The 134,548-nt window shown below is 50.4% G+C and overlaps 1 protein-coding gene across 1 annotated transcript; it reads left to right on the top strand.

The window, feature by feature from the left end:
- Positions 1-24,378: 24,378 nt before the first annotated feature.
- Positions 24,379-124,957, top strand: SCN5A (sodium voltage-gated channel alpha subunit 5). Its single transcript, XM_087430745.1, has 28 exons — positions 24,379-24,505; positions 40,278-40,603; positions 43,086-43,204; positions 50,551-50,640; positions 52,040-52,168; positions 59,011-59,102; positions 62,880-63,110; positions 64,656-64,719; positions 66,123-66,264; positions 66,792-66,989; positions 68,115-68,294; positions 68,941-69,312; positions 74,538-74,670; positions 75,609-75,847; positions 87,516-87,689; positions 89,014-89,370; positions 93,452-93,892; positions 95,356-95,520; positions 98,481-98,601; positions 99,396-99,550; positions 106,499-106,672; positions 110,565-110,687; positions 112,721-113,002; positions 115,430-115,483; positions 116,126-116,263; positions 116,918-117,022; positions 117,996-118,266; positions 121,337-124,957. The coding sequence occupies exons 2-28, from the start codon at positions 40,331-40,333 to the stop codon at positions 122,575-122,577; spliced, it is 6,063 nt and encodes a 2,020-aa protein (XP_087286871.1). The 5' UTR covers positions 24,379-24,505; positions 40,278-40,330; the 3' UTR covers positions 122,578-124,957.
- Positions 124,958-134,548: the final 9,591 nt, after the last annotated feature.

Raw genomic sequence — 134,548 nt, 5'->3', positions numbered from 1 at the left:
AAAGTCATTTCCTAGTTAGATCCAGCAACACCTCCTCCCTGAGCGCCCACAGTCATCACGGATTGCCCTCAATGCTGTGGAACAGTGTTTTTGAAGCAGAGCCCCCATTCAAGAAGCTCCTACACAGTAATTTTTATCCTTTCCAATTCAGTGCTGAGGAGTAGGCTTGCCCCCTCCCCTCTTGCACGGATTGTGCTTCCCCTCTAGTACTGTTCACCAGAGGGAAGACTAGGATGAGGCAAGGGAAGTACCCAGGGCACAACATTTAGGGAAGCACTCATTCTCAAGTGCTGATCTTGCACTTGCATAAGCCTGCGAGTGAGTGCCTCCTTAAATTTTGCACCCTGGCACCTTTTTTGTCTCATTCCAGTTCTGGCCTGATGATCACTGCTTCTTATGCCCCCACTGAACTCTGGGGTATCATCAGCAGTAACAAGCTGAGGTTATTCTCGACCATTCATTAACGCCATAGTCTCTGGCTCACTGTTCCCATTCCTATTCCTGACCTCAGGCCCAGGGTGATTCATCCAATACACAGATTTCTCAGATGTGATGATCATTTCCTCCACCCTACGTTCACTACCTACTCGGGTGGTCATATCCAGAACCTTGCCATCACCATTAACACCACCAAGCTCATAATTTTGCCAACTACCCCCTCTCCAGTATACTTACCTTATTACCTCCATCTAAATCATTCTCCAAACGCTTTAGGTCTTCCATCCTTTGACTTTCATTCACTCCCATTCTCTCCTCACCCACTTTGATGTCATGGTCTATCTTTATAATCACATGCCTGCGAACACTTTCAAGTCTTTTGCCAGCCTCTCCCTGCATCCTACATGTCTGGCAAAACCTTTAACTATTCCAGTTAAACCCAAATTTCTACCTCCCCTGCTCCTGCTCCAGACAGCTGAAAGTTGCTGTTCTCCTTTCAATTTCATGACCACAAACCTTAGATAGGCTCTAAATACTGTCCAATGATCCTATTGCATTTCCCAAGAAAATTCATTTTCCTACCCACCAAAATGACATTTTCATGCCTCTTCCTCTCTTCTTATACCTCCAACCCTCCCAACCCCTACCTTCTTCCCCTCCTTCATTCTCAGTCTATGGTCCCAACTCTTACTTCTCTATTCGATGATGTAACTTCATTTTTGTCATTCACCATCCCTTCAACTTTATTCAGGATGGAAGTTGTAACACTTCTGAATAAAATCTTGTATTGTCCCACGACTTTTCTCATTATTCTTAGGTAATAAGAAGTCCAACTGTCACTTTAAGCCACAAAACGCGGTTGATTTGATATTTAGAATGTCAGGGGCCGGCCCCGTGGTATAGTGGTTAAGTGTGTGCGCTCTGCCACTGGCGGCCTGGCTTCGGATCCCAGGCACGCACCAAGGCACTGCCTGTCAGGCCATGCTGTGGCAGCGTCCCATATAAAGTGGAGGAAGATAGGCACAGATGTTAGCCCAGGGCCAGTCTTCCTCAGCAAAAAGAGGAGGATTGGCAGCTCAGGGCTGATCTTCCTCACACACACACACACACAAAAATACAATGTCAGTCCTATGGATAGCCAAAGCTTCCAACTTCATTCAAAGTGCTGGTTACACCTCTTCCTCAAGGTGGAGCTGGCTGCAGGTAGGCTGCTGGCTTCCTAGGAAGGGGGTGTTGATGGCTTTCTCACTCACTTGCCTTCTCCCTCTCTTCTAGATGCTGCCTCTGACTCCTATAGGGTTTGAGGGTTGGAGAGAGAAGAGCACTGGAAAATTTTGCTAAAGATGACTCTCTGGGAGCATTTATGAGTTCATCTAATAGCTCTCATTCCTAGAGATCTCTCACCTGCAGTTCCTTTGTTTGGAGTTAATATGTTCTCCTCCAGCTCATCTGCCCACTCACTTCCTTCTGCAGCCCTGAGAAACCCCGAGGTGGTCCACCTCCTGGTTCTGTCTGCTGAGGGGCCCTGATAGATGCTTCTCTCTCTCTCCTCTCTCTCTCTCTCTCATAACCCACATCTGATGCATGGGAACACTCACAGGTCTTTTACCTTGACAAATTCTGGGAGGGCATGTCTATCACAATACAGCCACGTCTCCTTTAGCTTCTCTGCCAGCCGCTAGGCAGCCCATCTTTAGCTGTTTAATGTCCCAGGCAGGAGTCAAACACGAGCCACTGCATCTCCCATCTGCAGGGGTCCCAAAGTTGGCCTCTTGAAATCTTCCTCACAAGGTTCAGATAAGGCAGGCACCCCACCCACACCCCTTTCCAGTAGAGGTGGGGACAGATCTCTATACACTGTCTCAGTACCTCTAGTCCCTGCCACCAAAGAATCATCCTCAAAAATCTTTCCACCTTCATCCTGACAATCTTACTCCTTTCTCCCTCAATTTGGGTAGAGTTTAAGAGTCATGTAACTATTTCTTCAAAAATTGGCATCTTGGTCTAGCACCTCACTTTAGCATGTCAGATCCATTATATTTTGATGTCTCAATCAACACTTCCAATTTAACATCCTGTTGCACTTCATTGAAAAAATAAAGTTATCAGACATCTTCCCACCAGCAAATAGACAAATCTACTTGCCACTATGAGCATATTCTCTGCACTCCCTCCTCTTTAAATGGAAAAAGAATTTCTGCTCCACTCAAAAGTCAGTCTGTGCCCCAGATCGCATACATCCTCACCCACCCTATTGTTATCCCTTCTCCTTCACCATCAATGTCATCATTCCCAGCAGCCTTCAAATACATTCTCTATCCCCCATCTTAAAACACAGACACTCCCTTCTCCCTCCTCCCCACATCTCCTCCCACCCCATCTCTCAGCTCTCCTTCACAGCAAAACTTGGCTAGAGAGTTGTCTGCACTCACTCTCTCCACTCATTTAACTCTTATTTGTTTGGTTGGTTGGTTGGTTTGGATAGGATTTCTTTATTTCTAATTTTTATTCTAACTTTAAAATATAGAGAAAAGTACAAAGAACAATTCCACAAACAGACCCCCATTTACCCACCTCTCTGAATAACAAATGCCAGCCCCTTCGTGTTTAAGGGCAAGTCTTTGGAGCCAACCTGCCTGGATTCAAATCCAGACTCTGCCAACTGTGGGACCTTGGGTGAGTTATCTAACCTCTCCCTGTTTCATCTTCTTCATCTGCAAAAAGGGATGGTAATTGTACCTGCCTCAAAGTATTGTTATGAAGATAAAGGGACTGAATCAAAGACTCTGATCTGTGCCTGGAGCATTGTAACTGTTTAACAAATGTTAGCCATCACATTTGCTTCAGATCTCTTCCTTTATTCTTGAAAGTACTCAAACATTAAAGATAAATTGAGGTGCTCCTTGTATCCCTTCTCAATTCAGTTCTCTTCCCTTCCTTCCCAGAGGCAAGCAGTATCATAAATTTAGAGTACATGGATTCTTGCTGAGTTTTTATATTTACATTACATAAATTTGCTTAATGAATAATATATGATATCTTGGATATTTTGTAAAATTTGCATAAGTGACATAATATTTCATGTATCTTTCTGCATCTTTTTCATTCAACATTATTTTTTGAATTCATCATTCATTTTAAGAGTTACTTTTACCTTATGAATATACTACAATCAATTTAATAAACCATTTTCCAACTACTGAACATTTACATTGTTTCAAATTTTTAGTATAAAAAACAATGTTGCTTAGAACAATCTTATACATACTTGCTTGTGGTTATATGTGAAAGTTTACCTAGGGTACATACCCTTAAGGATTGTGTATACTCCAAAGTGGTCAAACCAAATCATACCAGTAGTATAGAAGATTCCTGCTTACTCACATCATCATCCACACTTAGAAGTTGTCAGAATTTTTAATTTTTATTAATATGATGAAATGGTAAATCATTGATATTTTAATTGTGCTTTCCTGGTTCCTTTTTTTTCTTATCACTTAGAATTTTTATTTTGTCCTTATGGAAATAGTTCTTTTAGATTTTTTTAGACATGAATTATATATCACTTCTATGAATACATGAAAAAGAGTAAGTAAACAAAACTAACAATTTAAGGTATTCCTAAAATTTCAAAGTCCGACTCTTCTGAATCACTTTAAAAAAAAAAAACTTTTTATTTTGAGATAATTGTAGATTCACATGCAGTTGTAGGAAATAATTCAGAGAAATCCTGTATGCCCTTCATCCAGTTTCCCCCAATGGAAATGCCTTTCATAACTATAGCACAATATCACAACCAGGAAATTTATATTGTTACAATCCACTGATCTTATCAAGATTTCACCAGTTTTTCATGCACTCATGTATGTGTGTGTGTGTGTGTGTGTGTGTACTTTGTTCTATGCAATTTTGTCACTTACAGTGATTTGTATGACAACCACAGTAAACGCATGGAACAATTCCATCACAAGGATTCCTTGAACTTCCCTTTAACAGACACAGTCACTACCCTCTCTACTCCACCCCTAAACCCTGGCAACCACTAATCTGTTCTCCATCTCTACTATTTTGTCATCTCAATAGTGTTATATAAATAGAATCATGTGGTATATAATCTTTGATTGATATGTAATTGGTTTTCTTCATTCAGCATAATTCCCTTGAGATCTATCCAAGTTGTTGTGTGTATCAATAGTTCATTCTTTTTTACTGCCAAGTAGCTTTCCATGGTACAGGTATATCACAATTGTGTAACCATTCACCCACTGATGGACATCAGGGTTGTTTTTAGTCTTCAGCTATTAAGAATAAAGCTGCTATGAACATTTATGTACAGGTTTTTGTATAAACATAAGTTTTCATTTCTCTGGAATAAATGTCCTAGAGTGCTCTCATAGACTGAATGTTTGTGTCCCTCCCCACCCCCGCCAAATTCATATGTTGAAACCTAATTCCCAATATGATGGTATTTGGAGGTGGGGCCTTTGGGAAGTGATTAGGTCATGAGGGCAGAGGCTTCATGAACGGAACTAGGGCCCTTATTATAGAGACCCCAGAAAGCTCCCTCTCCCCTACTGCCATGTGAGGATACAGTGAGAAGACAGTCATCTGTGAACTAGGAATCAGGTCCTTACCAGACATCAAATCTGCTGGCACTTTGATCTTGGATTTCCCAGCCTCCAAAACTGTGAGAAATAAATGGTTGTTGCTTATAAGCCAGCCAGTGTATGATATTCTGTTATAGCAGCCTAGACGGACTAAAACAAGTGCCACTGCTGGTTCATATGGTAAGTGCATGTTTACTTTCATAAGAAATTGCTAAACTATTTTCCAGTCAGGCTGTACCATTTTACATTCCCACTGGAAATGTATGAGTGATCCAGTTTCTCCACATCCTCATCAGCATTTGGTGTTATCACTATTTTGTATTTTAGCCATTCTGATAGATGTATGGTGATATCTCATTATGATTTTAATTTGTATTTCCCTAATGGTTAATGATGTTAAGGATATGTCTTTTCATATCCTTATTTGCCATCTGTAAATCATCTTCAGTGAAATATCTGTTCATGTCTTTTGTTCATTTTTCAATTTGATATTTCCAGTGTGTTACCGTTGAGATTTGAGAATTTTTTTATGTTCTAGATAATAGTCCTTTGTCCGATATGTGATTTGCAAGTATTTTCTCTCTCACTGTAGCTTGTCTTTTCATCCTCTTAACAGGGTCTTTGGCAGAGCAAAAGTTTTTAATTTTGATGACGTGCAATTTACCAAGTTTTCCTTTTATGGATCATGTTTTTGGTGTCAACTCTAAGTTCCGAAATCCTGAAATTTTTCACCTACATATTTCTCTAAAAGTTTTTTAGTTGTACATTTACGTTGAAGTGTGTAATCTATTTTGAGTTAATTTTGAGGTTTTAGTTTAGGTTCATATTTTCGCATACAGATGTCCAATTGCTCCAATACCATTTGTTCAAAAGTCTGTACTTCCTCCATTGAATTGTTTTTGCAACTTTGTCAAATATCAGTTGGACAATTTGTGTGGATCTATTTCTGAGCTCTCTATTCCACTCCATTGATCTATGTTTTTATCCCTCCACCAATGTTACACTGTCTTGATTTCTGTAGCTATGTAGTAAGCCTTAACATCGAGTAGAGTAATTCCTCTCACTCTTTTTTTCCAAATTATTTTAGGTTCTAGGTCCTGGGCCTTCCCATGTAAAATTTAGAATAAGCTTGTCAATGTCTACAAAAACTATTGCTGAGATTTTGATAGGAATTGCAGTAAATCTATAGATTAATTTAGGGAGAATTAACATCTTTACTATACTGAGCCTTACAATCCATTAACATGGTATGTCTCTCCATTTATTTAGATCTTCTTGGAATTTTTTTAAATCTCAATTTTGTATTTTCAGGATACAGATCCTGCACATATATTATTAGATTTATACCTAAGTATTTTACTTTCTTTGGAATAATTATAATGGTATTGTGTTTTAATTTCAGTTTCCATGTGCTCATTGTTAGTATATACAAATGTATCAAATTTCGTGTGTTGATCTTGTATCCTGCAATCCTGTTTAACTCATTGATTAGTTCTAGGAGTTTGTCTGTTTGTTTATTTTTGTAGATTCCTTGGGGTTTTCTACTAGACAATCACGTCATCTGCAAATAGGGACAGTTTTCTTTCTTTCTTTCTAATATATATGCCTTTATTTCTCTTTCTTTCCTTATTGCACTGGCTAGAACTTCCAGTATTTTGCTGAATAAGAGTGGTGAGAGTGGACATCCTTGCCTTGTTCCCAATCTTGGAGAAAAAGCATTCCATCTGTCACCATTAAATATGATGTTAGCTGTAGGTTTTTTGTAGATGTGCTTTATTAAGTTGATGAATTTCCCCTCTATTTCTAACTTGGTGAGAGTTTTTATCATGAATAGGTGTTGGATTTTGTCAAGTGTTTTTTTCTGCATCAGTTCATAAGATCATATCATTTTTCTTTTTTAGCCTTGTTGATATGGTGATCACATTAATTGATTTTGAAACATTCAAATTATTTTCAAACCAGCATTGAATACCTGGAGTAAATCCCACTTGATAATGGTCTATAATAATTTTTATACATTGCTTGATTAAATTTATTAATATTTTGTTGAGAATGTTTGTGTCTAACATCATGAGAGATACTGGTCTTTTTCCTTTTTTGTGCTGTGTTTCTCTGATTTTGGTATCAGGGTAATACTAGTTCCATAAAATGAGTTGGAAAGTGTTCTCTCTTCTATTTTCTGGAAAATTGTGTAAACGTGATTCCTTTTTTAACATGTTTTTGTCATTTGGATTTTCTCTTCTATGGACTGTGTGTATTTTTTGTCCACTTGTCTATTGCATCATTTGTCTTTTTCTTATAAATTATAAGAGGTCTTTACATATTCCAGATATAAATTCTTATCTGCTATATGGATTAAAAATGTCTTCTTCCAGCTGTCTCCTTTCTTCTAGTCCATTTAGAAATCAATTAAGGGCAGCATCATGCAGTGGTCACGTGTATGGCCTCTGGCACATGACTGCCAAAGTTCAAGCCCAACTTCCACTACTTACTAGGCATGTGATCTTGGGTAAATGAAATAACCTCTCTGGGCCTCCATTTCCTCTTTGGCAACATGGAGATCATAATAGCACAAACCTCAGAGCATTGTTTTGAGCATAAATATGTAATTACTGAAAAGAAATTTAGAGCAGTCACTTGCAAAGAATAAGCCCTCACCCTGTATGTTAGTTACTATTTCTTCATTTTTGATGATTTTTGTAAAAAAAAGATTTTAATCCAAATATAGTCATATTTGTCAGTCTTTTTCCTTTTTATAATTTGTCTAAGAAATAATTCCTTATTTAATGGAGAATATAAAGATATTATTCCTTGATTCTTCTAAAGGTTTAAAATTTTGTGTTTTGTTTTGTTTTTGCATTTTGGTCTTTAGTTCACTTGGAATTTTATTCTTTGATACATGAAGTATAGGTCTGTGTTGGTTAGGATACAGCCTCGGCTGCTATAACAGAGAGACCCAACATAATAGAGGCTTATTCAATTAGAGGGTCATTGCTCTGTCATGTGAAAGTCTGGGTGGGAAATCTAAGTCTGAAAGGCAGCTCCAGAACCATCATGAACCAAGCCTCCTTCTGTCATGCTGCTCTGACGTCTTCACCATGAAGCTTTCATCTCATGATCCAAGAGGGCTGTTCTGGCTCCCACTGTTACATCCACATTCCAGCCAGCGGGAAGTGGGAAAGGAGAGGGCATAGTCTCTCCTATCAAAGGCATGTTTGGAAGTTGCCCACATTTTTTCTCTCATAGCCCCCCTCATGGCTGGGTGTTGCCATATCACTAAGTTCTAACAAGAATACATTCCCTTCCAGGTTCTGGTCCTCCATTAGAACTATCAGCACAGGAGACCAGCTTTGGCTGCAGAGTCAGGCAATGGCACACCATCCACAATGGAAAGTGTTCTCTTTTTACCTTTTCATTTACCTAGTTAATAACTTAATATCTCGTTAACAATTCTTTATATTAAATTCCCTCATTAAAATAAATGATGAGGACTTCCAGCTTCAGCTTGGAGAGGTAGAGAGCTGGAAAGAGCACTGCTCTCACCCTTACAAGAAAAAAAAGCTAAAAATTAATTACTTTTCTTAAATCCATGAGAGAACTGAGGTCACAGGGCAAACAACTAACCCAATATCTGGAGAGAGACAGGCCCCGTAGGGAAAAACAAGACCTAAGCACTTGCTTAACGGGAACAGATGCCTTGAAACACCATATAAGCCAGTGAGAAGATTCAACTAGAGATTTTTAATGAATGTGAAGGACAAGAATGGGCTAGCATGAGAGTGTAAAGCTCTTGGAGTGAGAGGGGCAAAATAGGGGAGTTCACATCCTTTTGCATCCGTTTAGTCCAGGAACCCCACCAGAATTTCACAAGAAAGACTGGAAAGAGTCTTGATAAAGCTTCCTCCTCAGAGCTGGGTGGAGAAGGGGAATAGCAGCCACCGCCAACACTCCACCCAGACCTCTGTTCCCTATCTCCCCCAAGGAACAAAGCCTTATTCTACAGGGGGAAGAGCAATAAACAATAGCCTGAAGGCATTGGTGGAAACCCACCACAGCTGGGAGAGACCAAAAACAAGCAACAAATAAAAACTCTATCCCTGGGAGAGGAATAGGAATATACGCAAGGCCCAGCATTATATGGAGAGGAAGGAATACTTTTGGAGATAACATCCCCAAGACCTAGGTTCACAGTACCGTCCTAAGATTGAGGTTAAGTCAGTACACCAAAGAAAGTTTCCCTCCCCTGCCCCTCACCACCATGCTAACAAGTATCCTGTAAAAATAACCAGTGGAATACAACTGAGAGAGCTAAAAGAAATTGATTTCCTCAGAAGAGCAGCACAAAGGGAAGACCCAAAGCCAAGTGGGAGCAAGCTTCAAACTCAGCCCAACTCCTGATTGGATTAACACAAGTCCCACACTGACAGCCTAGTAAAAGGAAAAGCACGCTTAACTTGCTGCAGCTTGGAGTCAATGGTGGGCTGTACTTAATAAAGCTGAGATGACAGAACTTCTCTAACATGATATTGGGAAGTTCCCTAGCATGCAATGTTGGAGTGGATTTATATGCGTGACCTGCACATCAACCCTTTCCAGTCTACTCTCAAGATAGCCAAAGGACACTCGCTTCTCTAAGGCATTGAAAAATTCATTAATGAGGGGAGAAAACCAGCATCTTTGAAAAGCTATGTTGTGTCTGTCCTCTCCAATCCAGATATGATAATGGCATGTGCTGTCATTGACCTGGGCTCCTTGATTTCGGTGGGACAATGCAATTCCAGAGTAGCAGAGTCCAAAAGGCAATGTTTAACCATCTTAATTAGAAGACAAGGTGAGTGCACTTTTACTATAATGGGCAGCAGACAAGAGGTAATCAAGACATTTTGAAACACAGGGATCTTTGAGGATGGCTAATTGATCACAATGCCCTAGGAATGCAATAAATGGGAAGCCCACTAAAATTCACTTGATCTATATTTAACAGAAAAAACTCCAGATCCAGTGGCCATAAACATAACTTGAGTCACTACAATTAAGAGTCATGGCCTCTCACCCAGTTTCCAAACCTTAACCAGTTCACAGACTGAGATCCCTTTGATTGAAGGGGAAATAAATTCTCCTTGAACAATAATACTGCAGAACTTCCATAAGTATTGAAGGGGAGGAAGACTATCCTCTACCCACTCTGGTCCTTTCTGGCTGGGCTACAAATTAAATCGACAGGAGACTGAATAGCAGGAGAAAATCAAACAAAGCTTTATAACATGTATACATGGGAGAAACCAGGGAAACATAGTTTCTCGACAAATGGCAGAGGTTTTCACCTTAAATAGCATATTCAGGTAGACAAAGGAGGATGTTGGGGGTGGGAGAGTCACCTATGGGAGATGACCAGAAAGCACAGTAATCAAGAGTATGCAGATTGATTTAAGTCCTTGCCTTCCACACTGATAAGAGTTTCTAGAGATAAGGTCATCCCTCCTTCTTCGTGGTGCAGAGAGGGAGATACCTTTACAAATGGAGATTTCCCTTATAAACGTAAATGTTTAGTCTTAGCAAGGACCCTCCCAGTCTATCAATAAAATAACCAAGGTAAAAAGACATATTTTGAGGTGGCCAATTCTGATTTCCCACAGCATACACTGTAAATCTTCTACCACACTTTCCCCAAAGGGACTTCAACCATTCACTATAGTAACTGTCTACTGGGAGAAAGGAAATTCCCAGATTTTTCAAAGACTACAAACGCTGACTCTGAATTGACACTAATTCCTGGGGATACAAAATGCCACTATGGTCTATGAGTCAAAGTGGGGGCTTATGGAGGTCAGGTGATAAAGGGAGCTATGGCCCAAGTTCAAATCATAGTAGACCCAGTAGGTCCATTGACCCAGTCTATAGTTACTGGGTCTAGATATGTGGAGTCTAATACAGTCACTATTAGCCACATGAGGATATTTAAATTTAAATTTTCATTATTGCTGAAAGTTTTATTAGACAGCACTGGTCTAGACCAGGGGTTGGCAAACTATGGTCTATGGGCCAAATCTGGCCTGTAGCCTTTTGCCGTTTTTTATTCTTTTTTTTTTTTTTGGTATAGCCTGTGAGCTAAGAATGGTTTCTACCTTTTTAAAGGATTAGAAGAAGGAGGGGGGAGAAGAGGAGGAGGTGGTGGTGGAGGAGGAGGGGGGGGAGACAACTTTCTGGCCCACAGAGCCTAAAACATTTAGTATCTGGCCCTTTACAGAAAAGGTTTGCTGACCTCTGACAATTGGAATGGCATCCTTGACAACAGGCAGAATCCCCACATTGGCTCTTTTACGAATGGTATAAGGGCTATTGTTATAGGAAGGGCCAAGTAGAAACCTCCTGAACTTGCTCTCTTTATCAAGAGAGCAAACCAAAAGGAATATCACACCCCTGGGGGAATTTCAAAGATTAGTGCCACTAACAAAGACTTCAAAGATGCAGAAGTAATGAGATCTATCACATTCCGTTTAACTCACTAGTTTGGCTTGTGCAGGAGACAGATAGATCTTGGAGAATGGCTGTGGATTACTGTAAACCTAATCAGGTGGTGACTCTAATTGCAGCTGCTTTTTCAGATGTAGTATCTTTACTGGAACAAATCAACATAGCCCCTGGTACCTGTATGCAGTTATTGACCTTGCAAATGCTTTTCCCTCCATATCAATTTGCAAAAAAGTCACCAGAAACAGCTTGCTTTTACCTGGCATAGAAAATAATACATCTGCACGGTTTTGCTGCAAAGCTATATAAACTAGCCTGTTCTCTGCAACTATATAGCCCACAGAAATCTTCATCATATTGACATTCTACACAACAGCACACTGGTCCACTTCATTCCTGATATTATGCTGATTGGCTCTAATTAGCAGGAAGTAGCAAGTTCTTTAGTTGCCTTAGTAAGACAGATGTGAACCAGAGGATGGGAGATAAACCCCACTAAAATGCAAGACCATACAATCTCAGTGAAGTGTCCAAGGGATCTGGAGCTTGTTGAGAGCAAGTTCAGGAGTATATGAACTCCATGGTGAAATACAAGTTAAAATTTAAAAACAAAACAGCACCAATGTAAAATACTTGGTATAAATATAACAAAATATGTACAGGAGATGTATGTTGAAAACTAAAAATACAATGTAAGAAATCAAAGAAGATCTAAATAAATATTCATATTCATGAATTGAATTGCAATGTTCATGAATTGGAAGACTCAATATTGCTAAGATGTTAATTCTTCCCCAAATTGATCTACAGCTGCAACACAATCTCAATCAAAATCTCAGCAGGATTTTTTGTAGAAATTGACAAACCAATTCTAAAATTTACATGAAAAGGCAAAGAAACTAGAATAGCCAAAACAATTTTTCAGAAAAAGAAAAAAGTTGGAGAATTCTTATTACCTGATTTACTTACTATAAATCTCTGGTAATCAAGAAGTGCAGTATTGATAACAGGAGACATGTGTAGATTAATGGAAGAAAATAGAGTCCAAAAATAGACCCACACATATACGATGAATTGATTTTTCACAAAAGCTATTTAATGGAGAAAGAATGATCTTCTCAACAAATGGTACTGGAACAATTGGACATCCATATAACAAAGAAAAAGAACTTCAATCCATACTTTGCATCATATACTGTAATGATTAACTCAAAATGGAGTTAATAACTGTAAGCTCTAGAAGAAAATAAAACTCCAAGAAGAAAATATAGGAGAAGACTTTTTTGTTTTTGGTGAGGAAGCTTGGCCCTGAGCTAACATCTGTTGCCAGTCTTCCTCTTTTTGCTTGAGGAAGATCGTCCCTGAGCTAACATCTGTGCCAGTCTTCCTCTACTTTGTAAGTGGGACACCGCCACAACATGGCTTGATGAGCAGTGTGTAGGTCCATGCCCAGGATCTGAACCTGCGAACCCCGGGCCGCCAAAGCAGAGTGCATGACCAGGCCAGCCCTGGAGAAAATATTTTTTTGACTTTGAACTAGGCAAAGATTTCTTACATACAATACAAAAAACTAATATCCATAAAAGAGAAAAAAGATAAATTATATTTCATTAAAATTTTACAGCTTCTGCTCTGAAAAAGAGACTGTTAAGAAAATGAAAAGACAAGACATAGACTGAAGAAAATATTTGCAAAACACAAATATGATAAAGGACTTGCGTCTGGAATATATAGAGAACTCTCAAAACTCAATAATCAGCAAATAATAACCTCATATAAAAAATGGGCAAAAGATTTGAACAGTCACTTCACCAAAAAAGATATTAGGATAGCAAATAAGCACACAAATAGATACTCAACATCATAGTCACTAGGGAAATGCAAATTAAATCTACAATGAAATACCATTACACACTGAGTTAAAATTTTAAAAGACTAACCAGACCAAGTGTTGGGGAGGATGTGAAGGAAATGGAACTACCATACACTGCTGGTGGGAATGTAAAACGGTACAACCACTTTGGAAAACAGCTTGACGATTTCTTAAAAAGTTAAACATACATCTACCATATGATCCATCCATTTCACTCCTAGATATTTACCTAAGAGAAAAGAAAGCATATGAGAGGGGCCGGCCCCGTGGCTTAGCGGTTAAGTGCACGAGCTCCGCTGCTGGCGGCCCGGGGTTCGGATCCCAGGTGTGCTCCGACGCACCGCTTGTCAGGCCATGCTGAGGCCGCGTCCCATGTACAGCAACTAGAAGGATGTGAAACTATGATGTACAACTACCTACTGGGGTGTTGGGGGAAAATAAATAAAAATTATAAAAAAAAAAAAAGAAAGAAAGCATATGAGAAAGAAACCATATATTCATACAAAGATTTGTACACAAATGTTTACAGCAGCTTTTTTTATGAAAGCTAAAAACTAGAAACAAACCAAATGTCTACAAACAGATGAATGGATTAAAAAAACTGGGATACAACCACCCAATGGAATACTACTCAGCAATAAAAAGGAATAACTATTGATACAAGCTTAAAGGAGCCAGACCAAAAAAAAAGAGTATGACATGATCCCATTTATATAAAACTCTAGAAAAATGCAAACTAATCTTTAGTGGCATAAAGCAGCAGATCAGTGTTTGCCTGGTGATGAGGGGGTGGGTGTAGGAAGGGACAAGAAGGAAGGATTGCAAAGGGGCACAAAGGAACTTTTGACGGTGATGGATGTGTTCACTATCTTGACTGTGGTAATAGTATCACAGATGTATACAAATGTCAAAACTTATCAAATTGCATACTTTAAATTTTACTCTATGTAAATTATATCTCAATTTTAGAAAGAGAATTCATCATAATCTGTGATCCAAGGATCAGTGTTTTAGTTGTCTACTGATACATAACAACCTCCCCTAAAACTTAATGGGCTTAAAAAATTACCACTTAATTTGCTCATAAATTTATGGATCAGAATCTGGTCAGGGCTCAAGTGGGTGGTTCTTTTGTTCCAGGAGCCATTGGTTGGGGTCATTCACTCAGCTACCTTCAGCTGGTGGTTGGGATGAGCTGGAAGATCTAAGGCTTTACTCACATGTTGACATCTCAGTGCTCCTTCACATGGACTATATCTCTCCACGTGGCAATCTTGGGCTTCCTCACAGCATGGTGGTCAGACTTTGTACATGGTGTTTGGCTTCCAAGAGAGTGTTCCAAAAAATGAAGGTAGAAGCTGCAGACTTCTTAAGGTGCAGCCTCAGAATTTACACAGCATCACTTCTGCTGCATTCTATTGGTCAAAGCAAGTCACAGGACAACTCAGATTTCAGAGGAAGTAAAACATACTCTATCTCTTGATGGGGAATTTGCAGCCATTTTAACTCATCACAATCAGGAAGCCACTGTAACTGTTGCATTTTGCCTCTTTATACCCATAAATCTAGTCACAGGTCACTGGAATATTGATCTAGAAAAGCCCAACATCTCCTTGACCATGCTTGCCAGCAGTAACAGCCAAAGCACTAGGAAGATGGTTTCTGATATTCAGATCTCATGCCAGCACATCTAATCGGTAGAACCTAAATTCAAATCCAGAACTCTATCTGCAAAGGAGCCTGGGTAATCTAGCTGCTAATCTTCTGGTTTGGGTACAGCAGAAGCGGAGTGCCTGACCTACTACGTCCATCATAGCAGGGACTGAATGGGGTCAAAGGCATCAACTGTTCTATTTTGCTCCTTAGTGTGGTCCAACAGGTATGGACCAGGCCTGTGAGCCAGGAGGCGGATGGAGGGCCACTCCCTGCTGTCCACTCCCCGAGGTCTGGATACAACCCTAGGAGAAGGCACTCCTATTGGATGTTTATCTGTATCCCAGCTGGGGCTCTAGGGTTATTGATAAAGGACTGACAGATGAGGTCCGGACTCTGGTGACAGGTGACAGCTATAAAAGGAATAACTATTCAGTCGGGATTTCTAAAAGAACAAAAAGCCAACCCCAGTATTCTTATCTTCCCCTGTGAAGGTCCACTGACAAAAGCGTGGCCCTGGCGTTGGCCCAGGCTGAAGCCAAGCCCCCTGGGAAGTGTGGCTGATCTGGTCCCCATCACTCCTTTCCCAGAATGGGGGCCACAGGAATCCTGTTCTCTGCAGGCCTCAGAAATTATAAGGTTGCCTCCATTCAACAGATGAGTCCAGAGCAGCTCTGAGCTCCCACAGTGCACATTCGGATGCCAGGTCCCCAGACCGTCCCCCAGGGACCCCTGCAATAGCCACTGCCAGTGCCGGGCCCTACGCAGGTCACTCCTTGTCCCAGCCCTGTCTTCCTCCATCAGAGCAGTGAGGGGGCTGGAATGGTTGACGTCTCTGCCCTGGCAGCCCGGATGCTCTGAGCCAGTGAGAGTGGGAGGCAGCTCTTCTGTTCTCCTGTCAGCATTCATTTGAGAAGCCCGCACTCCAGCCTCTGCCTCTTATCTCTTCAGAAGCTGATATACTTGCAGACAAGAGGCAGCTTTTGTCAGTCGCTGCCAGTTCTGAGCGTTTTCTGGCCCAAAGCATTAACTTCCAGTGAAAAAACCAATTTCCCTACAAAGTCTTCTCAATTCTCTTGTCAGGTCTGGCACCTTTGTTCGTCCGCTTCTCTTGGGAGTGGGCAGGTGGGTGTGCGGGCAGGCAGTTTGCCAGCCAGGGTCACAGGGACTTGTATCACTGTATGGATGCAGGGATGAGGGAAGTAGCCCCAGGCAGAGTCCTCCTCAGGTGCCTGTGGAGTTGTGTACTTCCTTCCTTCATTACCCCAACATTCTTGTCGAATATTAGAGAAGGATTTTGGAATTCCAAGGCTTTTCTCTTAGCGATGGGGAAACTGAAAGTCAACCAGAGGCCCGGAGGCATCTGGCAGTTAGTCTGCACAGCACTAGGGAATCGTTTGAAGCTGTGGACCCCACATCCAGTCCTCTTTCTGGATGTTTTCTGCATCCGTGACATGTTTATTTTTAGGAAGCTGTAGATGCCCGGAGGGACAGGAGCTGGGGAGGCTCGGAGGCTTCCTAAGTGTGGAGCAAGGACTCATTCACTAGCTCCCTCCCCTCTTCTCTACCGCCGCAGCAGCAGCAGCATCACAGCATCGGACAGGAAACGTCTGACCAAAAAAAACAAAACAAAACAGAACAAAAAAAACAATCTTTCATTTCAAAGTCCACGACCCCTGTTTCTGGGCAACCAGAGCCTCTAGTTCAAGCTCATGTATAGAGCAGTGGAAATTGAATACCTGAAGTCCAGGGACCCTTCCAGCTCTTTGGGGCTCAGAATAGCGGGTCTGACCACCATCTCTTTGAGAACCACCCATACCTCTTGTTTCTCTTCCACTCACACACCCACACACTCACACATCCCTGAAGGAAGTACCACTTCCATTTACAAAGGCAAACGTCTTCTTTTTCATTTTCAAAATTTTGCTTTATTTATATTTTAATTTACTTTCAGGCAAATTCATCCTTTTTGTTACAGTTCTATGAGTCTTGACCAATGCAGAGTCATGTAACCACCACCACGGTCAACATACAGAACAGTTCCATCACCCTAAAAAGTTCTCTCCTTCATGCTGCCCCTCGGTGTCAACCCCACACCTCCCTCCACCCAACCCCTGGCCACCACTGGTCTCCTTCCTGTTCCTTTAATTTTGCCTTCTCTGGATGTCACATAAAGGGAATCATACAGTATATGCAATCTTTTGAAACTGGCTTCATTCTCCTAACATAACACATTTGAGATTCGTCCATGTTGTGTTTATCAATAAAAATGCTTCTTAAAGATATAAAAATAAAGCCTGGTGGAAACTCAGTGCCCAACCACAATGCCCATCTTGCGGGGGTCTCCAGCTTTGAGCATGGCTCATCAGCTCCTCTATAACCAGCATCATCCTCCCCACCAACCTCAATCTCATTCCTGCCCCTGACCTGCTTGCTCGTCACAACACACAGCCTGCTCAGAGCCCGGAATTCCCAGCCCTCCCTTTGGCACCTACCTACTTCTGATCCTCGTTCATGTGACCACACTGGGGGCTCCAGAGTCCTCATGGGGCTGCTTGGCCTTAATCCATGAGAGAAAAACTCAAAGGCCTGCAGGGCCATGCAGGTAATGTTAATAAGCATAATACAACAAGAAATGGTGGGAACCAAAGAGAACTGGAGAGTGCGTGTCCCAGCTAAAGACTTTCACAATATCGTAAACTATTTGCCACACTCTACCTGCTACCCCCAAAAAAACCACATCCGTGGGCTGCATTTGGGTGCTGGGACTCTGATTTGCAACCTCTGAATCTCACATACTGAACATCTTCCTCACCTCCACCATTGCATTAATAGGAACTATGACAGGACATAGGGCGGCCACCACATCTTTATGAAGGTGGCAGAACTTGGAGTGACTATGTGTCCTCTGTGGAATGCGATGGAACGTGGAGAAGCAGGTTGCCCTATGTGGATGTGGGATACGTCTATGTACAGGTAAAGCTGTCAGAAAGGCCAGCTGAGTGGAAGTGATAATGCCCAGGAGACCCCACTCAAGCGACAGCAGTCTGGTGCTTCCTGCTCTACAAAACCCAAACCCAGGAAGGTTCTTCAGTGTACAGAATCAATCTTTGGCTCTTTCCTTATACCTGCCATATGATATCCACCGAAAACAACACACTCCCCGACATAGACCACCAAGGGTTGAGGGATGCTGTGGCGAGCTGCCCAGCATCCCTCTTAGGATCGAGGTACTGTTTCTCCAGCTGCCAGGAGTGTGGCTACTGATAGCTCCCAGCTGTGCCCCTTTCCAGGCATTGCCCTTGCCTCAAGAGAGCGGCCCCATGCAAAGTTATGGCCCCTTGTGGGAGCAGCCCACCACCAATAACAGGTTGAAGTGGAGGTAGAAAAGCTTGCTCACTCTCTTCTGGCCTTAATTTGGGACAACTTCGAGGGTTCCTCTAGCTCCAGAGCTTCCTGTGGGCTTGGCTGAGGCTATGGTTGCAATTACATTGGAGATCAAGTTCTCCCTCTGCCCAGCCCTGCTTCCCTCATATCCTTACTGATGCTGTTCCCGAGTGCACTCCCTAGAAACCTCCTGTGCGCAAATCTCCATCTCAGAGTCTGTTTCTAGGGAACTCAACCGAAGGCAAAGGGTGAACAGGCTTTAGTTAGTAAGACCGTCAAGTTCAGTCTGTAAAATATTTATTCCACTTCTCAAACACTTTTCCAGATGTTATTTCATTTGATCCTCTCAACAACTCAATGAGGTGGACATATAGTTATTCCATTTTATATATGAGTAAAGTGAGGTCCAGAAAGGTTATATGTCTGATCCAAGATCACATGGACAATAGTGATGAATCTGGTCTAAGCTTTCGACCCTCCAGGCCCTGCTCTCTCGGTCACTACAATGGCCAGAGCTGGTGGGTGAGGGATGGCATTTCATAAGGAGGAGACGGGATAGCTGGAAGCAGGAGCAGCCTTCTACGTACAGTTGTGCTTCACGTGATCTTGTGGCATGATGTCAATTTCTAGTCATCAAAGATTTATGTCTATTTTCTCTCAACTCTCCAGTAGATGGCAGTCAAGTGTCTTGAGGAAGGGGCGGCCTTTGCTCGTCTACAGACCAGCATCATTTGGGCTGGTAGGGAGCAGCAGAGGCAAGGGCAGGGGGTGTGTGTCTGACCAGGGCTGAGGGTATGTGTAGGAGACAGCAGATCCAACCTGGTAAGGGACCCTCAGAGAAGAGGGTTAGCCTGCCTATCATCTAGATATAAAGGGGGGATTAGGTCACCATCCCCTTTGGAAACAGGTCATGTCCTTGCCCTTGACCATGAATACATTTCTTTTTCTCTGCCCCTCCTAAGATAGAGTCTCGGCTGCTCAAGCAAAGACTCTCCTGAGGAGAACGCAGACAACCCACAAGGGTAACATCTGATGACTACTTAACATTATCTGGCATAGAAACTGAAAGGGAGGACTTTCTTCAAAATAGAGTGGATTGAAAACATCTCTTGAAATTTCACCAAAATGACAGTGAAATAATTTTTTAAAATTATTTTTTAATAATAATTTTAATAAACCCTACAAGGACAAAAAGTATGGAAGAGGAAGCAACGGCAGATGTGACAACAACTTTTGGGAAGTTTGAGCGGTTAAGTGACTCAGCAGAGCAGGGAAGGCTGAATTCAAAGTGCCTGCAGAGGGAGGGGTGCCTAGAGAAAGCAAAGGACGCCCTCCTCCTCAAGACCCTGGAAAGTTTCTGGGACTCAAGCATAGGTACCTTCGAAAGAGGGGAGAGGGCGTGGGTAGAAACAGGAGGGCTGGTAAACAGGTGTATATTAGGAGCACCTGGGCTTCCAGATCCCTCCCCACCCAATCCAATCTGGCTGCAATTACAGATAATCTGGTCTCATTTGTCTACACAAAGAGTGAGAAAGAAGCATGAAGGTGTGAGCTCTATGGTTCATTGTCATCAGGGCCAATGCTTGCAAATCTCCTGGCTTTACCTTCATGGGTGGCTTCGTCAGCTCCAAGCACCCTGCCCTCACTCAAGGCAGGAAGAAGGGGAAAAGGGAAGAGAGCCCATCCAGCTGCTCCTGTCCTCTTTTATCAGGAAAGTAAATGCTTTCCTAGAAACCACCCCTTCCCCAGCAAAGCTTTGCTGATGACTCGTGGGCATTATCGAGTCACGCAGCCAGCACTGGGTACAAGGAAAACGGGAGAGACAAATTACTTAGCCTATACAGCCTTCATAGGAGAGATAGGCAAGGAGAAAGAGGGTTGGGAATGATTGTGGAGCGAGCAGAGCTCCTTGACAGGTGGGCTTTACAGTGGGGGTGCTTGGGTGGGTGCCTAAGAACTATCAAAGGTCTTATCTCTTGGGCTGGTCATGTTCTCAACTCAAGACTTTGCCAGAGTTTTGGCACCTAGCGGAGACAGGGAATCAAGGGTCTCCCTATATCCCCATACTTTGAGTAAGGCGCCTCACTCCTGCCTCTATTGTGCCAGACACCCCCTCCCAGAGGCAGAGGCAGTTGGCTGGATGGGGGACCAGCCTCTGGCTGGGTGGGGGCCGGGGGGAGTGCGGGGTGTCTCTGGGTCGACAAGCCTTTATGTGAGCTTTCCACCAGGCTTCTTGTTTTCAGCCCCAGCCTGCACCTCTGCCATCTAAGATGCCCAGTCCTGAGCATCTGTGGGTTCTGAGCCCCGAATCAGCTTGCTTCTTCACCTGTCCCCACCTCAGGCATTAGCAGAGTGAAGAAAACAGAAACACAAGCCAGTTACTAATCTTCCATCCACTTACCATCTTCAGTCCTACCTACCATCCATCTCTAGGTGAATGGATAAATAAAGTTCAGTGGATGCATAACACAGAATACCCTGCAGCTATCAGAAGCAAAGAACTAGCTGCCTACACCACAACGTGGATAGAACTCAAAAGCAGAGTGTTAGGGAGAAGCATGAGAAAAAGAATGAAAGTTAGAACAATACCCATTTATATAAATGAAAAGCACATACACACAAATGGCCAATAAACCATGAAAAAGTGCTCAATTTCATTAGTCATCAGGGAAATGCCAATTAAAACCACAATGCGAAACCTCTGTACACCCACTCAAGTGGCTAAAATGAAAAAGATAAAAATACCAAATGCTGGAGGATGCAGATGAACCAGAATTCTCACACATTCGCTGCTGGTGGAGAGTATATTGGTAGAACCACTTTGGAAAACTGTTTGGCAGCGTCTACCAAAAGTGAACACGCTGTCTCCCATGACCCTGCAATTCCACTCCCAGGTATGTACCTGGCAGAAATGCACACCTGTGTTCACCAAAATTCATGTACATAGAATGTGCATACTATTCACAGTAACCCCAACTAGAAACTACCAAACACCCATCAGCAGTAGAATGGATAAATAAATCGTGGCATATTCACACAATGGAATTCTACACAGCAATGAAAACAAACTATAGCTACAAACAGCAATATGGATGAATCTTGCAAACCTACAGCTGATCAAAAGGATCCAGACACAAGAGATTGTACTCTATGATTCCATTTAAATAAGTATCAAAACCAGGCAAAACTAACATCAGGAATTCGATGTGAGTATAATAGTTAACCCTGGGGGAGAAGCAGTGGTAACAAGAAGAGGGCATGGAGGGGACTTCTGGGGTGCTGGTGATATTTGGTTTCTTGACCTGCATGCTGGTTACAGGGATGTGTTCGACTAGCCACAACCCTTGAGCTGAACACGAGGGTTTGTGCCCTTTTCCATATGTAGGTTATAGTTCAATAGAAGTGAAATATAAAAAGAAAAGCCTGGGGCAGTAAAAACAGAAAACACATAGGCACAAACAACAATATGGCTACATATTTTGCAAGGATGTGCACATATTTAGAGACTGGCTGTAGCTATTACAGAGGGCACCTGTGTGGGGAGGGAAATGACAGTGAGGTAGTGGAAGGAGGGAAGAAATAAAAGAAAGTAAGACAAGAGAGGAGTCTTGTGTGGATGACGACAATGTGCTTAACCCAACTCTGAACCTGAGGTAGGGGGAAGGATGGATTAGGAAACACTAGTTTGAAAAAACGTTGATTGTTCTCTGACAGCACGTTGCTGCTTTAATTAAACGCGGTCTGGCAAAGAGAAGAGAGTCGCCCAGATCTTGGCAAGGGCTCCTTGGAGGAGGTGCCCCGTCTCAGGCCCGCTGCCCTTTCCTGCCCTCTGCAGCCTCTCTCAGATCACCAGATATGTTGGCTGAACCTCCATAGGGTCAGAGCTCGGGTTCCTTCCCTCCCCTGGTTTAAATCTGGTGTGCGTGTAGATTCACAGGGCTTAGCCCACCTCTCCTGTTGGAAACATCCAAGTGCCCAGCACGAAGGAGTAATGTGAAAACCCCACCTCTGCTAGACGTAGATGAAGCAGAGGGGCCCTCTAATGCTCACCCCCAGCAACCTCCCTTCTAGCTCAGTCTCCTGCTTGGCCCAACGTCCTTTGCAAGTTTGAATCTTCATTCTGGGGCCCAGAAGCCAGTGGTGGAAGATCTCAGAGAGGACACCCATTCTACTGCCGTCTTCTCCCACCTCGGGAGGTGTGAGCTCAGGGAAGGCGGGTCCCCTGACCCCGGGCTGAAAAATTGACATCGCCTGCTCTTCCCACTCTGGCCGCTAGTGGGAGATGCTGGCCAACCTGAGGCCCGTCAGGAGGCTGGAAGCCAGCAGCCCGTACATGGTTCATCGGTCAGCCAGCCAGCCACCCTACCCGACCCAGGGCCAGAAAGGGTCCTGTGTCCTGAACTTTCCTGGAGACTGATTTTCTTACTGATTCTTCCACCCTGGGCTGGCTGTCCAGGCCCCTCCTAAAAGCATGGGTAGCTCCTCAGTATATAGGTAAGGCACCCAGTGACCTCTGGAGCCCCACACCCAGGTCCCAAAGGGCCAATGATCCCCTAGTGACCTCTCCAAGATTCTAATAATGGAGGGGTAGGTCGCAGCTTTTGAGCTCCCAAACACAGCACATCGGTGCCTTCTGAGACCTCAGCAGCCGTTTTGCCCTCCAAGAGTGGTTCTTACCTCTAGGAGCCTTCAAATGTGTCAGGAGAGAGTAAAATGCCGCTGGGAAAGAAGACAAAGGCTGTCTGTGTGTGTGTGTGTGTGTGTGCTCCCGTGACACTCTGGGCAGTGGCCACCGCGCAGAGCGAAGCATACCATTCCTTCCAGTGATGTTACTGGCCTATGGGCAAAAGCTGGTAGCCTGTTGGTTTAAACAAAGAGGTGTGTTCCTGGGTATGCTTCCCTGTGGGTGAGCCTGGGTGTGTGAGCGATTGTGCTTGTCAGTGTACGGGTCTCTGTGTCCGTGTGTGAGAGACAGTGTCTACCTGTCCATCTCAGTGTCAGCATATGAGTGTCTCCGCGTGTGTAGAGGTGTAGGTTGTATGTAGCTCAACAGGGTGAATGTGAGCATGTGTGTCTGTTTCAGTAAGATTGTCTGTGTTTGTTGGTTGTGTCCTTGTTTCTGGTCCAGGTGTGTGTTTCTGTCAGTATAGGTGTCTACCATTGTGCAGACTTGTGTGCTGTCCGTGTGTGTGTTTCTAGGAGAATGTGTTTATGTGTGTATGTCTATGTGTCACTGGATGTGTGTCTCTGAATTATGTGGGTGTCATTGAGTTTGTCAGTGTCTGCCTCACTGTGTGTCTCAATGATGTGTCTGCCTGTGTTCATGTGGGTGTCTGTGTGTGTCTGCGTGTATCTGTCTTGGCGTGCAGGTGTGTGTCTGTATCCGTGCAGGTGTGTGTATGTCGGTATGTCTGTCTCAGCACCAGTGTCAGTGTGTCAGTGTGCGAGTGTCAGTGTACGTCCGTGTCCGCGGGTATGGGTGTCTGGTGTAGGGTCCCCAAGTCAGTGAGGATGTGTGTGTGTATACTCCTGCGTGTACCAGGATGTGTGCCAATGTTTGTCGGCGTGTGCCTGTCTGTGCCCGCGTGGGTGGCTATCTGTGGCGAAGCGTCCCTGGGTCGGTGTGTGTGTACCCCAGAGTGTGCCCGTGTCTGCGTGTGTCTGTCCGTGTCCGCGTGGGCGGCTGTCGGTGGCGGGGAGCCCCCGGGTCAGCGTGGGGGTGTGCGCCCCGGCGGGCGCCGAGGTGTTCACCCTCAGTGCGGGCAGAGCGCCACGTGCGGAGCCCCGGGCGCGTCGCTCTGGGGCGGAGCCAGCCCGGGGCCCCAAGCCCCAGGCCGAGCCCAGGCGGGGCCCGCCCTCGACCCCGCCCCCAGCCGGAGCCCGCGCCGCCCGCCGAGCCCCGGAGCCCGAGCCGAGCGGCGGAGCCGAGACGGCAGCGGCGCCCGTGGGATGCAGGGATCGCGCCCCCGGGGCCGGGGCCGCTGAGCCTGCGCCCAGTGCCCGGAGCCCCGCGCCGAGCCGCGTCCCCGCCGAGCCGGAGCCGCCCATCCCGGGGCCCGGGCCGGGGGACCAGCAGGTGAGCGAGCGCCCCCACGCCCGGCAGCCCCGGCCCGGCCGGAGCCCCCTCCGCCTGCCGCCGCCTAACTTTCCTCCCCGAGGGTCCAAGGCTCCAGCCCCTGCGCGCCCCCTCCCCTGCTCCGGGTCCGCCCGGCAGCTCCCTCCCCCGTCACTGCCCCCGAGGGTGGGAGGGGGAGAAGAAGGGGCGCAGATCAGCCTGGCTGGAGGGGATCCCCCGGGGGGGGGCGTCTCTAATCGCCGTGCGCCCCCTCCCCTTCCCTTTCCTTCCGGGTTTCCCAGTGCGCTGTCGAGGGCCGGGGGAGGGGGAGCTGCGGCCCCGGCTTCACGGCCGACCCTGGCGCAGGCTCGGGGAGGGTCTGGGATTGGGACCCGGATTCCCGAGGCCGGAGACCCCAAGGTCAGAGCAGCGACTAGGCGCGCAGTGAGTGTGGTTCCAGAGAGCGGGGGAGCTGACCGAGCAGGGCTGGGAATGGGGGAGGGGGCCAAGCACCCCCTTTCTCTGGGCCCGGCGGAGCCGTCCGCTGGGGGTGTCCTCTCTGGGACGAGATCTCTGCCCGTCCTGACCGGGAACAGATCTCTGTGCGCCCTGAGGGGGTAGAGATCTGTGTGTGTGTCCTGTCGCTGCGCGCTCCGGCCACGAAGAGATCTCTGTGCCCTCTGACGCCCTAACGGGGCCTCATCTGGTCTGTATGCGCCCTGAGGGCGGAGAGATTTCCGTGTGCTCTCAACAGGGGAGATCTTTCTGCGCTGGGTTTCGGGAGATTTCTCTGCCCTCCTTGTTCTGACCTCTCTGACCTGGGCAAATCCACGCGCCCTGCGGGGAGGCGGCTCTTTTCCGCTGTTATTTGACCGTCTTTGGTGGCGCCGTGGGAAGAAGTGGAGGTGCCTAGCCTTCTGGGGGCCGAGGTGTGGAGAGAGGTAGTAGTGGGGGGAGGCTGGGGACAAGGCCCTGGCCATGGGCCTGCCTTGCAAACACCTGTTGGAGGCCAGTGCACCGCGAATCAGGAAGCCATGACTGAAGTTTTGTAAGGAAGGAATCTATCTTCTCTCTTAGTGCCTTGAGACCAGCCTGGGGTGTGGGACCAGTCTCCTCTTGGGGTCTTGGGCTGGCATTCCATTCCCCCAGCTATCTCCTCACCTCCTGCTGAGACCCCAAGCACCTCCCGCAGTGAAGCTAAACAGCAGGGTGGAGATAGAAACACCATATGACCCCACCATGCTCTGCACCTCAGCCCTCTCCCTGATTCCCACCGTCCCCTCAGGATCCAGAGGGATGCTGAGCAGCAGAGGCGCAGGTGACCCGGAGCCCAAGCACTTGCTGCTGCTCTCAACTCCATCTCCTTGCCCTCCACTCCGCCCAGTTAGAATTGGGCAGGTGCACGTGAGCAGGTGGTAGTGGAGCCAGAAGATGGAATGAGGGTGGCACAGGCTGATAGCTTAAGCCGTGCTGCAGTCACAGGAGCGTGGCGGGGGGGCAAGGGGGGGTCAGGGGACAGTCAGAGTGTAGAACATAGATTTTATGCTAGATTGTCCAGCCCCGTGGTGAAATGAGCCTCATTGAACTTTTAATCTAACCCTGTCATCACCACCACATTGTACAGGGGGAAACTGAGGCTGAGAGTGGGTCAAGGACTTATCCAAGGTCACCTAGAGAGTCAGTGAATTTGAGGCACCACTCAGGATGAAGATTCCTTGAGATCTACTTCCGGGGGCCAAATTGACCAAAGAGGGAACTGGCCCTGGGGTGCCCAGAACCAGCATTCAGCCCAGTGTGGTGTGGGCAGCTGCTGGGCCTCTGGGGTGCATGGCCCTGTCTCTGTGTGGTGATCGAAGCTCCTCCGGAAAAATTCTAGGATTGACTCACTCAGCATGAAGATTGAGCTTGGAGGAGTGGTGGGAAGCAGCAGAGACAGCTGGGAGTTAGGGAGCAGGGGAGGCTGGTGCTTAGGTAATCCAAAGAGAAGGGAGTCGTGGGGGCAGCCTGGGACAGTGGTAAATGGCAGTCTCTGTTCTGTTCATAGGAAGCTAGTTCCTGCTGACCCTTGGGAAGCTTATTAGAAAGCTGTGCAATGATAGAAATGTGTCCCCATAGCCTACTCGAAAGAGGAGTGATTATCTTTGGCCAGGAGTATCAAGGGTATCTATCTAACAAAAATAACCTTCCACCTGGGTTTTGAAGAATGAATAGGAGTTTTCCAAGTGGAGAAAGTTCAGTCCAGCCGTCAGGACCAGCATGTACAAAACCACAGAGATGTGAAACAGCATAATTGTTAGTTCAGTGACCCATTGGGTCCCATGGTGTGAGGGAGAGAAGAGCAGAAGCTAAAGCCAAGGTCATAGTCACCAGGGCCCTTGTAAGCTCTGCTCAGGAATTGGGAATTCATCTTCAGTAATGGTACTAAAAATAGCTAACATTAACAGAGTGCTTTCTGCCAGCCACTAAGTACTTTATAAGGCTCATCTCACTGAATCCTTGCATCAGCCCTGGAGGTAGGGACCATAATAATGACTGTTTTGCAGATGGTGAAACTGAAGGCCCAGAAAGGTTAAGTAACTTGCCCACTGCCACACATCTACTAAGTAGCAGGACTTGAATTTGAGCCCAGGTGTCAATATGTCCGCTCTTCGCTAGACTACCTGTCCAGTACAGACCATGGGTGCCATCAAAAGTCTTTCAGTTGGAGGAGAGGGACAGGCAGGTTATCACAGGTAATAGAACCTGCGGCATGCCAACTTCCTTTTCTGTTAAGGGATATGCCACTCTCCATCCCTTTCTTCAGTTGCTCGCTGAATGAGGTTCACGGCCACCATATCACACTGTGAGGGGGAAATGGACAAGTGAAGTTTGACTTGGCAAGCTTGGTGAAGAACAATGGAGAAGTGATGGCTGTTTCAGGGTTCTGGTTTGAACCTGTAGGACATCCAGGGAGAGATGCCCACATCCAGCAGTCAGTTGGAGGGAAGGGTCCAGTGTTCAGGAAGGAGACCTGGGCTGGAGGTGGAAACTTGGAATCGTCTGCCGAGGCTGGTCATTGGAGCCATGGCAGTGAATTAGATTGTCCAGTGAGTGTGCAGACCAGTGGTTCTCAACCCTGGCGACATTAGCATGACTTGGAAAGCTTTAAAAAAGAAAGAAATAAACCCTATGCCCAGGCTCCATGCCCAGAGATTCTAATTTGTTTGACTCTAGGGTGAGGCCTGGGCGTCAGTAGTTTTGAAAACACCCAGGTGATCCTAATATGGTGAAGAAAGCGAGAGAGAGGAGGGTTGAATCTGGAGACACAGGGCACTCCAACAATCGAGGCAGAAGTCTGCAAAGGAGGCTGGGAAGGAGCAGTCAGAGAGGTGGGAGGAGAGCCAGGAGCAGGATGTGTCACAGGAAGCAGGGAGAGTCCACGTCCCGGGAGGAAGGAGAGTCACGTGTTTCTTTCTGCTGAGAGAGTTAAGAAGATGCGCTCTGAGAAGTTCATGGATAGATAAAAAAAGAGTGCGTTATTCAAAAACGAGTGTCCATTAGATTGAACAACAGTGAGGGTGCTGGTGGCCTTGGCAACAGAAATTTCCTTCTTAACACCCACAGATTGTGGTGCCCAGCACAGATGGATCGTTGAGGAATGAATGAATGAATTGGGGAGAATGGGAACCAGTTTGGAGCGGGTTGAGGAGTGAGCAGGAGGTGAGGACGTGGAGACAACATGTGTAGACAGGTCTTTCAATGAGTTTGATGGTTTAAGAGGGAAGAGAGAGATAGAGGGGAGCTGGTGAGGGGTGGGGTCAAGGGAAGTTTGTAGGGAGAGCCTGAAGTGGACACTGGAGGCGTGTGTGTCCATGCGGTGCATCCATGTGCGGGTGCTTGTGAGAAAATGCCTTTCCCTCACAGTGAGTGCCAGAGGTCTGTGGTTAAAATTGTGCCCATGCGGTCTTGGTTGCTCTGGTTTGTCCAGTGGGCTGGCCAGGAAGGCCCGGGGTGAAATGATTCTTCCTGTGAATCTCTGAGAGGGAGATTTTGATGGCAGGAACTGGGATTCCTGCTGGGGGTAGGGAGCCAGAAGGGGAGGGAGATCTTGCTCTGAGGAGAGAAGAGTGTTCCAGAAAGAGGTATCTGGGGACAAGATGAGGTCATGTAGAGCAGGTATCCAGGAGCAGAGGGGCTGGGGTAAAAGTCCTGCAGCAAAATCCACGAAGGAGCAGAGAGGAGAAGGTGAAGCCAGGGGGCAGCCTCTGGACGGAGGCTGGATGCCGCAGGGAGCAGAGCAGTCACAGGGATGGCCGGGATGCGGAGTGAGCCTGGGACTGAATGCCCATTGCCTTCTACCAGCCCAGACTGGCCCGAGGCGGAGGTCTGAGGCAGAGTTCAGCCTGGGGCGGGGGGAGGAGAGCCTAGATAGGACATTTAGCACCTACTCTGTGCCATGGAAGATTCTAGAAGGTGTACAATAACTGCTCTCATGAAGTTTGTATACTACTGAGCAAAGACAGACTGGATACCACTAAACAAATAGATAAGAAAGATAATTTTAAATAGTACTATGAAGGAAATAAAACAAGATGATGTGATGGAGAGATGAGAGTGACTCTAGACTGGCTGGTCAGGGAAGGCCTCTTGAAGGAGGAAACTGAACTGAGACCTGAATAACAAGAAAGAACCAATCCTGAGACGATCTGGGGAAAAAATGTCTTATAAAGAGAGAACTGCAAGTGCAAAGGCCCTGAGGCAGGGACAAGCTCCTGAGGCAGGGTTGATTGCTGTGGCTGGAGCAGAGGGAGTAGGGTGGGGATGAAGAGATTCCTTGCCTCCATTTCCACCTTCTACCCTTTCCATTGTCTGCGCCTTCAGACTGCCCCTTCGGCTGTGCACGGCTTACACCACTCCCCTCGGGCTGGCAGCGGATCCTGGGGATGAGACTATATTTAGACACAACTCTCCTCTCTGTGGGCCTAGAACATACCGTGTCTTTTTAAGATGATCAATATGGAATGGGTGCTATTTATAGGGACCCCACGTCAATTCCTGAGGCCTGGGACCCTAAAATGGGGAGGAAGTCCAGGACCAGGCTTTGCAGGGACAGGTACCGAGGCTGGCACAGCCTTGGAGCCATCTGACTCATGGACTCTTTGAAACTTGTATCACCTCCCCTACTGGGCCCGCCCTCAGCCCATCCCTGCAGTCAACAGCCGTGAGCTGGGGAGCTGGGTGTCCTCTAACTTCATTTCCTGGAGGGGTGTCCGGTGTGCCCAAGCCCAACAAAAAATTTAGTTGTCATCGTTGAAGCCAGAGTCCAGTGGGACAGTTCATCAATCTCTCTTTTCCATTCCTTGCCCTTTTTACTACTCTGGTTAGGAAAAAGGGATACCAACAACCCTTAGGACCTCCCAGGTTCACCCCCTGAGCCAGAGAGAGATCTGCCCAGGACAGAGAAAATGCAAGGTTGGAGTCAGGAGGTCAGCCCCCCTGGTGGGAGGTCAGTGTGGCCCAGAGCAGCCAGGAGAGGCTGCCTGGAGGAGGTAGGATTGAAGCCCAGCCATGGAAGATGCACAGAATTTGGAGAGGTGAAAGGGATCAGATCATGTTTGTAGGCCTGTTGTGGGAAGAGAATGTTTATGCTCTGAGGCTGGACGTCTTTCTCTTTCTCTCCTCTTCAGTTTCTTCTCCTAATTAAGTCTCCCAGGGAGGCAGTGGAAAGTTGAGTCCCCGTAGGGGTATTAACCGAGGGGAAGGATGAAACTGTTCTTACGGCGTCTGTGTGGGCTCAGGGAGGTCCCTCACCCACTTGGAGGTCCCACTGTGGTCATCTCCAAGGGCTTTCACTCCCCTCCTTACAGCCCTAAGAGGCTGAGGGCCAGTGCTGGTCACCCTGTAGGCTCAAGGTCACACAGGGATGCAGGTGATGATAAACCCAGGGCCTGTGTCTCCCTGGCCCCACCCAGGCCTTGCCCAGGCAGTCCCTGTGCTTTCTGGGAATGAATTTTGATCAGTAGAAAGGCTCTTCCTGGCATCAGGAGGGCGGTAAACGTCTTTCTGGCGAGTATTGATTCCTCGAAGGCCTGTGTGAAGGAAGAGCCTGGCTCAAGAGGCAGTTTTCAAAGGGATGCAGGGCAGGGAGAGGTAATCTGGCTTGAGGCACCAAATCCGTCTCAGGCTACATTAGCCGTCTCCCCATCCGGGCCAGGCTGGGCGGTGCCCTGGACAATCTAAGATGGGGGGAAAAAATCAGACTGTGGGAGGGACCAGCCCAGCCCAATCAATACTTCCTGCATGGCCATCAAAGCCCCAGCCTCATCGACCCAGGCCGATTGCAGGAAAGTGGTCCAGAGGAGCCCCTTAAAGCCAAGGTGCTCGCCCTCTGCTGCCCAGAGCTGCTGCTTGCCTCTGGGCCCAGGGAAGAATCTCGGCCCTCAGTCCATTCCCTGCTGGGCCCAGAGCCCCACCCAAGGGACACCCAGCTGGCGCTGGGGTGCAGGGAGGCCGAGGGTCAGAGGCCAGCTCACCACAGCCAGACCTGAGCGGAAGAAGGCACCAGAGCTCAGCCAGCCATTTGCAGCGCCAGCCCTGCCCCTGTTCTGGGTCGGATGCAGCTCAGACTGCCAGTTAAATAAAGTGACAGCTAGTTGCCAACAGAACTGGAAACCCAGGGAAAGCAACCACTCACTTGCTGGGCCTGGGTGCCTATTAGGTGTATAATTGCTGAGCTTCCATTTCAGGAAATGTCTGAGAGAGGGAGAGAAAAACACTGCCGAAGGATCCTCTGGGGCTGACCGTCCCAGGGGATAGCTGGACTTCGGGTCCCTTCCAGCCCTCACCTTTTATGATTGAATTAAGGACTTGTCCCCAGATGGGTCACTTGTGTTCACAGTGCATTTATGCACAGGTAATTAGATGGCACTCATCAACAAAAACAAAGTAAAAATCTCAAAAGCATTATGTTGATCAAGAACAGTTGACACACAATAGCCCACACAGTGTGGTTCCATGTATGTGAAGTTCTAGAACAGACAAAACTAATCTATGGTGATAGAAATCAGAAGAGTTGACTGGAAAGAGACAGTGGGGATCTTTTGGGGGTGATAAGAATGTTTACTATCTTTTTTTTTTTTTTTAAAGATTTTATTTATTCATTTTTTTCCCCCCAAAGCCCCAGTAGATAGTTGTATGTCATAGGTTCACATCCTTCTAGTTGCTGTACGTGGGACTCGGCCCCGGGTTGGTCGGAGAAGTGGTGCCTTGGGGCGCGCCCGGGATCCGAACCCGGGCCGCCAGCATCAGAGCGCGCGCACTTAACCGCCAAGCCACAGAGCCGGCCCAGAATGTTTACTATCTTAATTGGGGTAGTAGTAACACAGGTATGGTATATACATTTGTTAAAACTTGTCCAACTGTACACCTAAAATCTCTATTTTCTTGTATATATACCTCAATTTAAAAGAGTACTAAGGAAAAAGGTCGCACATTTGGCTATACTGTGTCATGGACACTCTTGTAGCGTAGATTTTGTGTATTGGTGGATTGGCTTATCTGCCTCTGGAGACGAAGAGACCCTATAGTGTAGGTCTCCTGGGTTTCTCTGGGGGCATTTTTATCTCCCTCAGTGCACACAGTAGGTGCCCCATAAATGCCTTGGTTGCCATGGCATCAATGCACAGTTCCCCTGTGAAGCCTTTTCTCAGCCCAGGTATTGAGAAAAATGAGTTGGAAGAAACTGGGCTGGAGAGAGACTTAGGATGCTGATTGCTGTCTTGTGGGCACCTGTGTGCGCATGAGGGCGGGTCCCTGGCCACAGGGGGGCACCTTTCTGGCCAGATTGTGTGTACTGTGAGGGTGTAGACGGTCGGGGTCTGGGGTACAAGTGCCTCTGGGTGACTGCACCAGCTCTCTGACTTCCGGGCTCTGTGGTCTCCGAGTAGACCATCATCCAGATTCCCACTGTCGAGACCCCAGGGCCCCCGGGGTTGGGGGGAGCCGGGCAGTGCTGGGCCTTGATTGACAGGTTAGTGCCGCTCGGCACAACATTATAGATCCCCTATACACGAAACAGTAAAGGAGATGAGAAGGAAGGCTTGGGCTTGGGGGGAAGGGGGTGCCGTGTGCCCTGTGGAGGGGCCCTGAATGAGCCGGGGAGTTTGCAGTTCCCATGGCCTGGCACCGAAACACCGCTGAACACTCGATGGAATGAATGAGCAGCTCCCAAGCCCTGGACCCTTGTCTTTACGGTGGGGAAGGGGGCTCGAAAAGGCAGGGGGCTTAGGCTGGATCCAGGGCTCAGGCCAAAGGTGCCCCTCCCCCAATACTGGCTCTCCCCTCTGCTTCCACTCCGGAGGGGAGCCTGGTCTCAGGGACCCCCATTTCATCCCTGCCTGGGGAATCACTTTGGCAAAGCCAGCGGGTGGAGTTTTCCTGTCAGCTGAATTAGTCGCGGCTTCAGCCTGAGCGTTGGAATAAATGAGATGCAAATGTATGTAAATGAGGGCATCCCCAGCTTCTGGGGTGGGCGTGTTCACCTCCGGGATGGAGGGGGTGATTCTCCAGGACTTCCCCCGATTGCGGGGGGCTGGGATAGGGACTAGAGAAGAAAAGCCTCAGGATCCCCCCTCCCCAAGGACCAGGCTCCAGACTGGATAGGGTTAATGCCTGGGCAACCTCAAAGGAGTGGAGCCTGCAGGGAGCTGGTTAGCTGAGGCCCAGCACAAGGACGTGCCAATGTGCCTTTGGTCTGGGAGCAAGGACCTGAATGCACAGGCCACGAGCACCGGCTGGCAACCCTGCCGAGCTTTTGTCCAAGCCGCTACCCTGGGAGTGCCAGGACTCTGCAGATAATTGCTTGGGCGGGAGGGATGTCCTGAAACATGCTGTCAACCCCTCCCCCTTCCCCCTTCCCCCCACCATCCCAACCTGTGGCTTGAGCCTGCAGAATCACTCACAGCCACTGCCAGAAACTAGGGTGGCCACTTTCTGGTCTGCTGAGTTCAACTCTCCTTCACCCCATCCCACCCCTCCTCCCCATCCATTTGCTGCTCCCCCGCCCCGCCCCCAGCCTCTGAGGCCCAGCCTCAAAGCAGGTAGAGTTCAGCATGGGGTTAGGGCCTGGTGGCTGGAACTCTATGGCAGTGCCATCCAATAGAGATATAATGTGAGCTACAGATGCAAGTCACAGATGCAATTTTAAATTTTCTAGTAGCCGCATTTTAAAAGTGACAAGAAACAGGTGAAATTAATTTTAACATATTTTATTTAACCCAGTATATCCAAAATATTATCAGTTTAAATTGTTATGCATTTAATATTGATTAATATTTAAATATTTAATATTTAAAAGTTAGTAATGAAATAGTTGACATTCCTTATCGTACCAAACCTTCAAAATCAGTGTAGATTTTGCACCAGCACATCTCGATTGGCACTAGCCACATTCCAAGTGCTCAGGAGTCCTGTGTGCTCAGTGGCCAGCTACCCTATTGGACAAGGCAGCTCAAAGGGGCCTGGGCTGGAGAGAAGAACTTCTGGGAGTCATTTTTGTCAGGGAAACTGCTGAGTCCTTGGCACAGGCAGAAATTGGCCAGGTCTCCCTGGGAGCATCTGCCCATGCATGGGCACAGGCAAGCCTGCCCGGCCAGGCTGCAGAGAGGGAGGACCAACCACGGAGGAGGCCGGTGGGGCCAACTCATAGCTTTGTAGTGGGGATCACACACATGCTCAGTCCAGGTGGATGGGCCACAGATAGACTGTGACCCTTCCTCTCAGCTCTCTGTGCCCTCAGAGGTGGGAGGCAATGTAATACAGTGGTTAGGCTCACAGACCGGCTTCAGACAGGCTGAGGCTTGCTTGCTTTATCCTCTAAGCATTAGATTTCTCATCTGTAAAATGAAAATAATAAGCCCCCTCTTACTAGGATTGTTGCAAGGCTGAAATAAGTGATCACAAACAGCACGTATGCAGTCCTGGGTGCATGATAGGCATATGATACTGCTGGGCTGGCCCACCCTGCTCATGGTTGAGGAAACTGAGGTCTAGACGGGTATTCTGAGGTGTTGTCCAGGGTCACAGTGTGGGTTAGTGGCTGGGCTATAGGAAGGTTAATCTGGCACTCATTCATTCATTCACCGGGCCCTTCTAGGCACCTGTGCTGCGCCAGACCGTGCTTTGAGAACTCAGGACACAGCCAAAGGGAGAGGCAGATGTGGAAGTAAATTACTCTACACTGTGATGAAACCAGTATGGGAAGACAAGTGTGTCAGGAACTCAGAGAAGGGAAGAGCCAGCTGGCAGGGAGAGCTGGTGTGGGCAGCGAGGAAGGCTTTTCAGAAAAGAATCCTCTGAGCTGGATCTCTTAGGAGAAGAATAATGACAACAATAATGATGACCATAGCAACTGACATTCATTGAACACCTTCTGTGTGCCGAGCACATACAAGTATTAATACATTGATGCTTCAGAACAGCCCTGTGAAATAGGTACTGTTATTAGCCCCATTTTACAAGTGGGAAAACTGAGGTAGAGAAACATCAGTTAACTTTCCCAAGAACACACAGCAAGTGGCCAGGACCCAGATTCACACAGGCAATCTGGCTTCCAAGCCACAGCCCTAACCACTTCCCTATCTCATGTAGGTACAGGAAATCTTCCAGAGGCAGAGAGGGGAAGAGGGCAGAGGGAGAAACAGGGCTGGACACTGGGTTCTCTGGCCCAGGGCATTTCCTCCTTGCCAGTCTCAGCAAGACTGAGTGGAAATTTCCTTAAGAGCCACTGCAGAGTCTCTTTGCTGATGACTTTCCCTCATTTCCCCTTCATCACCTGTTGATTTGGGATCTATTACCTTGGGAAGAAAAGTATTCTGTGATGTCAGTTGTGGGACCATGTACACAGTGGGTGCTGATTAAATGTTCACTGAATCATTCAGTTAATAAAGTGAGCCCATGAGTTGACGTGTTAATTAGTTTTACTGTTCTCCTCAAGGAAGAAATGAAGTTACGCCTGGTGCCTTACCTCCACCTATAAGGAGTGAGCCCCTGCTTGACGGGCACCCACACCCCCTCCCTGAGCCTCTTGCTTTAGGACTGAGGGGCAGCGGAAGGCAGTGCACAGGGCCAGGGCACAGGTGGAATGACTGCTCAGGGCAGTGGGCGCTCCAGCCCGAGGTCACCCTGGACTGCAGGGCAGGAGAGATGAGCACAGAGCAGAGGAAGCTGGCAGAGATTTTCTAGGAAGCCTGGGAACCACTTCCACAGAGCATTTTGCATAAATTTACATGGCAAAGAATATTCTTTGCATGTTGTATTCCAGAGGCTCCTGATTCCAAGGTGACCAAAATGCCAGACATGACTCAGGATGCTGGAGTGTACCTGCCTTCTGGATCGTGGAGGGGAATGGGCAGGAAGGGGCTGCAAGGAGGGGTTAGCCTGAAGTTGGGTCCCTCTTCACCCCTCGGATGACCAACCATCCTGTTTGTCTGGGACTGAAGGGTATCTCAGGGGCAGGAATTTTAGGGCTGAAACCAGGGAAGTCCTGAGCATCACCACCCCATCCCAGAGAGCACCATGGCTGCCCTCTGGGCTGCCAGGCTGTCCCATTCTGTGTCATGGCATTGTAATGAGCATTGATTGAGCACCAGCTGTGTGCCCTGTGCATTCAGGAAATCTTCCTTCAGGAAGGCCAATTGAAGAGATAAAAAGAGGAGACAGTCCAGGAGGGTCCAGTTTCTGGTGTGAACAGTCAGTATTCTCCCCCACAGCATCTCTGCCCTGATGTGAATATCCATACGTACAGGCCAGTGACTCAGAGGAGGGGGTGACAGGCTTTTAGGCTGTTTGGGGAGACCAGAATCACCCCCATGGACTGTCAGACAGCAGCTGAGGTCTGGAAGGGGGCAAGGATTGGGTTTGGGGCTCAGCTTCCTGGCCCAGAGAAGTGAGGTCAGTGTGGGTGGGCAGTCAGAGAAGGTGTCCTGGAGGAGGTGGGGTAGCGAGGAGAGCATGAGGTGACTCTGCCATCACACAGGGCAGGGAAAGTGTTTGGGAATGTCTAGGCCAGCGAGTGGTGGGAGCTACACGTAGAGGATGGAAGGAAAAAGGGAGGAGGCCAGTGGCTGTGGGGTCAGCATGGTCCCAGCTGGGGTGAGGAGGCCTGTCCCAGGGCAGTGGCATTGGGGATGGGGGCTGTGATGTTTGGTGGGGTGGGGGTTGTGGCCAGTGTCAGAGGAAAGGACGTCAGGAGGAACCAGTTTGAAAAGGAGAGTTCATTGTTCCCATTAACTCTCGGAAGCCAGCAGGACTTAGGGAGAGATGCGCCCAGTAACCAGAAGCTGATGAACTTGGGACAGGATGGAGTAGGGGGTCCCTAGAGCTCCAGTGAAGCTGACAGGATAGGGGAAACTGGCCCGGGGAGAGTGGTCAGCTGGAAGAAGCGGTCCCAGCCCAGGGAGCAGCTGCAGGGTTGGTGCGGATGGAGAAGCTGTCCTGGATGTGAGGAGAGAGTCATGGAATGCTGGCATCTAGAGGAGTAGCTGTGATCTTTGAATCAGATCAGGTCCAGGCTCCCCCACATGATGGAGCTGTGCAAGACAGACACCTTGTGCTCTTGCCCAACCGGAGTTGGGTCTTCCTGGGAAAGCCAGGAACCTGACCTCCTAGGCCTGAGGCGTATGGCTGGGCCTGAGCCTAGAGTGTCTGCAGACCACCCCCAACCCCTCCTTACCCTGGCATCACCGGAAAGCTTGCAGCCAGGGCTCAGCCAGTCTCAACCACAGCAGGGCGTGGGCCCTGAGCTGCTGAAGGAAGGGCAGGGCCAGAGCCAGGTGCAGGCAGCAGGAGAACAAGGGAGAAAAGGGATCCTGCCCGCCCACCAGGAGCTGCCTGCGGAACCCAGAGACAAAGGACACTCGGCCAGTTTACTTTGGAACCTGAGTCTGCCTGGCTGCTGGGGAGCAGGGAACTTCATCTGGAATCTGGTTTCAGACACCACCAAGCCCCAAGGGTTTGGGTGCTCTGCTGGAGGCCAGCTGGGGCAAGACCCTTCTGAGGACCAAGGGCCCCATCAACAAGGCTTCTTTATTAATGTGTTGAATAATATGATCTAGCAGTGGGTCTAATGAGTATTGTAATTTTGAAGTAGCAATGAGCACTAATAATATTTGGGGACCCTGCAGCACCTGTGATGGGACAGGGTGCTGCTGACACTTCCGTTTTGCTGCCTACATTCCTAATTGAAGGAAATGCTAAATTTCAGTTAGAGTTAATGAGAATGAGATACAATTTCTCCCCCAATTCTTTCCCCATCCCTCCAGGAGTCCTGTTAGGAGCCCCTGAACGACATAGATGAGCAAAGCTCATCTATGGTCTTAGCAGTCAGGAGTGTGGTCACCCGTGGTAGTTAGTGACTGGAGGGGAACCCGGGTCTGAGGGACTGGGAACAATTTAGTTCTTGACCTGGGTGCTGGTTCCCAGGTGTGTTCAGTTTGTGGAAATTCATCTACCTGCACACTTAGGGTATGTGCACCAATCTGCATGAATTATTGATTTCAATACCGATTTTAAAAACACCTTTACTAGAACAGATGTATCTGTAGGTTCGAGCTTGCACACACACACATGCACGCTGGTATGTACCGGTGAGCCTCTGCAGGTCCATGAGCGTACACGTGTCTCCAGAACCCTTGCAGGCGTGTGGACGCAGATGGATACAGTGAGACAGAGAACACTATTTTTAGGAAATAATTCCAAGCAAAAGAGGAGGCTTCCTGACGTACGGGACTAGTGATTGCTCATGTGGAGAGGATTGCCCTGCAAGGGCTGCTGTCATCCAGGCTGGCTTTTTTTGTTTTTAAATGAAAAGAACAATGACTTTATTGTTTTTGTAAAAATAATACAAGAGCATCATAAATAATTCAAGCAATGAAGAAAAGTACAAAGAAGAAAGTTTAAAATTACCCAAATTTCCACCAGCTAAGGAAAAAAAATCACCATTCACATTTGGTGATGAGTGTTACAGACACCTATCTTTGTTCACTCAAAGATGGAAGGTAAACAGGGACATGCTTTCATAAAATGGGAACCTACTCTTTCACCTCTATTTTTAACAAAGGTATTCCTTGAACATTACTTGAATGAAACAGAAGAACAAAATGCTGAAGGGTGGGGCAGTTCCTAAAAGCCTGGGTCCTGGGACCTCTCTCCTCTAGCCTCCCTTGCACATTCCACGCTGTACCTCTCTGGGGACCAGAGGTGTCCTTTTGAGGCCTGGCTGTGTTGTGTTTGCTCACTGTTTACCTGTCACCTGGCCAGGTGCCTACTTCACAGCAAAAGTACTTGGGGCTGGGCCCTTTGTGGGCTGTGTGCAAGGGTCGGTGTGGCAGCAGCTCATTGAGGTCATTGGTGACATGTTTCACAGGAATAAAATCAAGGCAAAGCTGACCCTTGGTTGATGGAAAGAGATTCTGTCCTGGCAGAGATCTCCAACAGGTGCCCTCTTGAACTGGTGCCCAGCCATTCCCGGGTTTGATGTGGTAACTGGCGACATGGCCTCCCCTTCCCGGTGGTGTCCCCATCAGGCGCTGTACCCACCACATCCTGTTTTGGTGGGGCAGTCAGGAGCACATTCTTCAGCCTCCGTGTCATAGGCAGAGCGTGTTCACACCAGGTCCTAGATCATTTGAGGCCAGCGGGGGCCACATTCTCCCGGTTTGACGTCACACGCATGTGCTGGCTGGATGTCCTAGTGGATGAGTTTTCCGGTGCTACTATCACTTGGGATTGGCCCTCATTTGTTCAGATTCGAGAGAGGGGGGGTGAGTGGAGGTGTGAGGAGCCTGAGATGCTTTGTCCGCATTTCCGGTCTTGGGAAGGATGCCTCGCCCCAGAGATTTCTTTGAGATCCTTTCAGCAAGGCTCCACTGCAGCTGTGTACAGCCAGGTGCCAACATCTGGATGACAGCTCCAAAGTTGTTGCCCAGCTATTTCCAAAACTCCACAGGATTTGCCTGGGTCTCATTTGGCAGACACAGATGCCTCGTCAGTTGCCAGATGTTGGCACCTCCGTGCCCCATGTGAAGTCTAGGCACCCTCCCCGATGCAGGCGCATGCTGCTGAGGGGACCCTCACCACCCAGACTGCGGATCTGCTCAGAGAAGAAGCCCAGAGTTTGGCATTGGCCCAGGAGGTCTCTCGTCACCCTCCATAGGGCCCCAGAGTTTGCTATAGAGGGGACAAGCTTGAGAGGGGGACAGCACGAGGTACCTTCTAATGCCCTGCCCGTCGCCTGCATGTTCTTCATCATTCACTCCATCATTCATTTGTTCAGGACAAGCCCTCCCAGGGATCTGGGATAAAAAGATGACAGGCCCCATCCCTGCCCCACGGAGTGTCCCTCTCAGTCCAGAGTGTGTTGGCACCAGTTTCAAGACGTGTCTCAAGTGTCAGAGTGGTCTTGGTTAAGGAACCAACAGGTGCAGTGTTTCCTTTTGCTTTGAGGGCGTCAGAATGAAGGGGCTTTGATGACAGAGTCACTCCTGCCTACTTGAATTCAGACATGCTCGTTGGGATGGGAAAGAGAGAAGTGACCCTCCCACGGGTCCCCTTGTATACCCTGCAGTCCAGAGGCCTCTGGGTTTATGCAGGCCGCCATCGGCCAGGTGTGCCTCTGGAGAGGTCGGGAACCCGTGGTCCAGGAGCATCTTTGCAAACCTTGTCCTTCCTTCCACCAGCACAGCCCCTCCCCAGCAGGTCTGGCCACCCTGCCCTCTGGCCCAGGGGTAGCATCAGGCCTGGTGTCTGTGTCTTCTAGCTTCCCTACAGGCAGCGTGAGGACAGCCTGTGCCCCAGAAGCAGGATGAGAAGATGGCAGACTTCCTGTTACCTCGGGGCACCAGCAGCTTCCGAAGGTTCACCCGGGAGTCCTTGGCGGCCATCGAGAAGCGCATGGCAGAGAAGCAAGCCCGGGGCTCGGCCGCCTCACAGGAGAGCCATGAGGGGCTGCCCGAGGAGGAGGCTCCCCAGCCCCAGCTGGACCTGCAGGCCTCCAAAAAGCTGCCGGATCTCTATGGCAACCCACCCCGAGAGCTCATCGGGGAGCCCCTGGAGGACCTGGACCCCTTCTATAGCACCCAAAAGGTGACTGCCACCCACTCCCTGCCCACGCTTTCCTGTCAACACAGCAGACAGGGAGAGGGCTTTGCCTCCATATGGGGCTCTGTTTGGGGTGGGTTCCCCGGGCTTGGGGAAGTGAATCATTGGTGATCTATATTCCAATCACCTTGATTTTGGAGCTCCAGAATAAAAGGCCAGAACTGTGCAGCCTGAGAAGGTTTGGCGTGAGGAAAGAAAGAGAGGGCAGCCACGGTCGATCTCCTGCCTCCTTTGGAGTACCTACTTGGGGAATCCTCTGTGGTTAGGTTTCACCTCTGGGTGGTGTGGGTGAATTGGAGTCGGGCCCTGAGTCCTGTCCTGAGTGGAGTTTGGGCCCCAGAGCACAGCATGTGATCCCCTCTCCTAACCAGAGACAGTGTGTAGCCCCTGCCCGGGAGAACTTGCTGGGCATTGGCTGTGCCAGGCTGGCTCGGGCTGGGGCCACAGCGACAGCTCCCTGGGCCTTGCAGGCTGGTGATGGGAAATCTGAGACAGGTCAGGAGGGAGGTTGTTCTGCCATTGTCCCTCCTGAGTGTAGGGAGACGAAGCAGCTTTTGTCCACAAGGGCAGAGTGACTCAGGTTTCCTCCCAGCATGGATTTCTACCCAGGAGGTAATTCCCCCGTCTGGGTCTGCTGCCCTGGCCTCACCTTTCAGGACTGTGTGCCCGGCCCCACTCCCGGCCAGACCATAGGCACCCGGGACTCCTGTAGGGGCTTGGTCCTGTAGCTGCCCACATTTGGGCCTCACTGTTGGAGGAAGGGGTTTGAATTGGGAGGCGGCCTTTCCCCAGAAGACTGGGTACTAAGGAGGAGGGTGGCTGCTCACATTACTGCTGTCAGTACCGGGGCTGAGGACACACTGGAGGGCAGGCAGACTCGGTGTTCACAGGGCCGGTGTGAGCGTGTGGCGGGTGTGAGTGTTGTGGGACTGTGTCACCATGCCCCTGAGCATGTATGTGACTGTGCTTGAGACTGTGTTTAGGAGACCAAGAGTCTAAGGGTGGGCGTGGTGCACGATTGTCTCTGTGTGTGCGTGCATATATGTGGGTGAGTGGGTGAAGGGAACACGCACCCAGTCTATATGCACAGGTGGGAGAGGAGACCTTGAACCTGGTCCTGCTTCCCCCTGGTTCAGGTGACTCAGGTGGGGTTAAGGTCGGGGGCTGGGGCCACAGTTGGCATCAGAGTTAGGCTGGAAGTTGGAATTAGTCAGGGTGGGTGGGCCTAAGTCATGGTTGGCTGGAAGTAAGAATTAGAGTTGGGCCACAGCTGGTGGCAAGTCAAGGTTTCAGTGACAAGTCAAAGTGGCCATTAGACTGAAGTTAGCTGGGACAGGCAGGAGGCATGGCAGGGGGTCCCGATTGAGGGTGGGGTCAGGGCTGGGCTGAGCTTTTGGGGGCTGGTGGCAGTTGAGCCTAGAAGGAGTCAGGGACAGTGGCATTCCCCGTGTCTGGGAATACATGAACCATGGCCCAGGTATGATTCTGGTCTCTAACCGTCTGTCTCTCCTTACTGACCCCTGACCACGCTGCCTGCAGACCCACAGGTGATGCAGGCACCACAGCAGAACCTTTGGTCCTGACGTATCTGGTCAGCTTGTCTCCCCAGTCCCAATTAAATAGAACCTTGTCTCCCCAGCCCAACCCTTGGAGAAGCAAGACCCCAGAGCCATGCCACCTCAGCTGTTCCCACCATAACCTGGGCAGGCAGAGATGGACTGCTGTCCTCAGGGGTTGCGTCTGGCCCAAACGTGGCCCACTTGATGGGCATGTGGCTCAGCCTCCAGCACTCATTGTCCACTCCCGTGCCCCCTTGTGCTGTGTAGACAGTGTCTTCTGGAAGCTTGGGGAGGGGGTCTACCTTGGGCTACTCATGATCCCTCCAGGGCAAGACACTACGTTGTCTCCTCTCGGGTGGTATGGGCCTGACATCTGTCCTGGATTCCAGGAGACAAGGTCCCAGGGAAAGCTCCTGGGCTGGGGTCTACGTTTTCCTCAACCCTACTCTTCACCCATTAGTCTTCCCTGCTGACCCAGCTCCCTCATCAGACCCTCACTCCCCAGTGGGCCCGGTGAGGAAGCTACGCAGGGTGGGGAGGGGTCAAAGGGGAGAAGGGGAAGGAGGCGGTATCAGCCAGGTCCTGGCCTCTGCTGTGACAATCATGAAATGCCGCTTCTTGTTGGGACCATAATTTTGAAACTAAACTAAGTCCCACCCAACCTGACATTCCCCTAAACTTGACCTCATCCCACCCTAGCCATGGGCCACCCAGCGAGGGTCCACTGACCTGCTGAATGTGCTGGCTGCTCCCTCTTCCCCCTACCCCTGCCTCAGTCCCTCACTTCCTCCCACCCCACCCCTTAGCCAAGGTTCTAGAGCTCTGAGCCAGCAGCTGCCTCCCAAAAGCTTCTCTCCATCACGGCCCTGGAGCTGCCACCCCGACCTAAAGCAGCTCTCTGTCCACAGACCTTCATCGTGCTGAATAAAGGCAAGACCATCTTCCGGTTCAGTGCCACCAACGCCTTGTATATCCTCAGTCCCTTCCACCCCGTCCGGAGAGCGGCTGTGAAGATTCTGGTCCATTCATATCCTTTGCAGTTGGTCCCTGCTGTGTGTACCCTCTGGCCCCACACAGTGGGTGGGAGTGAGGGAGATGGACAGGATGTTTAGGGCTAGGGGTTGTGCTAATTCCTGGCCAGTCCTCCCACAAGCAGCACAGTCATCACCTGGGAGCTGGTTAGAAATGCAGACTCTCAGACCCCACCCCAGACCTGCCGGACCAGCATCTGCATTTTAACAAGATCCCAGGGGATTCTTGGGCACATAAAAGTTAGAGAAACTCTGCTCTGATTCTTCAGGAGAGAAAGTTCTAGAAGCTAAGCTACTGAGAACTCCAGAAGAAATGAGGCCTATCAGTGTCCCCTGGGTCTGATATTGGCTCCAGATGTTCCCTCCCATTGCACCCCCTGGGCCCTGCACCTCCCCGCCCACTTGCGGGGACCTCAAGCAGGTCACGGGGGCTCAGCCAAAGAAACCACTTCCCGGTAAAGAGGCCTGCAGTTTATTCACACGTGGGCATCTTTTGCGAGAGGAAACACTTGCTTTTTGATTGGGTGTTGACAAAATGTTTGCAGTTTCAGAGTATCTCAAAGAACTTTGGTTAGCATTAAATTATATAAACCGCAGCCTGAAAAAGCTGCAGGCTGCGGAGGAGAGCTCTTGGGGTGCAGCAGTGTAATAAGGGACATTCCTGGTCTTTGGGCCTTAGGGGGCGTCATTCAGGTCATGCGTGGGACGGGGTGCCAGCACCCAATCATGGCTGTTCTCCCAACTTCAGAAAAGGGGCCCCACAGACGGAACCTCTCAAGGCGGGCGGGTGTCCAGCTGTAGGGTGAGGCATCTGCGTGTTACTGTGATGGCCTGGGCAGCCCTTCCTTTGGCTGGCAGCTGGGTCTGCTGTTAATCAAATCAGTGCTGCCGGGCTCAGCGGTGTGGTTAGTTGTGTGTGTGGCTGGCTGGCCCGATAGAGCTCCCCAAAGTCGCCCCTCAATTCCCCAGTCTGAGGCCAAGGCAAAGACCTCACCCATCAGCCTCTGGGCGGGGCAGAAGGCTTCAGGAAAACAGCTGCCCAGCGAGGGACGGAGTAATGGACACCAGTGCTGATTCTCAGGAATTTTTCTGTCCAGGCAGGGATGAGGGATGCTCCTTCCTGGCTCCACTTTCTCCCCCACTGGGCCCCAGTGCCTGATCCTCGCCCCAGGGGTTAATTGGAGGAGCTCCGTGCCACACGTGTTCTCTGCATGCAGAGGCTCTCTCCCATCCTCCAGCTCGCTGCTGCTTTTCATGGGAGTTCCTGAGACACATGTATGTCCAGGGAGAACCCCACACACAGGCCATGGCTGTGGCATCAACAGAGTGGTCTCTAGGGTGGGCAGACACCGTGGCGAGGGGCTCTATTCAGGGGGCAGCCTGCCATTCACAGCTACATCTTACTTTGTGAAGCAAGAGTGGCTCTGGATTTCATTTTGAGCCATTCCGCCACTGTTTCCAAGCTCCCTGTAGGGGCCAGGCACTTTACCAGGCACCTTAGGGGTATCATGCTGAGTAAGACCCTGTCCTTGTCCCCTTGGGAATTTTACAGTTCCCTAAAAGTGATAAGACAGCCACATGAATAGTTGTCCTTCCTGCCAGCATGTGGGCACAGCTACTGGTGAGAACAGCACAGCGGGAGAAGAGGCCAGCCTCCTTTCTTGCTCTGAGCCTGTCTCCAGCCTCACTGCAAGGGCGTGGCCTCCCTGAAAGCATGCTCCAGCTCCCACCTGGGGCTTCTCCTCTATGTATCTAACCAACCCAGAACTGTTTGGCAGCCACAGCAGCCCCCAGGGATGCAGCAGAAGCCCCAGGGTTCCTGCAAGGCCCTGGGCTGGGCCGTGGGGCAGATGAGGCCATGGAGGCAGGTGGGCGAGGGAGGTGGTGGGGGCACTGGAGTCACCAACCTGGCCAGAGGGTCCATTAAGTAGTGGCTCTGAAGCTGTGAGGTGCTGGTTCCACCCATAGTCCCTGAGGACTCTGAGCCAGCCTGTGTCCCCCAGGGCAGCTGCCCCAGGGAAGTAGCTCTGCATCCGTGAGGCCCTGTGCTGGGCTTCTAGCGGCTGCCTTGACACTCCATTGCCTGGGGATGGGAGCACACTGCCGGTCCTCAACAGCGCCCCTTAGTGGGCTCAGGGGGCACTGAGGAAGAGGAAAGGCCTAGATCTGTGGGGTTTGGGAACAACCCCTCTATGCCCCTGAACCTGCCATTCAAAGTGTGGTGCACGGACCAGCAGCATCAGCATCACGGGGATCTTGTAGGAATTGCCGAATCTCGGGCCTCACCCCGGGACTTGGCTTTAGCAAGGTCCCCATGATTCGTGCACACAGTGTCCTGGGGCAGTTGTTTCCAAGTGTCCTCTGTGAGGGCCACCTCAGTCTCACCTGGGAGGTTTGTTAAAAATGCAGATTCCTAACCCTTTCCAAACCAGAATCATCAGTGTAGAATCTGCAGGCTCTCCATGCATTTCCTTTTTTTTTAATTGAGATATAATTCACATATCATAAAATTTACCATTTTTAAAGTATACAATTCAGTGGACTTTAGTATATTTATATAGTTGCACGAACATCACTGCTATCTAATTCCAGAACATTTTCACTACCCCAAAAAGAAATCCTGTGCGCATTAACAGTCACCATGCATTTCTAACACACAGATTTCATGTTGTGAATTGTGAACTTTCACTCTGCTTACATCTTTTTTATTGTGGTAAAAACCACATAACATAAAATTTGCCATCTTAACCATTTTTAGGTATATAGTACAATGGCGTTAACCACATGCTCATTGTACAACAGATCTCTAGAACTTTTTCATCTTGCAAAACCGAAACTTTATAACCGTTGTAGGCTTACATTTTTATATCCAGTCAAACATCTCAGTCCCCACATGTGCACAGTTCTGTGCCAGGCCCTTTGGAAGGGGCCGGAGGGGCAAAGACAAACTTGAAAGGGGGCAGGTGTGCAGCCCCTGCTCTCAAGAAATCTGCCACCAACAGAAAGAAAACCTGCTCACTTGCCACAATTTAGGCGTTCACAGTGACACGCCAGCGAGTGCATGATAATTCAGTTGGCTTTGCTCTGTGCTCCATGCTTGCAATGCATCCCTGGGAAGTTGCCTAAAAAGTAAACATGGGCATGCAGAATTATTTTTTCCTATGTATTTTTGTTATAATCCTGCAGAACGTGTTCCTGCCAGGATTAAATAAAAGAAACCAACAGAACTCCGAATTCCACTGCAGTCACATTCAGAGAGGCCTCACGTTCATGCCGAGAAGTATTTTGCCTTCCTGGGTGCACAGGATCTGTTCACAAAATCCTCCCACGTTTCTCTAACAGATTCAAATGGGCAATCAAACCACATGTTGGTGTCTGTGTGTGTGCGTGTGCATGTTCATTTAATAGCACAAGTATATGAAAGTACCCCCCACAGTTAATTCCTTTCTTTTTGGGAGTTTTTTGACTCCTTGGGGTCTGAAGACAGGCAGCCCAAGTTTCAGGCAAACCCAAGTTTCAGGCAAACCCCACAACCCGGGCAGGCAGTCTTTGCTGGCATTTTAGTCATGAGGCTGGGAGTGGGTGTTTGGGGACAATGACATGACAGGATTGAAGATGTTCAGCTGAGCTCAGGCCTGAAGAGCTGGCCTTTGCCTCTGCCCACACATGGGACCAGCTCAGTCATCAGGCTGAAACTACCAGGCAGGGCAAATAGGTGTGCCCTGGCCAGGAGTGCACGTGACTCATCTCTGGTGTTCACTGCCTGCTTGGCTCCATGGGGCACCTGGGGATGCTGTGGGAAGAGTCACATGGACTAGAGGTTCAGTCTAGGTTGGAAGAGGTCACACACGTGCACATACATGGGCACACACACACACTCAGGAGTGACTGAGGATAGTGGAAGGGCCATCCTCGAGGCCAGGAGAGCCAGGCAGCGCTTTGGACAGTCAAGTGGCAGAGACTAGAGTCTGCTGCACCTCACCCTAAGCCATCACTATGTCTGGAAAAGCCAAAACCCAGACAGGCAGCCCCTGCCATTTCCCACCATGTGACCCAGGCCCTATCTGGCAGGACTCAGAAGGGCTGTCTACTGTGGCTCTTCCCTAAGTCTTTACATTAGAGTTCAGCTCACCTCGTCTGTGTCCAGCCAAGTCCTCTGGTCCCAGGCAGCCTATCTACGCTGCTGCTCTCTGCTGAGGGGCCTTTCCTCTGCTCTAGTGAGAGCTGTGAGCAGTCCGCCCACAGCCTGGAGAGGGTTGGCTCCACAGGGAGGGGATCTCCCCAGTCCTCAGCCCAGTCTGCTTCGCCATGACCAGCTGGGCCGACTGATTGCTGGAGGAACCCCAACCAGCCTTCAGTGCCTGTCTAAATGCCTCCTCCAGGAAGCCTTCCTGCCCAGCCCAGCCGGAGGTGGGTCTGGTTTCTCATAACATCCCATCTGGGAGCAGTTCGGTGGTTTGGATGCCTCCCTCTCTCCCGCATAGGACCAGGTACACCTGGTCAAGTGAGGTTTGTTCTTCAAAATGACAAATAATTCCATTCCTCCTCTTGGGTGGCAGTCTGCTCACACTTACGGAGCCCTTCACTCATTTGGTTTTCATACCGCCCCGTGGGTGGCAGAGTCCAGGTGTGAGATAGCAGTCCCACTTGGCAGGTGAGGGCCTGACGCAGTGTGACTCACGCAGGCCCTTCAGTCTGGAGGCAGGGGAATGGAACAGTGACCTTTGTTGTCATCGTGCAGGGACGGTGCCACAGCAGGGCTCACAGTGGAGGCCTGCACTGGGGCAGCCGGGGCTCAGATCTGGGCTCTGCCATGGACAGCTTTGTACCTAGAGTGGTTTTCTCTGGCTGCTGTAACAAATTAGTGGCTCAAAACAGCACGAATTTATCATCTTACAGTTCCGGAGGTCAGAAATCCAAAAAGTTCTCACTGGCCTAAAATCAAGGTATCGGCAGGCCTGCATTCCTGTTTGGAGGCTCTAGGGAAGAATCTGTTTTCTAGGCTTTTCCAGTTTCTAGAGGCTACGTGGCTTACCGTCCGCTTCCATCTTCAAAGCCAGCAACAGCTGGCGGAGTCTTCTCACATGCATCATGCTGACGCTGCCTCTCGTGCCGCCCTCTTTCACTTGTAAGGACCCTGTGATGACATTGGGCCCACCCAGATAATCCAGGATAATCTCCACATCTCAAGATCCTTAATTTAATCACATCTGCAAAGTCCCTTTTGCATATAAATTAGCATTCGCAGTTTCCAGGAATTAGGATGTGGTCATCTTTAGGGGACCGTTATTCTACTTAATATAGTATCCTTTAACTTAACCTCATTGTGCCTACATCTCCTTGTCTATAAAATGGAGACAGAGTCCCCGCCTCACAGGTTGTTGGGAGAATTGAATTCGTTAATGGATACAGAGAGCAGAGCCTCGCACCTGGGGAGGGCTCAATAAATATTTGCTCTTAGCATCATTACTTTCATATTTCAGGAATCATCTGGGATCCTCAGTAGACGGTTTAGCAATGGATCTGTGGGGATGAATAAAGGCTGGTTGAGGGGTTCGTTAACTGTCTGCCCAGTGAGGAAAGCTTTGGCACAGAGCCCGGGTGTGGAGAACGTGTGTGTGTGTGGGGGGGGGGGGTTGTGTAAGGAAGAAGGGATACTGAGATGGGTATCTGATCCTGCCCTTGAAAGCTAGAGAGGGAGAAAGACCTGCTATGGAGACCAGCAGAGGGATGGGCAGATGCCAAGCTGAGGGAGGGACCCCAGTGCCTCTGAGCTGAGCAGCTCCTGTTTGACTAAGGGGGACTCCCAAAGCCCAATCCTCCCTCATCTCAGATGTGAAATCGGAGAATTCATTATAAACTGGGAGCTGGGTTTGACCTGCTGTTGCCTGATTGCCTAGAAGGAGGACTGGAGGTGTGGAGGGCATCCACCTGGATTCCTTGAGAGGCCTCGCCTCTCTCCCAAGCTGGGACAGCTGCCCACCCCCGCCCAGAAGTCAACACCTAGCTCAGCCCAATCTCCAAACTGACTGCCTTGGCCTCCCCATCAGGCCTGAGGTTGGGCCAGGCCATGGAAGAGGGTGGAGCTCTGGTAGGGAGGAAAGAGGCAGGCCCCTGGAGCTCAATTACTGCTGCTCCTGGGCAGCCTGGGGGAGTCGCAGGGCTGGCAGCTGCTCAATGTGGGGCTGAGGCTGGGATAGCCACAGGGCGTGGGAGACCCAGCCTCTCCTCTCGGGCTGGGGAGGGGATTTGTGAGAGCAGCAGAGTGTCCCTATTCCAGGCCAGGCCCCTTGCATGGGGGTTCCCAGCCCACAGGAGACCCAGGGTCTGTTGCTTGCTCCTCTGCAGGTCTTGCAGAGGTGAGGGAGGCCATGGAGGTCAGAGCTCTATCCAGCCTAAAGCAGCAGCAGCTAGGACTTGTAGCCAGAGTCAGGGATCAGACAAGGCCTGGGGCAGTTGAGTTCAAGGTCAGAGGCCCAGACAGATGCCCAAGACATAGTCCCAGCATTTGAAGAGCTCCCCTGCTGGTGAGGGACAGATAGACATTGCCATTCAGTGAGCAACCTTGCAGTAAAAGGGGGATGCCCAATGCCCTGGGGTTGCAGAGGCTGCAGCAACCAAGGAGTGAGGGCAGGCTCCTCAGAGGGCTGCTCCTGCTCCAGGGTGCTCCTGCTGAGGGGTTTCTTGGAGGAGGAGGAGTGTACTAGTTGGAGCAGAGGACAAGAGTGAAGAGCATGTGCAAAGTCAGGAAGCAGCCAGAGAAGCAGTATCCTCCCCCAGGGGCAGTGTGTCCTGACAAGATATATAGTTCTGGCAACAGAACAGCTCTTCAGAGGAGTCCTAGGCCAAAGGTCAGCCTGAGCTGCTCCCATAGAAGTGGGGAGGGGACCCGGAGCCCTGCACCATGGCCTTCCTGTCCAGCAGTGGCCCCTGAGGAACAGTTTATAAATGCCATCTCCCTCCAGTGTGGCTGAAGACAGCACTGCCACATGGCCGTGGGTACAAACCTCTGAGGTCTGGGGGTCAGCCTTTCCTCCCTTCCCTCCAGGATGGACCCTACAGAGAACCCTGCTAAAGGTGTGGATTCAAGTATCTGGTCCCTGCCAGGGGCTGTGGAGCAGGGTAGTTGTCCAGCTGCAAGTGCCAGGGGCCGGACAGAGGCCAGCCTCAGTGGGGAGCGGTTGGCAAGGACTGGGCACAGCCCCGGTGTGCCTCCTTGGAGCCCCTGTTGCTTTGATCTGGCAGCACTGACCTGGCAGTGATGACCCCAGGGCCAGGCGCCACCGGCGGTGGTGGCCCCCGGGCCCCCTGCACGCACGCGGCTTTCCTTGACCCTCGCCACGCTCTTTAGCATGCTCATCATGTGCACCATCCTGACCAACTGTGTCTTCATGGCCCAGCATGACCCTCCACCCTGGACCAAGTATGTCGAGTGAGTATCTTCAAGGCCTCTCCAGCTGGCCCCTCCCACTCTTCCTGTTCCATTCCACACTGTGGCCCCTAAAGTCACGCCAGAAGAGGCCCAGGGACTAACCCACCTGGGGGTCCTTGGCCCAGCCCCTATCCTCTTTTGCCACTCCCGGGCTTGCCAACTTCTGGCTTTGAGTTGTGCCCTCAGGGGAGGAGGCTCTCCAGGTTGGCAAAGTGGGAGCATCTGCCTGTCTCATCCTAAAGAGGATTGATGACATGGGAGAAGGCTCTGAAATAATAATAATTTACTGAGCCCTCAGTGCATGCCAGCGCTGTCATAGAACAATAAGCATCATGTCCTTTAACCCTCACGGCAGCCCCCCAGGGAAGGCACAGCCACTATCCCTGTGTGACAGCTGAGGAGACTGAGAACTGGAGAAGTTACTTGCCCAATGCTATGCAGCTAGAAGGTGTGGTCACCAGGAAAGGCCCGGGGCCCTCCCTGCTTCAGTACCATACTCTGCTGCCTTTTTTCCCCAAGTCCTGCCACCTTTAGCCGTTTGTACAGTTTTAGAGAACTGTTTCTGGTCCTTTCTTCCCAAATGAAAGTACCCTACCCACAGGTTCTAAGCAGACCTGATAGGCCTTTGGTGCATTTGGCTCCTGTCTTCAGGGGACCGACAGAGTGTTAGGGACAGCCTCTCTTACCAAATCGGCCTGTCTTGTGACTCTCCAAGTTTGCACAGGACCCACCAGTACTGTAGGTGCCTGGGCCTACAGCCAGCGGCTGAGACCTGGGAAGCAGTGTGGGTGTGGCCCTCTCGCATTCCAGCTCTCTGGGCCGCGGTCCCGGCATCCAGGCATTTGGGATTCTTCAGCTCACCCTGGGCAGAGAGAAGAGCTCCCCACCCAGCCTCCAGTGTTAGAACCTCAGCCCCCTTCCCAAGCCCAAGGTAGACAGCTGTGCCCACACCTAGCTGTAGGTGGTTGAGGATGGACCATGCTCCCATCATTAGCCACCTGAGGACCACAAACAAGGGTGAGGGGCCGTGACTCTGAGTGTCCTTACTGTCCTGCAGTGGCCACCATATGCCTGTGTACATGGACCCGCAGGGCTGTGTGAGGAGATAGATGGAGGGTCTTCTTACACCAAGACAACCGAGAGAGAGAAGATGGAGGGTTCAAATGGGCTCAGGACAGGCAGTCAACAAGGCTGAATGAACAAGTGGGAAGATGCGTTAGTTAGCCTGATAAGTGGAAAAAGCTCCAGCCCCCAGCTCCAGCTCTGCCATGGAAGCGTTGCAGAAAGCCTGCTCTGAGGGGCCCTTGGGAGAGGAGCTGCACGGGGCTCATGCCATGTGGGGAACTTGGCCCGCGGGCTTTGGCCTCCCTGAGAAGCCCCGCCGGTCTCTCCTCCCCAGGTACATCTTCACTGCCATTTACACCTTTGAGTCTCTGGTCAAGATTCTGGCTCGAGGCTTCTGCCTGCACGCGTTCACCTTTCTTCGGGACCCGTGGAACTGGCTGGACTTCAGCGTGATTATCATGGCGTAAGTACTTTGCTCGCTGCGCCGTGCTGTGCCACTCCAGGCCACACTGAGGGGCGTGTGCGCCACTCCCGGCCCTGGGCTGCCCAGCCGTCTCAGCCTCCCTGCTGCAGTCCATGTGCAGCTCTGCCCCGGGCTATAGAGCAGCCCACCTGACTGCTGTGGCAGGAGGAGGATGGGATGGAGGCCCTCAGCTCATCCTGTGGGGAGAGACGGGTCCAGTGGCTCATGCAGGCTCCAGTGGTCAGGTCCACTGGCTCATCTGGCTCCACGGCAGCCCTGTGCTCAAGAGACGTCATTAAGATTCTGGTTTAGCATCCTCTGCCCTTTCCAGCAAGGGAAACCAATATTATGGCCTGAAATCTCTGGACTACCGTGAACAGTAACTGGATTCCAAGGTGATTAAGGATGAAACTGCAGGGAAGAGAAGGAGCCTGGAGAAGTGAGCGGGCATCCCCAGGAACTCATGCTGGGTACACCAGCATGTCTGCTCTCTCTACTCGTAGACTCCACGTTTGGCACATTTTAAGGCACCTGGTCACTGACGTGGTCCCTTTGGTCCTCACACCAGCCAGAGAGGTAGGCTGGATGGAGATTCCTCATCCCCATTTTACAAATGAGGAAACTGTTGCCAAGAACATACAATGAGCCCATCAGAAAGTGAACGTGATCCCAGGACCCGCTCCCTTGCCTAGGAGGAGTCTCTCGCTGAGCGGTTGGGTTGAGGCATTCCACTCTGGCTGTCTCAGGCAGCGGGTGCTGTGTTCTGGTGGGAACGACTGATCAGGGAGAGCCTCCTGGGCAGCAGTCGTGGTCAGGGCTCAGCCATCATACCCTTTCGGGAAGCCTGAGGTGTGTGGAGGGCTGGGCACCACACCTTAGCGAGGAGCAGAGATGGTGAGGGTTATAATTCCTGCCCTTGCAGAGCCTCAGTTTCTCCACTTGTGAAAGGATGGTACTGGGCCAGGTGGAATAAGAGGTTCAGTTCAGCTCCCACTTTCTAGGATTCTCAGATTCACTGAATCCACCCGTTCATGACAAAGTCTTTATTTAACCCCAGATACAAGCTGCCCTGCTGTGAGCTCAGCCATGCTGTGAGGGAGCGAGGAGAAGGAGGGAAGCTGGGCCCTGCTAATGGGATGCCTTCAAGCTAGATGGTGAACCTGGTGGTTAGAAAATGCATCAGAACCTCTGTTCCTAGGTACCCTGTGAGCTGACTCCAGCCCACCATTTTACAGGTGGGGAAACTGAGGCTCAGAGAGAGGCTACCACTTGCCCCAAATCCAGTGTAGATTTAGGCCCGAGCTGAGTGAGCAAGAGAAAGAGGAGTGGGAGATGAGGAGGCAGAGTGGCGGGGTGGGGGGCAGCTGTGTGGCCTTATAGGCCGAGGTAAGAGCCAGGTGTGATGGGAGCCAGTGGGGGTTAAGAGCAGGGAGTGACGTGATCTGATTTACATTCTATGAAGATCTCCTGGGCTACTGTGTGGACAAAAGACTGTAGAAGGATAGCGGTGGAAGCAGACGGAACAGTTACGAGGCTAGTTGAGTAGTCAGGAGGGAGGGGATGGTGGCTGGGACCAGGGTCCAAGTGGAGAAGGTGAGAGATGTGGTCAGATTCTGGATATATTTTGAAGGTGGGGCAGACAGAGACCCCCAGGCGGTTTTTGGTTTGAGCAGCTGAGTGGGTGGTGTTACCATTTGTTGAAATGGAGAAAGGGAGGAGCTGGCTGAGGGAGAAAGAGAATCAGAAGTCCAGTTTGGAATGTATTAAATTTGAAAGCATGCAGGGTGAGAGATTGAGTAGGCAACTGGATATTCCAGTCTGGAGTTCAGGAAAGAGGTCCAAGGTGGAAATATAAATTTAGAAGCCCTCAGGATACAGATGGCATCATCTAGGAGTAAGTGTAGCCAGAGAAGGGAAGCCACCTACGGACTGCACCTGGGATGCTCCAACGTCTCGAGGTCAGGAAAGGAGGAGGATGGAGGGAAGGAAACTGGAGGGAATTGCCAGGGAGGGTGGAGGGAAACCAGGAGAGAGCAGTGTGATTCAACTTGAAAGATAACACGAGGAGACCGAGGAAGGTGAGAACCCAACCGACCTTTGGAGTGGACAATGTGAAGATCATTGATGACCTTGACAAGACAGGCCCTAGTGGGGTGAGGGGACATACCTGATAAGAGAGGGCTCAAGAGAGTGGGAGGAGGTAAGGTGGAGCAAGTATAGATATCTGGAGGTATCTTTGTGGGCTGATGGAAAGGATCCAGTAGAGAGGGAAAGTCTGATGATGGTGGCGGGGGAGTTACAGAGCGAAACCCTTGAACTGGCCCAAGGGGTGGGAATCCAGGGCCTGGGGGAACATTGGCCTTAAGAGCAGGGAAGGCAGAATTTCAGGTGGCGATGGATAGAGTCAATGATGAGAGAAGAAGGAATTTCTCTTCTGATTGCTTCTGTTTTCTCAGTGATAAGAAGCAGGGTCCTCAGCTGAGAACACAGAGTGGGGAGGCACGTCTGAGGTTTGAGGAGAGAGGGATCACTCTCCATGTTGGAGCCAGGATATTGCATTGACTTGGAAATGGAGTAGGATTGCTGGCCAGGGCCAGGCTCTGCGGTGCCCTCCGGGAGGGGGGCAGTGATCCCTGGGCCCCTGAGGGATTGGTGTCACAGGAAAGGAGCTTACACAGGAGAGGACACAGCGTCTGCATGAGCCTTTCCCACCTTCCCATCTTGGAGCCTGAGCAGGACTGTGTCACAGCAACAACACTCCCAGACCCCAGGAAAGGCGTTGCCCTGGGCCCCTTGTCTGACAGCAAGAGCCAAGCCTTGGCCTGATTTCAGCTCATGTCTCTGGGAGATGCTCTGCATGACCTCAGGCCCTTAGCAAGTCCCCCTGTCCTGTCTTGTGAAAGAATCCCAGTCTCAATCCCCATGAGATCCCACGGGGACCCACTCCTTCTGCTCGGAATCACAGAGTAGGTGTGCCTTCCTCACCAAGGCCTGCCTGCCTTCGCTCTGAACCAGAACCAGGGGTGACAAAGCAGAACAGGGCCTCAGAGGTCATCAGACTGTTTCCACATTTCTGAGCATCTCACAGAAATGTCACACTCAGCTCCCCTGGGGCCGCATGCACCCATTGGAATGTTAGGTTTGTGCTGTGGGCTGGACTGGCCCGGCAGCTCTGATTGACAGTGATTCCACCGTATGCAAACAATGAGTTACTGCCATGGTAATGCAGTGAAATGCAGTCTGCTACAGCCAAAATGGTTCAATAACGTGGGGCTCCTAGGATAATCCAAGGAGCCTTGAGTGGCAGAAAAGTTCTATTCAATGAAATTCCCCATCCTGCCCTTGGTTTTACAGATGGAGAAACTGAGGCTCAGAGAGATCCTACCACTTGCCCAAAATTATAGAATGAATTAGCAGCAACGCTGGGACTAAAACCAAGTCTCCTAACTCATAATGAGGAGAGGCACCCCAAGTCTGATGTTTCTGATTCCCCACCCCCAATTTAGGGGTTGTGGAAGGGTCTAAGGGAGGGGCGTGCCAGGAAGCCTGCCAGGCAACCCTCCAGCTGGAGCTTCCTAGGGCCCCTCTTAGCTGGGCATTACCTGCTAGTTAGCGCAGCCTCCCACCTTCTGGGGTTGTTATGGAAACCAAACCTGGAGGGGAAGGGAGGGAGGGCAGAGAGGAGAGGGTGGCAATCAGCGCAGTAGCTGTGGTGCTGGCTATACCCTCTGCCTAGCAGCCCCGTGAGGGGCCATCTACATCAAATGGGAGGGCTGCGCAGCAAGATAGGGGTGGAGCAGGAAGAAGGCCAGGGTCTGCCCTTCCTCATGGTTCCTCAGCCTCCAAAAAGGCTCCCCGCTGTGCTGGGGCTGGCGTGATGGAGGGGATTCTCACCCACCAACCGCTGCTCTTCCTGTGTGGGGGCCCACATTCCCGCCCCTCCCCCCAGCTATCTGCCCCTGCCCAGCAGCTTGGCCACAACAGGAAGAGAAGAATGGCTTGGAGGAGAGTTGTGCCAGCCTGCTAGGGGCAGAGCCCCACCCCCACCTCTGCCACTGCTGAAGCTGGCCCTTTGCCTGCCTTGCCACACTCCAGGGCCCCAGGGGAGGCCTCGGGGGGGTCTAGGGCCCCAATATGGGAAGCAGCCAGGCACCAGGCTCTGGATTGAGTAAGAGGCAGCAGCCCCATTGTCACAGACACAGTCACAGACACACCATGCCCTCACCCAGCCCTGCACCCCACCTTCAAGACTCCCTCCCCCTGAGGATTGCTCTCCCACACGTGTCCTGACTTCATGGACACACGACCACCAGCCCCACTCCTGTTCTCAGCCACTCAGCTGGCTTTGCAAACCTGACGGGAGCACACCCCTTGGGATTTTGGCTTCTCTGTGCCGAGCACCAGCTGCTGAGGAGGCAGACGATGAATGGAGGGCAAGCACTGTCTGTGCTGGGGACACTGCAAGGGCGGGGTGGGGCAGGTTCTACAATGGGACAGGCAGACGCAGGCAAAATCCAAGCCAGAGACAAGTCTTCACTGGAGACGCCGGGAGACACACAGGGTCTGTAAGGGACGGAGGGGAGAAGCAAGGACAGTTGGTTCCCTCTCTGATCTGCACAGTGCTCCACTCACACCCTGTAACCAGAAGAGACAGTCTTGAAACCAGTGTCCTGAGCAAGAAAAGCTGTTGTCCCAGGCCACACCTACTAGACCAGCAGCAGGAAATGGGGCCCAGAGCCACCAGCAGGCTGGAATCATGGCTTTCATGTGATGGCAACATTGGCAATGTTCCTGAGAATCCTGTGGCACCATCTTTTCTGGACAGAGAGTCCAAGCCTGAGAGAAGAACGTGGGACAGAGGCCTGAGGGTCTGAGCCATCACAGAGATTGGAGTAGCCATCAAAAGTTGAGAGGGAGCTTGGACCAAATTAATAGGTGTATGTGGGACAGAACAAGGGAGCTGACTTCTGCTCCCCACTGGAAGATGGGGCTGCATCTGATTGCTGCACCAGAGAAAAATCTGCAAGCTGAAGTGAATCTGGGGGATGGAATGGAAACCACACCACAGAAAGGATCTGGGGTAGCCAGAAGGAAAGCTCTGAGAATGTGTCTGCTGACTTCCCATCTCTGAAGGGATGTGGTGAGTAAGGAGGGAGCAGGCATGGTCCACAGGGCCCCGTGAAGATGGAAAGGCCCCATGAGTGGACGTAGAGGAAGCTGGCGTCAGCCCGAGCTGGACCAGGCTGGACCCAGGAGTTGAGCCCCTTGACACAGCCTGTCGGGTCCTTGCCTATAGACACCCACAGCTTGAAGGCAGATTCAGAAGCTCTGAGCAGAGTGGCGGGGCCTGGAGGTGCAGATGACCACAGAGTGAGTGCAGCTACGCTCTCAGCCCACCCTTGGCGCTCAGCTGATGTCGCTGGGCTGATGTCCTAGGTCTGATGTCACTCAGACACCGGGTCAGACACACTTGGTTAAACATCAGACACCTTCAGTTAAATGTCAGACACCCTGGATGCGGAGCCTTTGGTTAAATATCACAAGTCATTGCCACTGTCCCAATGATCCTGGTCACACACTGTCCAGCCACCTCTCAGACATCCTGGTCATATGGCCCATCCATATGTGTCCTCACGCTCTGCTCAGGCAGGTCCCTGACCCCCAGAGACCAACTCCTTCTTCTTGTGCCTGTGGAGGCCGTGGATGGACAGCTGTCCCCAAGTTCTATGTGGGGACCCCGTGGCCACTCAGCCCTGCTAAGCGCTATTCAGACCCAAGCAGGACAGACCCCAAGGAGGGCTGCTCATCTCCAGAGCTCACTCCTCCTGTGGAGACCCAAGGCCTTCCTTGGGGGACATGGAAGGTCTTGGGGTGGACTCATGGGGTAGGGGCCAGCCTCTCCCTAGAAACCGCTCATCCAGCTCTTTTCTCTTCCTCTGTTGGCCATTGCCAGTCAAAGAGCTGAGTATTCAGGCAGCCTCCCTTCCCATCTTTCGAAGCGTCGCCCAGGGAACTGTGCTTCTCCTGTGGAGTACTCAGGTTGCCTCCACCTCGTGACGTCAGGGACTCCTGCGCCACTCCTTGCCCAGATTTTTGGTTGGAAGGAGAGGTGGGCAACCCTCGGAGACCCAGCCATGCCTCCGTGGTGATCATAGCCAGCGCTTAGGGTCCCATAGATTGGAGCAGGCTGGCGTGAGCTGACCACAAACTGCAGAAGACACAGAGCAAATCTAGGGCCAGAAACCCAGTGGCTTCCTACATCACCTGGCCTGAGCCTCCTGGAAAACAATTTTTCTCTTCGTCCTGCTGTGTTCCCAGCCACATGGTTTCGTGTCACGGTCCCAGTGGCATGGAGAATGTGGCAGAGTTGTTGCCTCCTGGCGCGAGTTATTCACGGGACCGTCACTGGGAGAACCACCTGGGGGATTGCTGTGTGGACATCCTTAAGGCACCCACACTGAAGTCCCTGTGTCAGGAGGGTTGAGGTCAGGAAGAAAGCCTGGAGAGGCCCTGGGCCACCCACAGCCCTCCATGTGGGAGGGGGAGGAGGGGGAGGGCTGGTCGGGGAGGGCAGGCTGAGGTGCCGCTTTGTAATTCCCAATAACTGTGGTTTGATTCTGCAGGTATGTATCAGAAAATATAAAACTAGGCAATTTGTCGGCTCTTCGAACTTTCAGAGTCCTGAGAGCTCTAAAAACTATTTCAGTTATCCCAGGTAAGATGCCAGTTCGGATCTCAGCTACAAGTGACTCTCTCTCTGTCTCCCCCCACCCCCCACCCCGACCGTGTGTCTCCTCCTGGCGTGTTGTCGCTGTCTCGTGTGTGAATTTCCCTTGTTACAGATACACCACTGAATTTGTGGACCTGGGCAATGTCTCAGCTTTACGCACCTTCCGAGTCCTCCGGGCCCTGAAAACTATATCAGTCATTTCAGGTGAAAATCAGGTTAAACGCCAAGGCCGCAGGGGCACGCTCGGGCCTTTCCAGCCACCTGGGAGCCGAGGCGACCCTTGGGAAGGCCTCTTCGAATGTGCCTGTCACCAGAATACCTTTCCCAGAGCTCAGATGTGGGGGCTGTCAGACAGAAGACACGGCTGCCCTCTCAAAGCCTCAGAATAGGCTTCAGGCTGCCCACCTCAGCAAAGCCCACTCTCACAGGCACCAGGGGGGCACAGAGCACCCCATAGCGGGTCCTGGATTGAACCCAAATTCTTCCCAAGATAGTGATTTCTTTCCCCAACTGAGCTCAGCTATTTGAATAGCTAAAAGCTTGTGTGTGAATGGCTTCAGCCTGGAGCATCATCCTCTGATAAGGAAGCCAAAAGAACTGTGTTTGAGGAAACTGCATACACACCCAGAACGAAAAAGGAAAACTGCGGCTCCGTCTCTCATGGCTGAGTGCCCAGTCCCTGCCTTGTGCCCCCTCTGGTGATGTCTGCACAGCCGGAGCCCCAGCCCCATTTTGTGAAATGGAGCGTACTCTGTGGACAGGTGGCATCGGGCCTTGGTGTCTAACGGTCCTCGCTGCATGGTGCGGTAGAGGTTTAGCAAACCGTGCATGGTAGCCTAAGGAGGAAATCCTCCTTGACAGATGTTGGCAATTGTACCTGGGAAATCTTCTAAGCCCAGACGGCCTCTCTAGAAAGCCGTTCTACCTCATCCATCCAGGAAAACTCTAAAAAGACTTGTGATGATTTCGGAGCCCAAAGGGCAGTGCCCAGAGTCTCCTTCGAGAGCCTTTTCTGAATGCAGCCACACTCAGAACTGGAGAAGGCACTTCTTTTAAAAAGGCAGCTGGAACGGGCTGCATGCCACCCATGTGGGGAGGAGTCAGGGCTGAGGGAAGAATTAGGTGAACCGGGTGGTTGCATCCACTCCTGATTTGGAAAGCTGGTGGTCCTGGGCCCTGCCTGGTGGGGTTACATGATCTTGTAGGAGGAGCCCCCACTTATGCTGTGTTCACACTGAGCCAGAATATTCCTCTGGCATCTGAACCCACCATACGATGTGCACGAGTGGCCTAGACCCCTGCTAAGAGCCAGTAGCAAGTGAGGCAGTCTGTCCCCAGCCACTCCCATGGAGCCACCCGCATTGAGACAGGCATCATTGGCCTTGGCGAACGCATAGATGCTCAGAAGCCTCAGGGTCTGTCCTCTAGGGTCCCAGGGACAACCTCACAGCACACACCCCACAGGAGCAGATAGGCACACTGACCACAGCAGTTAAGAAAAGGCATGTTCCTGTCTGTTTTATAAGAAAGACCGACAAGGGAAAATATTTTTCGTCCTGGGGACCACCAACCTCAACCCAGCCCCACTGGATCTCTTCAAGCTGCGAACCACCCACTGAAGCAGCAGACAGCAGACCCTGAAAGTGGACATTAGAAAAATGCTATGGTCAGCATTTTGGAAGGCTCCCTGGAGGAGGTGTCCCCTGACCTGAGTCTTATTGCCTTGGCCCTCTCTGGACCTCTATCTTCTTTCCCATAAAATGGGAAGGGTTTCCAAGGGCTCTTTGCCCAGCCTGTTAGAACTGCAGTGGCAGAAGGATTTCCCAGTTGACCCCTCAGAACTCATCCCTTCCTGGGTCTTTTCAGAAAGAATCTCGTTATTTCCTCAGGATCGTTCCTGCCAGAAGTGAACTCTGTCATCAATGTGAGAAACGTTTAAAGGAGTGGCTCTGTGCTCACCAACTGATTATCCCCACGGACACTGTCCACACAGACCAGGAAGTGCTTTGCTGGGCCTTGAGCTGGATGCTTTAGGCCAAAGATACTTTAGCCTAACAGTTGAGGCAGAGTCCAGGTTGGGTATGCGGGCTGCTGCCCACTACCCTTCACTTTGTCCCCCCACCCCCACGGTGTGGGTTGGGTCTCCAGGCCTGCTGAGCAGAACCAGAGTGTGCCCACTGTGGGGACCTAGAACCTCCCCTAGAGATGAGGTGTTCTAGACTAGGAGGGGCTTGTGAATGCCACCACCACCGCCACTCTGGGCCCAGGCTCCTGCAAGGTCCACCCACTGCCCAGGCAGTTGCCAACATCTGCCAGGACAATTTCCACAAAGAACGCAGAGTGCCTCTGAGCTGTGGGCGGGCAACAGCGTTAGCAGCTCTGTGGGGACAACTTCCTGGTGTGTTTGCTCGTCGCTGCCTCCCTATCTCTGGGTCACGGGCACAGCAGCCTCGGGCACAGTAGCTATGGGTGCTCCTAACATTAACCGGCTGGACGATGGATGGATGGAGCTTAATCTGAGATCTGGCCGCTTCGGTGGGAGCGGGGTGGGGGGTTGGGGGGCAGGGCCCTGCTGCTGGCAGAGAAGCCCCCTCGCTCCCCTGCTCTGCTCGAACTTGTCGTAGGATAGTAGCTAGTGTCAGACTGAACACGTCTACACGTGCTTTTCTGTCACTTCGCTGTGTGGTGCTGGCTTCTGCAGGGAGCTGGGCTGTGCCACTAACAGATCATGGCCTCTCAGCTGTGGGGAGTGGGATGGACGGGGATGGGTCCCAGAGGGACAGCCAGAGGAGGAAAATGCAAAACACGTCAACCCCTCTCCTGCCCCTGAACCTTTCTTTCTTTTTTTTTTTTTTTTTTTTTTTTTGCTGAGGAAGACTGGCCCTGAGCTAACATCTATGATCTATGGCCAATCCTCCTCATTTTTTTTTTCCCCAAAGCCCCAGTAAATAGCTGTATATTATAGTTGCACATCCTTCTAGTTGCTGTATGTGGGACACGGCCTCAGCGTGGCCAGACAAGCAGTGCGTCAGTGCACACCTGGGATCCGAACCTGGGCCACCAGTAGTGGAGCACGCACACTTAACTGCTAAGCCACCAGGCCGGCCCCAACCCTGAACCTTTCTTAAAAGTGAGGTCCAGGGGCCAGCCCAGTGGCACAAGTGGTTAAGTGCACGCACTCCGCTGCGGCGGCCTGGGGTTTGCCAGTTCGGATCCCAGGTGCACACCGACGCACTGCTTGGCAAGCCATGTTGTGGCGGCGTCCCATATAAAGTAGAGGAAGATGGGCCTGGATGTTAGCCCAGGGCCAGTCTTCCTCAGCAAAAAAAAAAAAAGAGGAGGACTGGCAGATGTTAGCTCAGGGCCGATATTCCTCACAAAAAATTAATTAATTAAAAAAAAAAAAGTGAGGTCCAAGCTAGAACAGGCTCCTTAGGACGTTACCCACCATGGCCTTGCCAGACCTCCCCCCCGCAGCCCCCCAGCCCCCCAGCACATGCACTACATTCCCCTACCGTGAATGGCTTATCTCTCCCCATTTCAGGATCAAGGCTGAGTCCCCTCCATCGCCCTGGAATGGGCCTAACCTCAGTCTCCTCTCCATGGGCTACATTTAAAGGGGCAGGCCAGGCATACCTTGGGACCAGCCAGTGGGGGACGGGTTTTGAGTGTTTGCTTCCTCAAGAAAACAGCAGTTACCACACTCATTTCATATATTTGGCTAGTGGAGAGCAAAGAGCACCGGGCTCTTCTGAAAATACACGGCCAGACTGGTCTCCTGCCCCAGGGGAGTCGGGACAGAATCTCAGCAGCAGAGGAAAGGGGGGCTTTGGTCTGAAAAGCCCAAGAGAGGCCTCCTTCACTCTGCCCCCACCTCATATTGTCCACCTGGCCCAGCACCCCCTCAGACCCAGCCCCCACCCAGTAGAGCAGGGAACATGGTGCCCATGGGTGACCCGTGCTCCTTCTCGCCTTCCCCAGGCCTGAAAACCATCGTGGGGGCCCTGATCCAGTCTGTGAAGAAGCTGGCCGACGTGATGGTCCTCACAGTCTTCTGCCTCAGCGTCTTCGCGCTCATTGGCCTGCAGCTCTTCATGGGCAACCTGAGGCACAAATGTGTGCGCAACTTCACGGAGCTCAATGGCACCAACGGCTCCGTGGAGGCCGACGGCCTGGTCTGGGAATCACTGGACCTCTACCTCAATGACCCAGGTGCGGACTGTTTCTGTGGCCTGAGCAGGACTTTGTGAGGCCACCAGGGCTGGGGGATCTCCCACACAGGTCTCGCTGGAGGACAAGCCTCCCTCTAGGGCCATTCTAGCCCTACCTGATCCCCCGGAGACCCAGCTGTGTGCTCGTGGATTCCAGCCCCTGCCCTTTGGGGCTCCACAAGAGAGGACAGAAGGGGAGCAGACTTAGGACCTGCCCTTGTGAGTTCTCAGGCTAGGTGGGGAGACAGGAAGGATGGAGTTAGATGGAGAGACAGACAGGGGAGCAGCAGCTGTGACGTTTGGAGGTGGGACTGACCCTAGAGGGTCGGGAATGGGGAGGAGACGGGCCTACCTGCAGAGAGTGTAGTGCTAGCTTGGGAAAGGGTGGGCCATGGAGCGGGGGTAGTTTGTGAGGCTCAAAGTGGAGGCCCCACCTGCTTGGTGAGGGTTTTTTCAGTTGACTTCATTGTTCTTTGCCAGGATGTTAGTTCCATACACGTGTACCCCAGAACCCTGCGTGAGGGTCAGAACAAGCTCGGTGATTGTACAAGGTCATGGTTTACACTTCCACGCTCCAGGCTGATGGCCAGCAGCTGTCTTAACTAGTGCCATCGGTCTGGACCAAAGGTAGACACTGGTGCGAGTCCAGGTCCTGGGCCACAGGGATCCCGAGGGCCACTCTGAAGTTAGGGCTGCTTACGTACACCAGCAAGGCACTTTGGAAAAAGAACAGAAATTCGGTGGGTAAATTTGCTTATGGCCGTATAGCAGTGGTTCTAAAACTTCAGTGTGTACCAGAGTCACCTGGAGGGCTCCATAAAACACAGACTGCTGGGCCCCATCCCCGGAGTTTCTGACTCAGTAGATCTGAGGTGGCATTCAGGAAGTTACATTTCTAACCAGTCCCAGTTGATGATTGAGCTGCTGGTCCACACTTTGAGAACTGCTGCCTAAGACCAAAGCATGTTAGGGATGAGTGATGGGGGCTGATGGATGGCAACAGAGAGGAGAGGACAGGACCTGGTGTCCCATGTCTCATCTGTTCCAGCCCCAGCCCTATCTCGGCAGACACAGTATTGCCATGGTGAGTGTGGCAGGCCTCACTTCCACCACCTTATACACAAGGAAATGGGTCCAGAGCTGGGCAGTAACCCACCAGGGCCACGTGGTGACTCAGCAGCCAAGCTAGAACTCTGTCCAGACCCCTGCCTCCTCTCTTGGCCCTGGTTGGCCCCCTGAGTGGTTTGGGGCAAGGTATGGAAGCTCCCTGTAGGGACAGCTGAGGGCCTGCCAAGGGCTTCCTGTGTCTTCCTAGACTATGGAGGACACCGGCTGCTGAACGTCTGAGAAGGAGCAGGAGGAAGGCGAGGGAAGCAGCTAGAGTTGCCTCAGACCTAGCCAGGCAGACAGTAAGGGTCAGGCAGAGGCAGAGAGGAGGGGGGAAGGCCATCAGCAGTGTCCCTACCTCCCCAAAGCCCTGGGTACAAAGTGGGAACCCCAGGAGTCAGCCATATGTGCCCCTCACCGTTGGATGTTTATCTTCCAGAAAATTACTTGCTCAAGAATGGCACCTCCGATGTGTTAATGTGTGGGAACAGCTCCGACGCTGGGTATGTGGTGCCCACCTCCCAGAGCCATGTCACCCAGCCGGGGGAGTCTCCCGCTGCTTTCTCAACTGACTGTGCTTTCAGTTAAGCCCCTTGACGCCAGGGACAGTGAGGCCTTCCCTGCCTCTCTTCCTTGCCAGGCCCCTGGCAAGGAAGGTCCCCACCCAACCCCCACCCTAGGGGAGAGAGCTGTGAAGCGGGTAAGAAGGGGATGGGGGCGCAGATCGGCAGGGAGGGGACCAGAACCCTGAAGATGGGACGGGACTGGAGGGCAGTTCAGGAGGCCCTGCAGGGCTCTGCACAGCCCAACCCTGGCTGCATTCCCCTTCTAGAAGCCCCCCAGGCTGCTCCCTCCTCTCCAGTCTTTACTTCCTCCCTGCTCATTTGTGCATCAGGTCCAGAGTGAATATGGTTCCCCCACCAGCCTAGACCCTTCTCCGGGGCAAGCAGGGCCTGCACTTGCAGTCTGATTGTGGTACCCAGAGAGGCCCAGTAGCCACGTGCAGCTTCCAGGGCCCTGTGCACACCAGGCTCTGGGTCAGTGTGACTGTGCCATAGGTTATTAGGGGGAGGGAACACACAAGCTCACGTGGTGGGGAAGGTATTCTGAGGGGCTGTAGTCCCGCATCTCTGAATATGACGTTCAAGAGCCCTTCCTGTTGCTAAAGAGATTGTCTGCAGGGTCTTATGGCATTAGCAAGGCACAGAGACCCCTTGGCTGCATCCTCCCTCTTGCCGAGTCTCCCTTCCCCCAGCTGTCTCTCACACACACGCATGCACACACATGTGAATCCAGCCCAGTGCTCCCTCCTTGAGTAAAAGGCTATCCCCTCAAACTAAGTGAACTGTGCATCTGCCTCACTGTGTGCACAGTCATGCAAATGGGCACATTCTCCAGATATGGCCAGGCCCCAGCCTGTTCACCCCAGAATCGTCTCTCAACCCCACGGCCCAGCCTTTGCCCTGGGCTCCATCCTGTTCAGCTCAGCCAAGCCTCACTGCACCCCCGCCACCGCCCACCCCCCTACCCCTCATGCCTGCACTGTACTCAACTCTTCATGAGGTAGGCAGGCAGAGGAAGAGATGTGAGCCAGGCCCTTGGTGCTGCCTCTGCGAGGGGAGAGGCAACTCAGACAGCAGCTGGGATGGTGTGTCATATGGGCAGAAGGCAGCTGGATTTAGGCCTAGCAGAATCAGATGGGTAGAGAAGAGGGGAAGATGGTGTCCCAGGTGGGAGGCACAGCGTGAAAAGTCATGGAGGCGGGACCCAGCAGTGTGGCACTAGGTTCCTGATCCTAAGCCTCATGAAGCGTGGAGCATACACTCAGCTGCCCAGGGAGAAGAGACAGGGTCTCGGGCAGAGGACCCCTTACAGCATGGGACAAAGTCTGCGTGTCTGGCCGCAGGACATGTCCCGAGGGCTACCGGTGCCTAAAGGCAGGCGAGAACCCTGACCATGGCTACACCAGCTTCGATTCCTTCGCCTGGGCCTTTCTCGCGCTCTTCCGCCTGATGACGCAGGATTACTGGGAGCGCCTCTACCAGCAGGTAAGTGGGTGCATGAGGCCAGCAGAGGGCCGCCAGGAACGGGCTCAGGGCCCCTCACAGGGGCCCAGGCTGCACAAGTGACTAGCTAGAAGTGGCCCCAGCAGCTTCTCCGCGGTGAGAGCTGAGGAAGGATAAGGGGCAGGGATCCTTGCATCTGAGGGATGGGGGCTCAGCAAGCAAAGAAACTGTCTCTTTGCTGGTGACCAAGTACCCATCTATATAGGACATGCTAAGCTCTGTGAGTGAGACACTTCTCCACCCTCTGTGATGGAATAGTCCACTCTGGGTGCAACATTTCCCAAGCTGGTTGGGACATTCTGCCCCCCTCTGTGGGTGGGACACTACCCCGTGTGTGTAGGTCATTCTCCTCTGTAGGTCAGGACACTTTCCTCTATCAGTGGTACCCCCTCCCCAGGCTGTACCAATTTGAACCCCTGGCACAGCCAAACTGGGCAGCTTGAGAATGCCGTGACTGTGACCCAGAAGGGGCCCCAGTGAGAATGACCTCTGCCCTCTCACTCCCCCAGACTCTGAGGTCCGCAGGGAAGATCTACATGATCTTCTTCATGCTTGTCATCTTCCTGGGCTCCTTCTACCTGGTGAACTTGATCCTCGCTGTGGTCGCCATGGCCTACGAGGAGCAAAACCAAGCCACCATCGCTGAGACTGAGGAGAAGGAAAAGCGCTTCCGGGAAGCCATGGAGATGCTCAAGAAAGAGCATGAGGTGGGTGAGCAGTGCAGCCAGGGAGCCTCCAGACCAAGCCTTCACCTCACTTTGGGTGCCTCAAAAATGGTGCCTGCTAGGTAAAGCGGGTGCCTTTGGGCATGGCACCTGCTGGGTAAAGCTGATACCTGGAGGCATGGTGCCTGCTGGGTAAACCTGGTGCCTGGAGATGTGATGCATGCTGGGTAAAGCTGGTGCCTACTGGGGAAACTGGTACCTGTATATGTAGCACCTGCTGGGTAAAAGGCAGTGCCTGCTGGATAAAGCTGGTGTCAGCTGGGTACAGACGTTTCCCCTGAATATGGTGTCTGCTGGGTAAAAATTTGGTACTTGCTAGGTAAAGACAGCAAAGCCTGTTGGTGAGGTGCTTGCTGGGTAGAATTGGTGCCTGCTGGGTAAAGGTGGGCCCTGTGAGTGTGGTGCCTGCTGGGGAAAGCTGTTCCCTATGATCATGGTGTCTTCCAGGTGAAGGTGGTGCCAGCTGGGTAAAGGTGGTGGCTCCTGGGTAAAGGTGGTCCCTGTGAACGTAGTGCGTGCTGGATGAAAGAGACCCATGTGTCCATGGACATAGTTGCCCTAGTCCAGGGATGCCTTCTGGTGGAGTACTGAGGAAGGTCCAAGGTCGGAGGCCTGAGCTAACTCAGAATAAACACTGACGATGCTGCCCTGGCTACCCACAGTTCCACACACAGCAGGTGCTGGAGGCTAACTACGGAGCAAGCCAGTTAGAAGCCGGGCCATGCACCTCCACTTTCTTCTCACTGCCCCATGACACCTCCCCCAGCACCCATTTTGGCCAACTGAACCTTCTAGAAGATCTCCTGCCCTCTGGTTCTGTCACTTCCTCTGATCATCAGCACCCTCCTCCCTCCTGTCCCCCACACTTCCCTCTTCACTTCAGCCCACTTCAGCCACTACTCTCTTCGTCCCTGGATCTTGATCTTTCTCAGAACATCCTAGGTCTGCCTGAGCTCATCTCTCCGTGATGCCTTTGTTTGGGGGTAGGTGTACAAGTCCATGTACTGATGGGGAAAACCAAGACACTGAGAGTTGCCTGGCCTGCCTTAGCCTGAGGCTGCACAAAATCCCCATAACCAAGACATCCCTCCTTCCACCCATTTCCAGGCTCTCACCATCAGGGGTGTGGACACCGTGTCCCGCAGCTCCTTGGAGATGTCCCCTTTGGCCCCAGTAACCACCCATGAGAGAAGGAGCAAGAGGAGAAAACGAATGTCTTCAGGGACGGAGGAGTGTGGGGATGACAGGTTCCCCAAGTCCGACTCGGAGGATGGTCCCAGAGCAATGGTAATCCCCAGCCGTGGCTCTGGCCCTTTAAGGGTGGATCTGGCCTCAAATAGCCATCAGGCTAGGCCCCTGGTGAAGTCACAATCCCCACGGTTGCTCCCCAAGGAAAGCATCCTTGAGCCCCCTCCGTGCCCTTCTTGTTTCCCATGGCCATTCTTGGAATGGAGGAGCCCTGGGCAGAGGGATGGGGTAGGTTTGAGTGTTATAATATCCCCAACCTCAGCTAAGTCCCCAGCACTGGGAACTTAACACGTAGTGTGGATTGGCAGGAACCCAAGGACACACCCATATGAGTGTGGGGCATGGCTAACTGCCCCAGCTCCTGCTTGGCCCAGGCCTGTCTGCACCACCAGGAACCTTCCTGCCTCCTTGTCCCCCTGCCCAGCCTTAGCCCCACCTTCAGGCCCAGGTAAGCTTCAGTCTCAAAGGCACAGGCTTCAGGTGAGCAGAGATCCCAGAAGATGCAGGGCTGCCTCTAAGCCTGCACCCCTTCCCTGAACACCCCCTGGTCTCCCACTCAGTTCCCATGTGGCCCGCAAAAGCCCTCAATTCTCCCAGAAGTTGAGCTGGGGCTGATGCCACTAGAGATAGGCTGGGGGCACATGAAGAGCTGTCTTGGTCATGTCCCGTCTCTGCACACCCTCAGAATCGGCTCAGCATCACTCATGGCCTCAGCAGGACCTCCATAAAGCAACGCTCCAGCCGCGGGAGCATTTTCACCTTTCGCCGACGGGACCTGGGTTCCGAAACCGATTTTGCGGATGACGAAAACAGCACAGCAGGGGACAGCGAGAGCCACCGCACGTCTCTGCTGGTGCCCTGGCCCCTGCGCCGGCCTAGTGCCCAGGGACAGCCCAGTCCCGCAACCTCAGGTCCTGGCCACGCCCTCAATGGCAAAAGGAACAGCACCGTGGACTGCAACGGGGTGGTCTCCTTGCTGGGGGCAGGCGACGCTGAGGCTACCTCCCCAGGGAGCCGCCTCCTCCGCCCCATGATGCTGGAGCGCCCCCCAGACACGGTGAGCCAGCCCCGCCATGCAGTGCCAGGCAGAATTGGTCTCCCAAACTGGTCACCAGTGCCGGGTCCAAAAATACTGCCAAGTATTTACTGCGAGCACCTATTGTGTGCTGGGCTCGGGAGTGAACAAACCCACCAAGAAATCTCTCCCTTCATAGAGCTTCTGTGCTACTAGGGGCAGACATACAAAATCAAAGAAAGAAGAAAAAAATATTTATATGTAGGGCCAGCCCCGTGGCCTAGTGGTTAAGTGCGCGCGCTCCGCTGCTGGCGGCCCGGGTTTGGATCCCGGGCGCACGCTGACACACCGCTTGTCAGGCCATGCTGTGGCGGCGTCCCATATAAAGTGGAGGAAGATGGGCACAGATGTTAGCCCAGCGCCGGTCTTCCTCAGCAAAAAGAAGAGAATTGGCGTGGATGTTAGCTCAGGGCTGATCTTCCTCACACACACAAAAATATATTTATATGTATATATGTAATGTATATATGTAATAGTGAGGAACAGGGATGATAGCTAAATACTTAGCAGCTGGTAAGGCTCGGGCACAGAGATGCCATGGTGGCACAGGACCAGTGTCCTAGAGACCCTGTGTGTGCCAGGTGTTGGCCCTGTAGAGTCGCTGGATTGGACAATCCAGGGGGTCCCAGGAGAAGGGCCGGAGTGGCAAGGGGACACTTATGGGGTTCTGGGCAACAATTATCCATCAAGTTTGAAATATCTTGGTACTTTATAAACTGATAACTCAGTATGAGCCCAGGTAATAGGTGCCGTGGGAGGACAGAGCAGGGAGGGGGAGAGGGAACCCACACTCATTAGGAGGCATTTAAACAAAGACCTGGAGGAGGCGAGGGTGGGAGCCTTGCTGCTGTCTGAAACTGGGAGGGGTAGTGTGGAAGACAGCTTAGCACCCAGATTCTGGAGACAAACTAGGTTTGAATCCTGACTCATAACTTACCAGCTAGATGGCTGTAGGCAAGTTACTTTGTTTTTCTCTGCCTCCGTCTCTCATCTGTAAAATGGATTGAAAATACCCATCTCAGGATTGTTGTGAGGATTAATGGGCTGATGTGGCTAAAGCAATCAGGAATTGCATGAGTATGTTGTTGTTGTGATGACATCATAACAACATACCGTCATGATGTCATCTGGGGGGAGGCATGTTCCAGGCCTAGAGAAGAGCAAGTGCAAAGGCCCTGAGGCAGAAGCGTGCCTAGCCTATGGGAGGAAATGCTATGAGGTCAGTGTGGCTGGAAACCAGGGAGCAAAGGGAAGAGGAGTGGCAGTTATTGCCAGAAAGGTGGCGGGGAGGGGCCAGATCGTGAAAGGCCAGTCATGGTTTTGTTCACTCGGTCAGCTGATCCCATGATGACAGACTGTTGAATGCCCAATCAGCCAGTAAGTGTCCTTGCTGACCCCCCAACACAGTGCCCAGGGCAGCCCACCTAGGTAAAGGGCAACATGCGGCTCAGACCCCAAGGCCTGTGGGGAGAGAGGCGGGCAGACGTCCTGAGGGAGCGAGGACGGGACGAGGAGACTTGCTCAGGAAGGTGGAGGTGGGGCTGAAGAGTGACGGCTCACAGCCAAATGGCCTGTTTTGCTCAGGCTCAGACACTTGCTCTAGCTGTGGGACTGCGCAGGTTAATTAATCTCTCTCTGCCTCAACTTCCTCATCTATTAGGTGGAAATAAAATTAACATCCACGTCAGCAGGTTGTGGTCAGGACTAAAAGAGTTCAAACCTGTCTGGTGCTTAGACCAGTACTTGCCTCGTGTTCAAGTAATTATTATTACTCTCTATTATTGTTGTTATTGAGCAGGAAGGAGTAAAGACTCTGGGGGCCCTCAGGCTCCTCTGGAGCAGGGAGTCGAGGAGAGGGTCCTGGGAACCCATTGGGGGCAGACCACAGCTTCTGGGTGGGTCTGGGGAGGGCCCCAGGGCATCACTTGGAGGGTGGGTGTCTGGCTTCCCAGGAATACCGAATCCCTGCGGCTGCAGACCCTCCTGCAGATCCAGCCCTGGAGCCTCCGGCTTGTGGAATCAGGTCAACAGCTAATAGAATTTCCTAATCTCGTTAGGGAGAAAATCATCTCATTGTGCTGCACATGTCAGGAGGAATCCAAGTTCAAACACTTCATTACCGGGAACTCTGACTTCACTCATTCTCACTTCTGCGGGGCCCATTTGTAACCTTAAAGGGATTAGCAGGCCAAGGGGGCCATTTGCAAAGTTAAAGGAATTAGCAACCAAGATGGAGACGTTTGAAAAGTTGAAGAGATTAGCAGGCTGCAGGCCCCCGGGAATGCCTTTTCTGCCTCCACGCGTCCCCAGTGAGACATTTCTGCCCAGTTCTCGTCTGAAAACAAAGCTCAGTGTCGGCACGTAGTGGGGGCTTAATCAGCGTGGTGAGAGGAGGAAGGGCCAGCCCAACAGACAGCTCACATTTCACTTATCGAGATTGAGGGGTGGAGGGTGAAGATTTATTTTGTCTGCTGTCCGTATGAGCGTGCCTGTCCCAGAAGGCCAGATGGGGGCGGGGAGGCGCGCTGAACATCCATTCTTCTCCCTCCACGTGTTAGACTTCCATCCTCCTTTGTCTGGTCCTCCAGCAAGTTAGGGGCAGAGCTGGAACTCTAACCCAAGCCTCCTGATTCCCAAGTATTTATCCATCCAACCAGTATTTATCCAGCACCGGCTGCTGCGTTGAGTGCCAGGCAGGGTTTGAGGCTCCAGGGTTATAGCAATGAACAGAATGGGTAAGAGCTCTGCCCGCGTGGAGTTTACATCGCAGTCAGGAAGATGGATCGTAAACAGATCAATATTCCGGGTAGCAATAGGGTCGTGATAGAAAATCGCTAGGGGTGGAGTTGGGGATGGGGACTCTTAGAATCCTGGGGGAAGTCCTTCCTGTGGAGGTGACATTAAAATTGACAGGCAAATGATTTTAGGGAGCCAGGTATGAAGATGTGGAAGAATAGTGTTTTAGGCAGAGGGAACAGCAAGTGCAAAGGCCCCGAAGAGGAATAGGCTCGACATGTTCAGGGGATGAGAGAGCCAGGCAGGCCTGGTGTGGTGGAAACAGCAGAAAAGGATATAAAATTAGTTTGATGAGTTAGGATTTGGACTATGCAGGGCCTTCCAAGTGGTAGAAAGGTTTGGACTTTGAGTAAGATGGGAAGCTGTGGGGTAAGGGGGAGTTGATTAGAGAAGTATCACAATCTGATTTACTTTTTAAGGGATTCCTTTCTGCTGTGTAGAAAATAGAGGGAAGAGAAGAAGAGGCCGGTGAGGAGGCTGTTGCAGTAGTTTTGGAAAAGAGATAACAGTAGCTTGCACTAGGATGGTGTAGCAGTCAGCTATTGCCACAATGATGTTGTGTAACAAACTACCCCAGAAGCCAATGGCTAACAAGAAGCCTTTATTCTCATGTTCACTTACCTGCAGCTTGACCATAGTTTGGCTGGTCTAGGTTGGGCTTGGCTGGGCAGGTCTGCTTCAGACGGCACATTGGCTTGGCTCCACACTGTGGGTTAGGCTCAGGGCTGCCCCACTTGTCTTTGTTCTGAAGCCCAGGCTGAAAGGATGGTAGCTACCTGGGGAAGCTCTTTTCGTGGTGGATCACTGGAGCACAAGAGCAAGACAAACAGCACGAGCATATTTAAGGCTTCTGTTCACATCATGTCCACTAACATTCCATTGGCCAAAGCAAGTGTGTCGTCAATAGCACGGGGAAGTTGACTTCACTCACGGTGGGTGGAGAAAGAGTAAATATTTGCTAAATGATAACTGGAACTATCACACATGGTAAGGGAGAGAAGTTGGGAGAATTTAAGACATGCTTGTGAGTGAAGCTGGCCAGATTTGTGGTTGCATTGGATCTAGTGTACTACTGTTACACCAGCTACCTCAGACACCTCTGCTTGAATACTTCCATGACTAGGAGCTCACTACATCCCTAGGCAGCATTTTGGGAGCATTCTCACCAATTGCAAATGTTGAGCTTCACTTGAGCCCAGATTGATTTGGTACCCACCCCAGGCCGTGGCTCTACCACCCTTAGTAGCCTAGGCCCATCTTCCCTCTGATCTACAGAGATTATAGAGCCTTGCTCTTGCACGCTGAGCATGCATGCTGCCTTCAGCAGCCCAGCTCAGGCTCATGGACTGTGGTTCTTCAGGGCTGTGCTGACGGGAAGCCTTTGTGGGCCCTCCTTGGTTCCGTGGTGGCTCTGAGTAAGCCCAGAGAATGCCTGCTGCCACCTCCCTCCATCAGGACACGCCACATCTTCATTTGTAGGCCTGGTTCTCTTGCTTACAAAAATGATGCAAGCACATTGAAAACAAATCCAATGAGGCAAAAGTACATAAAGTGAAAGGGAACTTCTCCCGCTCCTTCCCCTGCCCCACAACCCCATTCCCCAGATATAGCCACGTGCACAGTTCGGTGTGGGTCTTCCAGGTCTTTTTCTTATTTTTTCATCAAACTCTTTGTCTTGGAAGTGCGCTCCTAAGAACACACACGGAACCGCCTCATTCTCTTTATTGTTTGTATCAGAGTCTAGAGTTGGATTGTATCCATAATTGATTTTAATATTCTTCCTATTGATTAGTTGTTTTGTTTTTATGGCATCAGGAACACTACTGCAATGAACATCATTGCATGTATATTTTTGGTGCACATGTATAATTATTTATGAAGTTAGATTACTAGATGAGAACTTGCAGGGCCAATTTAAAATTTTCTTGGTAGATATAGCCAAACTGCCTCCACAAAAGCTCGCACCAGCTATGTCTAAGCATTGTGCTTTATGCTTCTTTTAATGTCACCTTAGAGCATGGTAGATGTTTTTTAGCTTCTTTATGCTCTTGACTCTAGGGAGCTTGTGGTCAATTTAGACTCCCAGATCGTTTTTCCATGTACTAATGTATATGAAAGCATCTGGTTAATAGAACTTGGTACATGTAGTTACCTGTCCACTCTCAAGAATCACCACTGCTGAGAGATGGTGAAGAAGAAAAGAGAATGAAGAAGATAATTACTGGCAGGGGTTGGGGGGAGGAGTTGTTAACTGGGAGGGAGTTGGAAGCAGAGAAGCCCAGCACCCAGTGTCCCATCAAGACCCCCATCTTGTCCCCCTGTAGCCGTCCCAAACCGAGTCTGGGCCAGCTATCCCAGGTCCAGTAGGACCCCCTTCCCCAGGCTAACACATATCTCCTGGTTGCACCCAGACCACACCATCGGAGGAGCCAGGCAGGCCCCAGATGCTGAGCCCCCAGGCTCCCTATGCAGATGGCTTCGAGGAGCCAGGAGAGCGGCAGCGGGCCCTCAGCGCTGTCAGTGTCCTCACCAGCGTACTGGAAGGTCAGCACCCCCCGGTGTCATCCAAGCACTCCCCGCTTCTGGTCTAAGCACCCTCACCATTATCCCGCCCGGAGCCAGGCATCCCCCCATCTACTTGGCCTGCCCTGGACATCCCCACAGCTGTCCCACACTTTTTAGTCTGTGTCGCCTGTCCTAGCTATCTTTTCATTTGTTTCAGCTTGTTCTTTCCTGGGTGTTCTCAGGGGCCATGTCTGTGTTTCTTCCAAACATTCCTACAGTTGTCCTGGCCTGTCCCAGGTGCTTACCAGTCTCATCCTGTCCTCTCCTAAGCATTGTCATATCTGCCTGGGACCATCCTGTCCCAAGCATGCCTGTTCTAGCCTATTCCCAGCCATTCCCATATCTACCACAAGCTATTCCAGGCCTCCCACAGCTGTCCCAGCCAGTCCCACCCTAGGCAACCCCGCATCCATTCCAGTCTGAACTTGTTCCCTCCTGTCCCATATGGATTCACATCTTTTCCAGCCTGTCCCAGGCACCCTCCGCCTGTCCTAACATGTCCCAGATGTCCACATCTATTCCCACCTGTTCTGTCCTCTGTTTCCTTATATCTGAACTTAAACCTGTCTCAGATATTGTCTCATCCTTTTCAGTCTGCCCTCCCCTGAGTGTCACCACATCTGTGTGGGACTGTTGTCTCAAGACAGCCCACATCTGTTCTAGTCTGTCTGGTCCCAGTTTTCCCCACATCCATCCTAGCCTCCTGTCCCTGTGGCCCTCTTCCCTCAAATCTCCAGGGTAAAGAGTCAGGACACAAGCCACCCCTTCCCTTAGCCTTCTCTGCCCCTCTCGCTGTCCCCCTGCCATGTAGCAGCCCTATCATCTCCCCAGGTAAGTCATATATCTTCTCTGGAATATTGTGAGTTATATATGAGTTAGTCAACAAAAATAAACCAGCTCACTGGCTGTCCCCCCAGAGCTGGAGGAGTCTCACCGCAAATGTCCACCATGCTGGAAACGCTTTGCCCAGCGCTACCTGATCTGGGAGTGCTGCCCACTGTGGATGTCCATCAAGCAGAAAGTGAAGTTCATGGTCATGGACCCATTTGCCGATCTCGCCATCACCATGTGCATCGTGATTAACACACTCTTCATGGCGCTGGAGCACTACAACATGACAACCGAATTTGAGGAGATGCTGCAGGTTGGAAACCTGGTAAGGGCCGCTGGCAGCTGACTCTCAAATGGGCATCCTGGTGTGAAGGGCTCTCCGCCAGCTATCAGAGCCTTCGTGGGTAAGGGAAGAGGGATTCAGAGCACAAAAGGATCTTCTGAAGGTGAGAGTCATCATGGAAGACATCTTGGAGGAGAGTCTCGGGATCAGCTTTTAAGGAGCTGAGAGATGTAGTTGGGAGTGAGAGGTTGGAGATTAAGGTTAATGAAGATGCCCAGAGGTTAGAAAACAAAAGAGAGTTGGGGGTGAGCCTGAAATGTGTGGAGACGTGAGATTTGGCAATTAGTGGATGAAGGAGGGGAGTGTATGCAGAAAGAGGCAGTTCTCGTACAGACAGAGCTTGCATAGGTGAGCATCAGTGTTTGTTGGATGGGGGAAAGTATGGATGGATTGATGGATGGATAGCTGGGTGTAGTGAGTAAATCAGGCAGAGCCAGATCTGAATTCTGACTCAGCTCTTGCTAACTACATGACCTCAAGCAAATTACTTAGTCTCAGTAATTGGCGTAATAAGTATTTGTTGAATTTAATAAATATAAAATTAGTATGACAATATCAACTTCATAGGAAGCTAATGAAGATTGAATGAGATAATATGTGTAATGTGCTTGGCTCAGAGTTTGCTAAACAATAAGCACTCAAAATAAATGATAGGTGTGGTTTTTATCGTTGTTTTTGTTATTAAAGAGACTGTCCGTGGGAGTCAGAACGTCTAGGTTCTAATTCTGATTTTTTTTTTTTTTGAGACCAAATTCAAGTCCTACCTCTTCACTCTAAATATGGGAACCTGAGGCCCAAGAGGTGACATAATGGTAGCATAGCTGGGAATGTAGTTACTGTCTCCTGACTCTGAGAGACAGGCCCTACTGGCTCTGTCCAGGTAAACACAGAGTCAGCCCTTCTCCAGGGGATTCTAGGACAAGGCTGGCAAAGAGCCCACTGGCCTCTGAAAGGAGATCCTGGGATCATCACTGAGGTTGGTTGGGGGAGGGGGTCATTTGGCCCAAGCTCTCTCTTACTGTAGACCCAGCCCTGTCTCAGTCTCAGCTGCACAGGTGGCCCCCAGAGGCAGGCAGGTCTCCCACACTGTAGTCTGAGGATTTTTTCTCATTACTTTCCATATCCAGGACTCTAGATGGTTCACTACAGGATCTATTCAAATTTTTTCACAAATGTGAGTCCATTTTGTTGTAACTCTACTTTTCTTTCCTTCTTCTATATGTGAACAGAAGGGAAAGCTGTATCGCAGTCTGTAGGAGTCTTGTGTCTGCCTTGTGTTGGGTGGTCTTCAGATGATGGTTATTAGGGTCTCGGCTGAATGCAGTTTTATTGAAGTGTGACCATTGGGTTGGACTCAGCAGCAAGTCAAGGTGATGAAGAGCCCTGGTGGCTTCACTGAGTCATTAAGTTGTGATTGAATTGCAGTTGTGTTAAACTTGTGGTTCAGTTATTAGTAATAGGTCATGTAGTTGGATTATAGCTATATTCTGTTCTGTTTGGATAGCTTTATTGCTAGTATGTTAGGTTTTCATTGTCTTGCAGTTAATATATTCTAGATGGTTTAAATATTAAATGTAAAGAAACAAAACCAAAAAAATAAACATGGGTAAATAATCTTGGTATGGGAAAAGCCTTTCTAAGCATGTAAAGGCAAATTCCATAAAGGAGAAGATTGATAGAGATAACTAACTTTTAGCCCATCATATAAACAAAGGTAAATGAAACTTCTGTTCCTAGCAATACTGTGGACAAGAAAACCAGAAAAGTCTTCAACTGTGAAACAATTAAAAATATAGCAAACATTCTTTGACATGCATATCAAGGTTCATGAGAAAGTAACAAAAATCTCAAGTGCTGAGAACAAAGAGTGACTTAAAAACCATAGCGATAGGGCCGGCCCCGTGGCTTAGCGGTTAAGTGCACGCACTCCGCTGCTGGCAGCCCGGGTTCGGATCCCGGGCGCACACCGCTTCTCTGGCTATGCTGGGGCTGCGTCCCACATACAGCAACTGGAAGGATGTGCAGCTATGACATACAACTACCTACTGGGGCTTTGGGGGAAAAAATAAATAAATAAAATCTTTAAAAAAAAAAAAAAAAAAAAAAACCATAGCGATAAACATCTGAAATGGTTCTGTAGCTGCCCTGGGGGGGGGGGGGTTGCTGATTTGGGTAATCTGGGAGCTTGGATTTCAGTGAACATGTGGAGACAGGACATGTCTTTGGGACAGTGCAAATAGGGGTTGGAACTGAGTAGATCCGTAAGAATATGACCCTACCTTCAGTAAAATGGTGAACTAGAAAAAATCCACACACTGACACTGGGAAATGATAAAGAGGAAAGCTTGTCAGTCTCAGCCAGGGCTGGAGAGGGGGAAAAAAAAGAAACCTCTGGAAACTTGTGATTATGAATTTGGCTTTATACAGATTTGGAGTTCAAATTTATATCTGAGTGTTCCTGGAAACTATACCTAAAAAATTAACACATGAAGTGATCCTGGGATGATATCTTGGAGCCCCTGAAACAGGCAAACACAAGAACTTCTCTGGAAGGACACACTTTTATCCCAAGCCAAGCTGGATTCTCCAAATTACAAAACACACAAGGAAGTACTCCACCATGAGCAAGAGTCAGCAGAGACATACACATGCACGCACACACACTTATCCCCTTAAGAATGTCACGTAATAGAACTGTTGGATAGAGATGATAAAATAACAATGTTTGTAATAACTAAAGACATAAAAGAAGGAATTAAAAACATAAGAAAAGAATAAGATATCTTTGGAAAAGAACCAAATAAAATCTCTAGAAATGGAAAATGTAGTCATTGAGATTAAAATCTCAATGTACAAATCAAATAGCACATCAATACAGCTGGGAGAGGATTAAATAAATATAAATTTAGATTTAAGGAAGTTGCCCACAATGTAATACAGAGAGATGAAGAGACAGAAAATGTGAAATAAAGCTTTAAAGACTGTAGTCAGAATCAGAAGATCAAGCATATAACTGATAGAAGTTCCAGAAGAAAAAAAAAAAAGGAGAAAGTGAGGGCAAAATAACATTCAAAGAAAGAATGACTGAGAATTGATTAAATAAATGAACCTTAAATTCAGGAATCATAATACATCCTGTGTAGGATAAATAAAAGTAAATATATCTAGATGTCGTGATGAAACTACTGAACATCAAAAGCAAAGACATCATAAAGTAACCGAAAAAAGAAAGATTGCCTACTAAGGAACAATAGTTAGATGGATGGCAAACTCCACAATAGCTTCAATAGAATCTGGAAGATAGTAGAAGCATGATTTCAAAGTGCTGGAGGAAAATATTGGACAACCTAGCATTCTGTACCCAGTTATCTTACCATTTAAAAAGGATACTAAACAAAGACTGAGAGTTCTCTCTGAAACAACAAAAATTTGCTCTTCAGAAAGAAATAAGATTGCAGAAGTAAGATCTGAAAAGTAAGATCCTGAGAAGGAATAGGGAGCAATGAAATGGGTGTGAACGTGGGTAAAGCTAAGCAAGCATTGACCGGATAAAACAATAATAATGATGATGACTAATTTGAAGGTATAAGAAGTAGGAACTAAAATATTGGACAACAACAGCACGTAAGATAGGCATGGAGCAGGGATTGAAGGTAAGGAAGTCTAAAGTTCGTGTACTCTATGAGATATTAATTAACTTAGACTCAATTAACTCAAGCCTGGTGTTAAAACTTTTAGGGTAACCACTAAGAGGATAGACATGGAAGGTCTTAATTACCAAACCAGTAGAGAGGAAGGTGGGGAATTTTAAAAGTTCAATCCAATAGAAGGAAGGAAAGGAGAAAATAAAAGAAACAAAAAATAGAATACCCAAAATGAGATGTAGACATAACCAAATATATCAGAAATCTCAATAAATAGAGGTGGATTAAAGTCACTAGTTAAAAGACAGATTGTCACTTTGGTAAAGAAATAAAACTCTGCTGTGTGTTTTTTACAAAGAACACCCAAAATCTGAGGACCCAAATCCCCAAAAGGGGTTTAAGAAAAAGAGATGGAAAAAGATACACCAGCAAATACTATAAAGAAAATTGATGGAGTTGTATTAATATCAAACAAAATAAACTTTAAAGCTAAATGTATTACTCAGGTATAAGAGGTCCAAAACATAAAGATAAAAGGAACAATTCACCGAGAATATATAATAGCTCTAAACTTCCATGTGCCAAATTACATAGCTTCTAAATATGTAAAGCAGACAATGAGATAAACTTAACAAGTCTGCAATCTTAGTGAGAGATCACCTTCAATAATTGATGGGTCAAGCTGACAGAAGATTAGTAAGGATATAGAGGATTGAAATAACAGAAATAAAAAGCTTGAGTTTATAAATGTGCAGAGCCCAGCACCTAACAATTAAAGAAAATATGCACAGAACATTTACAGAATAACCACATTTTATATCTCAAAGCAAGTCTCAGCAAATCATGCGTCCTTCGTTCTTTGAGCATTGTGCAATTAAATTAGTAGTTTAAAAAAAGTAAATTAAATTTTTAGAATTATACTTTCAGATAACTATAGTCAAAGAAAATGTCATAATGGAAATCATAAAAGCTTATAATGGAAAGAGAATGAAAATACTTTTGAGTTGCAGCAAATGCAGTACTTAGAGGGAAATTTATAGCCTAAAGTGTATATATTAAAAAAGAAAAGTTGAAAATGAATGAGCCAGGCATTTGATTCAACTAGAAGAAGAATGAGTATAAACTCAAAGAAAATTGAAGAGCAAAAAATTAATAAAATAATATACAAAGATTCATCAGGCAGTTTTTTTGTAAAAAAAACATTTTTTGAAAAAACTAATAGACAAACTTTTAGCAAGATTAAAATAGAAAAAAGAAACACAGGCACAAATAATGATATTAAGAATGGACAAGAGAGCATAACTATACAAACAGCACAGATTAAAACATAGTAAAAGGACATTATAAACAACTTAATGCCAATAAATTTTGAGGAGACTAAGTGAAAATTTTCCTAGAAAAGTGTGGATTACCAAGAAGAGATTTAAGACCATGGAGAAAAAAGAAACAGTTAACCAAGCCAAATCCAGCAGTGTATGATTAAGAAAAATCAAATAAAGAAAAAACTCCTCATGCTCAAGTTGGGTTTATTCCAGGTACATGTGATCTTCCCTTAGATATGGAAAAATCATTTAATAAAATTAAACTCTTTGGGATAAGAACTCTTAGCAAACTAGAAATAATCTAACAAAAATATCTACAAAAATTGACAGTGAATATCATCCTTAACCAGGAAGCAGCCTTCCTGTTAGTCAGGAACAAACACAGATGGTGATGATGAAGTTGGTGGTAATCATAGCTAATACTTGTTGAGCACCTAATTTCTGACAACAACCAGTAGTGGAGATGCTATTATTATTATCCCTATTCTACTGATAAGGAAACAGAGGCACAGAATGGTCAAATAACTTAACCAAGGTCACACAGCCAGGAAGTAGTAGAGTCAAGATTCAGATCCAAGCAGGTTGTATCTAGAGCCCATGCCCTTACCCAGTGCGCTGCACTGCTCCGCTGCAGCTCTAGCTTTGTGCATATCTCCCTGCTTCCAAATTGTACGGAGGTCCTTGTCAGCGTGGTAAGAGAAGAAAACGAAGAAGGAAGGAAAACAGAACTACCATTATTTTCCAGATTATGTTGTTGTCTATATAAATAATGCAAGAAAATCTACAGAAAGTCTATTAGAACTAATAAGAGAGTTCAACAATGTTGGTAGGCACAGGGTCAATATACCAAAATTAATTCTGCTCCTAGCCGCCATCAATGATCATTTGGAGAAAGTAACTTTTAAAAACACCTAAAAGAGCAATAAAAAACTATGAGGAATCTAGGAATAAATGTAGCAAAGATCGTAAATTTATATGAAAAAAATTATAAAACCATTGAAAAACATAAAAGAAGACAAACTAGTGAAGAGATATGCCAGTTTCATGGATGAAAGTCTAAATATTGTAGAAATATCAGTTCTTCCCAAATTAACCTAGAAATTTAATGTAATTCTAATCAAAATCCCAACACATTTTTGTTTCCTTGTGACTTGACAAGGTAATCCTAAATTTCATATGGAAAAGCAAAATCTGTCAAGATAAATTAAGGAATAAAGTGGGGAACTGACCCTACCATGTATCAAGATATATTACAAAGCTATAGTAATTAAAACATTATAGTATAGGTGCAAAGATAGCAAAATGGACCAGTACTACAGAACTGAGAACTCAGAAATAGGAAATGCATATCTGGAGACTTGATAAAAAGCAAAGATGGCATTATAAATCAGTAGGAAAAGGATAGCCTATTCAATAAATAATGCTGGAAAGAATAGTTATCTATATGGAAGAAAATAAATTTAGATCCCTACCCCACACCATACTCATTAATTAGTTGCAGGGGAATTGGATTTAATACCTAAATGGGATAAAGCAAAATTTTAAATCTTTTAGAATAAAAATGGGAAAAAATATTTAAGACCTTGGGGTTGGGAAGGCTTTCTTCAATGATACAAAAAGTTTATACCATGAAAGAAAAGATTGATAAATTTGCCTGTGTTAAAATTTATATCTGTACAACACAGGATACGATAAACAAAGTAAATCACTACCACAAACTGGAAATTGATGTTATGAGAAGTATTGGAATCCAGAATATATATTGGGCATTTACACATCAATCAGGAAAAGAAGGACAACCCGGTGGCAAAAACACAACCACAACAATGGACAAAGGAAATGACAAGAAAATCACAGATGAGGAAATTTAGATGGTTATAAACAAATGAAAAGAAACAAAGGAATGCAAATTAAAGCAACATTGAGATACTATTTCTCACTCTTAAGAGAATAAAAAATAAACCTCTCTGTGTTGGCAAGGATGTGAAACAGTGGGAACTCACACTTTGTTAAGAGTATGGATTTGGTATGACCATTTTGGGGAGCAATTGTAGAATATCTGGTAAATCAGAGATGTGCATAACCTGTAACTTAGCAATTTCAGAGATATGTATTCTTAAGAAAGTCTCACATGTCTGTACAGGAGATATGTACAAGAAAGTTCTTTGCAACACTGTTAGTCACAGGAAAAATTGGAATCAACGTAAATGTCCATCCACCCATTAAAGAAATGGGTAAATAAACTGTGGTGCATTCATACAATGAAATACTGTACACAGTTAGAATAATACGTCCACATCAAAATGGATAAATCTCAAAAATATGATGTTAAGATAAAAAGAACTTGCAAAAAGGAATACATACAGCATGGCCCATTTATATAAACCTTAAACAATGCAAAAATACTATATATTGTTCATATACATGAAAACTGTAAAAACATGCATGGGAATGATAAATATCAAATTCAGGATAGTAATTACCTTGGAGTGAATGTAGTACCATGGGTATCTTCAGTTTTACCTGTGACAGCACAAGGTGGTTAAGACTTCATGGTGGAAGCCAACTGCTTAGGTTCACCGCCAGGCTCTACCATATGGGCCAGTGGTTTAACCTCCCTGTATCTCAGTGTTCCTATCTGTAAATGAGGATAACAACAATACATACCTCCTAGGGTTATTGTGAGGATTAAATGATTTAATATCTATAAAGCACTAGAACAGTGCCTGGCATGTGGTAAATGCTCTTTAAGTCTCTGCTATTATTTTGTGAGGAAGAATAAAACAAGATTTGAAAAAATGTGGCAAAATGTTAATATTTGGCGGAGTTTGGTGGTACAAAGGTACTCATTATATTATTCTATACGCTTAAAATATTTTGTAATTTTTAAAAATATGACAAACCAGGAAACTCATTGCAATACATAGAATAGATAAAGGGATAATAGCCTTAATATATAAAATGTATTTATAAACAACACACAAAAAAAGGCAAACACTCTAATAGAAAAATAAGCAAAAGATATCAACAGGCAATTTCACAAAAGAAGAAATACAAAAATCAAAGAAATGTCCAATAAAACAACAATAAAATGTGGCCCTTGTCCTGTCGGATTGGAAAGTGTAGTGGGACTGGAATGCCCAGTCTGCATGGTTGTAGGGGAACAATTACTCACATGCGGCTCATGGAGCTGGTTAAAACCTCTCTCTGAGGATCACGTAGCAGTATGTGTCAGAATCTCTAAAAATGCTCATTGACTATGCAATTCCATTTCCAGTATTTATCCTAAGAAAAGAATTGGGCAAGTTGTTTTAAAACATGTATGTGAAAGGATATTTATTATGGCAATGTTTTTAATAGGGACAAAAAAATGCCCATCATGGGGAAATGGAACCTTATGGCACATCTGTACAGTGGAATATCCCACAAGTATTAAAAAAAAGAGAGAGAAAATGATGCTGTAGCTCATGTTTAATTGGCATGGAAGGATGTTCACAAGGTATTATGTTTTGAAAGCAAGTTTACAATATGTACAATATGATCCCATTAAAAACGTATGCCAAGGTCAGGAGAGTTTGGGGTTCCCCAAAAGACCCCCCACTTCCTGGGAAGCCACCATTAGGCCTGATGACTCAGTGGACCTCCTGCCAGGAGTCAGGGGAAGTGGGTCCCCGTGTTCACGGCCTCTGTCTGCCAGATCCTAGTAAGCCTGTAAAACACAGAGTTGTTTATGTTTGAAGGCAGCCCCTGCCTGGGGCTGGAGCTCTCGGCCGCTGTCAGCAGTCATAGTAAATGCTGCTGATGATGGCAATAATCACCCTCTCATATGGAGCATCCACTTTACATCCATTAGCTCTAAATCTTGGAAAGCTCCTATGGAGTTATTATTATCCCCATTTTACATATGAGGACACTCAAGGCTCTGCACATCTTAAACCATCCAGCTTTGCTCGCGAGGCCTTAGAGAGCCAGGGGTGATCCTAGGAAAGGAGGAGTCGCCCGAAAATTCGTATGCTTCTAAAGCAGTGGTTCTCAAGCTTAGCTGCATATTAGAATCACCTGGGAAGTGTTTTAAAACTCTCAATACTTGGGCACTCCAGGCATCTGTATTTTTAAAGCTCCTTAGGTGATTCCAAAGTGCACCAAGTTTGAGAACCAGTGCTCGAAAATCGTACTTCTCAAGCTTCAGATCACCTGGGAATCTAGTCAACATGCAGATTCTGATTCAGCAGGTCTGAGGTCTTTGAGATTCTGCATTTCTAAAGAGCTTCTACGTGATGCTGTTGCTTCTTTTGCTTACTGCTTCCCCAAAGGCCTTCCCCAAGAGCCTCTGCTGTCTTTGTCTTCCTGACTCTCAGCACCATCTGCAAACCTGGACAAAGTGAGGCAGGGGGTCTTTCCTGAGCTCCTTTCCCCAGAAATGAGTATTAGCACTCGTAGCTCTGTCAAACAGGCCTTAAGAACACATTCGCCCTGACATGCTCAGGCAGGTGCCAGGGGAGACCAGAGGGCTGGGGTCAAAGGAGGGCGTGACCCAGGCCCCACCCTTAGGGGCCCTCAGGGAAGCCCAGTGCAGGGAGTGCGGCTGGGGGAGGGCTCTGGCTGGGTAGGGAAGGCCTCCTGGAAGACAGGGAAGTGGAGCTGGGCGCTGCAGGACGCTGGGCGCTGAGAGCCAGAGGCCAAACCATTTGTATGTTTATTCAGCAGATATTGGTGGACCGCCCCCTGGCTGGACGCTGTTCTGGGTACTGTAAGACAGGAAAGGTCTCTCCTATTGTGGAGCTTCCAGTCTAGGGAGGAGACTACAAACAAATACACAGCTACGTAGATAATATGTCAGGTGGTGGTATGTGAGAGAAAGAAAAATAAAGCAAGGAAGAAAGATAAAGAGTCTGGTGGGAGGGGCCACCAGTTTAAGTGTCAGGAAACTTCATCCATTAGGTGGCTTTTAAGCAGAGACCTGAAGGGAGTGAGTCCTGTGGCTGGGGAGCAGCAAGTATCAAGGCCCTGAGGCGGGAACAGCAAGGAGGCAAGCATGGCTGGAAGAGTAGTAGGAGATGGGGTCAGAGGGTGGAAAAGTCATGGGTGCATACCCAGAAACAGGCCTGGGTGCTGGGGAAAGGGGCAGAACCCCAGGATGCCTCTCCGCATGTGAGGGGAGGAATTTGAGCTGAGGCTGGAGGATTTCAGGTCCCTCCCTTCCCCACGACCCCAGCTGGTAGAGGAAGTTCCCTCTGGGCACGAGCACTAAAGGGACCACTGAAGTCATGACAGCTGGGCTGGTGGTTGGTGCTTGGGATGGCAGTGCAGAGGTGCCCCCACCTGCCATCCTGGTGCCACCCCTCCCTACCCCCCTCCCCGGGGGCCAACAGCAATCCCCTGCACCTTAGCCCGCCCCCACAGGGCTTCATCTGAGCAGAGCGGGGAAGGGCTGGTGCTGCAGCAACTGACAGATGCAGATGGCTCGCCTCTGTCCTTTCAGCAGAGTCCTCTCAGGGTGGGTGCTGGGGAGAGGGTGACCCCCCTCCTAATTGCTGACCCCAGTGGGATGTCTCAGCCATGTCACCATGCCACTGTTTCTGACCTTCACCGCCCCCACAGCCACTGCAGGCCAGGCACTGTCCCCAGTGGGAGCCTGGCCCTCTGACCTCAGGCCTCCCCTGCAAAAGACCCCAGTGCTTCCTCACTGCCCTCAGGATAACCCCCAGCTCCAGGAAGGCCTCGTATACAGGCCCCAGCTTCCGGCCAGCCAGCCCTTCACGGGCTAGCCCCTCCTCCCAGAACCATGCTCCCGTCAGAGCAGTTGGCACAACCCGGAGCAGTTGGCCGTGGTCACGGCTGCCCAGCCCCACACATGGGCTCCTTGACCTTGGCTCTGTTAGCCGAGGCTGGGCAGCTCAGGACTCAAATCAATGAACCAGGTGAAGCCCGGCCTCTGCCTACCTCAGGAATGACTCCAGAAGGGAGAGGTAGTTGCTCTGAATCTTGAAGGACAGCACTGAGGTTATCTCTTGGTTCTCAAACTTACTAGCTACTTGACCCCAGGCAAATTACTTAACTTCTCTGTGCCTCAGTTTCCTTACCCATAAAATGGGGTAAATGATACTTTTCTTATCTGGTTGTTAGACATATGCAAAGCATTCTAGCCCAGCTCTTAACACATAGTCAGGCCCTCAAGAAACATGGGAGAAGAGTTCAGCATGTGGGCAAGTAGGGAACAGAACAGCATGGGCAAAGGCCCTGAGCCATGAGAGCCATGGGTGTTGGTGGGAATGTGTGTATTTGGCACGTGTGGAGCGGGGGCACTTCCTGTGGTGACACAGGCAGGAAGGAGTCTGGGGCTGGGTTGTGTCACCTCCCACCTCAGCCTCCCCTGACCCCAGGTACCTCCTAGACTGTGAGTCTCTGCAGAGCCTGCAATGGGTCCAGTTGTTTCTAAGGGCCAGGCTGGCAGGTCATGCTTGGTGAGCAGCAGAGAGGGCTGGGGATGTCAGGCCAGAGGTATCCCCAAGGGGCTGAGCCATGGCTGAGCAAGCACCCACTGGGAGCCTGGGTGTAGTCAAAGCTGTCGGCTCAGGAGGGGGACCCTGCCAGAGCAAGAGTAAGGAGGCAGGATGCCCCTGCTGGCCAGAGGGTCTTTGCAGCTCAAACGCCAGGAACCCCTGATTCCCGCTCCCTCCTCAGGTCTTCACAGGGATCTTCACAGCAGAGATGACCTTCAAGATCATCGCTCTCGACCCCTACTACTACTTCCAGCAGGGCTGGAACATATTCGACAGCATCATCGTCATCCTCAGCCTCATGGAGCTGGGCCTGTCCCGCATGGGCAACCTGTCGGTGCTGCGTTCCTTCCGCCTGGTACCCAGCTGGGCCCACTGCGGGGGTCGGGGGGGCCCGGGGCACCAAGCACACCCCCTCCGAGGTCACCACTCAGTCACCCCAACTCTGATCCATCATGCCTTCACCCAGCTGCTATTTGCTAGGTACCCCTGGGTGCCAGGCCCAGGGGTGGTGATATGGGGGGTGCAGAGGTGGGCTAGACCAAAAGAGACATCCCTCAGAAGAGCAGTTGGGGTGGCCATTCTGATGATTTGCAAATGCCCTTATGGTTCACCATGGCCCCTTCAGTCGTCCTAGGATCCCAGGAGTGGGACTGGTATTACCACATCCCCATTTCACAGATGAGGAGACTAAGACTCAGAGAGGTGAAACAATTTTCCAATGCCACATGGCACGTCACAGGTGGAGCCAGGTCGGCTGGCAGCTCCTCTGGGCTCTGCCTGCTGGTTTTGGAATCAGCATTTTGGAAACTTTAATGCACACACAAATCTCCTGGGCATCTTGTTAAACTGCAGATGCCGATTCAGTAGGTCTCAGGTGATGCCAAAGCTCTGGTCTGTGGCCCATGCCTTAAGCTCAAAATGTCTGGGAGGTCCAGACAGGGGGCTGGAGATAGGCAGGGAAGGCTTCCTAGAGGAGGTCTAAGCACTGTTGGTGGCTTTACTGGGGACTAGGAAGGGAGGATGGTGGGGGCAGTAGAGAAAGCCCAGGCTGTGGATTCTAATCCCAGCTCCATTGCCATGAGCCAAGAGACTTAGACAAGTTACACCACCTTTAAAGGTTGGCTTCTTCGTCTGCCAAAGGAGGTAATGATAGTGGCAGCCTCTTGTGGTTATTGGGAGTTCTGAATGAGTTGATCCATCCTAAGCACAAGGCCTGGCACAGTGGATGTTCAATAAATGCTGGCTCCCTTTCTCTGTGATAACTGAGAGGAGAGAAAGGTGGAGGCAATTGAGCAAGTCAGAGATGGTTTGAGCCAGCCTGGAAGGATATCTGATGAGGATGAGTCTCGAAGGGGAAGGACATTCCATGTTGGGAGAATCTACTGGGAAGTTCCTGGAAGTGAGACCAAGGGGAGTAGAAGGCTGGTGTGGGGACAGAGAGAAGGGCTGAGCTGGGGAGATGAGGCTGGAGCTGTTGACCTGACTCCCAGAGCAGAGCCCAATAAAGCCACCATCAGGCTGTGGAGAGAAACAGTACTGTGTGCTCTTGGAGAAACAGGGAGAAACAGGTGTCAGTGACTTCCAGGGGCTCCCTGGGTTTTCAGGCAAGAGCTATGGGGGTGAGGGTGTCCATGGGCAGCGGATTCCAGAGCTCCTCACAAGGACTCCTCCCTCCCCAGCTGCGGGTCTTCAAGCTGGCCAAATCATGGCCCACCCTGAACACACTCATCAAGATCATCGGGAACTCAGTGGGGGCCCTGGGGAACCTGACTCTGGTGCTTGCCATCATCGTGTTCATCTTCGCTGTGGTGGGCATGCAGCTCTTTGGCAAGAACTACTCAGAACTGAGGCACCGCATCAGCGACTCAGGCCTGCTGCCCCGCTGGCACATGATGGACTTCTTCCATGCCTTTCTCATCATCTTCCGCATCCTCTGTGGCGAGTGGATTGAGACTATGTGGGACTGCATGGAGGTGTCTGGGCAGTCACTGTGCCTGCTAGTTTTCTTGCTTGTTATGGTCATTGGCAACCTTGTGGTAAGTTGGCCAGTGGCCTCACACACACACTCACCTACCCATCCATTCATCCACTCAGCTACCCACCCACCCAATCATCCATTCACTTACCCTTCCTTCCATCATTCACTCATTCACTCGGCCATCTATCTATCAAACCATCCATCCACCCGTCAGTCTCTCACCCACCCATCTATTTACGCATCCATCCATCCATCTACTCATTTACCCATCCTTCCATCTATCTACTCACCCATTCACTTATTCACCCACCTATGCACCCACTTACCCATCCACCTATGCACTTATCACAAATCATCTATTCACTTACCCATTCATTCTTCCGTCTCTATACTCATCCATACATCTTTCTATCCAGCCATCCATCTACTCATCAATCACCTACCCACCAACTCAACCATCCATCTGTCCATCTCTCTATGGATTTATCCACTCACTTACCCATCCATCCATTCATCAACCCCTGTCTACCCAATCACTTACCCATCCATCCATTCATTTATCACCCATCCATTCATCTGTCCACCAGCCACCCATCCATCACCCTCCATTCATTCCACACACCTGTACACACACACCTATTCATCCGTCCATTTGCCCATCCATCTATCTACCCATCCATTCACTTGCCCACCCATCCATCCATGCATTTATCCATTACCCATCTTTCCACTCACTCATCTATTCCTCCACTCATTCATCCACCCCTGCATCCATCTATCAACCCACTCATCCATTCACTCATTCACCATTCATCTACTCACCTATCCATTCACCTATCTACTTACTCATTGACCCCTCCATCCATTCACATCACTCTTGTTCATTTATTCATTTACACACTAATTTATCTGTTTACTCATTATTTACTCATTTTATATTCAATTATTTATTTATTTACTCATCTACCCATTATTTTGTTAGTCATTCATCATCAGTGATTTATCACATGGTTTGTTAATTCAGCTTAACAAACATTTACTGAGCTCCTGTTGCATGCAAAATATGTTCCAGATGTTGTTGGGCATACATACATGTTGTTGGAGGTGAATGTGGCCCTGACATTGCTCACCAGCTTGAGAGAGTGGAGAGGTAGGGAGTTCAAACAGGCGTGAAATAACTCTCAAGCTGGTCAGAATGATCAGAGCCATTAAGGGGGAGCCCAGGGGTGCTAATCCCCTCCAACTGTGGAAATCAAGGAAGGCTTCCTAGAGGAGGGTTTGGAGCTGACTTGATTGGCAGGTGATGCTAGAGAGGGAAGGAGTAGGGTGAGCAAAGCACAGGTGCAGGTAGGTGGTGGTGCGGGTGAGGCAGGGCCCGGGAGAGCATTGTATGTCACCCTGGGTAGCTGTGGTGGGATTCCCTGCTGTCCTGTCAGGAGGGGCCCGAGCCTTTGCTCCCATGGCCACCTGTCTGTCCTAGCACAGGTGCATCTTGCCCTGTGTCCTTACAATGTGGGGAATTCCAGAGTTGAGAGAGATCAAAATCTAACTGCCAGAGAAGGGGCCTTCGGAAGAGGCAAGGTTGAGGCAAGTTAGTGGTCCAGGAAGAAGTCAGTGTCTACCGTGGACATGGAGCCACCTTCCTGGGTACGCAGGTGGCCCACACATGCTCAGACATCATGCCTGCATGGTCTGGCTCCTGCTGGTGTGGCTCACATCAGCTCACATCAGCTCCTAGAGGGGTTTTAGGTGGTCCAGTACTGTGGGCTGCAGATTCCAGAGCCCTTCCTCAAACCTGCCTGCCTTCTCCTCCCACGGGCCTTAACCAGGCCGGGGCGAGTTGGAGTTAGTCTCCCTCAGGCCCCACAGGTGGCGCCCAGAGAGGAAGCAGGGCATAAGTGCACAGTTTCAATGGAACCCAGGTCTTTGGCTGGCCCCACTACCCGCTTCCATCCCTCAAACTGGCCGCCCCTTGGGGGTGGAGCCTCACTCAGCCCCTGGCCCAGCCTGGGGCTGCCAGACTCTGTGTTACAAGGAGGATGTGACTACACTAAGCTCTCAGCCCAGGGCCAGGCTGAGCTGCCCTCACACGCGCAGCCCTGCGATTTCCCAGTGGATCTGCCTGGGGATGAGAAGATTAGAGGCTGCTGCAGGAGGGAAGCTAATGCAGCCCACGCAGCCCCCTCCCTGGCCGCCTCAGGAATTGGGCCGCAGCCGGGCGTGGGCGGAAGCAAGATTGCCATTGAAATGGGAGGTGATGATCAGGCAGGGGCTGGGGAGCAGCAAAATGATTGACGGGGAAAGTACTAGAAGAAGCCGATCTTCTGAAGCCAGAGACAAGGGAGGCCCTAGGTCCTGTGTGGGTGGACAAGCCTGCCCAGGCGGCCCCCTGCCCTGCCCCTAATCTGGGCCCCAGATGCCTGGAGGTCAGGGGATGTGGGGCCAGGCATGATGAGGTTTGTGGAGGAGGACCCAGGGTGGGCAACCAGGAACAGAGGCAGGCCAGGCCTGGGCCAGTCTGGACAGAGGCCAGGGGCCAGACCAGAGGGCAGTGTAGACAGCAGCTCTGAATCACATCACATGCCCCAGCCCCCAGTGACAACATAAAAAAGGCTGCCAGGTGTCACAAGTTACCCTCTCTCTATAGAGATAGTATGGGAGATCCTACTTCTTAACCTGTCCATACTGTCCACGTGAATGTGCATTGCTTTTCAAGTCAAAGGCGTGTGTCTGAGGCCTGGTGCTCCAATCTTACCCACTGCTTTCATCAGAATTCTCATTCCCAGCTTTCTGACAGGTGTGTTTTAGGGGCTTGTGAGAAGCCAGGGCAGGGGCTCAGAGTGGGTTTCCAATGAGAACTGTGCACCCATTTCACACACCACCCTGCCATAGGGGCCCCCATTCAACTGAACTCCCTTCTGGGGGTGGGTGGGAGGAGGAGACACCAAGCCCAAGGTAGGAGGTTGTGTACTTGTCCTGTCAGCCTGGTGATGCTCATGAATCCGTCTGACCCATGTGTGGGAACAAGCCCACGGCCATCTTCATTTCCCTCCACGAGCCTGGGAGATGGACCTGAGCCCAGCCCCTTGCCTCTCAGCAAAATTTCTCTTTTTTAACAAAAGCTAAAACTTCACACTTGCGGATGGTTTAACAAGTGGTAGTCCAGAACCATCCAAAGACAGAAGAATTATGCAACCCCCCCCCTTAAAGAGTCTCAAGTCCCTAACCCCTGATGAATAACTTAGGTAAAGTCCTGTGCCTTCTGGCACCTCTGAAACCTCAGCCCCTCTCCCGACTCCCTGGAGCATAATGGGCCAGCCCTGGTTCCAGCCCCAGGTCCCTCCACTCCATCCCACTTGTCTGGTCCTGCACACAGCACCCATCCAAGCACCCCTCCCCATCTAGACACAGCCACCTCTCCGTGGCCTGACCCTGCGGTTAGTCCCACATGCCACTTGGCCTCTTTTTCTGCCATTGCCCCCTTCTCTGCTCAGTCCCTCTTGTCCCTCACCTGGAAAGCATAGTCAGATCTGGGGACACAGGTAGAGTGTGCTCCACAACAGGAGCTGCAGATTTTCGAGTGGTGAGCCAGCTTCAGTGGGGAGCTCAGAAGCCCATCACTACCCCTCCTTCACCAACAGATGCAGAGGTCCTTTCCCAGGAAAGCCCCAAGAGCTCTGGGTTGCTTCTGGGTGGGATTCTGTCTTGTCCCTGGTGATCCCAGATTGGATCCCACTTCTCAGGGAGCAGCCCTGTGCTCATCCTGACCCCACTGCCCCCCATTACTCTCAAGGCAGCAAAGCCCCATCTGTGGGCTTTGACACTGGATGAACCCACTGTTCTCTCACTGAACCTGGGCCAAGACACAAGAGACCTGGTTCTGACCACCCTCAACTCAGACTGTATCTGAGCCCTTGAGAGGAGGGATAAGAATTTGTCTTTCCTTTTATAGCCAAACTCTCTATATTCAAGAGAATGCAGAGTTAGGATGAGGAGCCAGGGCCCAGAGTTCGAGCCTAGAGCTATTTGCCTTTAGCAGTCCTTAAGGTCCCTAGGCCTCAGTTTCCCCATCATGGACCCAAGGCTGAATGCCATGGCATGATGCCTGCCTTGGTGAGCCCGATCCGTTGCCTCCACAGGTCCTGAACCTCTTCCTGGCTTTGCTGCTCAGCTCCTTCAGTGCAGACAACCTCACCGCCCCTGAGGAGGACGGGGAGATGAACAACCTCCAGCTGGCCCTGGCCCGCATCCAGCGGGGCCTGCGCTTCGTCAAGCGGACCACCTGGGACTTCTGCTGTGGACTCCTGCAGCAGCGGCCTCAGAAGCCTGCAGCCCTTGCCAGCCGCGACCAGCTGCCCAGCTGCATTGCCACCTCAGGCTCCCCACCACCGCCAGACACAGAGAAGGCGCCTCCAGCCCGCAAGGAGACGCGGTTTGAGGAAGGCGAGCGGCCAGGCCAGGGCACCCCTGGGGATCCAGAGCCCGTGTGTGTGCCCATTGCTGTGGCTGAGTCAGACACAGATGACCAAGAGGAGGATGAGGAGAATAGCCTGGGCACAGAGGAAGAGTCCAGCAAGCAGGTGAGGCCCCCACCCCCACGTGTATGCAGGCCCTGCTTGTACAGGGCCCAGGCTCTGCTGTCCAGGGACCCGGCCTTGCTCAGAGCAGATGTCTCTGCCAGACTGCCACAGCAGAGGTGAGGTGGTGGTAGAGGACAGGCCATCCCCCAAAAGCTGGCCTCATAGAAGGGTGCTGAGATGAGCTCTCAACCATTTCTCCTGAACCCAGCCCAGGAGGGGATCTTGGGAGGGGCTGTTGTCCGTCATTCATCCCCTGACTAGTCGTGGGCAACTATTTGTACAGAAAGGAGGCATGACAAGAGACAGAGACTTGCTAGGAGTTCCTCGTGCACCTAGGGCAGAACCGGACCCCTGGCCCACAGTCCCCACTCTGACCGTTGTCCCCTCCAGCACTACCAAGGTGGAATGTCTTGGTGAGGGAGGAGTGCAGTCTCCTGACCTCCCGACTGCCCCTTCCCCTCCTCCCAGGCCCAGCACTAATTCTGAGATTTAAAAATAAGCATTCCTAAGATGGCAAGTGTCAGAGACAGCACTATCTTATCTCCCAACCTGTTATTTTTAACGCTTAGAACCAGAGTCTGGACAAAAGAGACCTTGCCCCCCACACCTCCACCCTGCTCCCTCAGTTTTCCCGTGGCCTGAGCCAGGCTCGAATGGCTTCTCCTTAGGTCTTTAGGCAAACAGTGAGGACTGGTTCTCTCTGTTGAGTTGGGCCCATCCTGGCCGCCTCCTCTGGGCCTGCCCTGAGTGAGTCTGGCCATGAAGAGCAGCTGCTCCCCATGCATGGAATTTGATCTGAGGCTCCAGGTTTGGTTCCACATCCTCCTGCCTCCCTGTGGTCCCAGAGGCCAGCTTCGGCCCTTTTAGTCAGGCTGGGGGACAGTGACAGTGTGAGTTGGGGGAGGGGGAGTGTTGGTGTTGCCAGGACCACGGCTTCCAATTATCTCAGGATGCACCCAGCACAGGAGTGGATTCCGGCTGCCCCTCCTTTTCCTTCTCCTTTCCTTCTCTTGAGCTTGTTGATTCTGGCTCCCTGGGGCGTGCGTGTGTGTGCGTGCGCACGTGTGTGTGCGTGCGTGTATATGTGCACATGCCAGCACACACGCGCAAGCTGGGGGTGCTATGGGAACTCATGGGGGACGTCAGCATGTCCTTCCTAAGTGGAGTTGCCAGCACTGGGAGCTGTGCATCACGGCCTAGCTGCACTCTTCCAGGGAGTGGGAGGAGGGGGAGATTTATGCCAGGCTGGCCAGAAGCTTTGTCTGGCTATAGGTCCTTTGCCTGGACCTACCAGGAGCCTCCCATCCACCTACTCAGGGCCCCCGAGGGAGGGGTCATCAGTGAGATGAGGCCCCATGGAGAGGGCAGGAGGCAATGCCCCAGTGCATGGGCAGGGCCTGAAGCAGAACCAGGGCCCTGGAAACGCTTTGGCCAGGTAGCTCACAGGCTGGGGTTCTCTTCAGCAGGAATCCCAGCCTGCGTCCGGCGGCCCAGAGGCCCTCCCAGAGCCCAGGGCCTGGAGCCAGGTGTCAGAGACCACCTCCTCCGGGGCCTGTAAGGCCAGTGCTGCTCTGGCAGAAAGGCGGCAGCAGCGGCAAGCGGAGCCCCCGGCCCCAGGGTGCAGTGAGGTAACGCACACCTTTGTCCCTGAAGCCGGCGGGCACTGCTGCTTGGGCTGGAGCCAGGCCAGGAGAGGTCCCGGGCACACGCCTGCATTTGCTGGTGGGATCACAGCCGCTGTCACGGGCATGTGGGAGACCGGTCTGCAGAGGGGAGCGTGGGCAGCCCTCGCCTGACGGGGGAGGGGTGGCTGGGGCCCAGAGCCACAGGGAGATTCTGGAAGCAGCCAGCCCAGGACCCCGATGCAGGACTAACCTGACATCTCCGTGTGTTCACCTCTCGTCATTAGGCTCCTGTGCTTCGGTCCTATTTGGCAAATGTTTGTCCTGTGAAGGGCCCCATCTCAGGGGGCTTTGAGGTCTTTAAGAACAAGTTCTTGGCACATTGGCCACCAGCTGCTTCTCACCTGGACTAAAGCAGAGGCAGCGAATGGGAAGCCTACTAGAGGGTTTTGTTCCAGCCGCAAAAGGATTTTAATTTGAGTTAGCTACCAACATTTAAAACCCAGGAGATTTTATGTAAAAAATCTGCATTCTCCGGCCGGCCCCGTGGCTTAGCGGTTAAGTGCACGCGCTCCGCTGCTGGCGGCCCAGGGTTCGGATCCCGGGCGCACACCGACGCACTGCTTCTCCGGCCATGCTGAGGCCATGTCCCACATACAGCAACTAGAAGGATGTGCAGCTATGACATACAACTACCTACTGGGGCTTTGGGGGAAAAAATAAATTAAAAAAAAAATCTGAATTCTGGCTTCTGTTGAAAAGAAAGTAGAGGGGCAGCCCTGCTGGAGACCAGTGGTAACCGCCCCCTTGACACCGGCTGGAGCTGGCTGGTTTGCCACTGACCCCACCTACCTGACTTCATTCCATTACCTGCCTGGCCCGTAAGTTTGCAACCCCCAAGCTAAGGGATTATGGCACTGCTGACTACACCCCCACCCCACACCCCCATCCCAGCTCACACCAAGCACCATGGAAGGTGGAGTGCATGTGTTCAGAGACAGTGCTGGGGTGCCATTGCCCTGCAGCCTGACCTTAGCCCTCAGTCCAGTAGTTGTGACTTGCTCCAACAAAACATTTCTCCTTTGCCTTGTCCCTTTCATGGGATGGGCTCATAGAAGGCTTTGCAGTCATGGCCAGCTTTGCAGCAGGGACCAGTGGGATCATCATACTGACTGTGCAGGTCACACTTCTACCCCTGGAGGATCTGACACATAAAGGCATGTGGGAACAGGAAGACATGAGAGGGGCAGAAAGTCAAGGAAAGAAGGGGCTATCATACTGGAATGTTGAAACTCGTTCCTCTCTTCAGATCAGTTCACAGTGGGACCTATAGAAGGGAAAGCAAGGTGGGTGGCCCTTTCCTAGGAGAAGGACACTTCATCTCTCCTGCAGTGGGATCCTGAGAACGTGACATCCCTGAGTACCTTAGACAGCTCCAGTGTCTGAAAAGAAAAGCAGCATGAAGACCTCCTCCAGCTTGTGCCTTTCCCAGCTCAGTGCCTCACAACGAAGCTGGAAGGAGAAGGGAGGGACCCTCAAAGGCACGGGGCACCACAAAATGCAGAGCCTCATCCCTCAGGCCACGGCTCCACCCTGCACGGAGGAGCCCTCTCTACTTTCCTACCGGGATCTAGCCTTTCCCCATCGCAAATCTCAAAGTTAAAGAGGACCTGCGACACGGGCTGAGTGAGTCACGGAAGGAAGAGAAAAGAAGGCAGGTTTAGGAGCAGAGGCATGATGCTCAAACCAGCCGTCTCTAAGTGGAGCCAGAGCCTGAGCGGCATGAGGCGGGCCGACTGAGCTGGGGGATTTAGATGTGATCTGAAGCCAATGAAGGCTTCCCTTCCTTCAGAGAACCCCCTGCCACCCCTGTCCTTAGGGTGGATTCCTGGAAGCCGAGCCAGAGACGGGCTCCTTGGGCAAATGATTTATTAAGGGATTGCTCTCTGGAGAAACCGATAAGGAAGTGAGAGGAGCAGGATAAGGCAGAGGAAGAGGCTCCTCCAGGCGTGGCAGCCGGGTTCTGGTCCAGTGGGGAGCTCTGGAGCATGAACTGACCACGGCATTGTCCCAGCCCAAGGCAGGGGCTGGCCTTTTGTGTTCCCATATCAGTGCATCACTGGGTGTCAGCCACCCCTGCCTTGGCTTGTAACCTCCAAGCCATTTCCAGAATGGCAGCTTCCTGGCTGAAGATAATTTTCTGGAGAAGGGGCTGGCTAAGCAGCCAGTGTTCACAGCGGCTAGGAACAGGTGCCCTGGCCTAATAGAGGGGAACTGGGCAGAGCACTGGCAGTGGCCACTATAGCACCCTCAACACTGGCCCCACACGTGACACTCACAAGGGCACGCCGCATGCACATGCCTCTCTATAATCACGTCTGCGAGGTCAGGGCAGCAGCACCCTGCGTGGCCAGGTAGGGAAGTTTCCGGGACCTTCTCACTCTTACTCCTGACCCTTGCGCATCACGTCAGCACCCATATGAATTGGGCAAGAAACGTGGGCTGGGTCACTGGCCTGTTCTATGTGTGCCTGTGATCCTGGTTCTGACTGTTCTGGGTGTAGCATGCCTGTTTCCTCTGCATGTGCAAAACTACCATGTGTGTCCATGTCCCAGTGTGTGTCCATGTTGCCGCCCCATGTCTGTTTTGTTTCCAGCTAGATGCAGTCCCCATCCCCAGTGTTTTCCCAGAACCCCATCACAGCCCCTGCACCCCTGCCCTAGACTCCAGCAGACCAGAACTACAGACCCAAGAGCCCTGAGGTCCAGCCTCATCTCAGCCCTGACTGGCCCTAGGTGGGCTCCATGGCAGGTTCCCACCCATCCCCCAGGCTCAGACCCCCAGGGTGTGCAATGGAGGATAGTCTGGGCACTTCCCCTCAGGGAGCCCCAGGCTTCCCAGGACTCTGGGCTCGAGGCTGAAGGCTACACAGCCCACACTCACGCCTTCACCCACCCTGCCCACAGACCCACGAGGACAGCTACTCTGAGGGGAGCACAGCAGACATGACCAACACTGCTGACCTCATGGAGCAGATCCCCGACCTCGGTGAGGACAACAAGGATCCGGAGGACTGCTTCACCGAAGGTACTGCCCTGGGTGGCCCTTGGCCCAGCCTCAGCCCCTCCCAGAGGAGCAGGAGGACCAGCAGGTCCTCGGGGCCCAGGGAACCCTACCCTGACCCGGATGTCTGCCCCTCTCCTCCATTCCTCATCACCCTGGAAGCCCCTCCATCTGCCCGTGCCCTGAGTCATGCGAGTCTGCTCACGGTGTGCTGGGCTAGGCAGCTGTGGGTCAGCTGCACTAAGGACTGACTGGTGACACTGCATTTGTGGGGTGGTGGCACAACTCTATGCCCCCACAGCATCAGGGACTGCATTGTATTCACCCCGGTCCCCCCAGGCCCTGGCATGGTGCCTGGCATATAGTAGGCCCTCTGTAAATACTCATGGGTGTGACATGTGGCCATGTTGGTGATTGGCATCTATAGCTTTTATGAATTGGTGGTATATTCGGAGGGCAGCTGGAACATTCCCCTGGGGGGTAGGGTTTCCCAGGTGAGCAGAGGACAGACTGGAGCCCATCCCAAGTCCAGCCTTGCCCCTGCTCAGACCTGCCAAGCCCCTCACCCACTCTCTGGGTGCCTAGTCCATCCGGCCTCTCCACAGAGTACCTGCTGAATGTGGACCCTTGCGGATGCACCCGCAGTCTTCCTCAGCCCCCACCCCCGCCATGGCCCCACCCACCACATTGCCCTGTTCATTACTCCATCAGTGTAACCTCTTCCTCTCAGTCATTCCTTCAACCATCCAACCTTCTGCCCTAAGACGTGGGCATTCACAGGCCCTGGTCTGGGCCTCACCCCTCACCCTCCCCCATAGGCTGTGTCCGGCGCTGTCCCTGCTGCGCAGTGGACACCACACAGGCCCCAGGGAAGGTCTGGTGGCGGCTGCGCAAGACCTGCTACCGCATCGTGGAGCACAGCTGGTTCGAGACGTTCATCATCTTCATGATCCTGCTCAGCAGTGGAGCACTGGTACCCTCCTGGGGATGCAGGGTTGGGCAGGAAGGGATGGAGCAAGAGGGGAGGGCAGGGAAAGGAGGTCTCCAGCTGGAAAGCCAGGCCAGAAACGGGGGCAGAGCCTCTACTGAACATGCACCACCAGGGCCCCAGATCAGGGATCAACTCACAAACTCTCAACACCCACACCACATATGGAGATCAGAGCAGGAAGGGGTCACAGAGGTCATCTGTCCAGGCCCCCTTGTTCCACAAAAGGGAAATGATTTGCCCCAGGTCACAGTGCACAGCTGGCATAGGTTGCAGGTCACCAGCGTCGCACACCAGAGCTCTGGTGACATACCCACCTGCACACAGCATCAGGCACTCTGTCAGACCGTTTCAATGCAATTAACAACGCTGGCTGATACTACAGTGGTAGCTCCACTTATCCTATGTCTTCTAGGGCTAGAGGCCAAGCTGTATGGTTCACACATTATCACATTTAATCCCCACAACAACCCTTTGTAGAAACATTCAGTAACTTGCCCAAGCCCACCACTCACAAGCAGCAGAGGTGGTATTTGAACCCAGACAGTTGGATTCCAGAGTCCTTTGTCTTGACCTTCCATTTGTTCAATAGGTCGTTTCTAAGCTCTCCTTGTATCTAGTCCTGTGAGCCACTGGGGAGCAATGGGAGGAGGAGACCTCAGACTGGCCCCGGGTTCCCAGTCTAGTTGGGAAAACCAGATTCAGCAGGTTTGAGATAGTCAGAGGTTGGCTTAAGAGAGAGAGCTGGGCAAGAATGGAGATGACTCAGGGTGATGGGAGGTCAGGGGGAACTGGAGCAACCAGGAAGACTCCCTGGAGGAAGCAGATGGAGCTGGACTGTGGGGAACAGGGAAGTTTGTTGAGGCGAGGAGGAGCAGTGAGGCCCTCCATGGATGCCCCATCTGGCTCCCAAGCACCCTACTTCTGACCTGTTAGAGCCCTTCTCCAAAGAGAAGGAATAACCCTATAGAGGGTTCTGGAAGGTGCTGGTGAGCAGGAAGAGAGGTGATCAAGAAGGCAGAAGAAACAGAAACTTTTCTGGCCCAGGGCGAGTAAGCACCTGATGTTGTTAGGGAGGTCAGAACCACATGGATGAGCAACTAACAGGGGATGCTTTGGACCACAGAGTGGGAGAGGGCCACTTTGGTCCGAGGCTGTGTGCCTCCAGTCTGCCGCCTCCTCTGGGGCCAAGTCATGGGGAGGCAGTGTGGGTGTCACTTCTAAAGCTCTGGGCATCCCATCTACCCTGTACTACCTCACCCCTATTCCAGAGTGGGCCTGGAGCCGTGATTTGCAGGCTGCATGCTGTTTTACCATCGGCAGCTAGAGCCAATTCTCTGTAGGATTCAGAGAAGGATGAATTTGACAATATGTTAACGAGTTTTGTTTTTAAACAGCCACAAACAAGGGCAGCCAGAGCCATTTAGGCTGGGCTGTGGAGGAAGAGCTCAGCCTGGCATAAGTGAGGAGGAGTTTTGGCAAGCGAATGGTGAATCTAATCAGGATAGACAGCCAAGCACTGTTTTAAAAAAACCATGTCAATGATACATTGAGAAAAAGAAGTCTGAATGTGCTATTTAAAGTTACAAACTTGTTTAACAGAAAGCAGACTATATCTCTTCCAAATTGCTGGAGGGAAAATTTTTTAAAGAAAACAGAGATCTTACAGCAAAAGATAGGAGAAAAAAGAATCAACAAGGAAGCATTAAATCAGGAAACAGAAAATAATATGGCAGAGGCAAGATCAAACATGTGTCTTAATAATAAATGTAACTGGATAAAATTCATCTTTTAAAAGAAAAGGACTCTGAATGGATTAAAAAAAACCTCAGCCATGTGCTCTCTGAAACAATGTGACTCAGAAATATTAAAAGTGAAATAATAAGATATATCAGGCAAATGCAAACAATGACAACAAAAATGAGAGTGTTTTTGTCTGTTAATATTAAACAAGGCTGAATTCAAGGTAAAAAGCTTGAGATAAAACAAAGAGGGTCCAACCTATAATAAAAATATAACTATTATGAATATATTTGCTTGGGGTTGCATAGCACTTATATAAAGCAAAAACCATTGGGGTTAAAAAAAAACAGAAAAAAAGTGGCAACGGTATAATAGTACAGGGAGATTTTACCAGACTTATATTAGTTCTTGACAAATCAAGTAGAAACACAAGACAATGAAAAATCCAAAAAATATATACAATCAATAAATTTGATCTAACCTAATAATAATAAAAATAATAACTAACACTTACATAGTATGCATTGTGTGCCAGACCCTGTTGTAAACATCTGACAAACATTAATTCATTTAATTCTCACAATTACCCTATGCAGTAGGTACTATTATTAAGCCTATTTTACAGAAAAGGAAACTGCTAGATATAGCAAAAATAGAAAGATTAAAAAAAAACCCTTAGAAATGTAAAAGTCATTCTTAAACAAACCTTAAATCAAACAGAAAATAGCTTGGTAGTAGGTTCATGGATGTTTATTATATTAATAAGAAAATAAATAAAATAGACTATTTATGGCCCAAAGATGAGGGTGTGTTATAAATCAAAGATTATGAATCAACCAGTTCTGTCCACCTGAAATCTAGAAAAATAAGAAAGGAAAAATAGAAGTAGAGGAAAAAACCATGACTAGGGGGCAAAAGCTAGAAAATAACAATATTGAGAATACTGCATGTGGGAAGCAGCCAAAACTGTAATAAGAGTAAAATTCATAGACTTAAACACTTTTATTATTAAATGGAAAGAATGTAAATTAATTAATTATTTAACTCAAGAAATTATAAATATAATAACAAAATAATCTTAAGGAAAGCAAAGGAAGTAATTAATAAAATAAAAACATAAATTAATGAATCAGAAAATGAATAGTATGATAAAATTCCAAAGCTGATTCCTTGAAAAATTCAATAGATAAACCACTAGCTCATCTAATCTCTCACATCTCCAAGAGTGGATTCTTTCACATTCTCAAGGAAGAAAATAATTCCAATCCTATTTAAAATATTCTAGCATATAATAAAAAGATGGAAATATAAATCCTTTTTTTGAAAGCTAAATAATGCTGATTTTTAAAACCTTAAGTAAACCAAAAGGAAAACTATAGATCAGTTTTCAAACTCCATACTTATGAATAGTGATGCAGAAATCTTAAAATACATGCTAATAGGATCCAGCAATGTATTTAGAACATTAAATAAGTCATAGCTAAGTATATTCTAAAAAGTCAGAATGGTGCCATATTAGGAAATCTATTTATATGAGTAGGAGAAAGATGAAAAACCATACAATTATCTCAATGAATGCCTGATTTTTAAAACTTAATGTTAAGAATAGAAATAAAATATATTTCCTTAATTTAGTGAAAAACTTACTCTCAAATTAACTTCTATCATCCTTATTAGTAGTAAAGCACCTGAAAGACTTTTAGTAAAGTCAAGAAGAAGAAAAAGGATGATTTAACTACTTTTTAGCTATTGTTCATTATTTAATAGTAATCTTGAAGTACTAGCCAGTGCAATTAATCAAGAAAATTAAACATAACAGTATAAAAATTGGAAAATAGAAGAATTGAAGTTAATATACTCAAGTATAAAATGAGAGTAAAAAAATAATAGAAATAAATAGAAATATATCATTAATTGTAGATAATGATTGCCTAGAAAAATTTTAAAACCTATTAAAAACGTGATGTGGGGGCCTGGCCTGGTGGCATAGTGGTTAAGTTCACGCTCTCTGCTTCAGAGGCCTGGGGTTTGTAGGTTCAGATCCCAGGCACAGACTTATCACCACTTATCGAGCCATGCTGTGGTGGCATCCCACATGTAAAGTAGAGGAAGATGGGCACAGATGTTAGCCCAGGGCCAATCTTCCTCAGCAAAAAGAGGAGGATTGGCAACAGATGTTAGCTCAGGGCTAATCTTCCTCACCAAAAAAACAAAAAAAAAACATGATGTGGCCAGCTATATAATAAATATACAAAGAATTGTGGCTGTTGTTGTTGTGTTATACTAACAGAAACCATTTAGTCACAAGTAACATTTCTTGAATATTCCTCACATGCCAGGCATTGTAAACATAACATAAATGAGAATAAATATAAATGAAATGTATAAGAGGTAGATGAAGAAAACTAAACACTTGACTAAGGAGTGTAAAAGAAGACAAATAAATAGATAAACACACTATAAATATACTCTAGTCTTGGGTAGGAAGACCGTATTAGTCCCTAAAGTAGTTAACATATTCAATGTAATAACAATAAATTTCAAACATTTTTGAGGGAATATGACAAAATATTGCTAAAGATTATCTTGAAAATTACGAAAAATGGCCAGGCAAAATTCATATGATACTAATTCAGGAATAGACAGAGAGAGCAGTGGAACCACATAGAGAGGTCTGAAATAGATTTAAGTAAATACAGAAATGTAGTATGTGATAACGTTGACTTCTGTGGATTTGAAGTGGATTCTTTAATAAAGTGTTGGGACAGTTGACAAGCCACTCTGAAAAAATATTCAAATGGACATTTGCTCTTTATCCAATATGTTAGATTTTTTAAATCGTAATATAAAACAATGAAACCAGAAAGTTAAAAAAAGAAAAGAAAAGAAGGGTCATTTTTTTTCTGGCTTTGGAATAGGCAAGGGCTTTCTTAACATGATGCCAAAGGTTTTATGAAATGAAAATCATAATAAACAATATAATGATATTAAATGATGTAATAATAAATAAAAATGAAGTATAGAACTTCAGTATGGTAAACAAGATTTAAAGGCACACAACTAGGATAAAGTGAATCAAATAAAGAGTTAATGTCCCCAAATAAACCAGAAGCTCAAGTAAAAAAATAGGCAAAGGAGATGAACAAACAATTCACAAGGGGAACACCACAAATATCCGAGTCAGCATCACTAGTAATAAAGTAAATAAAAATGTAACAAAATACAATTTTTGTTTATTAGGCTAGGAAAAGTGACAAAGGAGAAGCGCCCCCAGTGTGGGTGGAGTGGTGGGGGAAGAGCCACCTTCTTGCACTGTGGAGGGAGTGTGAGTTGGTGTCCCCTTCTGGAGGTCCCATTCCCAATCTGTACCAAAAGTGTACCTTTGACCTGACATCCCAATTCTAGAAATTTATCCTCAACAGATAATCAGACACGTTGTTCATTGCAATGTTCTTTCTACTAGGGATAAATTTGGAAACAACAGAAATGTTCATTAATAGGGTTATTGGCTAAATAAACAGTAGTATATGCAAATAATGAAATATTGAGGCTGGCCTGGTGGTGCAAGCAGTTAAGTGCGTGTGCTCTGCTTCAGCGGCCTGGGGTTCGCAGGTTCGGATCCTGGGCATGCACTGACGCACTGCTTGTCAAGCCATGCTGTGGCAGCCTCCCATATAAAGTGGAGGAAGATGGGCACGGATGTTAGCCCAGGGCCAGTCTTCCTCAGCAAAAAAAAAAACGAAGAGGAGGATTGGCATCAGATGTTAGCTCAGGGCTGATCTTCCTCACACAAAAAAATAATAATAATAATGAAATATTATGCAGCCTTTAAAAAGAATGATATTGTATATATTCACATTATTGAGTAGATGAATGTTCACAAAAGATTGTTTCGTGGAAAAAGAAATTTCAAAGCAAAATATTTAGTATATCTTATAAAATTGTGTGCTTGCATATACACACAAATAGTGTCAAAAAGAATGTTCATCTAAATGTTAGCAGTGTCCTGAAATTGGAGGTGCCTTTTATTCTCTTTTTTATAATTTCTATATTATTTAATTTTTTATAAGATGCACACATTTTTATAATCAGAAAAAAACACACCTACGTTTTAGCTTGAACAACTCCCAGAGTCCATTTGGGGACCTGAATTATCCTGTTGTCCCGTCTACACTGACCAGATTAGCCATATGCCTGACTCAGCAGTGCGTACTTGGGCACTGCTGACAGCACTGGCCTCCTGGACCATTGCGGCTCACAGAGGCCCTGCAGTCAGACAGGGAGGCCCAGAGCCTGGGTGGAAGCAGCTCCCCAGGGCCCTCAGTGACGTGTCCAGTTGCCTAGACTGGGAGCCTCAGAGCACACTCTGACCTGGAGAAGTAACTGGAGAGAAGCAGGTACAGATCAGAAGACTGAGGTGGAAGAGGGCAGCTGCAGCCGTCAGAGTTTCTCTGTTGGCTCAGGAATTTGGGTTGAGGCAGGAACAAGGAGGTAGAGAAAGACACAACTAGCATTTTAGGAACTTTGACCCCTATATTCCTAGGATTGCAGGAGGTTTAACTTTATCTAGTCCTGTGTTTCCTGAACTTCCTCTCTACAAACTGCCTTTACTATCATTTATTTACAATTTTGCTTTAGATCAACTCTTACCGGTTTTTGTTTGTTTAAATAAATTTGTTGCAAAGGGAAAATTTTAATGATTATTATAATTGGAAACCAGTATTGTTTCCCATGAAAATTAGGTAACTATAAAGTAAATAGAGTAAAAATGAAGTGGAGTGAAAACAAAAAATTTTGTGTCGTTCCCAGCTTCAGGCTGTGAGCCAAGCCTGCAGGCCCTTTCTCCTTGTTAAAGTGGGAGGTCAGCAAGCTTTAGAAAGGTCTCGAAGATGCACTAGGCCAGAGCTGAGACTTGCTCTTTCTGTGAAGGAAGCTGCATTCTCACTAGCATTCTGCCTTGTTGTCCATATACCACGTAAGATGGGTTCATGGCCCACGTGGTACACACGCGCCCTGGAGAGCAGGCTGAGGTAGTCCAGCGCCAACCGCAGGGAAACCCCCTCCACTACACCTCTCACCTCTGCTCCCCGCCCTCCTGGGCGGCACTTATTGTTAGAGATGAAGCCTGGTGCCGGCTGGGGTTGGTAGTGGTCAGGACGTCATGTCCACCTTGTCCGGCCTGCTCTGCAGGCCTTCGAGGACATCTACCTGGAGGAGCGGAAGACCATCAAGGTCCTGCTCGAGTATTCCGACAAGATGTTCACCTACGTCTTCGTGCTGGAGATGCTGCTCAAGTGGGTGGCCTACGGCTTCAAGAAGTATTTCACCAATGCCTGGTGCTGGCTCGATTTCCTCATCGTGGACGTGAGTGTGGGGCCCTGAAGGGAAGAGAGGAGGGGGACCCATTGCCAGTGCAAGGAGGAGCTGAGGCAGAGGGGTGGAAGGACAGAACGACGGGGCCAGCGGGAGTCCGCAAGCTAACGTGGAGGCGCTCGGCTGTGCCATGGGGCAGGCAGAGGGGAAGGAGGCCAGAGTCTGGGGTCACGGAGGAGAGGCCTGGGCCCTGCCATCAGGACCCCAATTTGGGGAGACAGAGGAGCCGGGGGAGATCTAGGCCCTGCCTCAGAGCCCCCAGGCTTCTGGGGGAGACTAGACTCACCACGGGGGACAGTGAAGAGCAGTCCAGGCAGGGGTGTGAGCCGGGGCAGGAGTCGGGGCTCACCCTCTCAGGGCGGCCTGAAGAGGGGGCAGCAGACAAGCCTGCATTGTGGCACTCCCCACGGCATGCTGTGAAGTGTCTGTCAGGCCCGCTAGACAGATGGCCAGTAAAGAGCCTCGTGCCCACACACGGGAGGAGGCCGTCTGTACAGTGGGGAGAGTGAGCTGGAGGCCAGAGCGGGCAGGGTTGGTGAGGGGATGCTGGGCAGGCAGGGGAGAGCCTCCCGGCTCAGGTGGAAGATATCACTTGGGGAGGATGAGCAAGGCGATGGAGTCACCTGTGGAAAGGAGGAGAGCCGTGAACACTGGCTGAGGGGTTCTGGGTTGCTGCCCTGGACATTCGGTAGCTGGCAGGGCTTGCCTGCATGGGGTGTGTCCAGGGAGGCCCTGGGGAAGAGGTTGGCATGTCCTCTTTGCACTCAGTTGGCAGAGGGAGTGGGAGGCCCCTGCCCCACAGCTGCCTGGGCCCCAGGACACTGCTGGGTGCCAAGCAGGTGAGCTCAGGGTCCACACACGGGATTCCTGAGCATGTTCAAGTGGGAGAGCAGCCAGAGGGGGAAGAAATGAGACTCAGGATGCAGAGCAGCCTGGGATCTGCATTCACTGAGGGCAGAGGGAACACGGCAAAGGCAAAGGCTCAAGTGAGGGCTCACCATCAGGTTGTGGTGGGTCCTGCAGAACAGAGTGTGGATCAGGATCTGCAGATTGGGAAGAGCTTTCCAGAAGGTGCCCATGGCTTCTGGGCGTGGCATCAGGCTCTGCCCCCCCACAGGGGCTGTCCTTCCTCTGGTTACGGAAGAGGCTCAAGCCAGTGCTAAGTCACCACACCCCACTCAGAGGCCAAAGGGAAGGGCTCAGCCCCCAGTAGGCCCGGCCAGGGTCCAGGCCTGGGTGGGAGGTCAGACCTTGAGTGGCTACAGCAGGACAGTATCCTTGGGCTAGAGTAGGCATGGAGACAGATCCAGGTCATTGGGTCTCCATTCCAGGCCTCTTTCTATCACCCCCAGTGGCTGAGAGGATGCTAATGTTGGGGTGAGGTGTGCTGGGTGGCAGGGAGGGAGAGAGGGAGCTCCAGATGCCCTTACAGCCTGGAGCCCTGGAGCCTCCCTGAGATGAAGGAGGGACCCCTGAGGCCTCTCTGCTCAGGGGCCATGGGAAGGCCTGGGATCCTGGCAGCTCTGCCCCGATGCCCCCGCAGCCAGCTGTTCCTGCAGCTTCTTGGGAAGTTGGGCCTGCTGAGGGACTCCCCCAGGCAGGCCAGAGGGAGTTTGCAAAGACTCCTGGGGAAGCCCACCAACCCCCCACCACTTGCCACCTTGGGGAACTCAGAGCTGAGGCTGGGCAAAGGAGACGGTCAGTCCCAAGATCAGAGAATGAGCCTGTGGAGAAGGAAACCGAGGCTCACAGCAGGGAGGGGCCTTGCCCAAGGTCGAGGAGGAGGAAGTGAGTGCTAGAAATCCAGCTTTCCTGACACTGGTCATGCTGCCCCCAACCCCCACACTTCCTGGTAGAGGTGGACTTCAGGCCTCAAGGTCTGGAGAAGGTTGTTTCCAGGATCCATTCAGGCACTTTTTCAATAAAAACTATTGAGCATCTACTATGTGCAAGCTGGGGATCTTGGGGAAAAAATAGACAAAAACCCTGCCCGCATGGAGGAAGGTGACTGTGAACAACCAGCCTCATCATAAGCCAGTTTTCTATTAAGTTAGAAGGTGATGTGAACCGTGCAGCAGCAGGAAGTGGAGAAGGGAAGGGATTAGGAGGGCCAGGACTCGGGGGGAGGGGAAGGTGTCCGTTACACCTTAAAATAGGCTGACCAGGGTGGGCCTGCTGAGGCCACATTTGAGCAGATTTGAAGGAAGCTGGGGTTAGCCAGGCAGATGTCTGCAGAACATTCCAGGCAGAAGTTGGAACAGCAGTGCAAAGGCCTGGTGGTGGGAGCCTGCCCGGCATACTCGAGGAGCTGCAGGGAGGCCAGAGGGGCCAGCGCAGAGTGAGCAAGCAAGAGAAGTGCGGGAGATGAGGCCAGACTGCATGGGAGAGAAGGGTGCAGCCTTTGGAAAACTTGGGCTTTTATTGAGAGTGAAACGGGGAGGCCTTGGAGGGCTTTGAACAGAAGAGTGACCTGAACTGACTCCTGTTGTTGAAGGGTCGCACTGGAGGGTCGGGGAGGGGGAGAAACTAGCAGAAGCAGAGAGAAGAGTTGGGAGGCTGTGGCAGTAATCCAGGGGAGGATGACGGTGGCCTGGCCAGCATGGTGGCAGCGGAAGTGGTGAGAAATGTTTGGACTTCAGATGTATTTTGAAGGCAGAGCCAACAGGAAATCCTGATGGGTTGGCTGTAGGGTGTGAGAGACAAGAGAGGAGGCCAGGATGGCGCCAAGGCTTGTGACCGGAGGAGCTGGAAGGATGGAGTTGCCATCAACTGAGATGGGGGGACTATGGGTGGAGCAGGTGGGGCAAGCTCTGGAAAGAACAGATGACAAAGGTGTCTTGCTGGTAACTAGGTAGGCGGACGCTGGACCTGGTCCCTGGAGCCCTGTCCTCCACATGCTTCTCTGCCTCTCCAGGAATGGGGACCTGCAGCCCAGCATCCTCGAGGGCTGAGTAGGGGCAACACAGAAGTCGATCCTGGGAGTCTTCCTCCTCCGAGCCCCTCTGCCCAGCCCCCTCCCAACCCGGTGCTTCCAAGCCTAAGCCTGGGAAGAGGCTAGGGGAGTCAGGCCCCTACCCCGCCCTCCTCACCACCCCCAGGCTGCCCTGAGTGCCAGGATGGTATTAATGGTGATCGCAGGAGAGGTCAGGCAGGAGGCCATTTCCAATCTGTGATCACAGGCCAGCAGTGAGGTAAGAAGGGACTGGATGCCCATGGAGCTTTAGAAGGATAAAGTCCACTGGGTGGAAATGCCCCAGTGGGGATGGGACAGAGGGAACAGAGAGCTGAGGCTCCTGTTACCATGGAATCTTCACCTGTGTCTCCCTTCTTTGAAGATGTTGGACTGTGGTGAAGTCCGGCTTTGGGGAAATGCCACAGGAGTGTCTGTCTGCTCGTACTCAACCAAGACAGTCGTTCCTTCCCAAAAGAGGCTTCTTTGGGGGAGGGAAGGGAAAAGCCCAAGAATTTGACTTGGAAAAAAGCACAAGGGGACCAAAAGCCCAGGCTTTGTGTCCCTGCCTCTCCACACTAGCAGGTGGCTTTGGAACTCAGTTTGCTCACCTGTGAAATAGGTTTGATGCATTCCGAGTCCTGGGTGTAATGGCGTTATTGCAGCCATGTGTGTGAGGTGCACATGGCAGGCTCTCAGTAAAGGTCGGAAAGCCAGGACACACTGGCTCGCCCCCAGCATCTTGGGCCCCAGGAGGGCTGGCCCAGTGCATGACAGCCTGTGAAGACGATCCACCCGGGAATAGTAAAGGTTGGACATGGGGAAGGCCTCCTAGCTCTCTTGCACCCAGCCCTGTTTTAGGCGGGCCAGGAGCCCCACCACCTGTCTCTAGAGCTATCCTCACGGCCCTTACCCCCACCTTGCCTCCCACAGGTCTCGCTGATCAGCCTGGTGGCCAACACCCTGGGCTTTTCTGAGATGGGCCCCATCAAGTCGCTGCGGACATTGCGTGCACTCCGGCCCCTACGAGCCCTGTCCCGGTTTGAAGGCATGAGGGTAAGAGGGATGGCTGCCTTCCCACCGGGGCAGTGGGAGGTGACTCCACTGAGGGGACCCCCAGGCTCAGCTTGCTGACCAAACTGCCCAGCCTGGAGCTGGGACTGTGGCCCCCCTGACTTGGTAGGAGCATGATGCAGAATCTCCAGGAGAGGCTCGCTGGGCTTGGAAGTGCCCAGAGGCTGGAGAGCTGTGGTAACTCTCCCCCCAGGCCTGTCATCTCCAGCCCTATGGGCTCTATAAGGCCAGAAGAGCACTGGACCAAGGAGGGGAAGTGAGGCGCTGGGCGCAGGGGTCTCAGCTGCAGCCCAGCCCTGTGGGCCCCGGGGCCCTCTGCTTCTTCTCCCTTGCAGGTCCTCACCTCTGTGTGTGCCCCGACTCCGTGTGCCTGTCTGTGTCCCCTGCCTCCTGGCACACACAGGCCACCTTCCCGCCATCTGTGATGGGCAGTAGTGATAGTGAGGGTGAAGGGAGCAAGGAGGGAGCAAGCTGATATCTCGCCATCAGATATCAGTTTGCATTTGCTTAGTAAACTCTTTTGAGCTATTTTCTTTCTTTCTTTTCTTTTTTTTTTTTGCTGAGGAAGATTCCCCCTAAGTTAACATCCGTTGCCAATCTTCCTCTTTTTTTCTTTTTTTTTTTTTTTATTTATGTAAGCCGTCACCACAGCACGGCCACCGAGAGACAAGTGGTGTAGATCCATGCCCAAGAACCAAACCTGGGCCGCCGAAGTGGAGCACGCCAAACTTAACCACTAGGCCACCAGGGCTGGCCCTGCACTATTTTCTAAGTGCGGAGCCCTATGCATTTTTCAAGTCACTAAATTTTACCAAAGAGTGTGCACAAATAAAGCAAATTAAAAGCCCACCAAGAAAAAACATTACTCATAATATATAGCAAGAAAACAAACATATATGTATGTGTTTGTGTGTGCGTTTTTTTGTTTTTACAAACGTGCACAGTTCTGTTGTGGCTTCAGCAGACACACCTGTGTCTCTCTCACTGAGCCAGCAGCACATCACACAGCCCCCATTTGGTTGATGGCTTTGAACTTTGCCCACACCCCCAATTCACAGAGAAACAAATTGCTTATTCCCTGTGGGAAATCATTCACAAGTGCATAGTCCGACCCAAGTTAAATGTCTCTTTGGAAGCAGGGACTTTTGATGCCAGAGGGACATGAGGGAGATGCTCATTGCCAGGAATGCCTCTGCTGTGGTTTCCCACCCTGTTCCCGGGTTCATTGTGCTTGCTGGGGAACCAGGGACTCCCTCATGTTGCCATGTGTCAGCATTCCTCATCCCAGCACCATGCCCACCACACAACCTACACGACCTTCACTCCCAGTCTGTGTGGCAAACATGTTCTGGGCTCCTGGACTTCATCCCTCAGTGGAGTGGAGTGCCCCATATGCCTTTGCCAAGGAAGTGTCTCCTGGGTGCTGTGAGTTTAGATGAAGAGCATGAGGCCGTGGCTCCGGGGGGTCAGAGAGCTGCTCCCTGGAGAGGGCAGAGGCACAGGAGCACCCACAGCACCTGCCCTCCCGGCTCTGCTCTCACTGCCGCGTTAGAGAACTGTCAGCACCCTCCAGACATACACACGAGGGCCCCTGGGCATACTTTAGGAGAGAACACCCATCCATCCCAATAGCAGCAACCCCAAAACAAACCAGAAACAGCTCAGAGAATGTGTCTCCAGAGGCCCTTTCCCATCAGGTTTCTGGCATACTCAACTAGCAGAGACCCAGCTGAAAATTAAGTTTGAAGGTCATGCACTCAGGGCAGGGCCAAGACGGGAAAGGTAGATGTTCTGGAGTTGCATCAGACTTTAGGGTGCAAAGAAAAGTTGTGTATGTTCTCCCTCACTCCCCACCAGGGCTTCCAGCCATGGGTTGCCCTTCCTTGGGGCCAGGAAGTGTTCTGCACCCCAACCCCCACAGGGACCTGTAGCCAGGGAGTTCAGTGCAGGGGACTTGCAAAGGGCATATGCTCTGGGCCCCCCGGGGAACTGAGCCTCTTGTGCGTCCACTCAAGGTTGTGGTCAATGCCCTGGTGGGCGCCATCCCGTCCATCATGAACGTCCTCCTTGTCTGCCTCATCTTCTGGCTCATCTTCAGCATCATGGGCGTGAACCTCTTCGCGGGGAAGTTTGGGAGGTGCATCAACCAGACTGAGGGAGACCTGCCTTTGAACTACACCATCGTGAACAACAAGAGTGACTGTGAGTCTTTCAACGTGACTGGCGAATTGCACTGGACCAAGGTGAAAGTCAACTTTGACAACGTGGGGGCCGGGTACCTGGCCCTTCTGCAGGTGGTAAGTCCTGGAGAGGAGGGACTTCCTTCCTCCCACTGGCTCTCCAGCAACAGGCACCTTCACCCATGTTCTGGGCAGGAGGGGGACAGTGAGGCCACTCTGGATCCTCACAATAGACTCACACTGCCCAAAGGAGGGTAAGGATTCTCCAGAGACTTCTTGGCTCCTTGAGAAGTCCCCAGATTTTCCATTCTAGAGCTGATGCCACATTCTCCAGGATGTGTGGCATGGGGTTCAGCACTGCGGCAGAACCAGCTCTGCAGCCAGTAGTCAAGCTGACCACATGCTATCAGTTTGGCAGTGTGACGGCACAGGTTAAAAATGAAAGACCGGGTGCTGGCCCAGTGGCATAGTGGCTAAGTTCATGTGCTCTGTTTCAGCGACCCAGGGTTCGTGGGTCTGGATCCCGGGCGTGGACCTACACACCACTCATCGAGCCATGCTGTGGCGGCACCCTACATACAAAATAGAGGAAGATGGGCACAGATGTTAGCTCAGCAACAATCTTCTTCACAAAAAAAAAAAAAAAAGACCATACACACCCAGGGATTGAACTATTAGTAAAATTGTGACTCTGGCCACCCCTCTGTTATAAAAGGTAGTGATACCTCCTGCATTGTTTAAAAGAATATATTTACTTCCATCTGTGATGTGCAAGATGCGTGATGTTTAAACACACACAGCCCTACCCAGTCTTTTTAAAGTTTCCATTGATTTGTGAGGATGGTGGCTTCAGTGATTATAACACACGCCATAAAATTAACCAACAAATAGCCTTGACAACCGAAATGCAAACAGAACCGTGATGCATACAGCTGCAGCTTGTTTTTCTGGCAATTCCAATTAAGCCCAGACCCCTGTCTCTAGTCCCCGAAGCAGAGGAAAACTCAGTGGACTGTCCCCTGAAAACCTAATTCGCATCCACTCACACCTCCACCCACCCCTTAAATCCCAGTAGCAGTTTTCTCCAGAGACTTCCCTGAAATGCCTCATGGAGAACAGGATTAGAACCAAACCTAGAGAGCCTCCCGTCCCCGTGACTGTCCCTCTGAATGTCAGAACTTGGAAAGAGAGGCCCCTTTTGTAGACTGAGAACTGTGTGCTGTTCTGACAGAACTGCGCAGTGGCTGGAAAGAATTCAGTAACGAACATCTTGTAACCTTGGGTGGTCCCCAGCAGTCTCCAAAGCATTTCCAGGCCTCTCTTTACAGGTGAGAGTGCCATAGCACAGGGAGCTGAAGTACATTGCCGTATCTGGGGTGGCCTTGGTTTCCGCATCTGCCCTGCCTGCCTCATAAAACTCTCAGACATGGAAAGTTTGTGTAGATGAGCTTGTGCCCTGAAAGAAGCTCGGGGCATGGTTGGATTTTGCCAAGGACACAAGTGAGACCCATTGGGCAGTCGGTCTCACCACGAAGCATGTCTCTCAGGCTCTTTCTGAGTCTTGATAGCAGCCCAGCCTGGGGCAGACAACACAGCCAGTACCAGGGCCGTCTCATTCCGCCTCCCTCTTTCCTGCCTCAGTGTGGTGTGCTAGTGCCAGCTTGTGTGGGCTCACAAGAGCTGATTGTTACATTTTCAGATATTTTGCAAGCCATTACTAAAAATTGGATTTTATAAACTTAAAATGAACTGGATGATATTAAAACAAAATCACAACTCACCATTACCAATTATTACTGTCTGTGCTCTTAAGATTATTTACATCTATTGTATCTGTACAGTGGAAATACTACAGTTCTATGCTCCAATGCATCTCTTCCCAACTCTGTGTTCAGTGACGACACATTGGCAACTTGAAATCAGCCAGGGTCGGACTATTTACTCAGTGAAGTTGGCAAACACAATAATCAGGGCTTTTTTTCTTTGGGAAAGCCATTTGTTAGCCATTTACCAACACAACACTGGCCAAAGGACCCCCTTAAGTACAGGGAAGGTTGAGATTCTTCAGGGACTTCCTTGGAAAGGCCATGGAGCAGAAGCCACAAGGTTCTCTGAGGTGCATGACAAAGGGGACCAGGTCAGCCTGGGATCCACCTTAAGCCAGAACAGAGAGCCCAAGCCCACCTCTCTGGCCCTGACACCCGCTGTAGGACTTTTGTCATTTTAGAATTTGAAATGAATGTGGATCTGAAGGGCAGACCTCCTTCAGACCTCATCAGTCTCTTGGCCAACATCAAGAAGCTTATTCCCCCACTGCGTGGCCTTCTTGGGGTATCTCTTCGGCTGGCTTCCCCTCCAGCCCTAGCCCTGAACAAGAAGGCCTTTCCCTGACCGCCCAGCTATGTGGACACTGCTGAAGGGGTGGGGTGGGCTGCTTGCTTCTTGTAGGAAGCTATTTCCTGGCCTCATCTGTCCAGACAGGAGCCCTAAGTAGCTCAATAGGTGCAGAGTTAAATGATTCTTACTCTTGTCTTTTTTTTCCAGGCAACATTTAAAGGCTGGATGGACATTATGTATGCGGCTGTGGACTCCAGGGGGGTAGGTTGCCACACTAGCCTCTCCCACCAGGTCAAGCCCCTGAGGCTCCCGGCTGCTTGGCCACCAGGGAATCATTGTCCACATCTGAAAGCCCACCCCGTAAGGGCCAGATCCCTTGTGTCAACCTGGAGTTGAGCCTCTCTGGAATGCCGAGGCCTGGCCCTGGGGCAAGATTGCGTGGTCTCCCAAGGAGTCCCAAAATTCTCTAATAGCTTCCAAATTAAATTCACTGTAATTTTCTTGAATCTTAACGTCTTACACCAGGAGGGTGGGGTGGAAGCAACAGAGATGCGAGTCAAGTTTCTTCTTTGTCCTTGTACCCCACCCAATCACACTGACATTCATTGAAGACTGGGAGATGCCCGATATATTCAAACCTCCCAATGGCCCAGGGGCAGAAGCCATGCAGTGACACTGTGCCAGTCCTGAGCCCAGCATGCCTGCTCTGCTCACCTGCCACCATCCACTCTTCTCAACTCCATTCCCACCACCCCCCAGCCCTGCTGTGTACTCACAGACACACACCCCTGTGCTGGTGACCTTCCTCTGGACACACCCTCTCTCCCACAGAGTGGACACCCCCAGCCCACCCACCCCCCATTTCTGCATGGCTGATCTCCCTGTCTGATTTCTCTCCCATAGTATGAAGAGCAGCCCCAGTGGGAATACAACCTCTACATGTACATCTACTTCGTCATTTTCATCATCTTCGGGTCTTTCTTCACCCTGAACCTTTTCATTGGTGTCATCATTGACAACTTCAACCAACAGAAGAAAAAGATACGTAGAGCACAGGCTCCCCCTGGGCTGGCAGGCAGGGTGGGGTGCAAGGGACTGAGGAGCCATTCTGGCTCCTGGCCCCATTTTGCCTTCCTGTTGGGGATGGGCCTCTTCCTGCTCCTGCTGGAATCAAGTGAAGAGGGGTGTGTCCATGATGTCACATGCCTTGGCCTGTAAGAGTGTAACAAGGGGCCCCACACCTGCGCTAGTCTACCTGAGAGATGAGGCTCCTGAGAAGTGGTGGTGAGGATTGGGACTATTCACCTGGTCCATGATCAGGGACAATAAGGGGGTCCTGTGCAGAGGCTAGGGTCTTCCCGGAGCTTCATCAGATGGGCCATGATTTGGTTGCAGGCAAACCAAGTGGGCAGAGAGAACCTCTAGCCTGACTGAGCTGGGCAGGAGAGAGGATAGGGAGTGGGGACTGGATTTGCCGGTCACAAAGCCAGAAAGATCTCAAAATGAATGGGGACAGGGACCCTGGAAAAGCAGGTTTGGGGAGGAATCTCTGGTGCAGGATAGGGACTTTTCTCCATGTGGAGAGGAAGGAGGAGGCTGACTCTGGCACCCTCATCAAGGAGGCAAGATCCCTGTGTCCTCCATTCTAGAGCCTCTGAGAACCCTAAAATGAGGCTGGGGCCTGTCTCTCTGCACTTAGGGGGCCAGGACATCTTTATGACAGAGGAGCAGAAGAAGTACTACAATGCCATGAAGAAGCTGGGCTCCAAGAAGCCCCAGAAGCCCATCCCAAGGCCCCTGGTGAGCCAGGCTCCTTATTTGGCAGGAGTTGGGGGTGTCTGCTAGGGGTCTCTGGGACACCCCCATGCCACACAACCAGCTGTCGGGGGCCTCTTCATGATCTTAGGCTGAGCCTGGGGCCCTCAGCCAGTCCAGGGAACACGGGACCTCTGACCTCACATAGAGTCTCAGTCTCATGGAGACAGTGAGGAAGGCATGAGACGGCTGTGGCAACCAGGGCACACTCCCCTCGCACAGGAACCCATCTGCCTCTGAGTGAGCCCCCTCCTCCCCTGCAAGGGTGCAGGCTTTCCCCCAGAGAACAGGGCAGTCTTCGCAGCCCCTTCCCCCATTCATAAACTCATCCTTGCAACCCCCTGAGCAGTAGAGTCACCTGATGGGTGGGACCAGGAGGGATGCTGGGTTCTCTGCTATGCTGACATCCTTGGCCCAAACAGGCCCAAAAAAGTGTGGGTATGTGTGTGTTTTCACTTATTTATAATCTTCTCTCTTCCCCAAAATAATCTTGGGTGGCTTACAATTAAAGACACATATAAATATAATTAGTAGAATAAGTAAAATCAATTCCATAAAAAGAGTGGAGAAAATTTGTTAACCTGAGGGCTAATACAGTTACTAGGTTTGAACTTTAAACTTGGCCTTGAGCCTTCAGACAGTGAGAACAAAAAGAGAAGCACAATGTATGATGTGCTAAGAAAACTCAGGGTAGGAGAAATCCCTGGAGATCCATCAGAGAAGGCCTCAGGGAAGAAGGAGCCTCGGGGCTGGGCCTTGAAGCTCAGGGCAGGTTTCAGCAGGAGAGTCAGGCTGTTTCAGGCTCCTGACTTCTTCCTCTCACTGTGACAGTCTGGCGGTGTGTTGGCCTCAGAGGGTGGAGTAGGAGGATGGGTGGTCTGGGCTGAGAGGCAGCAACAGGGGGCCTGCTAGCCTGTCTTAGGTACCTGCTGAGTCCATCCTTTGCCCCTCCTTTCAGAACAAGTACCAGGGCTTCTTATTCGACATTGTGACCAAGCAGGCCTTCGACGTCACCATCATGTTTCTCATCTGCTTGAACATGGTGACCATGATGGTGGAGACAGATGATCAGAGCCCTGAGAAGGTCAACATCTTGGCCAAGATCAACCTGCTGTTTGTAGCCATCTTCACAGGCGAGTGTATCATCAAGATGACTGCCCTGCGCCACTACTACTTCACCAACAGCTGGAACATCTTCGACTTCGTGGTTGTCATCCTCTCCATCGTGGGTGGGTATGCAAGTCGGCTGAACAGAGAAGCCTTCCCTAGGCCAGGCTACTCCTCCAGCCCTGGGTTTGTACTTAATGCCAAGTACACTAGGCTCCTACATTCTTTTCTCTCGGCATTCCTCACCTCTCCTTTCGTCACACACAAACACACACACAAATACATACATACACACCCCTCCAGAGAGAACTTGTCTGTGAGGGTCCACTCAGGCCAAGGGGTCCAACCTGGCAGAAGACCCAGCACCCCCTCCGAGCCCCACCCTCCATGGGATCCTAGAACATGCTTGGAGAGCTTCAAGGATGAGTCTGGGAAAGGGAGTGGGGGCTGTGGTGGCTTCCCTGCCCTCCCAAGGGAAAGCCTGCACCTTAGGTTGAAGGAGGAAGAGGCTCATTCAGGGTGAGATGGAGTCTCCAGGGTTGGAAGGCAGGTGGCCCTCTAGGGTAGAAGTTTTCCCTGGACGTGGAAAATTTTGGAGTCTAGTAACCAAGGTGCATGCCAGGCTCCTTCAGACATCACCCACGCCATGCAATTCACCGTATGAAGTCAGCACTGAGGCAGGGAGATCGTACAGCTAGGGAGCAGCAGAGATAGGATTCGTACTTAGTCCGTTCAGGCTGCTATAACAAAATACCAGACTGGGTAATTTATAAACAACAGAAATTTATTTCTCACAGTTCTGCATGCTGGAAGATTAAGGCACCAGCATGGTCATGTTTTCTGGGGAGGGTCCTTTTTCTTGTTCATAGCCAGCACATTCTTGCTGTGCCCTCACAAAGTAGAAGGGGCTAGGGAATCTCTCTGGAGCCTCTTTTATAGGGCACTGATCCCATTCATGAGGGCTCCACCCTCATGACTTAAGCACCTCCCAAAAGGCCCACTTCCTGATACCATCATCTTTGGGAGTTGGGATTTCAACATATGAATTTGGGGGGACACAAACATTCAGACCATGGCACACAGCCATGCCTGTTTGACCTCAGAGCCCAAATTCTTTTTTAATAACAGTTTTATTGAGATATAATTCACATATTGTAAAATTCACCCTTTAAAGTATACAATACAATAGTCTTTAGTATATTCACAGAGGTGTGCAACCATCACCACTATCTAATCTTAGAATATTTCCTCACCCCCAAAAGAAACTCTGTACCCATTTAGCAGTCATTTGCTCTCTCCCCAGCCCCCGGAAACCACTAATCTAAAGTTTTGAGGGACTGCCCTCAACACAGCTGCAACATTGGACATTCCCCTCATCAATGTGTGAGGGTTCCAATTACTCTACATCCTCACCAACACTTGTTGTTGTCTGGATTTTTTTATTATAGCCACCCTAGTGGGTATGAAGTGATATCTCATTGAGGTTTTAGTTTGCATTTCTTTGATGACTAATAATGCTGAACATCTTTTCATGTGCTTATTGGTCATTTTCCTTGGTATATAACAAGAGAAATGTCTTGGAGAAATATCTATTCAAATTCTTTGCTCATTTGTTAATTGGCTTATTTATGTTTTTATTTTTGAGTTGTAAGAGTTCTCTATATATTCTGGATACAAGTCCCTTTTCAGATATATGAGTTGCAAATATTTTGTCCCATTCCGTGGGTTGTCTTTTCACTTTCTTGGTTGTTGTCTCTTGAAGCACAAAGTTTTTAATTTTGATTAAGTCCAGTTTATCAATATTTTTTTCTTTTGTCGCTTGTGCTCAGAGCCCAAACTCTTGACCCTGCCCCCACGGAACTCTGCCTTGGGGTGACTGACTATCATCTTTCTGCATGTCCAGCACCTGCCTTCGGTGAACTCAGGAAAATGCAGGGGCTACTGTGGCTGCAGTGAGGGGCAGATGGTTAGAAGCTGGAAGTAGGGTCAGGAAGTGCTCTGGGAGGTCCCAGACAGGGGTGAGGGCAAGAGCATGGCCAGTGGGACTGGAGAGGGGCTTTAGAGAACGCAGGAGGTCAGCAGTAGGAAGGGAGCCATTAAGGGACAATTCTCAGAGGCTTTGGAAGGTGCAGCATATACCTCACGATCACCTCCTGGTCCTGGTGCTGGGCCGTACCGAGGACGCGTGGTTAACAGGTCAACTTGGAGCCAGAGTGTCTGAATCAAATTCCAGCTTATCACTGACTAGGTGGTAACTTAGGTAAGTTACCTGATTTCTCAGTTTCCTCTTCTGCAAAATGAGGATGATAGTATCAGCTTACCTCCTAGGGTAATTGGAAGGGCTCCATGGATGGATATAAAGTGCTCAGCCCAGAGTCTAGTTGACAGGAAACACTGGACACATGTCAGCCAGTGACATTGTTATTATGTGAAGAGTCTGGAGAGGTCACTGGGGCCAATACAAGGCAAGTTTATTTCACTCTTTCTCCTATAACTTATATCCTTGCTCCTTAAAACTCCAAACCCAGAGTAATCATTAGAGACCAAAGGGTGGGAAAGCCTTGGAAGCTAGCAGAGATGGGAGGGTGATAGGAACCATCTCAGAGAGGCTGAGATGTGACACACGTGGCGTGGGGGAGAGCACTGGCTTCTGGGCCAGTGTATCTTGCACTTCAGTGTGCACATGAATCATCTGGGCTTGTCAAAACACAGTGAGTCTGGGGGTGAAGCTGAGATTCTGCATTTCTGATAAGCGCCCAGGAGATCCCAAGCCTCCTGGTCCTCGGACCACACTTTGAGTAGCGAGGAGCTAACAGGCCTGAGTTCTGCTCCAAACGAGTCACCAAGATGCTGAGCAAGTCCCCTCAGGCTTCAGACCCATGATCTAGAAAACAGGCCTAGTACAGCTCTATTGTGCAGGTATTCTCAGAAAAGTAGGGAACAAAGGGGCTGAGAAGGCACTTTGCGAAGGATGTGGGTACTGTGGTCCTCATTTTCTGGATCATAGATGCAGAAATGGAGACTCAGAGAGAGGAGAAAGGCAGGGTCCTTGCATGCCCCAGGTGACCCAATCCTCCTGGAAGGACCTCCTCTCCCTGGCTTCTGGCCATACAGAGACCCTACCCAGTGACACTGGGCTGGAAGGAGGAGAGAGATGCCGTTAGTGGCCTCAGTCTCTGTTGTTTCCCACAGGCACTGTGCTCTCAGACATCATCCAGAAGTACTTCTTCTCCCCAACACTCTTCCGAGTCATCCGCCTGGCACGAATCGGCCGCATCCTCAGGCTGATCCGAGGGGCCAAGGGGATCCGTACACTGCTCTTTGCCCTCATGATGTCCCTGCCTGCCCTCTTCAATATTGGCCTGCTACTCTTCCTCGTCATGTTCATCTACTCCATCTTTGGCATGGCCAACTTTGCTTATGTCAAGTGGGAGGCTGGCATCGACGACATGTTCAACTTCCAGACCTTCGCCAACAGCATGCTCTGCCTCTTCCAGATCACCACGTCAGCTGGCTGGGATGGTCTCCTCAGCCCCATCCTCAACACAGGGCCCCCCTCTTGCGACCCCAATCTGCCCAACAGCAATGGCTCCCGGGGGAACTGTGGGAGCCCAGCTGTGGGCATCCTCTTCTTCACCACCTACATCATCATCTCATTCCTCATTGTGGTCAACATGTACATTGCCATCATCCTGGAGAACTTCAGTGTGGCCACGGAGGAGAGCACCGAGCCCCTGAGTGAGGATGACTTTGACATGTTCTATGAAATCTGGGAGAAGTTCGACCCAGAGGCCACCCAGTTCATTGAGTATTCGGCCCTGTCCGACTTCGCCGATGCCCTGTCTGAGCCACTCCGTATCGCCAAGCCCAACCAGATAAGCCTCATCAATATGGACCTGCCCATGGTGAGCGGGGACCGTATTCACTGCATGGATATACTCTTTGCCTTCACCAAGAGGGTCCTGGGTGAGTCTGGGGAGATGGACGCCCTGAAGATCCAGATGGAGGAGAAGTTTATGGCGGCCAACCCATCCAAGATCTCCTACGAACCCATCACCACCACACTGCGGCGCAAGCATGAGGAGGTGTCGGCCACGATCATCCAGCGGGCCTTCCGGAGGCACCTGCTACAGCGCTCCATGAAGCATGCCTCCTTCCTCTTCCGCCAGCAGGCAGGCAACAGCGGCCTCTCTGAAGAAGATGCCCCTGAGCAAGAGGGCCTCATTGCCTACATGATGAATGAGAACTTCTCCCGGCGCCGTGGCCCACCCTCCAGCTCCTCCATCTCCTCCACATCCTTCCCACCCTCCTATGATAGCGTCACCCGGGCCACCAGCGATAACCTCCAGGTGCGGGCCTCTGACTACAGCCACAGCGAAGATCTTGCAGACTTTCCCCCATCCCCAGACAGAGACCGTGAGTCTGTCGTGTGAGCCTCACTCCCACTGGCCAGGACGCACGGAAAGGCAGGCTGTTGCATCATGGCAAACCTGAATGCAGCCACAAACCAGCATCTGCTGGGTCTTCCTCGCTTTGGGCTTCGGGAGTGAGAGATGAGCCTCAGCCCCGTGGATCGACAAGGCAAAGTTCTGTGGCACCCATGCTGACGGCCGGAAGCAGTTGGCGGAGCCGATCATTCAGAGTAGCCTGTCCCCAGTGGCCTGGTCTGGTCAGGCAACGCCCTGGGGCTCTGAAAAGCAACTCCATCCCAGCTGCTGAGGCAAAATATAAAACTGAGACTGTATATGTTGTGAATGGACTTTCATAAATTTATTATATTTGATATTTTTTTACTTGAGCAAAGAACTAATGTTTTTTCCATGGACGTCGGCAGCAATTCACACTGCCTCTTCTTAACTCTGAAAAGAGTCTCTGTGGAGCTGCTGGAACTCTGTTCTCAAAGCAAAAGTGAAATCCATTGTGGCTCCCACAGGCCTTCACTGCCCAAGGGCAGAAAAGGGTTCCCCTGCCGCTAGGCCTGAGGTGCCAGGAGAGCTGAACCCCTTTCCTCACACACACGTGTGCACACACTCACACACACAGAGGCCAGACACAGGCGACGTGTGACCCTGGGCTCCTCTCAGGCGAGTGTCAGGCAGCCACCTCTGCCCCAGCCTAAGGGAGCCAGGCCTTTCCTCCCGGCCCCCACGAGTGGGGTTCTTGTCAGCAGGAGCTCACTCTGGCCTTCCCTGTCCCCAAAGTCCCATTATCCCCCTGTGTTTTTGGCCATACTGGGGTCGGTTCTACAAAAATGAAAAGTTTCCAGAAGAGAGTGGCCTGGGTCCCAGGGCTGGTCCTAGGCACCGATGTTGCCTTCTCCTCCCAGGAGAGCTTGACCTTCTGTCAGAGTATTAACGTATAGGAATATAACGTATAACGAAAGGTGTGAGGGAGCCAGCCCCACTCACGGACTGGCACCCAGCTTGTCCTTGCTCCCACACCTGGCAGGCCCTGTGCCACAGGCCAGGAAGAGAAGGCTGAGCCCCATGGGGTTGGGGCTGGGAAGGTCAACGGCCCTCAGCCACGGTGGCCCCCAGCCATCTGATGAGGGAACCCTGGTCTCTCCAGGGCTCTCCAGACATTTCTGCCTCTGACCATATGGGGAGGGGATTCCCCTGTGGTCCCCAGCCCCTCTCCAGATGCAGTGGCATGGGAGTGTAGAGGGCAGCCTGGGCCCTGTGTAGGGAAGCGGTCTCGGGACGGCCTGGCCCGGTTCCCATGCCATGGGAGGAGAATGACCCACAGGCCCCATTGGAAAATGGAGAAGTGTGGCCTTGGACCAGCCCTTCCGGCTCAGCCCAGAGTCCTAGTGACACCCTCATGCAGGACCTCCTGGGGCAGGGCCCAGGCTGTCCCATGGGTCTTGTGAGAAGGCCTTTTCAGGGAAAATACTTTTTCTAGTCCAATTACCCCCAGGGCCTCTTCAGCTGCTGACAATCCTATTTAGCATATGCAAATCTTTTAATGCAGAGAACTGTCACCCTGAGAGTGACACCGTTGGCTGGCGGAGCCTGAGCAGGCAGGGGCTCGGCTGCCCAATTCCAGCTCTCCAGCAAAGCCGCCCTCCACCAGGCGTCCACCTCACAGGCCACCTCTCGGGGCAGCCCGGGAAGCTGGAAACTGGCTGCTCCTAACCTACCTCGCCGAGCTGTCGGAGGGCTAGACGTTCGTGAGCTCGTGGCAGTGCTGAGGGGGCATTGCCGGCGAGTAAAGTATTACGTTTCTTCTTGTCACCCGAGTTCCCTTGGTGACAACCCCAGCCCTCAACCCGCTCTCCCCCAGTGATTTCTCTTCTCCTTGTTCCCTTTGAGTCCAGTGTGGGACGTGGTTTTAACTGTCCTGGGACACTTCTCCGAGTGGAAATCTTATTTTTGTAGATCTCTGTGCTTTGCTCTCAAGGCTTGGAGAGGTGTGTCCCCCTCCCTGGCACTCAGCACCCGCTGCACGGGCAGGAATGTGGCTTGGGAGGCAGGCCAGGCTGCGAGCCCAACTGGCCGGAAGGAGACTGTGGTTTTGTGGTGTGGACAGCCTGGGAGCCTTGAGACAGGTGCCCAGGGCTGGCTGGTGGCTGCAGACGATGTGGCCAAGGGCAAGGACAAGCTAGACCTGACTACTTAGCTTTTAGCATGGCTCTCATTTTTTTTCCCCCAGAACTGTGCAATGACCAGCAGGAGGGACAAGAGGGTAGGAAAAAGGAGGGAGGGACAAGTATCAAGTGCCAGCTGTTGTCTGAACTAATCAAGCACTTCTCACCAAACTTCGTGTATAAATAAGATACATATTTTTAAAACAAACCAATAAATGGCTTACATGACCTGGCCTAGGCTCTGTTCTTGTGCTGGGAGTTGACAAGGGCTGTGGTAGAGGCCCAAGGAACCTGTGAGGAGGCCTCGTCCTGAGCAAATCTGGAGAATGATGTTGCAGGGAGCGGGATGAGATCCTGAGAACCATGCGGGACTTCCAGTTGTCTTCCCAGGAAAATGGCTGGGAGTGTGGGCTGGTCCGGGTAAAGTAGGATATGGGCAGAACAGTCTGCCCCCAAGAAGAGGACATGGGGGCCCTGCCTCCCAGGACACCCAGTCTGGGGTACTGTTGAGGGGAGGACCGCAATTTGGGGCTCACATGATGGGAAGGGTTTGGAAGGGTGTGGAAGCGGGAAGGGGCAACTGCCATGGAGAACAGGCAGGTGGTGGCACTTGTGTGTCGTGACACCTGATGCTGGCTTCCTCACCCTCATCTCCCCCTCACTCCTCAGTCCACTGCACCTCACTGCTGCCCCACCACCCCACCAAAAGTGCTCTGCCAGCCAGCAGAGGCTAGATCCAGCAGAGCTTTCTCTGTTCTCATCTTGCAGGTCCCCTCCACAGCATTTAACTCAGTGGACAGCAGCCCCTCCTGGAAATCCTCTCTTCCTCAGGCTTCTGTGGCCCCACAGTGCTTCTGTGGCTCTCCAGTGCTTCCTCCAGTCTCTGAGACTGCCTCCCTCGGGGGCACATCCTCCAGTGTCTGACCGAGTGATCAAGCTCTTTAGGCCCAGGGCCCTCTTCCAGGAGGAGAGTGGGAAACACCCTCTCATTCCCTGCCATGCTCTAAAGAAGAGTCTTGAGCCTTTACCTGGAGCCCAGGCCTCTCTCAGCCCCAGGCCAGCACATCGAGCTGCCTCCTCAGGACATCGCCAAAGCTTTCAAGCCCAACCCACCCAACACTGAGCTCATCTGTCATGTCCCCAAGCCTATTGGTGAAGGTACCCCCACAGATGCCATCTTCAGGCTTTCCCTCTCCCACAGCCCCAGTCCATACCCTGTTGGCGCTACCCTCTCAGCATCTTTCAAACCCCATGACTTAGTTCCATCTTGCTGCTGCTTCCTTGGTTGAGGCCAGCACCTTGCCTCGTGGAAACCGCCCGGGCAGCTCCTCATTGGCTTCCCTTCCTCTAACCTCATCCATTCCAAACTACTTGGCTACCAGAGTATTGTAATCCAAGATCACTGCCTCTGGATAAAACCCTTCAACGGCTTCCTGTCATCTCAGGATCAAGGCAAACCCCTCCCAGGGCCTCCAGCCCTGACAACCTCTGTAACCACATCTCTCCGTAACCCCTGGAAGGCCCCAGGCTCTTTCTCCTTTCAGCCTTGCCAACTCCTGTTCTCATCACCCAGAACGCTATTCTCCTTTCCACTCAGCCTTCAGCCTCATCTTAATGTCACCTCCTCTGGGAGCCCTCCCTGACCACCACCCAACCCCCTTCCCCGTCACTTGTCCCCACTCTTGGTACTTCTCTTGTCACGGCACTTAACAACACTCCTCATTGCAAATACCCGCAAAGCTGGTATGTGAACAAACATGACGCCCAATGTCATCGAATCCAACCTTTATTTTTGTCTCTCCCTGTCCCTTGCAGCTTTATTCAGTGGAGATAATCTTCCCTGGCCCTGGATGAAAACCAGGCTGATCCTGTGGCTTTTCCATTCCGTCTTGGGTAAAACTGCAGCCTACAGCCCCTTTACATTGTAAATATAGTCTCAGCCTCGTCCTGAGAGTGTCCAGTCCCTAGAACAGTCGGAAATGGCGTGGCTGTGTGGCTCCTCCTCGCACCAGGCAGGTGACTAGCGGGGACTCTCGTCTGCTTATCATCTGTGGGCTTTTGGAGACTCCCTGCTGGACCTTTTCCCTGCAGTTTCCTCAGCTCAGGAGATGCACTCTCTTCTGGGTGTCCCTGCAATCCCTTCCTTTGCCTGTGGGCGCCCATGGGTCCCACCCCAGCCACTTCCTGCCAAGCCCCTCAACCCTCCAGGTGGCTCTGTTGTGGTGGCACACACCAGCCCTCTCTCCCTGCCTGCCACCTCTGGTCCTCAAGAAGCACTCAGAGCACTTGCCCCACCCACTCTGGGTGCAGCCATGCCATGGCAGCAGCGCGCTCCACAGCCACCACTAGAGCAGCTGGCCCACCACCCTCCGTCCAGGTCTCAGGGCAGGAGAGTCAGGCCCCATCACCCATCCACTTGAGCCTCCAACATGTCAAAGCTCTCGAAGAAGGCCCTGGAAGCCCCCTCAACAGGCCTGGGTTAGAAGGTGGCATCCCCCACACACAGGCCCTTCCCAAGGGAAGGCCACAGGTCCTGGAAACAACACACACAGTTCTCTCCAAAGAAACCTGCTCACAGTCTCCCTCAGCCCTCCACTCTCTTGCACCCCTTTTTATAGCCTTGATGTGATTGCAGGTCTCGGTGTCCACATTTCCCTTGTAAGCTATCTGCATATGAGAGACACATGGCTTGGTATCCTCCAACCCTTGGTATTGGTCCCTTGGTCAAGACCGGAGCAGGGACAGTCCATGCTAACCTTCTGTGACATTTGTTTAATCATCTTTCCCCAACTAGACCAGGGCTTTTCAAAGGGCAGGCCATTTCCCAGTGTAGTGGGCCACAACCAGCCTTTTAAAAAATAGTATCAGAATTTAAAATAGCAGTGGTAAGGATGAGTGTTGTTTTGTGAAACTATTGTTTCAGATATACATATAAATCTTGGGTGAGTGCCTATATGTACTCTGGGTAGTGAGGAAAATATGTTTCTTACTAGAAATTCCAGTGAAAAGAGTGAAAGCAACATGAGGACAGGGTCTGTGTCTGTTTTACTCACCACTGCAGCCGGGACCTAGCCCAGGAGCTGGTATATGGCAGTGACTGAATAACTGTGTAGCGCATGAGGGGAGGTGGGAGGGAGGCTGTGACACCCACCACAAGCTGTGATGGGGTCAGGCCTCCTCTCTCACCAGCTCCAGGGCACTGCTGCTAGGTCTGGGCCAGTGTGGCGGCTTCCCCATTGTTCTCGCAGCCAAGGCTTGGAGTGTGGGGTTCTTGGGCCCGTTGTGTGGGGTCTTCCCTGGCTGCCTGAGGTGGGCCTTCACGTGGCCTGGGATCTGGAGGGAGACACGAGTGGGTCCTTGTGCTCGCTGCAATGCCACAGCTGTCATCAGGCCACTCTGGGGTGAGGCTGGGGTCCAGGCAGCGGGCGGCTCTGTGAGGGACGGATGCCGGCTCCTGTGTCAGAGGGAAGGCATGCGGCCCAGGGATCTCAACCCTTGGCAAGGAGAGAGATGCTCCTGGACAGACATCAGCTCTCACCCTGGGGCCACAGCATTGGCAGCTCCCCTGCACCCGTGCCAGCAGCTCCTCCACCCTCAGCCCTGACAGCCACGAGACTTGGTGCGCAGAGGTTGGGAGGGACAGGGGAGACAGTACAGGCACTCCCACAGGCGGAGACTGAACAGGCAGCAACTGAGAGTGAGGAAACGCCAAAGGCAGCGGCTCATGAGCTCAGCCAAGCGACAGGACCAGTGTCTCCTGCCCCCAGGCTGCTTGTCAGGGCATCCACACTGGTGCAGCGCCTGTACACCCTCCCGGGTTCTGAGCACACTGCACTGTGTGGCTATCCACGAGTCTGAGAGCTGGGTAAAGCCAGGCCAGCCCGGTCTGTTCACATCACATTCTCCAGCCCCCACCGCCATACCTGGCACAGATTAGGAGCCAGGCAATGTTTGCAGAAAAGACAACCCAATCAATCCAGCAGTTCACTGTCTGCTGAATTCACCTGGATCCTCTCCTCCATTTGAATCCCTCCTGTCCTCTAAGGTCCCCTGCCCCCTTTCCCACCAGCGGTCCCAACTTCCACTCTTCGTTCTCCTGGAAGGAGGTCAGACACAGGGCCATCTGAGAGTCTCACCTACATGGAGAGACACATGCGGATTCACACACGTGATGCTCAAGGCACAGTAATCAGGGTCCGTGTCGGGGAGGGGGAGCGGCGTGACCATAGGGCGACGCCTGAAATCCCAGGAATGAACTTCAGGCTTCCTGTCCCAACCCCCCTTGGACCAGGGGCCTCAGGACATTCCCAGGGATAAAGGCAGGCAGGCAGACAGGCCAGAGTGAGTGGCCAAGGGACTTCATTCAGAAATAACGCTCAAAGGCTGGCAGCTGCCAAGCTCTGTCTGGGGGGATCCCAAAGGGACTCTGGGGGCCTTGCCAGGGGCACCACTCTCTTTCGGGTGTCCCAAGTTAGCCTGAACTGCAGGAGTGGAGGCTGGTCCAGCCTGAGCCCAGCACGTGTAATGACCACCCTGACAAGCACTTCCTCTCATGCCAGCTCAAGGGGCCGGCATCCCTGGGCACCTGCCAGGCACCTGCTGCTGGAGAGAAAAGCCCCATCATCCCAGCTTGTGGAGAGACGGGCCAGCTCAGATTCCAGAAAGGCGTGCAAGTCAAAGCACAACCCCCCTCCCCGGATGTGGGCTGACCAGCAGGCGGCATGTCCTGTCCTCCCACCCCACTCCGTGCCCGGCCTCTGTGGGCAGATCCTCGGGGACCCGGTGCTAGGATTTAAGGTGTGACTGGCCAGGCAGCTAAGTTTGCCTCCACTACTTGTCCTTGGAGCCATGTCTCCTGGGGAACCATCTGTCTGCCACTCACCCTCTCAGGCTGCACCCCCTCTTCCTGGAAGGCCAGGGACCAGGCTGCTTCTGCATGCAAGTCTGTGGGAGGAGCTACAAGGACAGTAGAGGGCGGGGAGGGCTTGCCGAAGAAGCGAGGCCCGCTCAACAGAGATCATTGGGCCTCCTGTATCCTGTATCAATCCATCACATTTATAGTCTTCTCTCCAGACAGGAGACAATGAGGAAATGACAAAAGCCAATAAGGCCAATAAATAAAGGGTAATGGAATAGCCAGCATGTACAGCCCATCTCCTGAGCCCGAGCCAGAAGCAGGGCTGAGCCCCTCCCTTCTGTCTCTGTCTTGACTTCGGCCACAGGCCTCAGCGGACGGTTAAAACCGTCAACAGCCCCCACAGGGGGTGCCCAGCTGAATTTCCAGCTGCTCAGTCCAAAAACCTTGGCATCACCCCTGCCTCCTCTCTCTCTCTCTCTCTCTCACCCCACATCCAATCTGGCAGGAAATCCTGTTGGCTCTGCCTTCAAAATATATCCCAAGTCCAACCACTTCTCAACACCTCCACTGCCACCATGCTGGTTTGAGCCAGCATCATCTCTTGCCTGGATTCTTGCAAAAGCCTCCTAACTGGTCCTGCCCTAGACTGCTCTCAACTCAGAAGCCAGCGGGGTCTGTTAAAACGGAAGTCAGAGCATGCCACTGCTCTTCTCAGAACGCCCCAGTGGCCCCATCGCACTTGGAGAACAGCCTGAGCCCTATGTGGCCCCCATGATCTGCCCCAGTCCCCAGTGCCTGTCTGAGCCCCTCCACAACCTCGTCTCTTACTCCATTTCAGTCACACCGGCTCCTTGCTGGTTCCTGCCCAGGCTGAGCACACCTCACCTTAGGACGTCCATGGCTGTTCCCTCAGCCTGACACACTCTTCCTCCAGAGAGTGGCAAGGCTCCCCTCCCTCTTTCAAGTCTTCTCAAATGTCACCTTTTCAGTGAGTCAACCATGGCCATCCAATTTCCTACCCTCTCCAGCCCACTGTTTCTATACTTAAATCGAGTTCAGTGAGGTATAATTCACATACAATAAAATTCACCCCTTTTAAATGCATGGTTTGATGAGTTTTGACAGATTTTATTATAAGCGGGATAGCCACCACCAAAATCAAGACACTAAACATTTCCATCATGCCTAGAAATTCCCTCGTGCTCCTTTGTAGTCAATCCCTTCCCCGACCCTAGCTCCTGGCAACCACTGGGCTGTTTCTATTCCTATAGATTTGCTTTTTCTGGAGAGTTTCTTTAAATGGAATAATATTGTATGCAGCCTTTTGTATTTGGCTGCTGTCACTCAGCATAATGCATTTGAGACTCATCCATGCTGCTGCATGTGTTGGTTTTTCCCTTGTCGTTGCTGAGTGGTACTCCATTATATGGATGCACCATAGTTTGTTTTCCATTCAATAGTAGATGGACATTTGGGTTGTTTACAAATTTTGCTATCATGAATAAAGCTGCTATGAACATTTGTGTTCAGGTGTTTGTGTCAACATGTGTTGTTCCTCTTGGGTAAATACCTAGGAATTGAATTTCAGAATCATATGATTAGTGTATGTTTAACTTTATACGAAGTTGTCAAATGTTTTCCAAAGTGGTTGTTGGTTTTTCACTCCCACCAGCAATGAGAGTTCCAGTTGCTCCATATCCAGGCCAACAGTTGATATTGTCAAACTTTTTATTTTTCCTTTAATTTTAGCCATTCGAGTAGGCATACCCCATAATTTTAATTTGCATTTCCCTCATGACTAAGGATGTTGAGCATCTTTTCATGTGCTTATTGGCCATTCTTATATCTTCCTTGGTGAAATGTCTGCTACTGTTTTTCAGGAGCTCTAAACAAATGCTTTATATACTCACATCATCATTTGAAGGAGTAAGACTCTCTATTCAGTGTGAAAACATTCCATTGCTCTGCCATGGGCTTGCTGTATGATCTAAAGAAACTGATCTCACTGCACTAGTCTCTGTTTCCTCATCTGTAAAATGGGCATAGCAATACTCACCTCCTAGGGTAGTGTGAGGGTTGTGTCAATTAAGACATGTAGAAAATTTACAATAATCCCTGGTACATAAGAAGTAAGCACTTAATAAATGTCCAGTTTGATGATGACAATTATTATTACTAACCCCTATGTGACTTGTTCCTGTCAATATCATTTCCCTCTTCAGAGCCCTGTGTTTCCACCTGTAAATGGTTGGGGACAATCTCTAAATCCCTTCTACAGTAACATCCACTGATTTCTTGAATTGTTCTGTTTACTGACACACCCTTACAGGTCTTCTTCCACCCAGGGGCACCCCCTTACAGCCACCCACCCTTGGGACACTAGTTACACATACAACAGCAGCAGAAGGCTCCCCCGCAACTCCTGGCCCACAGGATGGCCTAGGGCGCAGCTCCTCAGTCACCAATGAGAGGGACCCTGAGAAACCAGAAGGACCAGGGGAGACAGAAGAGACTGAGGAAGAGTTGGGAAGGACAGATGACACCAGGCAAGACCAGTGGAACCTGGGAAGCTGGGGAAAGTAGTGTGGTCTTGCAGGGACCCCATCTCCTGCCCCACAGTGGCTCAGCATGCTCTGGTCTCCCTACTCCTCCCTCACGCCCTCTCCCTAGCTCAGCTCCACAGCTCAGGGTGGGCCAGGCCCTCCATCAGCCCCACCCTCACCCCACCTGACCTTTAGGAAAGCTGGGTGCCCAAGGGATCCCCTTCCCCGGGGGCAGTGGGGCGGGGAGGAGGACAGGAGTGTTGGGAAGTCAGTCCACACAGATCTGGGGCTGGCACCAGGGTGCCACAGGGAGTGAGAAAGAGATGATGAGAGAAGGGCAGGCCAGCAGGGCCCAGGCCGCTGGCAGGATGGGCCAGGGGTGGTGAGGGACTGGGAGGTTGTGAGAGCTGAGAGGGTTATAGGGGCTGGAGGCCTGGGGGTTCTAGAAGCCCAGAGCAGGGAGAATAGGAGACACTGGGGGGCCAGAGTGCAGGAGGGGTGAGGGAGATCAGAGGCAAGGAGCATGGAAAGGTCAGGGAGGGAGATGAAGCTCTGGTCATTCCACGCTCCCCGTCCTTCTCTTCCACTAAGCATGCTCTTCACACTCATTGTTACCTCCTCGATTGTGGCCAGCCCCACCCAGCCTGCCCAGCCTAAAGCCCCCGCTAAGGTTCCCTTGGCACCCTGGCAGCCCATGCCCTCCTCTCCCCAAGGCAAGCCACTACCTCGGTGCTGCCCTCACCACCCACCTGCTGCCGGGCACCAGCCACAGAGCCCCCCAAGCCGATTTCTCTGCTCCTAGGCCCCAGCTGAAGACCACCCAGCCCCAAGGATAAACCCACTAGGAAGCCATGCGTCTGCTGCCCCCTGCCAGCCCTACCTGCCACATGACCCAGCCACCCTCTCTTTTTCCTGTGGAGACTATGATACTTGCAGGATAAATGAATGCTGAGCAGTGGGGCCAAAGCCCAGCCAACAGGGCTGACACCAATGGTACATCCCAGGAGTGAGTGGCAGTAGCTCCCAGAGCCACAGGGGTCCCCTTCCTCACTCCCTCCCACTAAGTAACGTGAGCCTACACGTGGGACCAGCTGGGGAAACTGAGGCATCTATCCATTCTTCCTTTAGCAAACATGTATTGAGCATCCTATGGATTCTGGAGCTATAATAATAAGCAAAAACAGACAAAGCCCCTGCCCTCATGTAACTTACAGTCAAGTTGGGGAGACAGATATTAACATCAAAATCCACAGACAAGGGCTGTGTATAGTTACAAAACTGTGGGGGAAAAGTACCAAGTGCAATAAGTAAGAATATCCAGGGGGCCGGCCCTGTGGCGTAGCGGTTAAGTTCGCGCACTCCGCTTCGGTGGCCCCAGGTTCGCAGGTTCAGATCCCAGGTGCACACCAACACACAGCTTGTCAAGCCATGCTGTGGCGGCGTCCCATATAAAGTAGACAAAAGTTGGCACAGATGTTAGCCCAAGGCCAATCTTCTTCAGCAAAAAAGAGGAGGATTGGCATCGGATGTTAACTCAGGGCTAATCTTCCTCAACAACAAAAAAAAAATAAAAGAATATCCAGGATCAGGGAAGATCTCCGTTGAAGAAACGGCATTTTTGTTGACCTGAGGTGGGTGTTTCCAGGCAGAGAGAAGAGCAGATATGAAGGTCCTGAGGTGGAAGACACGTGGCCCATTCCATAACGGAAAGTTGGCCCACACGGCTGGACCCAGAAAGTGAGGGGGAGTCCAGCCTGGTGAGGCCCAGGAAAGGAGTATGGATGTGACCCTGACACACTGTGGGGCTGTTGAAGAGGTTTATTGTTGTATATACTTTTTATTACTTGGGGGGAGGGGCACGGTTCATAACTGGGTTTGTACTTTAGAAAGATCTCACCTCCTGCTCTGAGGGAAAAGGTTGTGGGGGACAAGAACGAATGAGGGGAAACAGGTCAGGTGGCCTCTGCAGGGAGAGATGATGGTGGCTTGGACCAGGATGGGGACAGTGGAGAGTAAGAAAATTGGGAGCTATTTAGGATGCAAAATTGGTAGAGAGAACATCCAGGAGTGGGTGAGAGGTTCCTCTGGTCTCTGGCTAGGACAGCGGGGAAGGTGCCACAAGAGGCCTCCTCAAGTCACTTCCCAGGCTGACCCTCAGGCCTCCTACATCTGCCCCAACAAGCACTTGGCAAGCAGGATGGATGATCCCATGCAGGCTTCTTCTAAGAATAAACTCTAGGTCCCATCTCCCCTCATCCTGCCTCCTACATCCATCCCAGGTGGCATGAGCTCCGAAAGACAGCAAGCTCCCAGTACCTGCTGGAGGCCCTGCACACATGTCGCTGGTGTTGGGCAGGTACTGGCCTCTCTGGTCACTGTGAATGCAGCTGTCTGAACTGTCCCCTGAGCACAGAGCA

The sequence above is a fragment of the Ceratotherium simum genome, chromosome 5, assembly GCF_057802395.1.
Source record: "Ceratotherium simum simum isolate JZ-2026a chromosome 5, ASM5780239v1, whole genome shotgun sequence".
Lineage (NCBI taxonomy): Eukaryota > Metazoa > Chordata > Mammalia > Perissodactyla > Rhinocerotidae > Ceratotherium > Ceratotherium simum.
The sequence above is the reverse complement of the archived record's forward strand: the minus strand, read 5'-3'. Positions and strand labels throughout refer to the sequence as shown.

What these genes read in the sequence shown, in the direction of transcription:
- SCN5A (XM_087430745.1), top strand. Translation starts at nt 40,331, where the DNA reads ATGGCAGACTTCCTGTTACCTCGGGGCACCAGCAGCTTCCGAAGGTTC. An exon ending in GGGAACAGCTCCGACGCTGG is followed by an intron (nt 64,720 to 66,122) that starts GTATGTGGTGCC and finishes GTCTGGCCGCAG; the next exon opens with GACATGTCCCGAGGGCTACC. An exon ending in TCGATTTCCTCATCGTGGAC is followed by an intron (nt 106,673 to 110,564) that starts GTGAGTGTGGGG and finishes TGCCTCCCACAG; the next exon opens with GTCTCGCTGATCAGCCTGGT.